At 37.1% G+C, this 144,179-nt stretch overlaps 3 protein-coding genes and 8 gene segments (V, D, J or C); 9 read left to right on the top strand and 2 right to left on the bottom strand.

The window, feature by feature from the left end:
* Window positions 1-8,974, top strand: part of LOC134099294 (T-cell receptor alpha chain V region RL-5-like) — a 9,224-nt gene extending 250 nt beyond the window's left edge. Inside the window, 2 exon segments of the V gene segment in view lie at window positions 2-306; window positions 8,747-8,974. Coding sequence covers window positions 2-306; window positions 8,747-8,974 — 533 coding nt within the window.
* Window positions 8,975-9,339: 365 nt separating this feature from the next.
* On the top strand, window positions 9,340-10,650 carry LOC134102275 (T cell receptor alpha variable 38-1-like). The segment is given in 4 exon segments: window positions 9,340-9,459; window positions 9,566-9,873; window positions 10,322-10,365; window positions 10,500-10,650. Coding segments are annotated over 4 exon segments (405 nt in total).
* Window positions 10,651-20,460: 9,810 nt separating this feature from the next.
* On the top strand, window positions 20,461-21,048 carry LOC134099286 (T cell receptor alpha variable 6-like). The segment is given in 2 exon segments: window positions 20,461-20,542; window positions 20,705-21,048. Coding segments are annotated over 2 exon segments (384 nt in total).
* A 12,219-nt stretch (window positions 21,049-33,267) lies between these two features.
* Window positions 33,268-35,305, top strand: LOC134099279 (uncharacterized). The gene is made up of 5 exons (XM_062552071.1): window positions 33,268-33,394; window positions 33,482-33,833; window positions 34,393-34,496; window positions 34,608-34,999; window positions 35,279-35,305. Exons 1-5 carry the CDS (start codon window positions 33,346-33,348, stop codon window positions 35,303-35,305), a joined length of 924 nt encoding a protein of 307 aa, XP_062408055.1. The 5' UTR covers window positions 33,268-33,345.
* Window positions 35,306-40,275: 4,970 nt separating this feature from the next.
* Window positions 40,276-41,083, top strand: LOC134071221 (T cell receptor alpha variable 20-like). The segment is given in 2 exon segments: window positions 40,276-40,330; window positions 40,569-41,083. Coding segments are annotated over 2 exon segments (462 nt in total).
* A 1,151-nt stretch (window positions 41,084-42,234) lies between these two features.
* Window positions 42,235-43,063, top strand: LOC134071234 (T cell receptor alpha variable 12-2-like). The segment is given in 2 exon segments: window positions 42,235-42,493; window positions 42,693-43,063. Coding segments are annotated over 2 exon segments (390 nt in total).
* An 838-nt stretch (window positions 43,064-43,901) lies between these two features.
* On the top strand, window positions 43,902-44,914 carry LOC134071228 (T cell receptor alpha variable 18-like). The segment is given in 2 exon segments: window positions 43,902-44,293; window positions 44,402-44,914. Coding segments are annotated over 2 exon segments (411 nt in total).
* A 2,742-nt stretch (window positions 44,915-47,656) lies between these two features.
* Window positions 47,657-48,244, top strand: LOC134099268 (T cell receptor alpha variable 3-like). The segment is given in 2 exon segments: window positions 47,657-47,744; window positions 47,901-48,244. Coding segments are annotated over 2 exon segments (432 nt in total).
* A 3,645-nt stretch (window positions 48,245-51,889) lies between these two features.
* LOC134099257 (uncharacterized) lies at window positions 51,890-54,888 on the top strand. Its single transcript, XM_062552049.1, has 4 exons — window positions 51,890-51,932; window positions 52,116-52,480; window positions 53,630-53,825; window positions 54,539-54,888. The coding sequence occupies exons 1-4, from the start codon at window positions 51,890-51,892 to the stop codon at window positions 54,886-54,888; spliced, it is 954 nt and encodes a 317-aa protein (XP_062408033.1).
* An 18,296-nt stretch (window positions 54,889-73,184) lies between these two features.
* LOC134071217 (T cell receptor alpha chain constant-like) lies at window positions 73,185-129,950 on the bottom strand. The segment is given in 6 exon segments: window positions 73,185-73,816; window positions 74,347-74,449; window positions 74,787-74,831; window positions 74,958-75,164; window positions 129,565-129,633; window positions 129,929-129,950. Coding segments are annotated over 6 exon segments (435 nt in total).
* Window positions 129,951-135,732: 5,782 nt separating this feature from the next.
* On the bottom strand, window positions 135,733-141,408 carry LOC134099247 (uncharacterized). The gene is made up of 5 exons (XM_062552040.1): window positions 141,403-141,408; window positions 138,527-138,584; window positions 137,106-137,372; window positions 136,806-136,868; window positions 135,733-136,541 (listed from the first exon to the last, which is right to left on the bottom strand). Exons 1-5 carry the CDS (start codon window positions 141,406-141,408, stop codon window positions 136,417-136,419), a joined length of 519 nt encoding a protein of 172 aa, XP_062408024.1. The 3' UTR covers window positions 135,733-136,416.
* Between the last annotated feature and the right edge of the window lie 2,771 nt (window positions 141,409-144,179).

Genomic DNA, 144,179 nt, shown 5'->3' with positions numbered 1-144,179 from the left:
GTGTGTGCAGCAAGTAAAGACAGTGTTAATCAAACTGAGCCCCGTGTGATAAGTACTGAGGGAGAAACAGTGACTCTCACCTGTGAATATAAGACAACAAGTAACCAGCCTTACCTCTTCTGGTACAAACAGCAACTGGGTACACCAGACTACCTACTGGGACGTGGAAGTTTTGGAACTGGCCATAACGGCACTGAGTTCAGTGAGAGATTCCACTGCACATTCTCCCCCAGCTCTGTTCCTCTGATCATCAGGAACCTGCAAATGTCTGACTCTGCTGTCTACTACTGTGCCCTGCAGCCCACAGTGAGAACAACACCGTACACACCAACACAAAAACCTCTCTGATTCACTGCTCTGGCTGTAGCATGCATTCTCTCTGTAATATCACTGTGACACAACACCTCATCAACTGTTTAGTATAAAACATGACTTAAACTCTAAACTAGTGCTCTGACTTATTGATGGACATAGAGAAAAATGACACATGACAACAAAAAGGCATTGTACAGTAAACGCTCATCACACCTGATATCAATAACATTTAGTTGAGGAATCTCCTGAAAACCCTGAAAGCCTCTGGCTCTTCATAGGCTGATATTACTAAGAATGCATATAGGTATATCACAGTAAAACCCAGTGTGAAACCTTTCACACCAAGGAGGAGTTTGTTTGAATCTCTTCCCTATAATTTAACCCTCCATTCAGCTTACTATATCAAGAGGGTGTGACAACAGAAGGAATGGCTCACTGTATTTGACAGCTTGTAGATTTGACCTTTCGTTATGAGAGAAGCCAAAGTATTGAGTTTAATTCATGAATTGACATACATGTACCTGCATTATGTGAGTCTTTTCAATTCTTAATATCATAATGGTCCTGAATATGTACCTATGGCTTTTAACATGTCTGTGGTGACCAAGAATGACTGACTATGACAGAGTTTTGAGGCTATACCGGAAAGATCTAACACAATGCTCTCCTTCAACAATTCTCATCAAACAGGGCTGAGACCACTATGAAAGATCTAAAGTAATCCTCGCCTGCAACTAGTTTTCTGCAGTAACTCTTCAGTGGTATCGTCAGTATGGAGGATCAACTCCCAAATTTCTAATGAGTTTGTTTAGTGCTGAGGAAGACCAGAGATATGAGGAAGATAGTGGGATTGCTGGTAGACTAAATACCCAAGTGCTCAGATCTCCTCCAATCAAGTGTCAAACTCTGCTCTCTACTACTTTGCCATGCAGCCCACAGAGATACAACAAGCTGCCTCAGATCCAAAACACGTGAAGTAGGACATGCTGAAGTATGTGTTTGGTTTGGTTGTTCTGATATGACCCTCACCATTATTTCAAAAATGTCATTTGGTTTATGGTATATTTCATAAATTATGTATTTCACAAATGTAATATTTTATGTGAGCAAGGTGTCTTTTGATATTAAAATAAATGGCCTAATGCCTCACTTTAATAGTTGTCTGCATGCTGATCAGCCAATCAGTGTTCAAAGTCCTGAATGAAGGTCATGTGACTTATTTTAGTCCCAGTTACTCAAGGAGAGGCACCTCAGAGAAGCGTGTTATTTACAGAACTAAGAACAGCGGCCTCATCTAACACATTCCACATGGAGACATCACTGCTACTGCTCCTCATACTGACAACAGGTGAATTCAAATGGAAAGCATCAGTTGATAAAGTCTTACACGCCTGATCATAGTCCATTTCTTAACCCTTCTTCACAGATGTTGTGGCCGATCAAATTGCTCCTGTTAACACCGACATAAGAAGTCTGGAAGGAGATCGTGGAAGGTTGCAGTGTTCATACGAAACTAACAATGACTATGTTAGGCTTTACTGGTATAAGCAGTATCCAAACGGAGCACCTCAGTATATACTATGCAAAGGAGCCCGATCTTACGATTATGTTGTTGATATTCCTGACACTCGGTTTGATTCAACAACATCCAGGACATCTACTGAGCTCATCATTAAAGTTCTATCTGTGGCAGACACAGCTCTCTACTACTGTGCTCTGAGGAGCCCAGTGATACAAACTCACTGAAAAGCTGAACAAAAACCTAAACACAAAAAAATATTCTTAGGATAAAACACATCAAAGTAATCTTCCCATAGTGTTCATGATATCAAACCCACATTATGAATTTATTACAAATGAACCTAAGAGTTGTGGTCACACCTGGTGTACACTGCAGCATGGGTTGAATAGCAGGCCCCGCTGTGAAAGCCTTTTTTGTTGAAGATGTTTAATTCATGCACTACAAACATGCACTTCAGACATAAAGGGGTGTCGCACTGTTAAGATATATGTTTAAATGTAAGATATTGATGAATGTGCGCAAATAACAAGATTAATCTACAATGATTTAGCTATCCCAAGACAGTGCCATTAGTGGTATTGGCAGACCTACTGTAATTCTATATGCTAAGGTGAGCTTTAGAGAGGAAAATAACTCTCTTGACCAGTAAAGACAGACTAATTATCTCACCTCTGCAGTGAATAGAAGCGTTCAACCCACCAATCAAATTGTTCAGAGTGAGACCTTACTAAAGGAATGTCATGTGACTTAATTTAGTATCAATGCAGGAACCCATGGAGAGGAACCTCAGAGAACTGTGAGCAAGAATAAATATAATCTCATCTAGCACTGCATACTCCACATGGAGAAATCACTGCTCTTCATCCTCATCATGGCAACAGGTGAAAAACAGATGTCAACAAATGGAAAGCACTGGACAACATGTTACACATCATGTACTGGTATTTTACCTTCTCTCAAGAAATTAACAGTTTTTTGTCTTGCCTTTTGCCGAATTCTTTACAGATATTGTAGCTGATCGTATTACTCCTGACACCTCCAACATAGAAAGTCGGGAAGGTAACCGTGAAAGTTTGCAGTGTTCTTATGCAACAGACAGTGAATATCCTAGGCTTTACTGGTTCAAGCAGTATCCAAATGAAGCACCTCAGTATATACTATACAAAGGAGCAAAATCTTACCGTTCCTATGATGATATTCCTGACACTCGGTTTGATTCCACAACATCTGATAAATCTTCTGAGCTCATCATTAAAGTTCTGTCTGTGGCAGACACAGCTCTCTACTACTGTGCCCTGAGTACCCCAGTGATACAAACACACTGAAAAGCTAAACAAAAACCTAGACATAGATTATAGATATTCAGACAAACACATCAAAGAAATCCTCCCACCCACAGAGTTTATGATATCACACCAACATAACAAAATTCTCTCAAATTAACCCTCAGAGTTGTGGTCACACCTGGAGTACACTGCAGCATGGGTTGAATAACAGGATCAACTGTGAGAGTATTTTTTTGTACTACAGACATGCGAGTTTGTAGCAATGTTACGATTTTTATATGAATGTAGATCTTGATGAATGAATGTGTGCAAAGAACAAGTTTAATTTAGAAAGTAAATATTATTAATAGGCTACGGTGAGCTTTAGAGAGCTTCTTTGTCTCTCCTGCAGTGGTGGAGAGGATCCAAATAGTACCATCCTTGCATGTAGCCTACCATGGCGTTGGTGCATTTTTACATTGTAAACATTCTTGAGGAACAGCTGAATGCAGTTTGCCGTAAAGCTACTAAATTACTAAAAGTCTAAATTTGTGGTGCCCCCTATGTCCTTTCAGTGCATGATGCGTGTGGTGGAAGCGGCAGAACTGACATGACATCAAAACTATTTCAGTGTTTCAACTTCAACATATTTTCAACATGGCAATGCTACTATGGATACATACACACAGAGTAAGAATGCTGATCAGCCACTGTAGCTCTACCAATCAGTGTTCAGAGTGAGGCCTTCCTGGATGACGGTCATGTGACTTATTTTAGTCCCAGTTACCCAAGTAGAGGCACCTCAGAGAAGCGTGTTATTTACAGAATCAAGAACAGCGGCCTCATCTCAGCACATTCCACATGGAGACATCACTGCTACTGCTCCTCATTATGACAACAGGTGAATTCAAATGAAAAGCATCCATTGATTTACTCCATTGCGTACAGTGTTGTACGCAAGATCATATTCCATGTCGTAACCCTTTTTTGAATTCTTCACAGACATTGTGGCCGATCAAATTGCTCCTATCAACACCAACATAAAAAGTCTGGAAGGAGATCCCGGAAGGTTGCAGTGTTCATACAAAACTAGCAGTGATCGTATTTTACTTTACTGGTATAAGCAGTATCCAAACGAAGCACCTCAGTTTATACTATACAAAGGAGCAGGATCTTGGAGTGGTAGTGATAATATTCCTGACCCTCAATATCATGATTCTACAGTATCCGGTACATCTACTGAGCTCATTATTAAAGTTCTGTCTGTGGCAGACACAGCTCTCTACTACTGTGCCCTGAGGGTTGTACCCAGTGATACAAATGCACTGAAAAGCTGAACAAAAACCTAAAGAAAAATTATCACTTGTAAAACAAACACATCAACGTTATCTTCCCACAGGGTTAAGATATCAAACCAACATAATAACATGCTTTCAAATTAAACCTCATGTGGTCACACCTGGAGCACACTGCAGTGTGGGTTGAATAACAGGACCAGCTGTGAGAGTATTTTCTGCTAAACATGTTTAATTCTGAAATGTACACTACAGGCATGTGTGTTATGAACATAGTAACATTGTGTCATGACGGAGGTGGATTTTAGCTAGTTGAATGGCGTGGCAAGTTGGCAAAGTTAAATAGCAATGTGTCAAAGCAGTTCATCATAATCCTGGGATATGCCCGCTTGACAACAGGATAGATAGCTAACGACTGGCCTTTGGCCATAGCAACCATCTATTTAGAATGTATTAATCATGAATGAATTCATGTATGAATTCATGATGATTCATGTACAGTACCTTGGTGTAGCACACTGCAGCATGGGTTGAATAACCGGATCAGCTGTGAAAATCGTTTTAGATAAAGATGTTTCATTCTGAAATAGACTACAGACATGTAACACAAGTTCACTGCTACGATTTTTATATGAATGTATAGATCTTGATGAATGTGTGTGTGCAAAGAACAAGTTTAATTTAGACAGTAAATATTATTAATAGGCTACGGTGAGCTTTAGAGAGCTCCTTTGTCTCTCTCCTGCATACACAAGATGCATTGTGAATTAAGTGGAGTAAGTGAAGTTAAATCTGCTACGTGGTGGAGAGGATCCAATCAGCATCCTTGCATGTACCATGGTGTTTGTGCATTTTGACATTGTAAACATTCTCAAGGAACAGTTATATGCAGTTTGCAGTAAAGCTACTAAATAAAAGTCTAAATTGTTGTTGCCCCCATAGTATATCCTTTGCTGCTCTACACACAGTGTGTGATGCGTGTGGTGGAAGCGGTGGCACTGATATGACTTCCAAACTATTTCAGTGTTTCAACTTCAACATCTTTTCAACATGACGATGCTACTATGGATACATACTGTACACACAGAGTAAGAATGCTGATCAGCACTGTAGCTCTACCAATCAGTGTTCAGAGTGAGGCCTTCCTGAATGAAGGTCATGTGACTTATTATAGCCCCAGTTACCCAAGGAGAGGCACCTCAGAGAAGCGTATTATTACAGATCTAAGAACAGCGGCATCATCTAGCAGTACATTCCACATGGAGACATCACTGCTACTGCTCCTCATCATGACAACAGGTGAATTCAAATGAAAAGCATCCGTTGATTTACAGTGTTGATGCACAATTTCCATTTTCCAAGTCGTAACCCTTTTTTTAATTCTTCACAGACATTGTGGCCGATCAAATTGCTCCTATCAGCACCAACATAAAAGGTCTGGAAGGAGATCGCGGAAGGTTGCAGTGTTCATATAAAACTAGCAGTGCTGGTTTTGATCTTCACTGGTTTAAGCAGTATCCAAACGAAGCACCTCAGTTTATACTATACAAAGGAGCAGGATCTTGGAGTGGTGATGATAATATTCCTGACTCTCAGTATTATGATTCTACAATATCCGATACATCTACTGAGCTCATCATTAAAGTTCTATCTGTGGCAGACACAGCTCTCTACTACTGTGCTTTGAGGAGCCCAGTGATACAAACTCACTGAAAAGCTGAACAAAAACCTAAATACAACTTATCACTTGTAAGACAAACACATCAACGTTATCTTCCCACAGGGTTAAGATATCAAACCAACATAATACTTTCAAATTAAACTTCAGAGTTGTGGTCACACCTGGAGCACACGGCAGCATGGGTTGAATAACAGGACCAGCTGTGAGAGTATTTCTGATAAATATGTTTCATTCTGAAATGTACACTACAGGCATGTGCGTTATGATTCATTTTTATATGAAAGTAGGTATTGATGAATGTGTGCAAACAAGGTTAATTTTGTAAGAAAATATGATGAACGAATAGGCTAAGGTGAGCTTCAGAGAGGAAAATTCCCCTTTTGACCAATAAAGAAAAACATGACCATGAAAGACATGATACCTCTACATTGTGGATGCAGTCAGAGCCAATCCACCAATCAAATTATTCATAACAAGGCCTTCCTCAGTGAAGGTCATGTGAATTCCAGTACCAGTGTGGTAACCAAGGAGAAGCTCAAGTGTGAGCAAGAACACCTACAGTAGAACCTCATCCTACATTCCTCCTGCTTTTCATCCTCATTATGACAGGTGAATTCAAATGAAAATCATCTACAGTAATGATAATGGTATATTGTATAATATGTAGCATAATGTATGCATCATTTCAAGTCTTTCTTGAACTCTTTTACAGATATTGTAGCTGATCAGCTCAGTCCTGCTAAAGCCATCATTGAAAGTCTGGAAGGACATTTTGAAAAGTTACAGTGTTCATATGAAACAAGTAGTGAAAACATTGGGCTTCACTGGAATAGGCAGTATCCAAATGAGGCACCTGAGTTTTTATTATACAAGGGAGCTCAATCCTACACTACGGAACACATCTCTGAATCTCGGTATGGAACTACAACATCCTAGCCTGGCATAGCCCTCTGTAAGCTTCCGCTAAATTTTCATTTCCCTTCACCCTCTGTTCGATTAGTACGAGGGTTTGGTATGACCAGGCAGCAGACACCGGCAGAGCTCTAACTGTACTCTGCAGGTAGACCAGTGATACAAAGTCACTAAGATGCTGCACATAAACCTAAACGTGAAAGATAGCTTTTGGAGAAAAAATACATCAAAGCAATTTTCTCAGAGTTCTTACACAGTAATATCTGCATTTTTCTCATCTTGCTCCTTTCCCTACAGGTCCTTGTCCTTGGTAGATGGTCAAACGCCTGGTGCCGGATGCCTCCCTGTAAATCCACTCTGTCTCCAGCTGATGGGTGTGCCTCAGCACCATTGGCCATACAATGCTGAAGTCTCAAGCTTGTTGCATACAGCTTCAGAATATGCCCTTCCTTACATTTACACATTTGAGAAGTGTTACAAACTCAAACATCAGACAAATATATAGAGTTGATTGGGTAAATTCTTCAGTGTGTTGCAGGTGTGACCACATATCTTTCAAATTTCTGTATGTGGTGAAGATATCAGAAAACTATGAGGAAGGGATGGAGGAAGAGCAAAACAGTGACAAAACTAGAGAAGCACTCAGAGAGCGCAGACCTCCGTCTGTATTGTTCTTCCTAGGTTGTCATACATTTGAACCTACACTATTCAGATCGCCACCACGTGGCCATACCATGCCATTACACCGCTAAGCGAAAAACATAAACGGCTCCGGAATCCCGACGGTGATACGGATCACTCCAAAAATTTAGTTGATTCTTCCTTGGGTCATTTCTGACATTCCCTGATGATTTCATCAAAATCCATCAAAATGAGTTGAACAAAAAGAGTGCAGAACAAAAGGACAGAAGCAAAGCTACAGGGAAGGAGAGTGGTGGACATGGAGACACAAATGTTAACAACGAGGCTAACAGAAAAAGAGTACACCACCCCTGAGTTTACTGTACATAAATCACTCTTACTGATCCTTATTCATTACAGAAGTTCATATTATAAATTATTCTAATGTATTGTGAAATGTTGACAAAATGTTTCCAGCTGTTTTCCAGCTTATAATGAATTGAATTATTGGTGACATGACTGAAAAATCTTACTCATTTCAGGACTTTCAGGACTTGCTGTCTCACGAACATGCATGAATAAAACAACAAACAACAAACAACAATGAAATTTGTCTCCACACTTTCCTCTCAGTTAGCTGAAATATAGGTAGTTACAAGTAAACCATTCACTCATTATGCACATTCAGAAAACAAGGTGGTCTGATTGAGAAGGAGGAGGCTTGCATGACATGCTCCGAAATGGTCTTATCACACCAGAAGAGTTCAGACTACACCAGCTGCACTCTGTTGTGTTGTTTCTGTAACATTATTGAGTTTTCAGAACCAAATATGCTGCTTTATTCCGCTCTAGTCCTCACCATCTTCACAGGTAATATTTCCTCAATATTATTCTATTACATACTGCCACAAATAACACTATTTTTGGTTAAAAGATGATGTCATACAGTATGTCAATTATATGAATCTTATGAAATGAAAATTGTATTGCACATAAGTAAATGAGGTGTCTGTCTCTGGCAGGACAAATGCATGGGAATGAAATTAATCCGGAAAGGATCACAGTCTCTGATATGAAAGGGTCTGATTTAGCCATTTCATGCAACTACTCCTCTTCAAATCTTCGGTCTCTACAGTGGTATCGCCAGTATCCACAATCAGTCCCTGAGCATCTTATGTCCGTTTACACTCTTGATAAAAATGAGACATCACAAATCGACCCTCACCTGTCTGGAACAAGGACTAAAGAGAAACTCTATCTGTACCTCTCGTCTGCTGAACTCTCAGACTCTGCTCTCTACTACTGTGCCCTGCAGCCCACAGTGGCTGACAAACACACATCCCCATACAAAAACCTGCCATGAGATAGCAAAGGCCAGTGAAGAAAAATATATACATAGTCAGTTCAGAGCGCTGTAATACCAATCATGAGTAAATCACTTTGTTCAAAGGCTGGCAGGATTACATATTCTTAGAGCTTGTCATTTCCCAGTAAAGATAACTGTTTCTTTTTCGGTAGGCGTCAGCCTGGATGCTGAAACAATGAGAATCATGGTATGTACCCATTTTGTCCATAGGGAGGCAGCATTTACTCATGAATCTATGGGGACACAAGTCACAACAAACAACAAGCTCCATATTGTACACTGTAAGTAGTACACATACAAGCACAACCAACCCCCTCGTCAGTGTGTGTCTGAGACACAGAGAAGCAGCTCGGTAAGGACAACCGGGGTCGACAGCATCGGTCGGGATTACAGACACTAGGCACTGCTGCCAGAATCACCTTTCTGCCTCACCATGACCTGCTGGATGAACACCTTGGGCATTCTAACTGCAATCTGTGCTGGTATGGTACACAACATTGTTTATTAAAATGTCCATAGCTTTTTTTTCTTTTGTTTACATCTGAACATATTTATGTGGACTGAATGTGACTGTGTTTATCTTTGCAGTGTGTGCAGCAAGTAAAGACAGTGTTAATCAAACTGAGCCCCATGTGATAAGTACTGAAGGAGAAACAGTGAATCTCACCTGTGAATATGAGACAACAAGTAACAAACCTTACCTCTTCTGGTACAAACAGAAACTGGGTAAAATACCTGGCTATTTACTGGGACGTGGAAGTTATCAAGCTGGCCATAACGGCACTGAGTTCAGTGAGAGATTCCACTGCACCTTCTCCTCCAGCTCTGTTCCTCTGATCATCAGGAATCTGCAAGTGTCTGACTCTGCTGTCTACTACTGTGCCCTGCAGCCCACAGTGAGAACAACACTCCACACACCAACACAAAAACCTCTCTGACCCACGGCTCTAGCTGTAGCATGCATTCTCTCTGTAATCACTGTGGCACAACACCTCATCAACTGTTTTGTATATGAATCTTGGAAGATATTATATAAATTCATCATGTTCTTCAAATAATGAATTAATTGACGAAGCTTTTGTAGGTGCGATGACAATGTTTTGGCGTGACGCCCCTGCTGGTATTGGCAGTTGTTATCATACAAAGGGGCTTGAACCCTTGAGAACAGCTTGAGCTTATTTTGAGGGGCCTGATTCAGAGCAACATGGAAACCACACCCCTGGAGGCAGAGGGAGGAGCTTATGATAGCTCATGATTATGTTTTTATTTCAGCAGCGTAGCAGAGACTGGGTTAACATTAAATATCACCCTGCTCTTTGTGTGACTTGTTTTTATTTGTTCTAGAAATATGTTCTTGTTTACTGCTATCCTTGCTGCTGCAATAATAGGTAAATACCACTAATTTTAAACTTCAGATTAATACTAATTATACAGACGCTAAATATGTGTGAATTCTAAAATTATGACCACGTGTAATTTTACACAAGGTGTACCTTACTATCAACTTGCAACTTTTTTATAGGTGATGGTAGTTCTGAGACAATAATTGCACCTAACAGCATGGAGGTGTGGATCCACAGTTACACTGTCTTGTAACATCACCACAACATTCAGGACTCTCCAGTGGTATCAGCAGCATTCCAAATCAGCTCCGAAGCATCTTTTGAATGTGTACAGTTCAGACCAGACGTTCGACACAGATCTTCGATTAACTGGGAAGATCAACACAGAGAAAACTCAAGTGTTTCTGCAGATCTCCTCTGTTCAAGTCTCTGACTCTGCACTGTACTACTGTGCTCTGGAGCCCACAGTGACACTAAACCACAGACTACTGTGCAAAAACTTTAACAGGAACTCACCTCTGCTTCCTTTTGTATCTTTTCATTTCACTTTTCAGTATTATGCCTTTTTTTTAACCAGGCTTGTGTACAGCTCTTACCACTGGAGGACTAGGCTGGGTGAACCCTGCCTGACCTGCCACCAAATTTGGATTTTGCCTGGCAGTTCAGGCTGGAAACCTGCACATACAGTACCTCCCCTGCTTCCTGTCCACAACCTTTGGGTCCAGTCTCAAACTAGCTTACCCAAGACGCACCGGATCGTCGGATTGATCACGCCTCTTGTGCAGTACAAGTGAAGAGCAGACTCCAGCTGTTCCATAAACAAACATTTGCAGTAATATAAAAGTAGGACATGCTGAAGTATGTGTTTCTGCCTCTGATTGGTTGTTCTGATATGACATTCATCTTTATTTCAAAGAGGTCATTATGGTTACAGTAGTTCAGAACGAATGATGATGAATTAGGAGAGGTTATGCATAGCCAAAAAGCTATCATGAACATGAGGCATGGTTATGCCCTCCTTCATATAAAAATCTTGAATGGGCACTAAAACATGGCCGAATTAGGACAAAGCCGTGATGTCAAATAACACAAAGCCATTGTAGTTCAACTGTGGATGCCAAAGAGGGCGCCATTTAGTCAAAAGGACCATTTCAATACAATAATACAAATTACAATTTATTTTATTTTGAGTTTATTTATTTTTTATTAATCAAAGTTGAATATATACTATTCAAACATTAGAGAACACACTACAGTACTCAATTCATCCATTATATGTCCCTTTTAAGTTAGCATGATGTCTTTTTCAGATATTAAAATAAGTGTCCTAATTCCTTAGCTTACTCTACACTACAGTAATAGTTGTTTGCATGTTGCATGAGTCAATAAATCATGAAACATCATTAGAGACAATTAGCATCAGTCTGTTGGTGTGTTTTTTCACAACATATTCACTATTTCAACTTCAACATCTTTTCAACATGTTTCAATGTTATGGAAACATAGCCTAGAAATCTAGACGCCCCTAGCGGCAGCAAATGTAATTTGGCTGGCGGGGCAGTCTAGGCTCCATTGAGCCAGGGAGCTGAGAACCCCCAGCACCAGCGTTCCAATCACAGCGTGTATAGAGTCGGTGGGTGGGCTTAACATAATGGTGACTGACATGCGACCAGAAGTTGCGACGGTAACGCATCCTGTTATTTGAAAACAAGAAGATGATTCGTTTAGCGTTATCCTATTGCGTGGAGAGGGAAGGTTACGCATCCTGTTACTTGAAAACAAGAAGATGATTCGTTTAGCGCTATCCTATTGCGGGGAGGGAATTTGAAAGACAACTGTTTATCCCACCCCTCCGATTGCGCCCTGTCTACGGTGAGTGTCCAGACCCTACATTTTGATGTGGGTCTGGCTCGTCAGGCTAATGGAAACATACACACAGAGTAAGAATGCTGATCAGCCGCTGTAGCTCTACCAATCAGTGTTCAGAGTGAGGCCTTCCTGGATGAAGATCATGTGACTTATTTTAGTCCCAGTTACCCAAGGAGAGGCACCTCAGAGAGGCGTATATTACAGAAGTAAGAACAGTGGCCTCATCTAGCACATCATATTCCACATGGAGACATCACTGCTACTGCTCCTCATTATGACAACAGGTGATTCAAATGAAAAGCATCTCTTGATAAACAGTATTGTATGTATGGTCAATTTCCATGCTGTAACCCTTTCTTTAATTGTTCACAGACATTGTGGCTGATCAAATTGCTCCTATCAACGCCAACATAAAAAATGTAGAGGGAGATCGCGGAAAGTTGCAGTGTTCATACAAAACTAGCAGTGATCGTGTTTACCTTTACTGGTATAAGCAGTATCCAAACGTAGCACCTCAGTATATACTATACAAAGGAGCAAAATCTTGGAGTAGCTATAGTAATATTCCTGACACTCGGTTTGATTCCACAACATCCGATACAACCACTGAGCTCATCATTAAAGATCTGTCTGTGGCAGACACAGCTCTCTACTACTGTGCTCTGAGGATCCCCAGTGATACAAACTAACTGAAAGGCTGAACAAAAACCTAAACACAAGAACATTCTTAACATTAAACACATCAAAGTAATCTTCCCACAAGGTTCATGATATCAAACCAACATTATGAAATTCTCTCAAATTAACCTCAGAGTTGTGGTCACACCTGGCGTACACTGCACAGTGGATTGAATAACAGGGCCAGCTGTGAATGTTTTTTTTTCTGTTGAAGAAGTAACATTCTGAAGCATACACTTCAGACATAATCTTGAATTTCCCCTTGGGGATCAATAAAGTATCTATCTATCTATCTATCTAATCGTGTAGACACATTTTTAAATGAAAGTAGATCCTGATGAACATACAGTATGGGGACAGGTTAATCTGGAAAGTAAATATGATGAACCAGTTATACCAAGACAATGCCTAGGTATTAGCAAACCTAATCTAATTGAATATGCTAAATTGAGCTTCACAGAGGAGAATGGCTCTTTTGACCAATAAAGATAGATTAATTACATGTTACTTCACCAGTGCATACGTAGATGCAGTCACTGCCAACCCACCAATCAAATTGTTCAGAGCGAGACCATCTTAAAGGAATATGTAACTAAGGTAGAGAGCAGTGACCCCACCCGATTGCAAACTGTCGTTCTCTTAATTTACCAATGCAGCAACCCTGCAACATCCACAACATCCAACTCAATACTAAAGACCTGACTCCGGCAGACACAGCTCTCTGTGCTCTGCACGTAGCCCAGTGATGCAGAGTCACTTTTGCTGCACAAAAAAATAAATAAAATAATGATAGCTTTTGGGAAAACAAATCAAAACAAATTTCTCATAGCCTAGTGCTCTGATATCTTCACCATAATCTGCATGAAATGTGGTCACATCTGCAGCACAGTGAAGAACGCTTTGCCCAGTCAACTATCAACTATCTCTCTGATGCCTGCTTTTGTGGCACTGCTCAAATGTAGAAATGTAACTAACAGCATATTCTGAGACTAATTGCAAGAAGCTTGTGACGTAATGAGATGAAGGTATATATTTAGCCTGTTGTGTCAATGTGTAATCGTGATCACACATAAGTGCACATTCTCTCTCTCTCACACACACACACACACACACACACACACACACACACACACACACACACACACACACACACACACACACACACACACACACACACACACACACACACACACACACACACACACACACACACACACACACACACACACACACGGCCACTTCCTAAGACATACTGTAGAGCTGCTCAACATCAGTAGCCGACAATACAGCAGGACAGAACCGTTTTAAAAATAATGCATTCCAGTAGGCAGGAAAGAATCAGAATTGAATCAAGTACAGAGCCTAGAGTTAGGGGTTTTGCTATATGTTTTTTATGGACATGTACTGTACTTTCCCCAGACGATAACAGCTGTCTCTCTTACAGTTTTTCACAATTGCTAGAACACCTTTTTCAGAACTCTTTACCTTTTTCTCAAAACTGTGAACACAAAACTCACAACTCAAACTACATTCTCGAAACCCTTGAATCTTGTTGCAAAACTGAACAATCACCTCAAAACACTTTTAACTTGGCTCAAAACTAACTAATGGTCTCAAATCATTGAACACATCAGGCAAAAGTACACTCCTGCAGAGCAGTGATAAGACAATACACCAAACAATGGAAGACACAGTTTTCAGGGCAGGGTTTATGGCTCCTGGAGGAATTGTATTCATTCTAATTTGAAAAATAAAATATCACTGTGAAAATAAAGAATAAGGACTTATATCGCTCTCTACTCATATCCTCTAGCCTATATGAAGATATAAATCAATAGTTTTGTAAGTGAACAGAAAGACAGGCCAATACTGTACTGAATATGATTTGTACTGTGATGCCACAGACTCTGATAGTACTGTAAGTATGCAATACTGTAATATTGTATTGTGCCTAGATTTAGACTTACTTGGACATACTGATAACTCAGCTCTTTCACTCTCTCAGAGTTGAGCTCAAAGGGTAGTAAGTGTGTAACAGTGGATGTTCAGTGATTACTGTACTGTACTGTATGATAATGGACATTTACGCTATTTCTCTTCTGTAGTCTGAATCTTTGGATTATTGACGCCACAGAGAAACCACTGATGTTGGGTTGGACCATGAAGTTCTGCTTCTCTCATTGGCATTCCATGAACCAGAACATGGTCAATGATTGTTGCCCAAATATCATCATTTACAGTATTGCAACTCTTGGGACTCTCTGTCTTTCTCTTCATCCTCTTCCTCCTACCTGCACCCTCCTCTTCCTTGTACCCCACTTCTACTGTAACACACACTTGTTGTCCCCTGCGTCTCTGTCAACTCTGAACTGACTTATATTGGTTGTCACATCATTAGACAGAAGTGTTATCAATTTTGAGTGGTAGTGTTCAAATGGAGACAACTGTGCACTAATTGTGTTCAACTTCTGCGTTGTTTGGTTATCAGTATAATTAAGAAGAGCATCAGAATGCACAATGTGTTCACAGTTTTGCAAAAAGGGTGAAATGTTTGGTAAAATGGGTGAAAATGGGTGAAAGTAGTCTATGGTTTTGCCAAAAAAGGGAATAATTCAATAAATGTGTTCAGGCATTTGAGAATTTGATTCAGAGAATGGGGTTTAGTGTTTAAGCAACTGTGAAAAACTGTATTGACGCCACAGAGAAACCACTGATGTTGGGTTGGACCATGAAGTCCTGCTTCTCTCATTGGCATTCCATGAACCAGAACATGGTCAATGATTGTTGCGCAAATATCATCATTTACAGTATTGCAACTCTTGGGACTCTCTCTTTCTCTTCATCCTCTTCCTCCTACCTGCACCCTCCTCTTCCTTGTACCCCACTTCTACTGTAACACACACTTGTTGTCCCCTGCATCTCTGTCAACTCTGAACTGACTTATATTGGTTGTCACATCATTAGACAGAAGTGTTATCAATTTTGAGTGGTAGTGTTCAAATGGAGACAACTGTGCACTAATTGTGTTCAACTTCTGCGTTGTTTGGTTATCAATATAATTAAGAAGTGCATCAGAATGCACAATGTGTTCACAGTTTTGCAAAAAGGGTTAATGAGTTTGGTAAAATGGGTGAAAGTGGGTGAAAGTAGTCTATGGTTTTGCCAAAAAAGGGAGTAATTTAACAAATGTGTTCAGGCATTTGAGAATTTGATTCAGAGAATGGGGTTTAGTGTTCGAGCAACTGTGAAAAACTGTAATACTGAGCTTATTTTGAGGTGCCTGTTTCAGAGCTACATATGAAACCGCACCCTTGAGGGAACAGGGAGGAGCTTAAGATAACTCATGATTATGTTTTCAATTCAGCAGCGTACTGTAGCAGAGACTGGGTTAACGTTAAAGATCACCCTGCTCTGTGTGTGGCTTGTTTGTATTTGTTCTAAAATGCTGTTCTTGTTTACTGCTGTCCTTGCTGCTGCTGCAATAGGTAAATACCACTCATTTTAAATGTCAGATTAGTGCTAACTATACAGGCAGTTCAATGTGTTAATTCTAAAATTATGACAGCATCTAATTTCATGAGGTGTACCTAGGCTTATACGTCAACCTTCTTACAGGTAATGGTAATTCTGAGACTGTAATTGCACCTAACAACATGGAGGTGTATGCTGAGGACGGATCCACAATTACATTGTCTTGTAACATCACCACAAAAATCAGGACTGTGCAGTGGTACCAACAACATCCTAGATCTGTTCCAAAGCATCTTGTGAGTGTGTTCAATTCAGACAAGTCATCCGACACAGATCCTCGATTCACTGGGAAGATCAACACGGAGAAAACTCAAGTGTTTCTGCAGATCTCCTCTGTTCAAGTCTCTGACTCCGCTGTGTACTACTGTGCTCTGGAGCCCACAGTGACACTAAACCACAGACTGCTGTACAAAAACCTGAACAGGATAACTGTGAGGAAAGCTATTTCAGTGATGTGTGCTATATGTCTTTCACCAAGTTATATTTTTTATAGATCAAGTTAATATCATATGCCCATGGGTTACTCCTGAGAAGGAATTAAATAAAACATATAAATCACTATAATTCCTTAAATCACCCTATTTATTGTCTTCACCAACTGTATTTCTGATCCCTAGCATTTATCAAGTGACAAATAAAACCAGAAATGTCAAAGAAACCATATGCAATGTGTGCCATAACTTGCTTTATCAGCAATAAGCATATTTTGATTACTTACTTTATATTATTAACTCAAGCAGAAACCGGGTGTGACTGTCATATCTGTTGCAGTGGTGGGGAAAGTGAAAGTAAATTTGTTGGGGAACATGTTTTTTTTTATTTTTTTTTTTAAGGAAATGTAAACCGGTACACAGACAGACAAATGGGCAGACAGATGAATGGGCAAACCATACTTACACACTGCTGAAAGCAGGGCTTCGGTGTGGCAGATTTTCAAGACTGTGACACTCATCTCATGTACCAATTTTGACCAGAGGGTGGCGACATTTGCTTACAATTCCATGGGGACACAAGTCATGTCTTGTTCCATGCAAAAATACTTACCCCTCACCAGTGTCTGTCATAGAGAGGCAGCTCCCTAACAACAACGAAACGTGTGTCAAGCTTGAGTAGCTTAGTGACCACACGGCCGCCAGAATAACTTTTTCATGCCTCACCTGCTTCATCATGACATGCTTAATGAACATCCTGGTTATTGTAGCTTCATTTTTTGTGGGTATGGTACAGTTTATCATGATCATTTCTTATATGTTCACATTTGAATATAGTACTATGGATTAGTTCATGAGAGTAAATGTGACTGTGTTTGCCTTTGCAGTGTGTAGAGCAAGGAAGGACACTGTTAATCAAACTGAGCCGCATGTTATAAGTACTGAAGGAGAAAAAGTGACACTCACCTGTGAATATGAGACCACAGGCAGCAATCCTTACCTCTACTGGTACAAACAGCAACTGGGTAAAATGCCTGGCTACCTACTGGGACGTGGAAGTTATCAAGCTGGACACAGTGACACTGAGTTCAGTGAGAGATTCCACTGCACCTTCTCCCCCAGCTCTGTTCCTCTGATCATCAGGAATCTGCAAGTGTCTGACTCTGCTGTCTACTACTGTGCCCTGCAGCCCACAGTGAGAACTACACTGTACACACCAACACAAAAATCTCCCTGATCCACTGCTCATGTATTCTCTATGTAATCACTGTGGCACAACACCTCATCCAATATAAATGAAACTATGTGCCCTAGATATAATTTCAGGAATCACTTGTGAATCCCAAAGCCTCTGGCTCTAGACTATTGTACATTAGGTAAAAAAGCATGCAATCGCCAATAAGTAGTCTTCTTCTTACGTATAACTTTTGAAAATTGAATTTTGAAATTCAAAGTTATCTTGAAGAGGTAAAACATAAATGAAAAAAGCTCCTGTTGCATTTGTGCGTTAGGGTGTTTTTTTTTTGCACTCAAATGTAGTCTCCCACATTGAGAACAGCTTTCTTGAATCAGAGCTTGTGTGATATGTTGAGCAGTTCATTTCATCCAAGCCTCTCCCTTTGAAGGCAGAAGGAGGAGTCTATGTTGATTCACAACACTGTTATAATTCAACAGTCTAAAGCAGACTGGGTTATTATAGAACTCAAGCTGCTCTCTGTTGTAATTTTTTAAATTCCTGTAAAATGATACTCTTGGTTACTGTAGTTTTTGCTGCTTCTCTAGGTAAATATCACAACTTTATTTTTTTCATTTCAAATGAATAAGATTATCAACCTGCACGACTGTCAAATGTTAATTAATTAAGAAATTATGACACATGTAATTTTAAAATCTCAAGACACATGTCAAACATGCAACATTTTTTACAGGTGTTAATTCTGAGAAAGTAATTTCACCTAATAGAACAGAGGTGTATGCAGAGGAAGGATCCAGAGTTACACTGTCTTGTACCATCCACACAAGAGCCACCAATCTACAATGGTATCAGCAACATTCCAGATCATTTCCAAAGCATATTGTAAGTGTGTACGATTCAGACCAGGAATCCAAAACAGACCATCGATTCATTGGGAAGATCAACAAGGACAAAACTGAAGTGTTTCTGGAGATCTCCTCCGTTCAAGTGTCTGACTCTGCGCTGTACTACTGTGCCCTGACGCCCACAGTGACACTAAACCACAGGCTGCTGTACAAAAACCTTGTCAGAAAAAAAGGGGTGGGGAAAGAGCTTCTTCAAAGTGGCATTTTATTTCTCTCTTTAAACTAGCCCTCTTATGCATTTTATGCTGTTAATCAGAGTGTTCATTATTATTGAACTGTTTATGCCTGAAACATAAGAATCTGTGTGAGTTTCATAGAGGACATCCTTTGTTCCGATAGTCAAAGCATAATGTTAATGTCCTCATTGTGTTCCAGTAATTTGTTGTTTTGCACTTTGTCTTTCAATCGTTATATGTTGTTTTGTATGTCTTTTAATTATTCAATTATTTATTTTTTATGCTTTTATATACTATTACTATTACCGTGTTTCTGTCTATGTAAAGCATCCATGTGTATGAAATGTATTTAAATACACTTCGAAGTGGCAGTCAAAGTTTTGCTAGAACTATCTTACTAACACTCCATCATCTTGGTTTTCAGAGAGCCATAATGAATTTACAACTGCATCCATTGTCATGTTCCATTGTACCCTTGTAACTAAGCAAGAGTGGTGCCATCTTGTTTTATTGTCAGTGAAATGTGCAAAATAAAAGACAAAGGATGATTTTCGAAAAGGAAACAATCAAACTCTGCTCTTCGTCATTGTGTGTCGTAAATTGCTGCTGGGAGTTGAAAGGGAGATGCAATGCAAAACCTTCAACCAAAAGCCTCTCACACTCAGTTGATAACCAAGGATGTGAGACTGAGACAGTATTGGGCCAACACTGTTGTATTGTTGACACTAGTGCGCCCTCATGTGGCAACCTTCAATACTGCATTATTGTTTGGTGCTCCACAACCAGAGGCGGACATCCCGTGTTCAGAAAGTAAAAGACCCGTCAAGTATTTGATCCTACCATTCAATTAACCATCTCATCCTAATTAGCAGCTAGGTACTGTAGATCAGATAATTAGTGATATCACCTGCGTTAAGTGCACCGGTGGAAAGAATATGCAGCAGGACTTTTATTTCCTGTTCCGGGAAATAAAAGAGATTTCCTCAGCAAAGATTTCGGACTCTGGTGTGTACTGCACAGGAAGCCTAATAATCCAGTTTTAAATCATCAAATGGCAGTATCAGAGCTTCATTGCATTTTGAAGATACTGTGGGACTGTCTTCCATGTGTCAGACAGTCTGTTAAAGTGCCACAGAGAAGGGAGAATACATGTACAGTATATGCATAGCAGTTGCACATAATCTAGTGACTTTAGTAGTTACAGGGATTATGCTTCGCTCAGCATTGTGAGACTGCTGTTGCATACTGTATGTACAGTCATTGGGCTGTCTGTGGAGGTGCAGAGCCTATCGCGGTTGGGAGGGAGGGTTCCAGAACTGTTCTCGTTTACATTCAGAGAAGAAGTTGGCTGAAGACATTCAGTTCAGTCTTTCTCTGAGTTTGAATTAACACCAACAATGATTCTCTATTTACCCATCTTGATTATAGCTCTCACAGGTAAGATCTTTGTTTATTTTAATTCTTACCTCTCTTACTTGTCATGTAGAGTATTGCACATAAATTAAAAAAAATAGTCTAAATCTTAGAGTAAAACATGAGAACCTCAATGAATGATTAGAGGTATATCATGTATTCAGAATGAAACCTCTCTCTTCACAGGTTGCGTCTGTGGGAAAGAGATCTCTCCCAGCAGCACTGAGATATTGGCAAACGAGGGATCCACAGTTACACTCTCCTGTACCTACAAATCTGCCTCGAGTCTACAGTGGTACCGCCAGGATCCCAGATCAGCTCCACAGTTCCTACTGCTCAAGTTCAACTCCCCTGGGAAAGAGAGCTCTGAAACAGATCCTCGGTTGTCTGTGAGGGTCAGTGAAGAGAAAACTGAAGTCTCTCTGCAGATCTCCTCTGTTCAAGTCTCTGACTCTGCACTGTACTACTGTGCTCTGACGCCCACAATGACACAAAAGCACAACTCTCCCTACAAAAACCTAACAGAGTGAAAATGAGTCTAACCATCTACTTTCAGCCAAAGTCTATCTTTTTTGTCTTTTTCATAATAATACCATTCATCTTTTAGCTTAAATGTCACTGATAATGTATATGAGCCAGAAGGATTTAAATATGTATTATACCATATTTGGATTACTGTAATTCAATACAATTTTGATATTCCAATACAATAATATAAATTACTGAAAACAATATTGTTTATTTAGAGCAATATCAACCATGAAAACCATCCTTCATCTGGGAAAATGTATTTGTGATTTTGTGTAAATATTGCCTGATATTTAGACGTTTTCTGTTAGAACTCTTTCATAACTATTATAGCATAATATCTTAGCACATGTTACAGTGTGAGCCGTTACAGCTTGACAGTTTTGTTTCTATCCTTCAAACGGGTAGGAGTTTGTGCAACTGTCATCACTCTAAAACAAATATGAATCCAGAAAGAGGACCAAAACTTGCTCTTAATCTGCAGTTATTCTCCAGGATCCAGGACGACAAGTCACCCAGAGTTAAAAGAGAGTTAAAGAGGGTAAATATGTCCCTCCCTTTTGAAATAAAGGAGGTTTACTGTATCTGTAACTCAGTTGCATTGTGTTGTAAAGTGTAACTGCACACAATGGCCTCAGGGGGGCTCTGTTCCCCTTACTCCCATCCTTACCTCAGAGTGGCACTTGATGAGAGTCTTGTTCTTAGACATCAGTCTTGTTGTCAGTTCCCGCTGAGGAGCGCACAACTCAAAGAATAACCATGAGAGTCTGGCTGAATACTGTGATGATTCTGATTATTTGGTGCATGGGTAGGACCATTTCAGAACATGCATGCTTTGCCATTTGTTTTGTTTTGCTTTGTAAGTTTATTGCTGCTATATGTCCTAGTTTTGTCTAACTAAAAACCTATATTTTGTACAGCCAGCAAAGCCCAGAAGGATTCAGTGACACAACCTCCTGCTACAACGGCTTCACAAGGAGACAATGCTGTTCTCAGCTGTGTATATGACACCTCCGATCCACCTCCGTATCTTTTCGGGTACATCCAGAGGGCAGGTGAAGGCCCAAGGCATATACTCACAAGACAGACTTTTGTGACGGGCGAGAACAGAACAGACAGATTTCAAGCCACCCTCTCAAAAGGCTTAGTTCCTCTGAGCATCCAGAGTGTGCAGCTGTCTGACTCGGCTGTCTACTACTGTGCTCTGAGGCCCACAGTGACTGGAACACACAGAAACCTCATACAAAAACATATTTCATTGCCACCAACACCATGGCTCATACTGTAGATCAACAGTGAAACTGGTCAGCAATTAATTTAAATAACCTGGGATCATGACCAACTCTTATTTACAGGCTAATTGTTTATTATGATAATCTGAACATTTAGTTACCTTGCCGTTCAATTTACCACCTTTCCAGAATGGCAGTTGGGCAAATGTCAATATAAATGATTGAAAATCTTTTAACAATGCATTTTATATTACTAAACAACTGAAAGGGATACTGTACATAATGGATTATAATGATCCACTGAATAACTAAAAAAAACATTATTTTGCAAAAGATTATATTAGTTACACTATGTTAGTAAACTCTAGACAACTAGAGATTTGACATGACAATACTCTGTATCCACAAACAGATAAACAAGCAGGTTTTGCCTGTGTTCCAAGTTTGCCTGATCATAAACGCCAAAGGGATGAAGAAGGTATATATTATAAAGCAATATGAAGAGCCTAAATAAGAAAAAGACCTTGGTCTTTGTCAAACATAGAATATCACTTACCCATACAAAAAACACCCTCCAAAATAAAAAGTTGAGTTTTACATAACAGCACTGTTGTCTGTCATTAAAGACACCTGTAACAGCCAAATATTGATTGTGATCTTTTGACTGAGCCCACAATTTTGTAACACACAGTATCGCCGACAGAATGGAAATGTGGAAGTACTTACTTATTACTATATACTACTTACTACTTACTACATAAGTATATTTTTCGCCTCTGAACACAAGGCAGCAATTGTCTATCTCCACCAAGTCATGTTCAATGCAGAACTAGACTATATTATACTCTATTTAAAATGCCATGAAAAAAAGTTGGTGCTTGGTGGATCAAGTTATTTGTTTTACATAGGGGCTTTGTTTTGCACACTGGAAGACAGACATGTTCATTTAGAACATTTCCTTAATGGTTAACTAGTGTCATCATTACAAAGAAGTAAATTCATGGGCAAAGCAAGGGGTGGCCTTTATGCAGAGACAGTGTCCTGGGCTGGGCCCTCCTCTGAGTTTCAGCTGCAACACGAAGTATAACAGCCTCAGAGAGTCTCAGGGCAAGACTAATAATTAAAGAGGCTATTTAAACCTTCACATGGAAAAGACACTTTTGCTTATTTTCATTATGACTGCAGGTACAGTACTGTGCAACACCTCACTTACAGTACACTACCAGACAAATCATGAATATTTCTATGACAACAGCATAAATAACTATTTGTATTTTTTCTTAATTTCATCTAGATATCACTGCTGGTAATACAATCGGACCTCCACAGGGTGAAACATCTATCACCAAAAGAGAAGAAGACACCGCCAATCTGAAATGTTCCTATAAAAGCAGTAGCAGCTACATTCAACTGCACTGGTTCAGGAAGCATGCAGACCAGGCTCCTCAATTCTTACTGTTTAAAGGTGTCGGGTCAGATAGGCAAGAGCACTCCACTGATCCTCGCTTTTCCTCGACCACAAACAACGACTTCACTGAGCTCATCGTGAAAGATCTGACTCTGGCAGACACAGCTCTCTACTATTGTGCACTGAGGGCTGCCCAGTGATGCAAAGTCATGGAGAAGTTGTACAAAAACTCAGATGGTAAAATAGGGCCTCTTAACCACAATTTGTTATCAGTGAACAGCAACTGAGGCCCCCATATTTCCACAAGCACACACCTGGTGAATGATAGACACATGCTATATATAGTGCTACCAGGAAGTTAATGTACAAGTGACTCATAAACTGTTATGGCACCGCATACCCATCACACAAATCTTTCGCACATGTCACAGTGACATACTGTGCATGACACAAAAAAGTCCACAAGCAACATTTCATATACAGTATCTCTCATCCATGGAAAATAAACAACAACAATCACAAAACAAATTTCCATTTCACAGTTAGACATTTCAATCATACCTTCTGTGCGATGGCTTCTCTACACAGAACATTTAAAGGCATCAATAGAGTGTGTCATTAAATCATTAAAGTGCCACTTTAGCCTAAAGATTACGCTGAAGATAAGTATGATCATTTCACCCTGGTCTAAATCTGAAATAAAAATCAATGCTCAAGAGGCATCAGTGAACAAGTGAATAATGACTATGATCAAACAGGAGTCCTGTGCAGATCTTATAGTGTCATAATTCTCATTTTATTTCTGTGGCCCCCTCTTGCTATTGCAGGTGTCAGTAGGAGGAGTTCCACGCTACTCAAAATCCTTGTCCTGTGAATATGAGTCAGTGTTGCTGCTGAATCTTATTGAACCTACACAAACCTATTCCCTTTGGATGCACCTTAGTTTCTACAATGTTTATTTTTTCACTTTTACTGGTACTCTTTGCGATACATAAAGGTGAAAGGTCAATTAATCTGTATTGATGAAGTGACAGAGAGAGTGTATGTGTGTGTGTGTGTGTGTGTGTGTGTGTGTGTGTGTGTGCATGTGTTGAGCGAAGAAAATACTTCAAATGTCCATTTTCTAATTTACAATCTTTTTTTCTCAGGTGTTAGTGCTGAAGACAATATCTTCTCAGATAAACTGGTGGGACATGTTACGGAGGATAACTCCATTCATCTGTCCTGATATTACAATGGATCCAGTTACAGTCTTCAATGGTACAGACAGCACACTAACTCAGCACCCGAGTTTTTGATCTCGGAAACCTACGACATCATAAAGCTAGCTGAGCCTCCTGTCAGTGGACTGTCCATGAAACATGACAAAGCTGACAAGCGTGTGTTTCTGGAGCTCTCCCCGGCCACAGTGTCTGACGCTGCTGTGTACTTCTGTGCTCTGAGGCCCACAGTGACAGGAACTCCAGAGGCCCTGCACAAAAACCAGCTCGTCACGCAATTCAAGAAACAATAGATCCAAGATGGGTGTGCTCCACTGCTAATACATATAGACAAAGTTTAATTTGGCACCATTATTCTTCCGCTGATACTTCTAATATTATAGTATCATAAGAAATAATAAATATATTATTATACACATAATGGCCGGGTTTCCCAGATTAGTTAAGAAGCTCCTAAGTGCTAAGAACTTCTAAGGGGCGCTCTAAGAATGTTCTAAGAACGCTCCTAAGAAGTTATACTGAGAGTAAAAGCTCGGAGCAGCACAGATGAACTTAAACTAGGTTTTAATTAAGGTGCACAAGGGACTAACGTTTCGATACTTAATGCATCTTCCTCAGAGTGGAAAGACGCTCCTAAGAAGTTCTTAGCACTTAAGAGCTTCTTAAACGAATCTGGGAAACGCGGCCAGTATCTGAAAGTCATACTGATAGCACTATACACTAATCCAGCGCGAACTTTATGGGCGCTGCCATCTTGAATATCGCCATTACTGCGTGCCTGCGAGTGTGACGAGTGACACTTGCCTGTGCTTTTCAATGAAAGCATCCTGTCATGAATGAAAATGTCAGGTGATAGGGAACATTGGATCAATGATGTCAGATTTACCAATGAAGGTAATTTATTAACACCATAAGGTATTAAGACGTGTATTAATGACAACTAACCTCTTCAACAGCCGCTTATGGAACCAACGGGCTAATTTCTTAGCAGCCAGGCACGCAGTAATGGCGGCGTTGTGTTACTTCCGTGTTTCGCTGGATTAGTGTATAGAGAACAAGACCCCTGTCACTGGCAACTATTTCCAACTGACAGAATGAGAATTAAATATGTGTAGCGCCCCCTAGACCTATCTCCTGGTACTAAAGGGCGTTTTTCCTGAGTTAAAACTATTCCCAATTGTATATAATACATAAGATCCTTGCTAACCTTCTGTTTACCTGTATGTGTGTCTATAAACTCAGTAAATAGTCAATGGTTCAATAACAGTAAAGTTTACTGAATAGAAAATAGTAAAATAAATATACAATTCACCACAATAATGAATGAATTATCAATAAACACAAAATGTACTATACAAATGTATAGTTCAAGAATGAAGTATTCAAGGAATACTACCTCAAATTTAGAACTAAATTAAATAAACCCAACCTCAAGTTTGGATAAACCTTCAAATGTTAGAAGCTAAACAATTGAATAAACCTCAATAGCATCCTCACAATATAGCAAGAGCATAGAGATTAGCAGGCTATGTTAGCCATACACCCTAGCACACACGTAAACCTTACACATTAACATGTAACAGACACGCATGGGCCCACGCGCACACACACACACTCACACGTGAATCACCCACCCCAGTCCTAGCCGGCAGAATAGCTAATAGCTAGCAACCTAGCAGCTAACCCGTTGCAGGCCTGAAGCGTCGCTTGTGTTCGGCGTGGCCACAAATAAATGACCCCTTCACTCCTGTAGGCTAGGAGCAAGAGAAAATAAACTCACGATACCTTAATCCAATGTGTCTGCGTCGAATGGCAGCAGCTCACGCAGGCATCCTCTCGGTGGAACTGGCGAGATGTTAAGTTCTGACAAACTCGACGAAAACAGCAAACTCTTTGTCTTCCAGACTCAAAAGTCACTTCACTTCAGTGTAAAGCACTAAACCGAAGTCCAGCTTGCAAATGTAACGTTTGTCACGCAACACTTTCGATATTAGCAACAAAAAACACGGAGCAAGTCTTCAGCGTGGCTTCCACTCCAGTGTACAGTCTCAGTCTCAGTCTCTTTCGCGCGGTTTGCGACCTCTAACCTCACGTCATGCAAGGCATACAAAAGTATTGAAATAAAATACATTTCAAAACGGAAACATCTTAATATTTACATTTTACACTATGCATTTCACTTTACCAGTGCAATATTTTTAAACAAAACTCTTACAATGAATTTAAACACTTAGATGAATTAAACACAGTTGTACCATCAACTACAACTCCCATAATCCTTTTCCTTTTACCCCAAAAATGAATAGAAAGGATATGAATTGCACTAAGTTTAGTTTTTTAAACTCCAATGTCTTTTTACTTTATGAAATGTTTTAGCTCTAATGTGTAATTATGAACTGTATTAATCTTAAGCTATTTATCACTTATTTAAATGAAATGATTTTTTATCACTGCGCTACATATGTTTGGCATGTACATGGCAATCAAACAATGTATAAATGAATCTAATCTGGCATTACATACAGTACATCATACATTCATCATGTATTAGAAATGTGCACATGATCAAATGTTCACCACAAGGAGGCAGAGTTCATGAGTCAAAACTGTAAAAGCCACATCCTTAAGTGAAACTCCACACTGTAGAGTTAGGAGAAGTCAACGTACAGTAGCATCTGAATAGCCTTGAGAGAACCTAACTCCCCAGCTCAAGAGTATGATTTTGGTGTCAAGTCATGCCACACTAGATTCGTTTGCTGTTTGTCTTTGCAGCAAAGTGTGCTGGTGAGATGTTATACACCATTTGGTTTTGATTTGGTTGGTTTCACACTAGGATGTACTGATTCGTTTTCTTTATTTTTTTTTTAGTGATTGTCGGGGAAGACAGTGTTGACCATACTCATGTGATTTTAACCGCCTTAGAGGGTCATAATATGACCATTGCATGTCAATATCAGACGGCCTTCTCAACACCTTCTCTCCTCTGGTACAACAGTTGCCAAATGGTTTCCCTGGGTTTATGCTAATAACCTACAGTATATCCATATCAAGGGACAGACAGAAGAAAAGTTCAAGAAGAGGTTCCACTCCCAAGCAGATTCTGCTTCAGAACCTCTAACCATCCAGAATCTGCAGATGTCTGACTCTGCTGTGTACTACTGTGTCCTGCAGAGTAGTACACAGAGGCCCACAGTGGCAACTGCATACTCAACACTCATACAGAAACTACAGCTTTCAGCACTTTGACTTTCAAAAGCCTCTTCAGCTGCATGACATATTCGGATATAACTAATATTTACTACAATTCATCCAGTGATCCAGTTATCCAGTAATAATCCCATACATTCTCCTACCTAAAAACTCAAAACTAATCGGAGTCAACTGTATACCTTTGAAAAAGAATTTGTATGTGTTGTAGGACATGCTCCACAAGGGGGCAGTGTACATGCCTATGGGACTGAGAGTCTCAATACAGAACATACAGTACTGCAAGTGAGCAAGTAAAATATAGTCACTTTAAAGTCAAGGTGAAAGAACATCGATCATTACACCTCGTTATGGCACTGTGGTGGGCTAGGATGTTTATTTTTCTGATAACAAATGTTGCAAGTAAGTTTATTTTTCTGAAACCATCCAAAATTAAATATGAGTTTTGACATTGTATACCGGCATAGATTTGTTTTTTGTTATAATTTATTCATGTGCATTCTCATCTCTCTTAAGGGCTGCAGGACAGGTTTCTGTGAACCAAAAATAAAAATGAGTTTTAATGTTGTATAGACCGGCATAGATTCATTTTCTTTGTTATTTATTAATTTGCATTATCATCTCTCTTTAGTGGCTGCTGGACAGGATTCTGTCAACCAAACAGATGGAGTTTTGAGAGACTTTCAGGGAGCTGAAGTGACCATTCCGTGTCATTACAAAACTTCAAGTACAGCACCTTCCCTTCTCTGGTACAAACAACAGGCAAACAGCTTCCCTGAGTTAATCCTGATTTATGTCTTCAAAGAACCACAAATAGAAGAAAAGTTCAAGGGCAGGTTTTACTCCAAAGTAGACACAACTTCAAGAACTGCTCCACTGACAATCCAGAATCTGCAAGTGTCTGATGCTGCCGTGTACTACTGTGCTCTGCAGCCCACAGTGACAGCAGCACTTACTACACTCATACAAAAACTACACTGATAGCTCTGAGTCCTTATGAAGGGCCTTTCTATAAGGGCCTGCTCACCTGAACACATTGTGATCTAAAGTACCGGTATGGTAAGTATCCAGTAATCTCAATCATCCAATTACCACCATACACTAATGCTTACAAATAAAAGTATTGAGAATTAGTCCACCTGTGTTCAGTTCTTCGTACGCTTTTGCAAAAGTATGGGTGTGTTGTAGGATATGCTCCACAAGATGGCAGTGTGAATGTCTCTGATGGGACTGAGAGTCAGAACACACACTGTAAGTGAGCGCTGAGCATGACAGACACTATCACTTCTGGCCGGAGACAAAGTGAGAGAACATCAATCAGATCATTTGCCATGGCACTGTGGCCTAGAGTGTTAGTTTTCCTTGCAGCAAAGATTGCTCGTAAGTTAAGCTTGGTTTTCTTAAACCACCAACATTTTTAGATTACATTTGATATGAAATTCACATAACGACTGCAATCTTTTTTTCTTTATCCAATGTGGGTAACGGATAATTTGTATTCTCTTCTGTCTTTAGTGGCTGCTGGACAGGGTTCTGTCAACCAAACAGGTGGAGATTTAAGGGCCTTTGAGGGAGATGAAGAAACTGTTGCGTGTCAATACAAAACTTCAGCTCAATCAGCGTCTCTTTTCTGGTATAAACAATCGGCAAACGGCTTTCCTGAGTTAATCCTAATGACCAATACCTACAGTCAAGGAAAAGCAGAAAAAAAGGACAGGTTCCTCTCAACAGTAGACACAACTTTAAAAACTGTTCCTCTGACCATCCAGGATCTGCAAGTGTCTGATGCTGCCGTATACTACTGTGCTCTGCAGCCCACAGTGACAGCTGCACTTACTACACCCATACAAAAACTACACTGATAGCTCTGAGTCCTTATAAGGGCCTGCACACCTGAACACATTAGGATCTAAAGTATGGTAAATCTAGTAATCCCAAACATACAATTACCTGCATTCACTAATAATCACAAATTAAAAGTAATGAGAATTAGTCCACCTGTTTTCAGTTCTTCGTATACGCTTTTTGCAAAAATTATGGGTGTGTTGTAAGATATGCTCCACAAGATGGCAGTGTGAATGTCTCTGATGGGCTGAGAGTCAGAACACACACTGAAAGTGAGCACTGAACATGATACACACTATCACTTCTGGCCGGAGACAAAGTGAGAGAGCATCAATCATTACAGATCATTTGCCATGGCACTGTGGCCTAGAGTATTAGTTTTCCTGGCAGCAAAGATTGCTCGTAAGTTAAGCTTGGTTTTCTTAAACCATCAACATTTTTAGATTACATTTGATATGAAATACACATATCCGACTACAATCTTTTTTTCTTTATCCAATGTAGGTAACGGTTAATTTGTATTCTCTTCTGTCTTTAGTGGCTGCTGGACAGGATTCTGTCAACCAAACAGGTGGAGATTTAAGGGCCTTTGAGGGAGATGAAGAAACTGTTGCGTGTCAATACAAAACTTCAAATCCATCAGCGTCTCTTTTCTGGTATAAACAATCGGCAAACGGCTTTCCTGAGTTAATCCTAATGACCAATATCTACAGTCAAGGAAAAGCAGAAAAAAAGGACAGGTTCCTCTCAACAGTAGACACAACTTCAAAAACTGTTCCTCTGACCATCCAGGATCTGCAAGTGTCTGATGCTGCCGTATACTACTGTGCCCTGCAGCCCACAGTGACAGCTGCACACTCAACACTCATACAAAAACTACGCTGATAGCTCTGAGTACTACTAAGGGCCTTTTTAATAAGGGCCTGCACATCTGAACACATTGTGATCTAAAGTATTATAAATCCAGTAATCCCAAACATACAATTACCTGCATTCACTAATAATCACAAATTAAAAGTAATGAGAATTAGTCCATCTGTTTTCAGCTCTTCATATAGGCCCTATGCTTTTGTAAAAGTATGGGTGTGTTGTAGGATATGCTCCACAAGATGGCAGTGTGAATGTCTCTGCATGGGCTGAGAGGCAGAACACACACTGAAAGTGAGCACTGAACATGATACACACTATCACTTCTGGTGGGAGACAAAGTGAGAGAACATCAATCAGATCATTTGCCATGGCACTGTGGCCTAGAGTGTTAGTTTTCCTTGCAGCAAAGATTGCACGTAAGTTAAGCTTGGTTTTCTTAAACCATCAACATTTTTAGATTGCATTTTATATAAAATACACATAACCGACTACAATCTTTTTTTCTTTATCCAATGTACTGTAGGTAACGGTTAATTTGCATTCTCTTCTCTCTTTAGTGGCTTCTGGACAGGATTCTGTCAACCAAACAAGTGGAGATTTAAAAGCCTTTGAGGGAGATGAAGAGACTATTGCGTGTCAATACAAAACTTCAGCTCCAACAGCGTCCCTTCTCTGGTACAAACAATCGGCAAACGGCTTTCCTGAGTTAATCCTAATGACCAATACCTACAGTCAAGGAAAAGCAGAAAAAAAGGACAGGTTCCTCTCAACAGTAGACACAACTTTAAAAATTGCTCCTCTGACCATCCAGGATCTGCAAGTGTCTGATGCTGCCGTATACTACTGTGCTCTGCAGCCCACAGTGACAGCTGCACTTACTACACTCATACAAAAACTACACTGATAGCTCTGAGTCCTTATAAGGGCTTTTTAATAAGGGCCTGCACACCTGAACACATTGTGATCTAAAGTATGGTAAATCCAGTAATCCCAAACATCCAATTACCTGCATTCACGAATAATCACAAATTAAAAGTAATGACAATTAGTCCACCTTTTTCAGTTGTCCGTATGCTTTTGCAAAAGTGTTTGTGTGTTGTACAGTGTAAGTTCCACAAGATGGCATATGAATGTCTCTGATGGGACTGAGAGTCAGAACACACACTGTAAGTGAGCACTGAGCATGATACACACTATCACTTCTGGTGGGAGAGAAAGCCAGAGAACATCAATCTGATCATTGCCATGGCACTGTGGCCTAGAGTGATAGTTTTCCTTGCAGCAAAGATGACCAGTGAGTTAAGCTTGTTTTTCTTAAAACATCATCATGTTATGACAGACAACTTGCTACAGTGTGTGTGTGTGTGTGTGTGTGTGTGTATATATATATATACACACACACACACTCTATACATATATATATATATATATATATATATATATATAGAGAGAGAGAGAAGAGAATACAAATTAATCTTTGCCTACGCTTGAGATATACACACACACACACACACACACACACACACACATATATATATATATATATATTTATATATATATATATATATATATATAAATATATATATATATATATATGTGTGTGTGTGTGTGTGTGTGTGTGTGTGTATATCTCAAGCGTAGGCAAAGATTAATTTGTATTCTCTTCTCTCTTCAGTGGCTGTTGGACAGGATTCTGTTAACCAAACAGCTGGAGATTTACGATCCTTTGAGGGAGATGAAGTGACTATTGCGTGTCATTACAAAACTTCAACATCATCACCTTCCATTCTCTGGTACAAACAACAGGCAAATGGCTTCCCTGAGTATATCCTAATCACTACTATCTACAGTGAAGGAAAAGGAGAAGGGCAGTTCAAGGACAGGTTCCTTTCCAAAGTAGATTCTGCTTCAAAAACTGCTCCTCTGATCATCCAGGATCTGCAAGTATCTGACTCTGCTGTGTACTACTGTGCTCTGAGGCCCACAGTGACAGCGGCACTTACAAGACTCATGCAAAAACCTGTATCCTGTTCACATTGCACTTTTCTGCTTTTTTGAACTTCTGATAAACATAGTTCGTTGTCTCTGCAATTGTACTCTGCACAGTGACAATAAAGGTTAATCTAATCTAATCTAATCTAATCTGATACACATATAGTATCTGAGGGTCATATTGATAATGCTATGGAGAACAAGACCTCTGTCACTGACAACTATTTACAACTGACAGTATGAGAGCTGAAGAATATGTTCAGCGTGGAAATATCAATCAATAAATGTATGAATTAATCTAACCTATGATTACAAACATCATGCATTCCTTATGCATTATAAATGCGCTCATGATCAAATGTTCACCACTAGGAGGCAGAGTTCATGATTCCTGAGTCAAAACTGTAAAAGTCACCTCCCTAAGTGACACTCTACATTGTAGAGTTAGGAGAGGTTAAAGTAGCATCTGACTAGTCTTGAGAGAATCTGACTCCATAGTTTATAAGTGTGTTTCTGGTGTCAGTCATGCCATACTGGATTCATTTACTTTTTGTCCTAGCAGCAAAATGTGCTGGTGAGATTGCCAATTTTGCAAATCATTTTGTTTTGATTAAGGTTTCACTGCAGAGATGTACTGATTGGTATTCTTTATTTTCTTTAGTGGTCGCAGGGGAAGACAGTGTTGTCCAACCACATGGAATTGTTACCACCTCAGAGGGAGATAGTGTGACCATTGCATGTCATTATAAGACGACAGACTCATCACCTTATCTTTTCTGGTACCAACAGTTGCCAAATGGTTCCCCTGAGTATATGTTGATAACTTATACTAATATTGAAGGATACACAGAAGAAAAGTTCAAGAAGAGGTTCCACTCCAAAGCAGATTCTGCTTCAAAAACAGTTCCTCTGACCATCCAGGATCTGCAAGTGTCTGACTCTGCTGTGTACTACTGTGCTCTGAGGACCACGGTGACAGCTGCACACTCTACACTCATACAAAAACATCTATAGTTTTCAGTACTTTAACTTTCAAAAGAATAGAATAATAGAATAGAATATAAACTTTGTTGATCCTGTGAGGGAAATTTGTTTCTCTGCATTTAACCCAATTTAACCGAATTAGTGAACACACACAGTGAGGTGAATCACACATTAACCCGGAGCAGTGAGCTGCCTGCCCAAAAAGCGGCACTTGGGGAGCAGTGAGAGGTTAGGTGCCTTGCTCAAGGGCACTTCAGCCATGGACTGGTCGGGGATTGAACTGGCAACCATCTGGTTCCAAGTTTGAAGCCCTAACCAGTAGGCCACGGCTGCCCCCAAGAGAAACTTATTCTGCTCATAATAACTAAAGTTGACCCAGTAATCAAGTGATAAACCCAAACAGACACACACCCACCTGAAAACTCAAAATAAATCAGAATCAACTGTATAAATTATTTTGCAAAAGTACTGTATGTGTATGTGTTGTGTATGTTCCACAAGGGGGCAGTGTGAATATCTCTGATGTAGCGCCCCATATTGGGCGCTACTCTGATGCTGGGACCAGAGAGTCTGAGCACATACAATAAGTCAGCCACTTCAGAGACAAGGTGTGAGAGCATACAGTAAATCATTGAAGCTCACCATGGCACTGTGGACGAGGATGTTAGTTTTCCTGGTAGCAAATGTTGCAAGTAAGTTTTTTTTTTTTTTAATCATCCAAAATATGAGCTTTGATATTGTATAGACCGGCATAGATTTATTTTCTTTATTATATATTCATTTGCATTATCATCTCTCTTTAGTGGCTGCTGGACAGGATTCTGTTAACCAAACAGATGGAGTTTTGAGAGACTTTCAGGGAGCTGAAGTGACCATTGTGTGTCATTACAAAACTTCAGATCCATCACCTTCCCTTCTCTGGTATAAACAACAGGCAAATGGCTTTCCTGAGTATATCCTAATCACTACTACCTACACTGAAGGAAAAGGAGAAGGGCAGTTCAAGGACAGGTTCCATTCCAAAGCAGATTCTGCTTCAAAAACTGCTCCTCTGATCATCCAGGATCTGCAAGTGTCCGATGCTGCTGTATACTACTGTGCTCTGAGGCCCACAGTGACAGCAGCACTTACAACACTCATACAAAAACCTGTATATTCTGTTCACATTGCACTTTTCTGCTTTTTTGAACTTCTGGTAAGACGCTAACTGCATTTCGTTGTCTCTGCAATTGTACTCTGCACAGTGACAATAAAGGTTAATCTAATCTAATCTAATCTAATACACATGTCACTGTCATAGTTTTCAGTACTTTAACTTTCAAGAGAAACACATATTCTGCTCATAGTAACTAAAGTTGACCCAGTAATCAAGTGATAAACCCAAACAACCACCCACCCACCTGAAAACTCAGAATTAATCAGAATCAACTGTATAAATTATTTTGCAAAAGTACTGTATGTGTATGTGTTGTAGGACATGTTCCACAAGGGGGCAGTGTGAATATCTCTGATGTAGCGCCCCATATTGGGAGCTACTCTGATGCTGGGACCAGAGAGTCTGAACACACACAATAAGTGAGCACGTCAGCCACTTCAGAGACAAGGTGTGAGAGCATAAATCATTTAAGCTCACCATGGCAACGGGGACGAGGGTGTTGGTTTTCCTGGTAGCAAATGTTGCAAGTAAGTTTATTTTTCTTTAATCATCCAAAATATGAGCTTTGGTATTGTATAGACCGCCATAGATTTATTTTCTTTATTATTTATTCATTTGCATTATCATCTCTCTTTAGTGGCTGTTGGACAGGATTCTGTCAACCAAACAGATGGAGTTTTGAGAGACTTTCAGGGAGCTGAAGTGACCATTGCGTGTCATTACAAAACTTCAGATTCATCACCTTCCCTTCTCTGGTACAAACAACAGGCAAATGGCTTCCCTGAGTTAATCCTGATCTATATCTTCAAATAACCACAAATAGAACAAAAATTCAAGGACAGATTCCACTCCAAAGTAGACAAAACTTCAAAGACTGCTCCTCTGACTATCCAAAATCTGCAAGTGTCTGACTCTGCCATGTACTACTGTGCCCTGAGGCCCACAGTGACTGCAGCGCTTACAACACTCATACAAAAACTACACTGATAGCTCATAGAGGGCCTATTTTTTCATAAGGGCCTGCTCACTTGAATAAAAAATATTTTTTTTAGCTCTAAAATTATTTAACAGTAAATCCAATAATCTCAAACATCCAATTACAGTACCTGCATGCACCAATACTCACAAATAAAAAGCAATGAGAATCGGTCCACCTGTGTTCAGTTCTTCGTACACTTTTGCAAAAGTATGTGTGTGTTGCAGAATATGCTCCACAAGATGGCAGTGTGAATGTCTTTGATGGGACTGAGAGTCAGAACACACACTGTAAGTGAGCACTGAGCATGATACACACGATCACTTCTGGTGGGAGACAAATCCAGAGAACATCAATCAGATCATTTGCCATGGCACAGTGGCCTAGAGTGTTAGTTTTCCTTGCAGCAAAGATTGCTCGTAAGTTAAGCATTAAGATTAACTTTGATATGACTTATACAGACCGGCTACAATTTATTTATTTTTTATCCAATGTAGGCAAACATTAATTTGCATTCTCTTCTCTTTTTAGTGGCGGTTGGACAGGATTCTGTTAACCAAACAACTGGATATTTAAGAGCTTTTGAGGCAGATGAAGAGACTATTGCGTGTCATTACAAAACTTCAGCTACATCAGCGTCCCTTCTCTGGTACAAACAATTAACAAATGGCATCCCTGAGTTAATCCTTATGATCAATACCTACAGTGAAAGAAAAGAAGAAAGAAAGGACAGGTTCTACTCCAAATTAGACACAGACCGAAAAACTGTTCCTCTGACAATCCAGGATCTGCAAGTGTCTGACTCTGCTGTGTACTACTGTGCTCTGCAGCCCACAGTGACAGCTGCACACTCAATACTCATACAAAAACGCTATGGATATGGAATGGATACCTCTTTATAACTCGCCTGCAACTTGAGTGATTTTGCTTACCTAGTCTATATTTAGGTAAATAAATAAATACATAAATATATATATATATATATATATATATAGATATAGATATATATATATATAGATATTTGTATGCAATTATTATACATGGTAATGATCACAGATATGAAACCATGCTGTCCTGTGTAGCCTGTAGGTTTGACATATTAATTCTACTGCACTGAATCTGAACTAAAAACAACTGAAGTAAAACTAATCATGGAAATTCCTCATTATTCATTGCGCTCCAAGTATAATGAAAATTAGCTCATCATAACTGTCATCAGTTTAGAGAAGGCTGTAACAAATTGGACAGCCGTCCAGAATCTATTCTCAGACTAGAACATAACAAAAGTAGAACATGAAATTAATTGACGAGGTTCAGTTTTAATTGTGTGAATGACATCACGTAACGTGTTGTATGTCAAATAACACATAACACATCTAAGCAATATGGCATGAATGAAGTGGGCTTGATAAAGGATATACCCATGACTGTCATCCAAACCAACAATGAATTTCTGGATTTCTTCTTGTCATAGATAACTGCTTCTGGTTTGAGGAATTTTTAAGTAGGCTGTTTGTCTTGTCTTGTTTGTCTTGTTATTCATTAGTAAGTTATAGTATGGTATAAGTGTGCATGATATGACATATACTGTACCACAGGGAGGCAGTGTAAACATAAACATGTCAGTTGTACTTGTATCTTACTGATGGAGAAAAACACATATAAGGGACAGACAGGGCTGTTTGGGAGTGCACTTGTACAAACTGGCCATGGCATACTGGATTAGAGTGCTATTTGTCTTCGCTGTAAATCATGTTGGTAAGTTTTTTTCCCCCACACATGTTTTATTTAAAAATATTTTTTTTAATATAGAATTGTATATGATTTGCATAAAAATCCATTTTGTCCTCTAGTTGTTGAAGGAGAACATCATGTTGACCAACCACATGTATATCTAACTGCCTTGGAGGGAGACAGTGTGACCATCGCGTGTCATTACAACACCACCGACCCATCACCTTCTCTCCTCTGGTACAAACAATATCCAAATGACTTCCCAAAGCTTATACCCATTCCCTATATTTACAGGGAAGATCATAACCAGGAAAACGTCAGGCAAAGATTTCACTCCAAAGTGAACTTAACGTTGAAATCAGTTCCGTTGAAAATTAAGGAGTTGCTGTCTTCTGATTCTGCTGTCTACTTCTGTGCTGTAGCACCCAGTCACTCCACCCACAGTGGCACTATCAGTGCTGAGCCCAGTGCAGAAACAATAGTGAGGCTGCAAAATGTACAGCCTTTTTTGCAAAGTGACAAAATGTACACATACAGTACATTAATTTATTTTATATATTATCTAAAAACAACTGTATTCAAATAAGCCATGCAAATTCCTCATTCTGCAGACAGTACAGTACATTTCAGTCCCCCACTAGAAAGTTGTATTAGGCCTATGAAACATTTAAGCAATTTGACAGGAATAAGAGTGGTTTTGGTAAAGGACATAGCCTCAACTGTGATTCGAATCAAAAATGGCATATCAATAACTTGCCATCACAGATGAGGTTTTATGTATTGTTGGAACATCTGGTTAATGGGCTATTTAAGTAAGCATCCTGCCTTATTATTCATTGTATGCCTCTCTATGCTGTATATAAGTATACTGTATGTCAGTATTTCATGATACCACTGGTAGGCAGTGTAAACATTGCCTTCAGTTACAGTATACAGTATCTTGCTGATGGAGAGAGTGTGTACTGAGAAACAATCACTCCATGTGCAGGGCTGTTCGGGAGTGCACTTGTACAACTAACTGCCATACTGGATTAGAGTGTGATTTCCCCTTGCTGTAAATTATGTTGTCAAGTTTGTTAGTTTTTTTCTCCTCACACGCTATATCTCAAATATACATTTGCGTGTCATTATAACACCACCGACCCGTCGGCTTGTGTTCTGTATGTGGTCGCTGTGCCAGAGCAATGGTCTCCTTGATTGTAGTATTGCTTGTGATTATAAGGCTCATGTTGTACTGTGGCACATTCAAGCATAGTTGTAATGATTTCTTTTGGCAACAGCTGCGTGTTGGGCTCTGTGCCACCCGACTCACTGAGAAGGGCAGAACGCCGAAATGCGTCTGTGGAATAAATGGTATCTATGCATAGTGCGGCCTTTTTTCCTGTCCTTCAGTTATAGCTTATACTTTGGTCAGCACTCTAAAAAATGTTGTAGCTCTTGAGTGAAGCCTGCTCCTACCCTGATGGGCTCTGTGCTGACCCACATTGTGAATTCCAGCTACGCTAGACGTTGATTGACTTCCAGTGTAATGAAGTGTCTCAGTGGGGGGAGCAAAACTCACAAGAGAAGGGAGGAGCAGATACCATGTCAGTCACACTTACAGTTGCAGTTGAACGCCATGGAATTCACAATGGCATTTCTTTACAGCACCATGGTACTCTTTGGTTGTTTAGGTGAGCAGCTTAAACATGTCCATACTTGACACAAAGATGAGATTTCATTCAATATAGCACATTTAATTTCATTTCGTATCATATGCATGCAACATTGCTTCCAAATGGCTCAAGACATTATTGATACATTCTATTTCTCTGAACAAAACATGTCTTTCTGTTCTTTCTAAAGGAAATATATGGTCAGTTTCAATTTCTTCAGACAAAACGGAACTTCATCTCTCAGAAGGCAGCATTGCGAAACTCTCCTGCACATGCGATGGCTCTCCATATAGTTTCTTATGGTATCGGCAAAAGCCAGGAGCAGGGCCCGAATTCCTGAACCTTATAGTGGCATCAACAGGTTATGAAGAATCAAACCCACTGTATAGGCCTCCGCATATGTCCGTAGAGTTGGATGGAAACGGCAAACGGCTAGAACTGGAGATCTCCTCTATCCAAGGTTCAGACTCTGCTCTATACTACTGCGCACTGCAGCCCACAGTGATGGAAGCTCCCTTAACCCCCTGCAATAACCTGACATAGTGCAGTCATGAAATGAATTACTCCCTCTCGAGTATGTACTAAAATCATATAATTTCAAGAAGCTTCAGTCATGGTAGAAAGTTTAATAAACCCTTTAATTCTGTCAACACTTAGATATCACTTTATTATTTACAGTATCCCATGGGTCTTTTTTCTCTGTCAATCAGATGACTTTTACAGTTAATTTTCCAAATATTGACTGGAACACAATTGAAATGACTAGCATTTTAATTTCATCAGTTAGTAAAAACACAAAAGACTGCCACAATAAAATGTATTTGTGCCAGTACCTGGTACCTGGTACCTTCTCCTTTACAAGATACTGTACATGGGGTGGAGTCTAGAAGTGCATGTGTGTGTAAAGAAGGTATCTGGATTTATGCTTGCAGTCTTGTATGTCATGTCAAAGCAGGTTAGCCATGGTAGCACTCTCTTTGTTCCTGGTCTTGTCTCTCTTAATAGGTAAGAGCCTTGAAATCATTTTTATTTATCATTATGTAAGTTATACTGTACGTGATAAGGCTGATACAGTTTATAGTAGTTCAGTATGTAATACAATAAAAATCTGTATTCTAGATTGGACCACAAAAGCATATTTCAGAGATGTTCATTTATGTTTGTTTGTCTGAATGTCACCTCCATTTAAAAAAGACTATTGTCATTTTCACACACTCTTCATCACTTTTTTCACCATTCACAGGAGAATCTGTTGGGAATGCCATCACATCATCACATTCTTCACTGGTCGTCACTGAGGGAGAAAGTGTCACTCTCTCCTGTAACTACAGTGGTAGCACTGGCAATACTTTACAGTGGTATCGGCAGTATCCCAACTCCATCCCAGAGTTCCTCTACCTCATGTTTGAGAGTGGCTCCCCTACAGGTTCAGTTCCCCGTCTGACTCCCTCCATAGATAAAGAGGCAAAGCGTGTGTTTCTGGAGCTCTCCTCTGCAGAGGCGTCTGACTCTGCTGTGTACTACTGCGCCCTGGTGCCCACAGTGACAGGAACTCAGACTCTGCTGTGCAAAAACCTCTCAGATGCAGAGGAGTTTCACAAAGATCTATCTGCTGGAAATGTCCATTTCAGTAATGGCAAAACAATCATCCTCATTCTATAATAACAGACGACACAAAGACAGCTTCTTCTCCCAAGCTGTCACTCTGTTGAACACTCAGAAATAACCCTTACACCGAACAAAGTGAATCAACCTGTTCTGCTCATCTACCTCATATCATGTGCTCTTCAATCTTACAGTTACAATATTGCTATGAATACATCATCATTGCACTGTACTGCCTTGCAAATTCCTTGTTTGTTCACGCAAACCTGGCCAATAAAGCTGATTCTGACTCTGATTCTGATAATGAGACCAACATTATATCATATTAGATACCAGCCACAGAAGCAGTGGCATGCATCTAACTCATGAAGGATATGCATCTCAAAAAATATCGTCATTATTTCCTTACATCCTTACAAGGCATTTGCTCAGTCACTACTTACCAATCAGTTTGTCAATAAAAGTTGTTTCCAAACGATGATAAAGGAACACTGATGATGGACTACATGTAAATTACTCTTTTGCTCCTGAAGGAGGCACTGATGATTAATTTCTTGAAACTGAAGAGGCTGTAACAGATCTGTCATTTTTGCCTTTACAAGATGCATGGGGTGGAGTCTAGAAGTGCATGTGTGTAAAGAAAGAAGGTGTCTGGATTTATGCTTACAGTCTTGTATGTCGTGTCAATACAGGACAGTCATGGTAGCACTCTCTGTGTTCCTGGTCTTGTCTCTCTTAATAGGTAAGAACCTTGAGATCATTTATCATTATAGTATGCTATATGTAATAAGGCTGATACTGTATATAGTAGTTCAGTATCTAATGTGAATGTTTGAATGTCACCTCCATTTAAAAAGACTATTGTCATTTTCACACACTCTTCATCACTTTCTTCATCATTCACAGGAGAATCTGTTGGGAATACCATAACACCTTTACATTCCTCAGTGGTAATCAGTGAGGGAGAAAGGGCCACTTTCTCCTGTAACTACAGCAGTAGTAATGTCAATAGTTTACAGTGGTATCGGCAACACCCCAACTCCATCCCAGAGTTTCTCTACTACATATATGAACATGGTGCCACTTCAGACCGAGTTCCCCGTCTGGCTCCATCCATAAAAATTGATGAAAAGCGTGTGTTTCTGGAGCTCTCCTCTGCAGAGGCGTCTGACTCTGCTGTGTACTACTGCGCCCTGGTGCCCACAGTGACAGGAACTCAGACTCTGCTGTGCAAAAACCTCTCAGATGGAGGGAAGATCTATTAACCCAATCCAGTTGAGACATTGTGTAAAATGTGGATTAAATACAATGTAATAATCTGAAAACTCATATCTAGCTGCACAAAGGACACAGACAATACAATGAATGACCTAAATTACTCTTTACTCCTGAAGGAGGCACTGATGCTATCTTACAGTAAAACTGAAGGGGCTTTAGCAGAACTGTCACTCTTGCCTGAGTGTGTTTAGAGTCAAGGAGGGACAACAAACAGATGCTTGCCTTGCAAAAACAAGTTAACAATGAAATATCTCTGTGTTACAATGATTTTGTTCATGTTTATAGGTGAGTATACACTAAATGAAGATAAATAACAAAATCATTTACATTTACATTTATGCATTTAGCAGACTCTTATCCAAAGTGACTTACAATAAGAGGAATAACATTCAAGAAAATGTTTCTTCACCATTCGTTTAATTTTAATTTAAGCTATGTAAAAATGTGCAAAATACTCAATTAAAATAAATGACGTTTTCGACAGATGACACCCAAGAGGATATCATAGCATCTCTAGATTCTACTAAGAATGTTCTGGAGGATGCCAGTGCCACATTCTCCTGCAAGTACACAAGTGCAGATATTAACTCTGTACACTGGTACCGTCTGTGTCCTGGGGCTACACCTGAATTTATCCTATTCATAACGGAGTACAACACCACGGGAGGAACCCCACCAAGAATGTCGTCTCACATCAACCAGGACACCAAGCATGTGGTTCTGGAGATCTCCTCCACTCAAGTCTTAGACTCTGCTGTCTACTACTGTGCTGTGCAGCCCACAATGACAGGAAACATACAGACACTGTACAAAAACCACATCAGTACATGATGCTATGTATTATGATGTTTACCCATTATCATTATCTGTATCTGTAGCATATTGAATATATTTACTAGACATTTACAGAAAAAAAAAACTTTTTTTTCATGGTCAAATATCAGGGAAGAATATTCATGCAAATGTTATTTTGTATTCAAATATGGCCACTGTGCAATATCCTGAAAGAAATCAAACCTTTTCAAAAATATATCATATTACTTTGCTAGAAATTGTCAGTTAATACACTTTGCCTAATCAATTTTTATCCCAAAGCATGAAAATCTCCTTAAAACCAAAAGGCGCCATCATGTGGCAGTCTTGGCACATCACACACTGCCATTAATGCACCCCTAAACTAATTTATCTTCAGAAAGTGATGGTATATGTACAACCTTGACATGTAAGCAGACCAGTAATGTCTTTCCAACAACTGCTCTGCTCATGGCGTTCTGAGAAATAGATTATACATGATGAAGGTGCAAGCTGGTGGTGTCAATACACCATTTTGTTAGTTGCTTGCAGCAAGTTGTTGCTCACATACAGTATGTGGTTTCAGCTCAGTCTCCAATGTTTGTCCTGACTCATTGAATAAGAAACAAAGATGGTGGCTGAGACCGATCCATAAAAAAAACTACAGCGGAACATCTGGCAAATCTAAAAGATCTTTAATCATAATATTCACATTCACAAATGTTTTGGGGAAATATGGTGCAAACAATGAATCCTTTGGGGGATTTGGCATGCAACAGTTGACGTCTCTTGAAATGATCATGAAAACAGACATACACATGTACTATGTACATAGCCAACCTGCAGGTCCATTAACATATTATACCATGCAAATTGTATACCATGCAAACTGTAATTAGCACTATGACAATGCAGTTCACCAACTCAAAGAACTTACCAGAATCTTATTTCAGTGTTGTAAACAATGATGTCATATCAGAATGCTCAGCATTAATATTTAATAATTGTTTGGATCAAACCTGGTTGTTGGAAATTTTCTAATCCTTTATTTTCCTCATATTTACTTTTTAAATATGTTGATGTTGGAATAACATTGCAGATATTACCAAATATGAACACTGCAGGAAGATGAGAAAATAACCTTTTCTTTCCAGTAGGTGGAGCTTAAGAGCCTTCAGCAACCGAATGTGAAGTAGAAAAATGCTTTTCGCAGACGGCCCTCACAGTGACAAACCTTTTGGAGATCAGCAATGGTGTCTCTCTCTGCAGTCATCCTTTTCTTGCTCTATATTGGTATGAAAGCATATTAATTCATGTTGACTATTGTTATACTAGAAAATGTACTACTTGCAAACTTGTACATGATCAAACTGACCAGCGTTCTTCCCTCTATGTTGGTAGGTGAAACCTTGGAGGATGATAGTATCAAATCTCTGGACTCTGTGAAGCATGTTGCACTGGGAGGGAGCGCCACTCTCACCTGCAGTTACAGTGGGTCTGTCAGGACATTGCAGTGGTATCGCCAAGGTCTCCATTCTGAGCCACAGTTCCTTCAGTACATCACCACATCAGGGATGAAACACCCTGAGCATGTTGAAAATCTGTCAGTGAGGGTTTTGGACAACATCACACGCCTGGAACTGGAGATCTCTTCAGCTGAAATGACTGACTCGGCAATCTACTACTGTGCTCTGCAGCCCACAGTGACAGGAAATCAGACAGCCTTAAACAAAAACCTGATAGGTCCCAAAGAAATCCTACGAACATGAGTGAAAGTGTCACAGCGCATTCATCTATAGATATTTCAATACAATTATGTTTCACTAGTTTATCCTGTCTGTAGTATAGTTAAGGACACGCCTACTATGGAAGCCTCAGACTAAAGACGTGACAGATCATGATATAGACACATGTATGATGCTGCAGTTGGCATTAAATGAAATAAATGAAGATATCAGTTTCTTTATTGGACAACACAACAAATGCTATGCAACACATACAGTAGATCAAACATGGCACTACGTGCATATATCTTGCCACTAATACTATATTTCCAGGTTCGAAGTTGTTTGTTTTAGGCCTACCTGAAAACTGTGTTGAGGTATAGCTTAAGAGTGGTCACTACACTTTTAAAACTGAAGAACAGGTAAAAAAAAAACCCTTCAATTAGAGTTTAAAGTAGGCCTATAATAAATGAAAGACATATCATCAAAAGGTTTAGGGAAACTGGGCCAAGAACAGATGGTGGAATCCTTCACCATGCGCAATAAGGAAGACAGAGGGGGAGTTGCTTCTTTCAGATGAAGTCTCTGATGATAAAGGAAGTGTGTACTGTACCCTCGACGGTCCCTCACATCTTGTTCCTCACCGACACCTGTGACATCATGCTCCTGTTCTCTCAGCTGATTTTTACTACACTCATAGGTGAGTTAAATTGGATCACATTAACAGATTTGTACAGATATACTGAATAGTGTGCTTGATTTATACCCTATTTATAGCATGTCTGTGACTGATGAAACCATGACCTCCATATTTATGATGCATTCAAACTTGTATCCATATTATTTATACAGGTTACAGTGGCAGTCAAACAATAAGAGCCACGAAGTCTGAAGAGTATGTCTCAGAGGGAGGAAACATTACTATAAACTGCAAATATGAAGGATACGGTCCATATGAAATCAACAGCATACAATGGTACTACCAATACCCTGCATCAAAACCAGAGTTCTTGCTTCAAATTCTTCACGATACCGGTCAACTTGACCCAAAAAATCATCGTTTTAATACCAGACTGAACGACAAGAAGACCCAGGTGTTTCTAGATATCCCATCAGCTACAGTGTCAGATTCAGCAATCTACTACTGCGCCCTGCAGCCCACAGTGAGAGGAAACATGGAGACACAATACAAAAACTAGTGTACCTTTCAACTGTGTGCCACATCTACTTAGGACTTTCTTGAAATAAAGAAGCATACATGTACACAAATACATATATACACGGCATGTTTTTATAAAATCTCAATCGTTTTTAAAAATGTATAACATGATGGCTTGGAAGAATGGCGCCTCTAACATCTTTTATCATGGTTTAATTTACCATGGTGCACTATTTTCATTCCCATAGTTTTGAGCGTGCACAATTGACTATGATGGGAATGACAGCACATGTCATGTGATAAACATCATCAAGAAATATGCAAAATGCAAGTTCCCAAAATTGCCATTTCTAGGCAACATGTTACTGTGACTCACACTTTGTATTCAAAGGGTATTAAAAACTCAAGGCTAGTTAATTGCAGCTAGTGTAGCTAGTGTAGCTAGCGTAGCGGTCCTATCATGATTGTCAAAGTTTTTTTTTCTTCCATCATCTACTTCCTGAGTTTTAGGTCAACGATTCCCGGGACACCGTAGCACTGGGGCACATGAAACTTGGTAGGCATGTAGCCCCAGTAGACTTTTACGGAAAAATTTCATTTGGTCCCCGGGGGGCACTCCACCCCCGCACTGGCCTAAATAACTACCTGAACCATGGCAACGAGGATGACAAAATGTTTATGGTATGTTGGTCTCAAGAGCCTGCATCAACTTAGCTTATAACCAGTCATTTGTGATTTGCACCCATATGGCAAAAAAATAAAATGCAATATTATATTGTAATCGCCCCTATCTTCAGATGAAATGTTATGAACTGCACCAAATTTGACCGTGTGTGTCTGTGTGTGTCTGTGTGTGTATGTGTGCGACGCGTGCATTGCATACGTGTGTGTGTGTGTGTGTGTGTGTGTGTGTGTGTAATCTGTGGATGTGTGTGTGTGGGGTTGTGTGTGTGAGTGAGTGTGTGTCATTCTTAACCAGCAACCCTTCGCTCAAAAGCACCATCTGCAGGCTGATGGGTGTACAGTCACTACATTTACAGAAATGTATTTATTTTGTAGCCCCCCATAGATGAAATTCCATAAAACGTGGCATACTCCCAGAGGAGGTCAGGTTAATCATACACATGAAATTTGGTGCAGTTCATAGCATTTCATCTGAAGATGTAGGCGAGTAGAGCAATATAATATTGCATTTTCATTTTTGCAAATCACAAATAACTGGTTATGAGCTAAGTTGATGCAGGCTCTTCAGACCAACATACCATAAATATTTCATCATCCTCAGTGCCACGGTTCAATTAGTTATTTAGGAAAAACTGATTTTTTGGGGTTTCGGGGGGCCAGCACGGGGGTGGACTGGCCCCCGGGGACCAAATGATTTTTTTTCCGTAAAAGTCTACTGGGGCTACATGCCCACCAAGTTTTATGCCCGGTGTTGCGGTGTCACGTTAATCGTTGACCAAAAATTCAGGAAGTAGATGACGGGCGAGAGAGAGAGAGAGAGAAAAAAAACTTCAACAATCACAATATGACCGCTACGCTAGCGGCAGTCATAGTTATAAGGAACATTATGAACTAGGTTAAGCTTTAACAGAAGAGTCCATTCAAGAGTGTAAGATCTTACAGAAACACAAGTATCAAATCAAAGGTTAAATTCCATCTTGGTTATTTTCCCTCACAGGAAACTGGGTCCAGAAGAAGAGTCCCTCACCACCCTCAGTAAGGAACAGAGAGGGGGAGTGGCTTCTTTCAGATGAGTGCAGCCCTCTGCCGATGGTGTGCTCTCCTCACATCGTGTTCCTTACTGACACCTGTGCCATCATGCTCCTGCTCTCTCGGCTGATTTTTGCTACACTCATAGGTGAGTCAAATTGGATCACTTTAACAGACTTGTTCAGATATAGCTAAATATAATGCGCTTGATTTGTAGATGTAATTAAAGCATATCTGTGAGTGATGAAAGCTTGACACCCATACTTATGACACATTCAAACTTGTATTTATATTATTTGCACAGGTTGCAGTTGCAGTCAAACAATAAAGCCCATGAAGTCTGAAGAGTATGTGTCAGAGGGAGAAAACATTACTATTGGCTGCAAATATGAAGGATTTGGTCAATTTGATGTCAAGAACCTACAATGGTATTCCCAATACCCTGCATCGAAACCAGAGTTCCTGCTTCTAATTCTTCATGGTACTGGTCAAATTGACCCAAAACATCATCGTTTTAACACCAGACTCAACGAGAAGACCCAGGTTTTTCTAGACATCCCATCAGCTACAGTGTCAGACTCAGCAATCTACTACTGCGCCCTGCAGCCCACAGTGAGAGGAAACATGGAGACACAATACAAAAACTAATGTACCTTTCAACTGTGTTCCACAAGCATGTACTTTGGACTAGCTTTGAAAACAGTAAAAACATTGAAACACACCCACTGTCTTGCAATCAAACCCCCTACACACAATAAGGTGTAACATTGTAGTTTTGAAATACAGAATAGTGCTGCCTTGCACATTGTTCATTAGAAAACACTGTAACACTTTACATGACACTGTTCTGAACCCAGACCCTCCACTGTAAAAAATGAAAAGTTAGGGCTGTCCAAATTATCAAACCATAGGCCTACTACGTTACCATCACATGAAACAGTCTTCAGAATGAATAACTTGAGTAATCCACTTTTCTCTAATTGAATCAATAAGGTACTGTAAATGTAGCCTATACTAGGGGAAAAAGGAAAAGAGGTTTTGTCACATATACTAAACCTCAAAAAATTAAATTAAACAAACGTATATAGCTTTCTTTCAAACACAATGTTATGACAATGAACTGACACATTTTGCCACAGCAATGAATTCATCCAACAGAATCATGTTAGAGCAATGTGAAGCACCTACTGTTAGTATACTGAACCGGTCCGGCACATGAACACATGGTTGGTGGAGTCCTTATATGCTCAGTAAGGAACAACGAGGGGGAGTGGCTTCTTTCAGATGAAGGCAGCCCACTGTTGACGGTGTACAGTACTCTTCTCACATCTTGTTCCTTACAGACATCTGCCATCATGCTCCTGTTCTCTCGGCTGATTTTTACTACACTCATAGGTGAGTCAAATTGGATCACTTTAACAGATTTGTACAGATATAGCTACATATATAATGTGCATGTTTTATTATGCCTTATATATTTAATGCATATTTGTGAGTGATGAAACCATGACATCAATATTTATGGCGCGTTTCAAACTTGTATTCATGTTTTTTTATACAGGTTGCAGTTGCAGTCAAAAAATAACACCCATAAAGTCTGAAGAGTATGTGACAGTGTCAGAGGGAGGAAACGTTACTATTGGCTGCAGATATGAAGGCTATACCAACAACTTACAGTGGTACTACCAATACCCTGCATCGAAACCAGAGTTCTTGCTTCTAATTCTTCACAATTCTGGTAAAGTTAACCCAGAAAATCATCGTTTTAACACCAGACTGAACAACGAGAAGACCCAGGTTTTTCTAGATATCCCATCAGCTACAGTGTCAGACTCAGCAATCTACTACTGCGCCCTGCAGCCCACAGTGAGAGGAAACTTGGAGACACAATACAAAAACTACCTTGCAACTGCATGCCACAAGCATCTACTTTGGACTAGCTTTAAAGAAAGCTTTAAAATGTATAATATGATGGCTTGGAAAAATAGACTTTTATTTTACCTTTTGTCTTCATCCTTCTTTTAATGCTTACATTTTTTCATGCTGTCCTGTGCAGGGTGAGCTACACCATACACTGTGAAATACATCTACTGTATAAGAGACCTTTTTTATATTTGAACGTTCCTTCTGAATCCCTACAGAAGAGAATGAGTGTTAAATAACAGGCAAACCAAAGGTGCGGAATAATTCTCTGGGCAAGGAAATGTCTGCATATAGCCTACATTATGAACCCCATGCACCACAGTTTCTGAGCATTGCCACAAAATAGCCTGATGAACAGTAATAATTAAACTACACTACATACAATACCCTGTCCAGACCCTGAACATACAATGTACAATGATTTAACACATCATACCGATGTATACTTTAAATCTATTTTATCAAAAGCACTGCATATTAAAACATTGTTATTGTCATGTACATTTAAAACAGATAAACATGTTTTGTATGATTAATATTCCTTATAAATGTGTTTTCTTTGCTGAGTTAATTAGGGTGCAATGTGAACTATAGGCTATTTGTAGAGTGGAGTTTAAACAATGTGAGCACTAATGTATGAACCTACTCTATAAGGTGATTAAAGTTCCAAATATCCATTCATATAATTTGGCAATGTCTAAGACTTACCAGCAGAGGGCAGACAACCTCTTTGTTGGAAACCAATGTGAACATTGCACTTGTTCAGTAAGAATGTACCAATATTTAAGTAGAATCCAATCACAATAATAATAATTAAAAAAACAGCTTTCATGACAATTTACCAAAAGTCAACCAACTCAAAATAAAGGCTGACATAGTTTGACTCCAGTGAATTTAGTCTGAAATGGTTTCACTTTGAAAGAGCTTTCTGAAATGTTTGTCATCTGGGCCTGAAATCTTGGTCAATAAAGTGTATGTACCAGGTATGTTTTTTTTTTTTAAACTGGCCAACATGATGATGGGTTATGATGCAGTACATGTTCTCACTCCTACAGCCACCTCCCCTCCTCGAGTGAAAATGCAGTTGCTACTGTCTGTCTGAGATCAGAGAGGGAAGGGATTTCTGAGGGCTGAGGGTGTGCACTAGAAGGCAAACTTATACCTCACTAGGCTCTACAAGGTGGCAGCTTCAGTTAAGTAATCATCACTGAATGTCAAGATGATACCTCTCTGTATTATTTGCCATTTTGTTATTTTCACAGGTATAAAATATATTATCTCTACCCACATTACTTAATTTGTAAATATGTCAATAACAAAGGTTGTGATATCTTGTATACAATATGGTATAATACAAATAGCATTTCAATCTAAAAATTTTTGCATTTCATATTGCAGGGCAGACGGCAGGTCAGCATATAAAATCGCTCGCATCTGAAGAGATTTCTAAAGAGGGGGACCCCATCAAGTTCACATGTAACTACAGTGGCACTTATAGTTCAGACTCTCTGCTGTGGTATCGCCAGTACCCCAGATCGAGGCCAGAGTTTTTGTATCTTCTGACTGAAGGAAATCACTCACAAAAAGCAGATCCACCGGTCCATGGGTTGTCCGTTAAACTGAACAGTAAGAAGGACCAGGTGTTTCTGGAGATCTCATCTGCCGAAGTCTCAGCCTCGGCTGTCTACTACTGTGCCCTGCAGCCCACAGTGACAGGAAACACGGCATGGCCTGACAAATACTCCACAAGCGATGAATGGCATGTGCAAAACAAAAAATAAATCTACATGCCTTGTGTGTTTAAGGGTCCTGCCTCTGGTATTGTCTATTTCATCTATCTTTACGCTTGAATATACTGTAAGTTGTTATAATGTAGGGCATTCTGTTGTCACCCCTCTTACACATGCACTGGTCATGCTTTTGCTGAAATATATACACAGAAATCATCAACAACCTGCAAACGTAATGCAATGTTAACATTCATTTTAGCAGATCTTTACATGAAAAATGACTTTCAACTAAAAGCAAAGTTTCATTATTAAGAGTTTCATCGCTGTATTTCAGTCTTGCATAAGTTAAAAACAGCATTCCCTCTGATTTTACGTTTGTGTTCTTTATCCCACCAACAAAATGGCTTAATTTTCAAAACAATTGTCTAGAACATATACAGTTACAAGTAAGCATAAACATTACAGTACCTCCACCCCTTTCTACACAGCCTGATGAAGTCTAGTGCACCATCCACACAAGATATGAATGGGAGGAGGAGACCAACACCACTGAGGAGTCAGACTCTCAGAGGAGGGGGCAGAACTAACAGAGCACCTCCTTCAACATCGAGAAGCCACTTAACTGACACGTCATTTGAAGATGGATCTGTTCTTTGTGCTTTGGGTGCTTTCTACAATTGTAGGTATACAGAGATTGTGTGTTGTGTATTTTTATGCATTTGTGCCTTAGTCATTATAGTTAATTTCATTTGTTTGTACTCATTAGTTTCATAAATTGACATCATAAAATATGTTTGAAAAACTGCATAATTATTATTATTATTATTATCATTATTTTGTCATTATTGATACGTTCTGCTCTACAGGTGATTGCAATGGACTGGGTATACAGCCAAGCAAGACTGAGAGTGTACTCTCTGAGGGCAGCCGTGTGTCTCTGTCATGTAACTACACTGGGACTGTGAACAAGGACTCCTTGCTGTGGTATCGACAGTACCCATACTCAGCACCAGAATTTCTCTACCTCTTCAGTGAGAGCAGTTTCAAGCAGGAGGCTGAGCCTCCAGTCCCCGGGTTGTCTGTTGAACTGGACAGTGATCAGAGCCGTGTGTCTCTGCACCTCTCCTCTGCTCAGCCCTCTGACGCAGCACTCTACTACTGCGCGCTGCAGCCCACAGTGCTGGGGAAACCTGACACCCTGTACAAAAAGCTCAGCGTGGCCAGGCCTATGGTGTAGCTTTGTCATTATAAATTCCCTCAACTTCCTCTGTGAGTCCACCATCAATGACAACACACATCACAGGCAGAATAACATCAAATAGTGGAAATGGTGAAATTGATGGTACTTGACATGATTGATCTAATCACACCTTGGTGACATCAGTGAACACACAATTGTGCTTTAGAAAATATTAATGTAAATATGTACATTTTATGCATATATGTATGCAACCTGCAAACTTAATATATTGTTAACAGTCAATTTAGAGGATCATAATATGTTTGAAATTACATTCAACCAAAAACAAAGTTTCAGAACGTGTTTCATATTTCAGTCTTACAGAATTTAAAAACAGCATTCCCTCTGATTTTACATCTGTGTTCTTCATCATCGCACCAACAAAATGGCTTAATTTGAGCAATTATCCAGAACTTATTTTACAACTACAAGTATATTTCCATATAGTTGAAAGTAAGCATAAACATTACCTCCACCCTTTCTACACAGCCTGATGAAGTCTAGTGCACCATCCACACAAGATATGAATGAGAGGAGGAGACCAAAACCACTTAGGAGTCAGACTCTCAGAGGAGGGGGCAGAACTAACAGAGCAGCTCCTTCAACACCGAGAAGCCACTTAACTGACACTTCATTTGAAGATGGATCTGTTCTTTGTGCTTTGGGTGCTTTCTACAAGCTTAGGTATATAGAGATTGTGCGTTGTGTATTTTATACAATAGAGCCTGAGTCTCAATACTTCATTTAATTTGTTTGCACTCATTAATTTCATTAATTGATTTCATAGAATATGTAAAAGACAGTGCAAGTATTATTATCATTATCATTATCATTATTTTAACAATTATATTCTGTTATACAGGTGCTCTTAAGTGCTAAGAACTTCTTAGGAGCGTTCTTAGAACGTTCTTAGAACACTCCTAAGAAGTTCTTAGCACTTAAGAGCTTCTTAACGCATCTGGGAAACCCGGCCATTGTGTATTGTCTCATTAGTTCATTTATTTTGTATGCACTCATTTGTTCCATTAATCAATTTCATAGAATCTATTGAAAGACAGTACAATTATTATTATTATGATTATCATTATTTTAACAATTATATTCTGTTATACAGGTGATTGTAATGGACTGGGTATACAGCCAAGCATGACTGAGAGTGTACTCTCTGAGGGCAGCCTTGTGTCTCTGTCATGTACTGTGACAGCAGACACAGAGTCCTTGCTGTGGTATCGACAGTACCCATACTCAGGACCAGAATTTCTCTACATCTTCAATGAGGCCAATTTCAAGCAGGAGGCTGACCCTCTAGTCCACGGGTTGTCTGTTGAACTGGACAGTGATCAGAGCTGTGTGTCTCTGCACCTCTCCTGTCCTTTGCAATTCCCTCAACTTCCTCTGTGAGTCCACCATCAATGACAACACACATCACGGGCAGAACAGAATCAAATATTAAGTGGAAATGGTGAAATTGATGGTACTTGACTTCGTACCTTGTTGAAGTCTATGAACATCCAATGTGCTTTAGAAAAATATAAATATAAATATATACATGTAATGACATATATGCATGCAACCTGCAAAGTTCCTAACATTCCTAACATTAATTTTAGCAGATCTTTAGCAGAACCAGTTAAAAGTGATTTTCAACTAAGCAAAGTTTCGTCATGGGTTATTACTAAAGAGTTGAAAAACATAATTCACCCTGATATACAGGTACAGTATGTTATGACATCAATGCATGTATATACACTTGCAACCATTTTCACCTCAGGCAGAAGGAGGGGCCACACTGAAAGACTAAACAGAATCAGAGGGAGCACCAGCAGTCTGACAATCTCTGTGAACCCTACAGGATGTGTCTGCACATACTGGCCTTTCTGTCTGTCCTCACAGGTAGGAGAGTTGATTAGAGCCTTACATTCAAACAACACCTTTGATTTGAATCATACTTGATCGTAGTAACCTTTGAATGAGTAACATTAAGAATCAGATACTTGTCAGAGATTGACATAGGCCTAAGTGATGTTAACGGATATCTTTGTAATGCAGGTGGCAGTCTGGCAGATAAAATCACACCATTTGAAAATGTACTGTATGTGTCAGAAGAAACTAAAGTTACCCTTTCTTGTAACTACACCGGAGGAGCATCGAGTGAATTATTCTGGTATCGACAATATCCTGGATCAAAGCCAGAATTTATCATGTACATCATTGAGTCTGGACACAACAGGTCAACTGTGAGTGCTCGCCTGAGTGTCCATATCAGTAAGGACGTCAAAAGGATGGACATGAAAATCTCCTCTGCAGAGGTGTCTGACTCTGCAGTGTACTACTGTGCCCTGAAGCCCACAGTGACAGGAAATACTACAATCATGTACAAAAAGCATCTGAACTTTTAAGGGTGGAGTCATTGCATAGCCATTGACAATCTCTTACAAATCAGTCATTCATGCACAATATGACATCTAGTGTTCAACCCTATAACCCTAACCCTAACCCTAACCCTAGTCAAACCAGTTTATTTTCAATTGCACATTTGGCTATCAACACAGTCAAGCAACTGGATGGAGGAGAAGCCACTTAACTGACACTTCATTTGAAGATGGATCTGTTCTTTGTGCTTTGGGTACTTTCTACAATTTTAGGTATACAGCGATTGTGTGTTGTGTATTTTTATACAATTGAGCCTTAGTTCATTTATTTTGTATGCACTCATTCGTTCCATTAATCAATTTCATAGAATCTATTAAAAGACAAATTATCATTATTCTGATTATCAGTATTTTATTACAATTATATTCTGTTCCACAGATGATTGCAATGGACTGGGTATACAGCCAAGCAAGAGTGAGAGTGTACTCTCTTAGGGCAGCCTTGTGTCTCTGTCATGTATGACATCTAGTGTTCAAGGCAAAGAATTCTCACTGTAACTTCAATCTACTGTATGTAGTGTAATTAAATAACGTGAACAGACTCAATGTGTAAAACTAGCCAAGCCAATTTGTTTTCAATTGCACATTTGGCAATCAACACAGTCAAGCAACTGAATGGAGGGAAATAACATCTTAGCTCATTGCTTTTCCGGTGCTAACTTCCTAGCATCCAATGTCTCAGTAAGCCCCTGCAAAAGTTACAATTGTTCAACATACTCCACAGAAATTCCAGACCAGAAAAAAACAGTACCTAATCTATCTATCTATCTATCTATCTATCTATCTATCTATCTATCTATCCTCCATCATTTTGGATCAATTCTGTGGGCTATGAGTTATTTAAAATGGTGCCATCTAAAGTCCATAATTTATTTAAATTGTTCCGTTAGTAAGCCTTTAGAGGACTTTACAGGAGACTTTGGCCTAAACCAGCAGAGTAAATGTTATGGGTTGGCTATTTGTTTTATTTGTTCACTATTTATCAATATTATTATTATTTTAATGTGTGACATTGCATGAGAGCCAATTGTTTCAACTGTCTTCATATGAAAGTCTGTGGTTTGCTTGAATAAGTTATATTTGTAATGACTATATGGTATAGAGGGAGAGTGCACAGACTAACACTCATTACTTTTAAGAGAGGGTTAGACATAAATATCAGAAGGTCACAAAGCCCTTGCTATGCACAAGGGGGCATAGAAAGCAGCTAACTAAAACTCATTGAAGACCAATGACAGCAGGTTCTCATACAGGCTCAATTCATTTATTCACTTTTCATGAAGCTCAAGACTGACATCTAGCTGTGCAGTTTCTAGGAGGCGCTAGTAAGAATGCTATGGGCATAACAACAATACTAGCTACCTTCTGAAATTAACTAGAGACTAGAGGCACAGCAGTAGTATGTATTATAGGGAAGATCGGCACAGGATATTGAATATTACTACTAATAAAACTTGATTGTTTTTGTCCAGACACTGGGTGTCAATGAAGTCTATATCAATTGTGATGACAATACGCTCATTTCACACAGCAACCTTCTTTAAGCACATGCCCTTTCCCATAAATGAGACAGTATTTCTCAGTTTTATTTCAACTGACCAAATTATTTAACAGGCTTGTTTGGAAAATTATGAGATTAAAATGTTTATATTCTCCCCTGTTTAATAAGGTGATGTTTGCAAATACAGTATGCTACTTTATGTTGCACTGCAATAGGGGCAAATCACAACACTATTACAGTGCAAATTTGCTGTGCTTATGTGATGGTAGAGGCCTACACTGTACGCTTCATGCAATACAGTGTGTCACCTTGTAGTGGCGCCTGACTTACAGTAACGCAGTCCTCAGAAGTGCCTAGTATCAGGGGAGAATTAGGCCAACATAACAGCACAAACAAATTTTGGGATTGCGTTCCCAAAAAACATATAACTGCCTTCATGACGCGTAAGTGACAGACTTTACGATAGAACGTGTGTAGACTGATTTTTTTTTTAACTAATAAGCACATGGGAGAATATAGCCCTTGGAGAGAAAAACAAACTTGCACAGACAGACATTTCCGACTAAATATTATACTATATAAATCACCTGCAGCAAGAAAACTATCAAAATAAGTATGCAAATCAAAACCTGTATCCTCAACATTTAGGTATTACACGCATACAGTATGATTCCAGAACCACACATTGCCAATGATGAAGTAAACATTTTGTACATGTTCATACTCTTTAGCACAACATAACTGAAACCAATTGTACATACCTTCAGTTAATGATCCTGTCGAAATGTCCTCGAAACCAACAAAGAAACTACTGTACTGCTCTACTGTAAACACACCTGCCTGGATGGGAACTTCCTGTTGACATACATTCACTGTTTACATCCTGCGCATGCTTAGAGAGGAAAACAACATTGGTATATTGGAATAGATATGTGACAAGATGATTACAGTCATGGCTGAAAGTGTTGGTACCCATGCTAAAGTTGACTGAAATATAGGAATATAAAATCATCTTTTGGAAATTGATCTTATCCAACCTTTAAGGACACCAATTTTCTTTGTGAATGAATAATGTATCATAAATAAATATTTTTTTTTAAATACTGGGGTCATGAGTACTAAAATAGCCCCACATCATCACACACCCCTCACCATACAGTAGGGCCTACCTAGAGATTGGCATGGTGTTTTGTTCAGTCAGCCTATTAGCTGGTTTTATTTGCATTGAGCTCAATGCGCATGGCTAACAGGCTAATAGGCTAACTGAACAAAACACCATGCCAATCTCTATATGGTGAAGGGTGTGCGATGATGTGTGGCTATTTTATTTCCAAACGCTAAGGGAACTTTATCAGGATACATACATGTAGTATCCTGGATCCATGAAATAAGAGGCCTTGAATAATAAAAAATATGCCTGCCCTTATGTTAACCCTATGTTTTCAATTCCCATAGGGTTAACATACTATAGGGGTACCAATACTTATGACCACAGTTTTTTAGGGAAGAATATTTATTTATTTATGATACATTGATCCCTTGGGGATCAATAAAGTATCTATCTATCTATCTATCTATCTATCTATCTATCTATCCATTATCATTCACAAAGAAAATTGGTGTCCTTAAAAGTTGGATGTTTCCAACTATCTAATAAGTGCAAATTGGCAATGCCGTGAATTGATTTGCAAGTGCTGTTTAGTGCTGTGTGAAAGCTGTTCGGTTTTTTTTACAGTTGAATGATCTCACCAAATAAATCTTCTAACCTTATTAGCATTAGTGTGTCGACGCGAAATATTTTATTTCTCAAAAAGTATTTTTGAAAATACCGAAACGTTTGTATGATAACTTGCATATGGACACACTGTTAAAGAAACAAACAAACAAACAAAATTACCGGCCACAAAGCATACTACGTAAAAAGCTAAAGGTCTCAGTAAGAATTTGTAGGAACCATAAATGGATTACATGAGGATACAAGAACAATCAACATAATCTAAATCAGTTTGATTCAGCCTACATTGAGAGACTGAGCTAAAGGATTGTCAGGGTCTAGGAGTTTTTGTTGATTTTTTTGCACTTTGTATTCATTAATTGATATGAAAAATATGTTTGTCACTTTTGAAAGTATCCTCAGATTATGGCATTAGAGCATTTTTCTCCTACTGGGCCTAACGCTTTGCACCAAAAGGGTATATTGAATACACCATCAATCTTATCCAGCTTGTTTTGTTTTTGTTGTTGTTCTTGTATATTTTTGTAAAATTATGTGAAATGCCTTCTGAAGTACTCTTAAGAATTCTTGTAAGGTGGTCTATTTGTTGTCAAACATCGCCATCTAACGGTTAAAATAAAATGTTTCACAATGTGTGCAAAACAAAAATTTTCCCCTTACTTGCCAATAGATGTCAGTGCATACCAGCCTTTTCCCATGCCCTGTCCTATGTCAGGGTCCTCATAGCCATCTAATGGTGAATACAAAATGGTTCACAATGTGTGCGAAACAACATTTTCCCCTTACTTGTCAATAGATGTCAGTGCATACCAGCCTTTTCCCATGCCCTGTTCCATGTCAGGCTTCTCCATAGCGCCCCCCGTTGTTAGAAATGACACAACCATATGTCAGCAGAATTGAATGTATTCAGATGAACCTCATGTAGGCTACTGTACTGTGGCTGAATAAACAATATCATAAAAATTGCATGTTTTACCCTGCATTGCATGTACTATACAATTATAATATGTGCACAATGTGAGTGAGAAGTCAAATCAAGGAATATTTATTCAATAATGATCAGTATTAGGCAATAAGGGGTTTGTTTTGTCATGGAATGAATGTGTAGATAATCTCAATCATTGGTACACTGTGGAAGTCTTTTATGATATGTTTGCATATTTTCACAGATAACCTCTCAACAGCAGCATAATATCTGACACATGGAAATAAGAATAATGCAATGACAGTTAATAAAGCTTCAGAGTTTTGTCAGAAGGAGATGAGATTTTTGTTTCTGGTGTTCATAACCACATACAGCTAAATAATATTGTCTATGCTGACTTCTCAAAGTGCACATTTGTCATCTTGCCCTTTTAATATGTACATGTATTTGTTATAATGGATATGTACATCTTCTGATCAGACTGTTTATCAAGTCCTCTTTTTAAAAGATTCACTTGCACAATAAGCTGTTAATACAGTATATCAACAAAAGGCTGTGGTGTGGTAAGACATCCAGTGCACAGGACGTCACAGTCATAAAGCCCTTAGGTTGTCCTTTTCTCCTCAAGTAGCTTAACTGCAACCAGAGAAGGCAGTAATCAAGGACCTTTGCTGCAACTGTAATTGCATCAATAAAGATGCATTGCACTGCAAATGCAAATGTACATGTGCAAATGTGCATTGCTCTTCTATATATCGAAAGTTTTTGTTTGTTTGTTTGTCTGGTTGGTTGGTTGGTTGGTTGTTGTTTTTTTTTTGCATTTTGCAATTTTTGCAAGATCATTATTATCTCTAAGTATGATATAACATTGCACAAAGATATAAGACATTAAACTCTAGTGTTAGTTTGTTGGTTGCTTTGTCAATTATGTTGCTGTTCCAGAACACTGAAGTGTGACATTAATTGACTCACATTTGAATTGGGCCATGCACATGCACATGACTCTCTGCAAGGTGCAGTGCAAGATGCTCTCGCCTGTCTTCCTGTCCTCATTCTCTCACACTTCCTACCCACCCACACACACATGCACACTCACTCGCACTAGCACACACCCCTGTACGCGCATATCCTGTCTCAACTTCGGAGGAGAGAAAAGAAAAAAAACAACCACATACGCCTCTGACGTAGGCAGGAAGTGAGCCGCCATGTCTTATTTCTGTACAGCACCCGCTTCCTGTGGAACATAGTGCACTCACACACAAACCCATCTGTCCTTCCAGCATACTGAGCCACTATCTGCTGCAAGCCATCTACCCAGCCACCACACCTTGAGACACAACACTGTGGTTGCTTGCTAGGTGTTGTTTGTGAGATGTTTTGTCAGATGTTTCCGAGCATAATAAGGCCATGAGAACCAGGCAATGACACCATTTTGCAAGCAACATATTGCATCATTATTGCTGAACTATATAATGTAATCAGAATGACACAAAGGTCATTAAATTGCAGGTAATGTCTTTGATATTGCAGTGCCAGTTAAGTTTAAAAAAAATGCTGATTGCACACAAGTTATTTCTGTTACATTAATAGGGGGACAGAGAATTAATCCTCCAAGAAGATTAATGTAGCCTAACTAATACAAGGTATTCACCAATTCACCTAGGTTTCACTGTCTGCATTTCCTTCTAACAGACTGTGACAGCTTCCCCTTTGCAACATTTGAAGTCCATTCTGATTCACTGGGACAGTCCCAATCATGCCCCAGTGTCACATTAAGACCTCTGCAGGCCAGTACCTTCTTAAAACGGCTTTTATACAAACCCATAGCCTACCACTAGCCCCTGCCCCTGTGCCGCCCCCTCTCCCTTGCTCATGGTCTATGGACTGACTACCTCTGATAATTATGCACTTTATTAATGCACCTCAACAATGCGCTTTAAATTATCACACTGCATTCTGTCTCTATGGACTGATCTGATTACTAAGAACTCTATGCACTTTATTGCATGATGCGTCATACTGCATTCTGTGTTTTATGTATTTGTATGCACTGCTATAACGAAAAAGCACTTCTTAATGCTTGCACCACTGGTTAGATATTAAGTAAACTGCATTTTGTTGTTTTGGTTATCCTTACTTGTGCAACGACAATAAAGTTTAATCTAATCTAATCTAAACAGGCTATGGTCAAAATGTATGTAAAATAAATAGTCTGTATTTGTTAGTCCTCTTTCTCTCTTGTGGTTGTGCTTGTTCGATACCTACAGAATGTATGAGCTATTGGGACTCCTTTTGCAGACTGTAAGAGGTCTGGCTAAATGCTGTGTGTAGACACAGAATGAGAAGGATTTTTGCATCTTCTCTTATGTTTGGCCATGCATATTCAGTTTTTGTTAAAGCAGCCTTTATGTAATCAGTTTCAATAACACTATCATTTACAAAGTTAAAGGCATTAGGAGGATATTTTTGTTTATTCTTATCTCCTCTTACTCTTAATACAAAATATATATATATAAAAATATTATTTGATACAAAGTAAAGTGAGTACCATGATTTAGAAACACCATCACCATACAGGTTTGATAACCACAATACATTAACACTTTCTATGTTGGTCATCATTATAATTATTTATTTTAAGGTAAACCAGGGTCACAACAAGCAGATAATGTCTTACTTTACTTTGAGGAAACAATTATGTCTCATATAGTCAGTCCTACAACTACAATTAGTCTATACTGATTTATGCCTGCCTAAGATATTTTGCACTGGTATGGACATTTTTTACACTTTAGCAAGCACATAGGCACATTAAAAATGAATAGGCCTATAAGGTACACTATTCCATCTTGTGAAAGCTCTAAGCATGATGCAAATGCTTCAATTCAGAGACCAGGGGATGTAGGGGAATAGACAATGTCGGTGGACTGTGGTATAATGTATAATGCATCAAATGTCTAGCAAAATGAAACACAACATTGAAAATCACATCTTTAATGTAAACATTTGCCTCACAGTATAAGCACGTGTCATATTATGACATTTTGGATACATCATGTACACACTGTTGCTCAAAACCTAAAGCTCTTTTGTCTTTCAAGGGCTTTATATGTTTACAGAGTAAAGACATCTACAGAGTGAAGTTGAAATACAGTAAAAATGCAAGCAATATTGAAATCAAAAATAGTGTTTTTTTCCAAATCATTTCCTGTTGTGAATACAGTACTTTACAGTGAACAAGTTACAGTAAGAAAAACACAATGACCACCAGATGAACATGGAGTTTTGAAAAAGTTAATTTTGCCTAAGACAGAAAATACTGTATTTCCAATGAAAGTAATTACTGACAACTGTTAAATAACTTTGCTTTTTCGAAAGAAAAGTGTGTGTGTGTGTGTGTGTGTGTGTGTGTGTGTGTGTGTGTGTGTGTGTGTGTGTGTGTGTGTGTGTGTGTGTGTGTGTGTGTGTGTGTGTGTGTGTGTTTGTGTGCGTGTGCGTGTGCGTGTGCGTGTGCGTGTGTGTTTGCGGCGAGGGGGGGAGTTGTAAGTATTCATGAAGCGTTCCTAAGGTATTTAAAGGCACACACAAAAATACAGTAAAAAAGACATAGTTTTACATAAAGTCGACGCTTTAGAACATTACGCTAAAGTCCGATTCATTGTAACTTCAAAGTATCTGCATTGGTTTTGAACATTTCAACAACTGTTCAGAAATCAAAATACTTCCTGTTAGATTTGTGTGTGTTAGGTATAAAATTGTGTGTGGTGTTTCACAACTTGTGTTTAAGGAAATTGAAAACTGTACAACACTGAGAATTAGTGGTTTTGTAGAATTGGTGTGGGGTAATGTTGTTAGAGAGACATGTTTAGACAAGCAAAGATTTAGTGTGTAAACAGTTAAAAAAAACTGTAATGTAATGTAATCAAAAAGTAATTCAAGTCTTAAGTGCAAAGAAATAAGTTATAAAGATTATGTAACTAAAGTCATAAACAATATCATCAGGGTCTGTGTGCATCTCTGTGTGTGTGTATGTGTGTGTGTGTGTGTGTGTGTGTGTGTGTGTGTGTGTGTGTGTGTGTGTGTGTGTGTATGTGTGTGTGTGTGTGTGTGTGTTTGTGGTTACCTGTTTCACCTAATGAAATATATGTTATGCATGACATTGAACCATAGCCATGATGTTTACAAACATGTTGCCATATAAAATCTTTCTGTTGGCAGTATTTTTATGACTGTAAAACGGCTTATGGATCATGGAACAGTTTCAAAGGATTCATATACATATCAATCTTCAAATGGTAAACGGCCCGGCCCACGCCTGAATTCCAGCACAGTGTCTGAGAACATTAAGCACTGAATGTGCAATTGGACCTGCTGTTGCATGTGTCATAGTGTTTGTGTCTGATATCATCGTTTCAATTTCCACGCAAGTAGGCCTATGAGTAGGCCGTCATTTTAATTCTGAGACAAACAGCAATATGTGAGTGGGGAAAGCACATCATAGCAATATAAATGATATGTGAACAAAAACAGATCTGAATGTCAAGCTTAAGTCATTCGTCAGGCGTTTACACCCACAGACACACACACACAAGCACACCCCTTAATAGCCTACTGTACCTATTATGTTCCGATCATTATTACTATTTCAAGTTAAGTTGAGGGGATGCAAAATTGTTGGTCTCTCTGGAATCTAGATGGACATGACCTATGCTGTACTCTGTAAAATCATTGTCATTTTATTAATCTAAGTCATATCTTACTCCAATTGCAACATTGATTATGAAATAGGACATACTGAAGCATGCCAAGCAGGTTAATTTAGCCTAACTAATGCAAAGTATTCACCAATTCACTTCACCAATTCACCAAAACACCTTTGCAACATTTGAAGTCCTTTCTGATTCACTGGGACAGTCCCAATCATGCCTCATTCTGTCACATAAAGACCTCTGCAGGCGTTAGACAGACAGTATTACAAGAAACATACATTTACATCTCTCTGTTTCACACATAAATTCCGGATTATTTACTGTATTACTGTGATGGAATACATTTTTCATTTAGCCAATAATCTAGGCTGAGCACTTCAAAGCATGAATGCACTAGTTCTGTTATCTCTGAAAGTGGGCATGACACAGAAAGGCAGACAGGCACCACAGGAAATGAGAGTGATTTTATTTCAGTGGAAAACAGGTGGTGTGGATGTGGGTTGTGAAATGAATATTCTCTGGTTTACAAACTTTGCCAACTGCAGCTGCTCTTATATGGCGTCTTGTTTTTCCGCCAAAGATGACTTTGATGTTCTAGGGTGGAAAACATGACACCTTTGCCGGAAAACGAGGAAGACCACAAGGGAATGAGACGTGTGTTTTGTTTTCCTCCTTTCAAGTAACCTTGTTTTTGTTTGAATGCTGCATAATTGATGTTAAGTGCAAAACATTACCATGAAGTGTTGTGCTCCCATTACATTTCATGAACACTAATGAAGCTCTATTGTGTCTTGAATAAGTAATTCTAAGGAAACCGAACAAACACATACACACAAGAACGTCCATGGCTCACTGTGTGTTGTACTCGAAGGGCCATGAAAAATGGCATAGTTGTATTTCAGCTATAAAACACCTTAACACACACACACACACACACACACACACACACACACACACACACACACACACACATGCAGGACATCCATGACGACATATAATCATGTCAGAGCTGCATCTCAACCGTAAAACTTAGAATATAATTTGATGTCTGAATCAAACTAGTCAACACTCGCTCACTTACTGAATCATTCAGAAAGCAAAATTATATCATATTGTTAAAGTTGGTATTTAGAAGACACTTTTATGCGAAGACAACCGAAACAGCGAGTTCAGGAATCAAACTTGGTCAACCAATTTTCAGGTGGTGATATTGTCACTGCTCCACCACATCTGATATTAAATTAAATATTTGTCACAAACTGTTCAAATGAAGCCAGACAGGTCACAGTTTAAAGAGAGCATCATCCTTCCTGAAAGCCAAACAGGGTGTAGCCTACAACAGAAAAACTATTCAATGGTGACCAGAAATTACATTTTAGGTCATTAGATTTACCTTAAATATGACATGACTATTACTTCTTACCTTTTGCCAGTAAAAGATCACTGTCTTGTAAAGGTCTTGGAGAGGAAAGAAACTGAGTATTTTATCAACACCTACAGTACCGTGTACTTTCATTTCACAACTGTGCTGGAATTTCCATTCTATTATCATAAAAACTCACACATATAGTGGTGAGGCAAGGAACACAATAAAAGACCAAAATGCCTTTGCAAAAAATGCTATCGGTACTGGTTTTAGGATGTTTAGGTTTTGTGTGCTGGAAGAATGTTTATGTAGGTCGGCTACAGTACATGCAATGCATTCAGTATGTAAGGGATAATGGACAACATGGCGTTCCGGTATTAGAAAAAATAATGCACATATGCAAATAAAGAGCTGGCTATCACTCCCTGTCTGTTTGCCTGTCTGTTGTATCTTATATTGTATTACTGTATATCATACATTAGAACATTTGCTACATAATGTAAAAACATATGTCTTTCCTAAATACACATTTCCATGCAAGCTTATTGGCTTTGCATGCAAAATGATGAGGTAAAATCATTGCCTGTCAATATTTCATTATATTAGAAGAATTGAAAAAAGTACCCGCACACTGTTGCTGCTGCTCCCGAAGTTTAACACCTGATGAAGACCATACTGGTCGAAACGTTGTGTAATTAAATCACTTCATTTTACCTTGCACCTGTTCAAGTTGGATGTGTGTGCACTCTCTGCTACTTTGAATATTTCATTATACACCACATTATTTATTATTATTTTAAAAGCTAAAATGTTAGTTAGTCATTGTAAGAGCACATACACAATTTGATACCCATTCTCATTGCTATCACAATGTCAGACTTACGCCCACATAAACTTTAATGGTATTTGGGTCATGAAACCAGGTGTGCATACTCATGGAGTACACACAATTTATTCAATGTTCCAAACATTACTTAATCACTTAATGTCACTTAATACTACTTACCTTACTCATTGGATTTTCTTCATTGTAATGGGGACACAGGTTGTACATAAATTAGATGGGTCAAATCAATGATCTCGTTCAGTTTGCGAAATTGATTCATGATCTGAGGACACAACTGAATGAATTAATTCTGATGAAAGGCCTTTAGGGAAAGAGATTAAGTTCACATGAAATAAACATGTCACATCAACATGATTGTGCTACACAACTTGAGTCATGGAGTAAGAATGTAGGTGACATTGTTAATTGAAAATGCATTTCAAGGTCACTGCTTCCTGTACGGTACACACTGTACACTTGACACGTCACATTTTGATTAGGTTGTGCCGCAGTTTTCAGACGCATTCATTGAAGTTGAAACATTAGATGTGGAACCACAGATATGTTGTTGCATGCTTAGTAACTGACACACTCATGGCAGGGACAAAGCATTGCTCATCTCAAAACATATCATAAGATGCAACCAGACTCTGATTCAGCCAATGGGCGCAGAATTCACAAGCCTTTGACCTAATTTGCACATCCTGTGAAAGAGCCAGAAGGCCACAAGAGCCAGAAGGCCACAAGAACTGCAACAGAGACTTTGCGATGTGAGAAAAGGCAGACACAAACAAACATTTGGAGGGTTTTGTTGTGGAGGCCCCAATAAAAAGGCCACACTCTGACATGGATGACCTGAAAACACATTATTTCTATCCTACCAAACATATTGTTAATGGAAATGAAACAGTGCTTTTCAACAAAGACAAATAATGTACTCAGAGGTGTGCCAGCCCTTAGCCCCGAACACACATCTTTTCTAGACAAATAATGAATAGGCCTACTGCCCGTGGCCCGTCATTATGGAATCAGTGAGGAAGCTTGTCTGCTGAGCTCTACCAGCTCGCTGGCTAAGTACTGCAGAGAAAAGAACAGTGACTCCATCACCTGCACTTCAGAGTTCCTATCCCTTGTGAAACCATACAAAGATGTGGTAACACTTTATTTTAATGTGTAGCTACCTAATTAGGTACAGTGGTACAACCTGTGTAACAACATGTACTATCAGGTACTATCATTGTACTTGCATTATGTATTTGTGGGTACCTACAGTACTGTACATATTGTTGTTACATTGTAATACTGAGTGCTTTTACAAAACATTGCCAATTTGCCTACATTTTTCATCAGAGGCAAAGGGCTGACCTGTGACCTGCTGGATGGGGTAAATCTGGTCATGATAGATTTGATATACAAACCATTCCTAGCTAGTTCAGTGTACATGTAACAGCTGTGCTGCTACAACCTTGTTACTCTTTGATACAATGAACTAAACCTAAAAGCACTCAGTATTAGGCTACAATGTAACAACTATTTGCAGGTACCCACAAATACATAATGCAAGTATAATGATAGTACCTGATAGTACATGCTGTTACACAGGTTGTACCACTGTACCTAATTAGGTAGGTACACTGTAACAGCGACACATTCAAATAAAGTATTACCAAAGATGCATTAAAGACTTGTACAAGCTGATATCCATATCTCCTGTCCTGTGACATCAGTGAGCTGTGTGCGCAGTGTTTCTTGTCTGTGTCATTTAAAAAACTACCTGCAGAAAAGCAGTTGGGACTGACACAGGTTGTTTCAAATATGTCGACTGTCAACTGGCACAGGTCATTTAAATATGCTCCAGCCACCACTTCATTGTGTTCCCGTAGCAAGAGCACTGATTTAATCAGTGATCACTGATCAAGCAGCTATGAAAGTTGTCAAAAGTTCTGAGGAATTCTGGAGCTGGGTTGTATCTCATGTTGTGCTTTGAGATGGTTCATGCTTTGTTCCCACCACCCACGGGTGAGGTATTGAGCATGCACAAGGTATCAGTGGTTCCATGTCACATGTTTCTAACTTCAATGACCGCTCCTGAATACTGTGGCACAACTTATTCAGAATGTTTCATCTCAAGAAACAGTGACTTGTCTTATGTTCTTCTATTAGCATTGACACATTCACTACAACATCTGAATGCTTACTCTCAGTACATGCCTCCACCTGTATAACACAGTGATGCCAAAGTGACATGCATACTTCATGTAAACTTAATCTAAACAATTGCAAGTGTCTCAAACATTGTGATTGGTCAGTGTGCCAGGCCATTGCTAGCCTGGCCACACCCACCTAGATATCCTTTCAGGGAGATACAATACTAGTCTGACTCACCATAATTCACAAACGTTGCTATTGGTTGGAAGAGGGCCAATCAGCAACAAGAGGGGGTGATGCTATAGTTTTGAAATCGAAACTGGCTGTGGTAAATGGTAGTAGGGAGAGGTCCGGTAAAGAGAAACACAGGGCCGGTGAGTACTTGTCCCAGCATGACTGCAGCCCAGTACTCCTCAGCAGCCTTCTCTGAAAGTGTTACACCATTTGAAAAGATATGAGTGCACAGAAAAGCATATGTTATGGCTTGAAAGGAATTATGAACATGTTGCACACCTGCTCCTCTCCACAGAGAATGCATGGAAAGGGTTCCCTCCTTTGAATTCCTCGGGACACATATCTGAGGACTTTTCCTAGTCAGTCAGTAAACACATTAGCACTGGTAAGGAAGGCCTCGCAGCCTAATTCACTCTTAAGTCTGAAGAAGTCTTAAAACGGAACAAGCTAGAGGAGAGGCTGCTAGTGTCATTCCACCACATGATTCCACCATCGAAAGTGTGATGGCGCACTCCATCACTTTGTGGTATGCTGGCTGTACAGTGGCTGGTATGAAGAGGCTGCAGAGGGTCAGTTGAAAAAAACAATCAAGTCTCCCCTGCCCTCCTTAGATGACATAGCCAGCTCTCGACACATCTCTAGAACAAAAAAGATAACCAGTGGTCACCTCCATCCTGCTCACCACCTGCTCACCCAGCTGCCCTCTGGAAAGAAATACAGATGCATTAAAAACTAGAACAAACAAACTGAAAAAATAGCTTCCTCCCACGGGCCGCCAGGACACTCAATACTCAATACATGAGCCAGTGAACTGTCCTCTGATATAGCATGAACAATACTTTCTTTAAAAAAAATAATACATAACACAACAGATGCAGATACAGTGGGGAGAACATGTATTTGATACCATGCTTAAGTTGCCTAAAAAGAGAAATATAAAATCATCATTTGACAATTGATCTTAATGCCTTAATTAAAAAAAATGAGTAAATATCAAATCGCTAAGGTCACCAATTTTCTTTGTGATTGAAGAATAATCTGTTATAAGCTATTTCATGGATCCAGGATATTATGCATCCTGATAAACTTCCCTTGGCCTTTGGAATTGAAATAGCCCCACATCATCACATACCCTTCACCATAGCTAGAGATTGGCATGACAAGTGTTTTTTCCAGTTGGCCTGTTAGCCTGTTTGATTTGCAATGAGCTCAATAGCTTTGCCATGTGCAAAATAGTGTCTTATCCCTCTCTATATTTATTCATTTTTTCTGCCTTGCAACTTATGCTGGTGGCTGGTTGAAGTTGGGCTTAGCTGGTCTTTGCTGCTTTTTTGAGTTCTTGCTGGTCTTTGCTGGTGTAGCTGGTTGGGCAACCAGGTGGACATGCTGACGTGACCATCTGAGGAGAAGGGTCATGCTAGTGACCAGCCTGCCTGCCAAGCTTGACATTGTTGGGTAGAAACGGTCATGCAGGTTTGCTTGAATGACTAACATGCTGGCATGGTCAGTTAAACCAGCAGTGTAAGACCAGCAACACCAGCTATATAATGACCAGCTTGAGGTGGTATGGCAAGAAAAAACAGCTGAATTCTAGCAAACCAACATGACCATACACCAACAATATCAAGCTTGGCAGGCTGGTCACCAGCATGACTATCTTACACCACCTGTATCCCACATGATATGCTGGTCACACCAGTATGACCAGTTTCCTCAGATGGTCATGCCAGCATGTCCACCAAGTGGCCCAACCAGCAAGAGCTGAAAGAAAACCAGCTAAAACCAGCTAAAACCAGCTACTAGCATAAGCTGGTTTCTAGATGGGTTTTTTTTTAGCAGACAGCCAGAAATCTGTCTGCAGTGGACATCGGGACTATCCGAATGTCCTAACCCTATGGGAATTATGAATGTGTAGTAATAGTATTGCATTAAAGTTAATGGAGTGTTAGGGTATGTGAGATATTACAGGCAAATAGGTGGCCAAGAAAGGCTTTGCTCCCCCTCAAGTGTTTTTAACATAGCTTTCAGACATGGCTACTATAATGAAGTGTTGCCATAATGGCTGAATAAGCATTCAGACGGCCATACTGTAATAATGAGCCTGGCTCATCGGTGTTGCAGCCAGTCTGCATACATGGCTTACTGTAGAGCTAGGTTTTAGGGTAGGAGGGGTTACTACACTCTCCCTTTAAGAAACATGTGTTGAAGAAGTGCAATGGCTTGCTGTGAGGGCATCAGAGAGTATACACCATGATAGGGACTCCCATAATTTGACCTCTGACCCCTGTGCCACAGACCCAAGAGATGAATGAAACGTCAGTGTTCAGGTCACTGAAGGGATGCTTTGCTTGATGGATAAATTGTAAATGTGAAAGCACTTTTAGGCAAATAATCATTTACAGGTAAATGGAGTATTCAGTGACCAAAAATACACCTTTTTACAAATTGGGTAATGTACATTGAGGCAAATTCACCTACAATGTACTTATTTCTTCATAAACCTTAGAGCTCTAGCTTACACATTGCTTCTGGGGCTGTAATGTACCTTAAGGGATCCGCTTTTATCCTGTATCTCCTTTTATTTATAAGAAATAAGTAGAAAAGCCCTTGTTGTCTCACTCAACCCTCTGCCTTCTAAAACTTAGAAATTGATTAAAAAGCAGGGGGTACTAATGGTAAATGGTAAATGGACTGCATTTATATAGCGCTTTTATCGGCTTCTGCAAGCACCCAAAGCGCTTTACATATCATGCCTCACATTCACCCATTCACACACCGATGGCGGAGGCTGCCATGCAAGGCGCCAACCTGCTCATCGGGAGCACTGGGGTTAGGTGTCTTGCTCAAGGACACTTCGACAAGGTCAGGAGGAGTTGGGCTCGAACCAGCAACCTTCCAGTTACTGGACGACTCCTCTACCTCCTGAGCCACTGTCGCCCCAAAGTCCCGATGTCCACTACAGGGGACATTGAACATAAGTTGTGTTTTGAAGGTGTTAAAATTACTGGATCTTTCTGAAATCTCTCTGAATTCAAGTTGAGACTGTCATTTTTAGGACAAAAATTGACTGTGTGCAATAAAACACATAATAATGACCAAAATTGTCAATTACCTCTGTTGTTGCCATGAAATGAAAAAAAATCAATAGCCGCCATTTTGAAAATAAAATTTGTGAAATCTGTTAACCCAACCCACATAATTGTGGTATCACCCGAAAGCCCAGGATGTCCTCTTGAGAGTACAAAAGGATTGAAATATTTGGCATGAATGGTATTTCATTTACAAGACTTAGACTGATGTCCCCTACAGAGGACAAAAATGAATTGCCGGGTCTCAGGAGGATACAGCCAATCAAGTGTCAGCAGTCAATATGGAACTGCGATTCATTCTGCACCACCTCGACTCCTCAGGGACATATGCCAGGATCCTGTTTGTGGACTTCAGCTCGGCGTTCAACACCATCATGCCTGAACTCCTATATCAGAAGCTTACCTAGTTGTCAATGCCTGCCTCTACCTGTCAGTGGATCATCAGCTTTCTGACTGACAGGCAGCAGCATGGCAGACTGGGAAGGTTCTCATCCAAAACCCCGTCCATCAGCACAGGCGCCCCACAGGGGTGTGTCCTTTCCCCGCTGCTCTTCTCCCACTACACTAATGACTGCACCTCAAAGAGCCCATCCGTAAAACTCCTGAAGTTTGCGGATGACACCACCATAATTGGTTTGATCCAGGATGGTGATGAGTCTGCTTACAGGCAGGAGGTGGAGCAGCTGGTCCAGTGGTGCAGTCAGAACCACCTGGAGCTTAACCCCCCCCCCCCCCCCCCCCACATTGACGCTATCCAGAAAAAGGCCCAGCAGAGGTTACTTACTCTGCCTACTTCCTGAGACAGCTAAGGAAGTTTAACCTGCCTAAGGAGTCCGTGTACACTTCCTGCTCAGCCATCATTCAGTCTGTCATCTGCACCTCAATCACTCTCTGGTTTGGGTCAACTAAATGGGACAGGGCCAGACTGCAATGGACAATTAGAGCTACAGAGAGGATCATTGGACCTGATGCACGTGCATTGCACCATGCACGTGTTTCAATTGTATATTGCATCTTGCTTGCACCTGTTGAGGTGTCCACGACCATAGCAACCCTGACAGGGACAATAAGGAGGTGGACATTCCCAGCCATACTCCCCCCTCTGGACAATTGCATCACCCTACCCCACCTATAGTGTCTATTCATTTGCAAATGTGCTCATTTATTTGTATACATAGCCCTATTCTACTGTTCTTCATTCTATTCTTACTGTTAATTTTATTATTTTATGTTTTATTTGTTTGAGTGTTGTACTTAACCTTGAGATCAAAGATTAAGCGGAGTCAAATTACTTGTTTGTTTACGCAAACTTGGCCAACAAAGCTGATTCTGATTCTGATTCAAGATATCATTGGAAATGGCTGATCCTCAAGGAAACCTCACAGGCTAATTCATCATAACAAATAGATGTTATGTGCCAAGTATGACACAAATCACCCAAAGTGGGGCACTACGCTTGTCATGCCATTATCAAATGTTAAAAATGTGAATGTTAAGATTTATTTTGGACCCGTACACTTCCATCTCCTAAACTGCAGGTACCATTTTCAGTTGAAACTGTTGTACAGTATAGTTTGGGGCATATCATCCAAACTGCTTAATAATCGTCATTATGATCACGATCCTAGCACAGTACTGTATAACGATGGTAAGTTTTAAAAATAATAATTAAAATATATACTGTATTTCGCAGCAATCATATTTGAAGAAACTGAAAAAAAAAATCTATATTCATGATTTATTCATTTATTTTATTTTCAACAAAATATCTTACAGACATACATGATTATCCAGGAGTCAGTATATACAATATATTGAAGCGAAAAACCTGTTTTTCACTACTGAAATAAAATATCTGTGTAGTACAATTAAAAAAGTAACTCACTCATGCTTTACAATTAAGCAAGTAATTATAGCCATTCTGTGATTAAAACACTGGTAAGGAAAATTGCAGACATAAATCCACACACAATCAGGCTTAACACATAATTGAACAGTTAGGTGTATAGTATGCATTACAGAACTAATCGTTTGAAGTAGATTAACATGTACAGATACGGAAGTCATTCTGTATAATGACATGGCATAATTATGTCATGCACTCCAAAAATTTATAATAAAAACTGTTTCATCAAAATGTTTAGTTTCAGTCAACTGTATTTGTTAAATGAATGAATGAATGAATGAACGTTCTAGTCAGAATAATACAAAGCATTGTATACAGTCAAGATTTGTGTGTATATGTGTGTGTGTGTGTGTGTGTGTGTGTGTGTGTGTGTGTGTGTGTGTGTGTGATCCAATCGCACATGATTCAGGCAACTCGGGTAGACCAATTTTCCTCCCTAGTCACAGACATGACTATCTGTAGAAAGACATAGACAAACAAACAAACATGTTAGTAATATAGTAATATAACTAATACTGTATATAATAAAAATAAACAGACAATTCATGTTTGTCCTCGGAGATGTCACTGCAAGATATGTTTTGTGTATATCCAGAAAATGTGCACTTATTTTACCAAGGGGCTTTACCCACTCACTCAATTGTGCGCACATTTTACTAACTCATGCTCTCATTTCAATTCAAATAATTGTAAAATGTAAATGTAAAACGTTTTAGTAAACAATGTAGTAAAATATGCACGTACATTACAGTAAAATGTGCACACAAATTTACTCAATTCAGCGCACAATCTAGTAAAATGGCACACTACGTAGTCAAACGAGCACACAATATAGTAAATTGTGCGCACAATCTAGTAAAATGACACCACAATTTAGCAAAATGAGAAAACAATTGAATAAAATGAGGCCACATTCTCTCACTATTAAAAAATATCTTGCAATGACACCTCCTGGCCTCCGTATTGACTAAGCAGTAATCCTTTACCTCATCCAGACCCGGACAGTCATCAGAACGTTGAACACAATGGTTTTCAGGAAGAGGATTCTCAGACCCAGAACACTCAGCGACAAAAAGTTCAACTTTTCATCTAGAAAACAAAAATACATTATTAATACAAATATGATCAAAGTGACTTGATCTAATCTAGCTTTCTTCTTAAACCACTAATCAGACATTTCTCCTTTACATACTGTAATCTGAAATCTGAAAATCTGATTTTCCAACATCAACCAATGCTTTCATTCCATATCAATGTTTACACTTGATGTACTGAAACCATTGAATTAGTGTAAATTTAAGTAAAAAAGGGTGTTGGGCTTAAAAGATATCCCCATGGCTGTGACTGACTATAAACACAAGGCTAGGTAACGATAAACAGTTTAATACATTATTTAAGATTCAATAACATAATTATTTTAACATACCTGGTTCAATTTCTCCACCTGATTCACCTTCACAAGTATTGGATCCTAGAGGAACAATGCAAATATGATTACTTCAAAGTAATACAAGTGTGATTTATTATCTGATATTAATGTTTTAGGATTGTTAGCCTTTCAAGGTGATTGGTTGAGTAAATCCAAAATGCACTATACCTGTATAGGGGCATTTGTCATTCTCTAACATGATGACAGCCTTGCTATAGAACTTGTCCCCCTCAATACGATTGGCATTTATTGTCGTTTTCGTTTTACTGAAAGGGGTCTCCTCGTCAGTTGCATTATGAGAACTGAAGTCAGTGGCCAGGCAGGCTTTCTTTTTGTCTTTTTCCAGCTCATAGTATGTTGGATCCCTCTTTTCCCCTTTAAAAGAAAGAACACACACAAAACAATATATGTTAATCAAAAAGTCTTAGTCCTCCCGATGCAATTTGGTCATGGTAAGAAAAGCATCCAGAGCATGATATCACTAAAAGACACCACTTAGCATGCTAGCAAGCTTTTGGAAGTTTTTTGCATGCTTTTTGTGTAGACACCACACTAGCTTTAGACGAAATGTCCACAACACTTGCAGTACTTTTTCCAAAATGCATTTCTAGAAATCATTTACTAAAACATGTTTATAGTAAGGGTCATGTCAATTCAACATAGATCAAAGAGATCACTGATAGTTTCCGCCATTGATAGTTTCTGTGACAACTTTCTGTCTATGCATTCAACCAGTGTACCTGACAAAAAGACAACACAAAGTAATATGTTTTTGTAAGGGTTTTCACTTTCACAAATATTCCTATTGGAGAAAGCCTGTACGAAGTCTGGTGAATGTTTCCTCACAACAAAATGGTACAAATCAGTCATTAAATACCAATGGATTCCCACTCTTAAATTAATAATTTGGTGCCAAAATTACTTGTTTGAATGTGTAATGAAAAATGATTTGTCACATATTTATGGATTCTAAGCAAACCACTGAACTGGTAAAGGGAACAGATACTCACTATCATCAATTGTCAATGTTGCTAAATCCAGTTGAAGTCACACTATGCTTATGATGTGAATGATAACCTACTGACCCTATGTGCTGCTTAGCATACAAGTGTCGATTTATGCAAAACCTGAAATAAGGTATCCCTGAAGTCATGCATTTAATTATACTACGCTGTACTACAGTACACTACAAACATTATTTGTCTGGTCTTTTTTTTCACTTGTACATCTTTCACTTTTCACACACTGTCTCACTATATTGCTCTGCATTTCATAACGAGTGTGTACTGTAGCTATAGTTTCAGAACTGGATGGATTCTACATTTTCGCCGACAATGTAGCATTAAAAGCATAATAATTGGTCCTATACGCTTTGTCAGTCAGGCTAACAAACAATCATTACTCAATACTTCCTATTTATCTAATGACACCAATTTCACTTAGTCTTTCCGTCTCAATATTTCCATATTTATCTCTTGAACAACTTTTATACTGAATAATTACTGATTTACTGATTCCATAAAAACAGTTTTTACACACAGTGTTGACATCCACAATTTCAACACTGCATGTTTAGCAATTGTGCAGTTATCAAAATTGACAAAACACTTTGTACAGATTGACAACAGCTGTAGTAATACTCACTGGTTTCAATAACAAGTTGTGCTCCTAAACCAAAAATGATCTTGTAACCACTGCCAGTCACACAACATGCTAAATTATAGCAGTTACTCTGTAAGTATAGCCTACTGAACCCAGATTTTTTCTAACTACAATATGATGTAACACTACTGTATGTTCAGGTCTTAATATTTATGTTATGTTTATGTACTGTAGCGATAGATATCGATATAGATAGTGATATGGATCATTGTTATTAAAATATAATTAAAAAACGAAATCAATAGTTTATACTGTACATTACGATATTCCAATGTTACATGTTGTCTGTTTGTTTTAAAGAGAAGAAACATTTGTGTTTGATTTAATTTCATTAGAATTTTAAATGAAAACAAGTGATACTCACCACTAGCAACTGTTAGCCTTGTTCCCAATCCGAAAATTAGCGTATTGGTAATACTAGTAGTCACACTACACTTTGTCACTGATCAAAAAGTATTGAAATTTGAAACATCTTTTGTATTCACACTGAAGTCTATCTTTGTCTAGAAAATGTGGCCTTTTTTCAAGTGTTCATGATTAGAACTCAGTAGTATGATAAATTGATCAATGCAAGAACATCTCAATCAATACTTGGGGTGTTGATTATTTGGTTGGCTACAGAGATCCTTTCTTGCACAAATGTTGACTTACTAGGTTCTATAGTAAGTTTGGTTCCACTCCCAAAGAATATCTTAAATCCAGAAGTCACACAGCCATTGACCAAACATCTAAAACTTAACCTCCTACACAGATAGCTTAGGCTACTATCTTAACGTAAAGCAAATATATATGGCACACATGTTAAAACAGTGGGACATATTTCTTCCCATTCTCATTTTAGCTGTTCATGTTTATATCCATGGACAAAAAAAAACAAAAAAAACCCAAAACATTTTATGCACTGTATGATACAGTTTACTCATATAAAGGCCTAATGTAGAAGATGATATTAAATTATTATTCACAATAGATGTCACCATAAGTGTGTATTATTTTTTAACTTCACAAATATTGTGATTTTTTTTTATTTTATAGACATTGTACAGTGCATTACAAGTTACTTACGTAGCTGAACTATTAACTTAGTCCCCATTCCAAAAATAAGCTTCTGGCTAAGAGACACACAATGCTGCGACCTATAATGATAAAGCTTCTTGGCGGTCTCATAACAGTCTTTATCAGGCTATTGCTACGTTTCACATATTTTCAAGTGAATGTTTGTATGTCATGTATCTACAATATTGGATGCCATAATACTCAGGGATGTTTCATTTATGCTGAAAGATATTATTATTGTTCATATATTGACAATAGTAGTAAACATTAGGAATACAATGACGTTAGCACTATTTATATTTTCTCGTATACACCAAACTCTGTATTTGAACTGCATCGGTTCTAATATTTAAAACACTCCGAAGAAGAAATAAAACTTTCAACTTACTGGAATTAACAACAACTCTTGTCCCAAGTCCAAATATAAGTTTGTCATAGTTATTCACACAGTGTCATACTATACAGCAGAAACAAATGGATATCCAGGTAGCAGAAGGCTACCTCTCAAAGTGTGTGATTATACAACTATCAAATGCCATTAGTAATCAAAACCATTATGTGGCAAGAGCTTTTTCAAGAGGAAACACGAAGTTTAACATGATGTGATGTTTTGAAATTAGATTATGTGCTTTAATGAACATGTAGCAATATGCTCATGTTTGAAATGTGAAATCCATTTTATGCAACTAGAACATTTGGTATAAATTAGTCTTTTTGTATATGGATCCCCAGGTCAGACACCAGATATTTGAAAGGCAAGACAGATATTGTTTCCAGACATTAAGACAGCATATTCACAAGTTATCCTTGCATAACCAATGTAATCAACTGTTCTTTATCATTAATTATCATCAATCTATTATTCTTGGACTTTGTCCAATTTATCATCTATATCATATTTTCGCAATTTGCATGACTTACTTGATTGTATGGTAAGTTTAGTTCCCTTCCCAAAGATTATCTTATATCCAGTAGTCACACTGCCAGAGATCACCCAACAAAATCCCACCTTGCAACTGTACCACTAATAAAAGGTTACGTTCTTTAACATACAAATAATTTAACATTGTGCTTCAAATCATATATAGTATAGTTTGTGAACTTCAGCCTAAAATTTTGTCACTATTATTTTAATCAATTGAAACAAGCTACTTCATGCTTAGTTGTTTTTGATCAATTCCCAAACTGGTTCATATTTCTAAGAATGACATTAAACCTTCTACTCAGTACTCACTTAAATTGATCATAACTCTTGTCCCTTGTCCAAATATAAGCTTGTTGTAGTCATTCACACTGTGTCAAACCACTCGGCAAAAACAAACAGGTCAGCAAAGAGAAGTCTCTTAGACTGTACCTCATCAATTACTTTTTAAAAAGCTGGTCCAAAAATTATTTGATATTTGATCTTATCACAAAAACATACTTTAAAAGCAAGAACCACTACTCGCTTAACATTTTACGTCGTTCCAGATCCAAAAAATTATACTCTAATCCCAGTTGTAGTCATACATCTGCTGTGGTTAATAAACCTGGGTATAAACACTATCCGCGCTCAGGTCATATCAAGAATTCATACACTTCTGAAAAAGTAATTACATAATTACTTATATTACATGGTTATGATATCACTACCCTTTAATACTTTATGAAGGACTACTTGGGTCATCAAATACTGCTTGCTATCGCATTTATGGAAAAATATGGTCTATATGTGTTTCAAACGATACATCCTCAATTTAGAAATTCAGGAAATGGCTATTTTGTAGATATTATGCAGTGTACAAGTTACTTACGCAGCTGAACTATTAACTTAGTTCCCATTCCGAAAATAAGCTTCTGGCTAAGAGACACACAATGTGGCGACCTATAATGATTAAGCTTCCCAGCAATATTACAGTCTACATTAGGCTACTGTTATGTTATATTTCACATAAGTATAAGTGTATAAGTCATGCATCTACAACATTGGTTGCCATGCCAATTTCCTCAACATTAGAAATACAATGAATATAGCATTACAATTTATATTTTCTCTTATACACCAAATGATGTATTAGAACTGGAACGGTTCTAATATTTAAAACATGCCGAGGAAGAAATCAAACCCTTGAACTTACTGGAATTAACAACAACTCTTGTCCCAAGTCCAAATGTAAACTTGCCATAGTTATTCACACAGTGTCATACTATACAGCAGAAACAAATGGATATCCCGGTAGCAGAAGGCTACCTCTCAAAGTGTGTGATTGTACAACTATTTCATGCCATTAGTAATCAAAAACATTATGTGGCAAGAGCTTTGTTCAAGATGTAATAAGAATTTTAGCAAGATGTAATGTTCAGAAAAGAGACTAAAACATATTGTCACATTTTCATTTAGAAAATAATAACACTATTTCGACTTGATGACATTTGTCTACATGCTTACATTTGAAATGTCATATCCATTTTATGTTTCCCCCCTGTCTGCAACTAGGAGATTTGGAATAATAGGCAAGATATTGTTTTCCCATATTAAGATAGTATTCACAAGTTATCCTTGCATAGCTAATGTAATCAACTGCTCTTTATCATTCATTATCATAAAACTATGCTTCTTGGACTTTAAATTATCACCTATTTTACTCACTTGGCTGGACTGTTACTTTCGTCCCAGTTGCAAAAATTAGCTTCTGGTTAGCAGACACACAGTACCTGGACCTAGATCAATAACTAACTGTCACAAACAGTTATGGGCATAATATGATTTCAACTAGCCTACTTCATGCTTGGATGGTTTTTTTTTTCAGCAATTCAGATTCAAAACACACTGAAGAAGAAATCAAACTTTCAACTTACTGGAATTAACAACAAATCGTGTCCCAAGGCCAAATATAAGTTTGTCATAGCTATTCACACAGTGTCACACTATACAGCAGAAACAAATAGATATTCAGGTAGCAGAAGGCTACCTCTCAAAGTATGTATTGTGCAACTATTTCATGCCATTAGTAATTAAAAACATTATGTGGCAAGAGCTTTTTCAAGATGTGAGAAGAAGTTAAGGTTTTGTAATTAGACTTAAACATATTGCTACGTGTTGGTTAAGACACATATGCTTATGTTTGAAATGTGAAATCCTTGATATGCAACTACCGTAGAACATCTGGTATAATAAATTGGCCTTTTTGTATATTAGATGGATCCCCAGGTCAGACACCAGATATTTGAAAGGTAAGACCGATATTGTTTCCAGACACTAGTATAGACATGAGTATAGACATTCACAAACTATCCTTGAATAACCGATGTGATCAACTGTTCTTTATCATTCATTATCATAGAACTGTACTTCTTAGACTTCAAATTATCACCCATCATATTTTTACAATTTGCATGACTTACTTGATTGTATGGTAAGTTTGGTTCCCTTCCCAAAGATTATCTTATATCCAGGAGTCACACTACCAGTGATCACCCAACAAAATCCCACCTTGCAACTTCACCACATAACAAAAAAAAACTTGAAGATTTTGTTTCAAGGCATAAGGTATATAGTATTATTTGTGAATTTCAGCCTGTGATTTTTTGTCACATTCACATTTGACCATTTGGTCCAGAGTCGGACCCCAGTGTGTTTGGACCGTTTGTTTGGTGCATTGTCGATAATGTAAATGCAGTCTACCGAAATCAGGTGCGAACATTTAGCTAGTTTTCTACTGACTGTTTTGATAGTGATCAATTTATAAGCACTAAAAGGAAATGACAGTTTGTACACCTACTTATTTACTGTTTTAGGCTTATTTTACTACATCAACTGTTGACTGGTGACAGTACCAGCTAGCAGTAAGCATGCGAAAAGACTTAACTTAAAACTTCCATAACTTACGTGTTTGAACATGTAACTTTGTGCCTCTTCCAAAAACTATCTTGTTGCCAACAGTCACACATGCACAGACTATGTAGCAAAAACTCACAGGAAAGAAATGATCTTCACTGCCCACAAGGTACTAATGTTGCCATCACAAAGACATTAATTTATGAAACAACTAATGTTTAGATTAGCACGTCTGAGTTGATTTGGTTATGCTAATTTGGTTTGTTTTTTTTAACGCTCAAGTGGTGTCACAGGTGAGATTTCTTTGTCCCAAAAGAGAATGAACCTTAAACTTCAATAAATCAATATATCATTACTTATTTCTACGTGTTCTAACTTTTGACTGAGTGTAGTTTTTTTACTTTTTATGTGGAGAGTTTGTGTTGATTTAGATTCCCATACTGTGTGTTGTAAGATATGGTATTTTAACACCGACTAAAACAATCTCAGAGTCTGTACAAGTTGATATGAAATTCAAAAAGAAAAACGTTACACATACGTGATTCTATTAACAGCCTTGTTCCACCTCCAAATATGATCCTCTGATCATACACACATAAGGAAATCTCAAAGCAAATACACTATACTCCAACCTATAGCACAATACTCTCAGCTATCACATTTAAAAATCAAGCCATTATTATCTGTACAACACATTCAATATGTCTCTACTGTTATATCCAGTGCCATTAGCCATACCCCTTCAAACCCAGAACAATATGCTTCGTGCAGCCACTAAAATGCACATTTTTTTCATTTCAAAACACTTTCTTTGTTTTAGAAAAGATGCATCAACTACTACTTACGTGCTTTAACTCTAACAAGTGTCCCTCTTCCAAATATAAGCTTGATGTTATTCACACAGTCTTTGGCTTCCATACAAAAACTTTGAGTGATTCAATCAAATGCTACTATTTCCATTCAATGGAAATAGCATTTTCCTATTTTCAGTCAATGTGTATCACAAAAAACTACAGTACTATAGGGTTGATATAGCTTGATATAGTTTGATAGTTATTTGGCTATGTATATTTTCTATGTGGCCTAGCTTTTAGTGTTGTATAGCCCAAATCTTCCACTGAGTGAGTTTGCATTCATTTATATTTTTATATTGCATATTGAAGCAGTTGGTATTGTTTGAAATTGTTAGAAATGTTACACTTACGTGATTCTATTAACAACTTTGTTCCACTTCCAAAGATGATCTTCTGATTACCACCATACACACAATAGGAAATCTCAAAGCAAATACTGGGGCCTACTGAACATCTAAAAATCTGACACATATTGGTATTTGCAACAAATTCCCAGTGTCTATAAGGCCATGGTCATAAGCCATATAAAAAAATGATTATATGGCTGAATGCTAAAATGTCAGATACAAAGATTATCTTCATTTCAGTATTTCGTATTAATTGATAGACTATAATTTATACGTTTTTACTTTAAGAGGGGTCCCTCTTCCAAATATAAGCTTGGCGTTGTTATTTACACAGACTTTGGCCTCAATACAAAAAGTTTGAATGATTCCATCAAATGTATTTTGAGTGAATCCATCATTCAGCATTGTGAACGTAATCAAGAATAGGCAGCTATACAAACATCATAACTCAATATTGTGAATGTAATCAAGGATAGTCAGCTATACAAACATCACAACTCAGAGATTTCCTTAATGATATCCTATTGTTGTACAAAAGGACGTTAAGTAAAGGGACTCAAATGTTATTCCGTGAATTCAAGATAAGACTTCTGGTGTTGAAACCTCTCTTTAACTCCCTGAGTAGAGCTTTAGTAAACATCTATACTGTCTAAACTTGAAACTATATAAAAGACCATGATCTAATGAACATATAGTACATATAGCATAATGTGGTAAATACATCCACTTTTTTTTACTTAGAAAGCACCTATTATACAATTTGCATGACTTACTTGATTGTATGGTAAGTTTGGTTCCCTTCCCAAAGATTATCTTATATCCACTAGTCACACTGCCAGTGATCACCTAACAAAATCCCACCTTGCAACTGTACCACTAATATAAGGTTACAAGCTTAGCAAGAGTAAATGTCCAAATGCCATATCACCATATGAAAACATTATATATATATATATATATATATATATAAGTTGCCAACCTACATACAATTTCTTAAAAGGATTTTACATGTCTTGAATTTGACATCAGAAATAGCAACTAGCTTTCACTGTTGGCAATAATTAATATTGCTATAAAATACTGTTTCTTTATATTTGCCTTTTATTAACTACATCAAGTATCAACTATGACACAATCATCCTCTGAATTTGCTAAATCAACGACAAAAAATAATTGAAGATTTTGGTTCAAAGCATATACAGTATATGGCATAATTTGTGAACTTCAGCCTAAGATTTTGTCTATTATTGTATTGACTATTATTGTAGCCATACATTTAATGTACTAACAACATTAGATACTCACTTGAGCCTACTAAAAGCCTAGTTCCTGTGCCAAAGATTATGTTCCATCCTGACTTTGTCACACAATGCACAGGCCTTGAGCAATAACCTTTCATGTGTAGGACAGGTCTAAAATGAAGTGTAGAGGACAAATAAATCAATGTCTGGAGACATTGCATACTTTGAAATTATGTTTTCTAAAAAACATTTGAATTACTCTTCTATGTTGGCTTGGAACTTGCCATGTTTTTATGTACTCATCCATACACATATATGAGGCCATTTACAGTATGCAACAGGTTTACATAGGATGAATATTTTTTTATAGTTTAATAAGCTCATCTGCATACATTTAATGCAATGCCATTTGCTTCTATCATCTTAAGGTAGACTTTCACTATTGCTTTTCTGTTTTACTCGTAGCATCAAATGATAAGCAAGTCTAGTTTTACACATACTGTAAGAGTTAGACATGCAATGATTATACCTGCACTCTGGTAACTAATTTATTACGTTTTCCAGGAACAACGAATATTATGGACAAGTGCTAATTATGATATATATGTGTGCAATTGCAATATAATCACAGATAAATCTATGAATTATATCTAAATAAAGAAAAAGGACTCACTTGCATCAACTGTCAACTTTGTGCCTGTCCCAAATGTTATCTTGTTGTATCCAGTATTCACACAGCATTGAGTAACATTACATTAACTGCACTCAGGGTGTCCTGGGATCATTGACTGCAACATATATGGCATTCTAATGGTAGACTATATGGAAACTGATTATTTAGATGGTGGTATGCGTTACATTTGTTGAATAGCTATAAACTATTAAAAATAATTGGTAAGAGTCTCACTGAATTACCTACAATATGAATTACTGTACCTCACCATGCCTAGGATGTCTTAAGATTAGTGCTGTCACACGTTTCTTTTGCAGATTTATAGCTTCGTAGTAGGGCTAAGTTTGTAGGATATTTCGGCACATGCAACATCTCAGTGTTATAATTAATGGGAAATATCAATAGAGATGATAAAGAAACAACACTTAGAAGTAAAGTTTCCTCTTGTACAGTTTCTTTAAACAATGTAACTTACATCCTTCCCAATAAATCTTTCAATGAAATGTATTAATTTTGCTACAAAATATGAAATATAATATGAAATAATACTTGCTGAATAAAAAAGAAGAGAGTAAGCAAAAGCAACTTACGTGATTGTACATTAAGTTTCGTCCCACTTCCAAAAATTATCTTGTTAACATTCACACATATGTTAGCCTTGTGACAAAAACCTACACCGATTTCCTACGATACTGATACGGTCATAAATGTAATAAAACTACATTCAGCTAATTTTGTACTGATTGTCTTAGTATTGATAGTGTGGAGCAGCTTGGATAAGCATTAAAAAGGATATAACATTTTATAACCACTTCACAAAGGGTGAAAAATGTTACATTGTTTGAAATGCCAAAGGATATTATCTCTTACACTGTCAGTATGACTTATTGATCTCGCTCACATGGTTACTCACTGTTTTAGGCTAATTTTACTACATCAATTGTTGACTCGTGAAAGCTAACAATATGTATGCAAAAAGACGCCAACATATGAAAACTTTAATAACTTACGTGTCTGAACATTTAATTGTGTGCCTCTTCCAAAAACTATCTTGTTGCCAGCTGTCACACATGCACTGACTATGTAGCAAAAACCCACAGCGAAAAATGATATAGTGTACTGGATGTTGCACAAGCCATCATTAAGAAATTTTGTCCCAACAGAGAATGAACCTTAAACTTTAAAATAAATCAACATATCATTAATTACTTCTATTATGTTCTAACTTTTGAGTAGTCGTCTACTGTAGGGTTTGTGTTTATTTAGAAGTGTTGTAAGATATGCTACTTTAACACAGACTAAAACAATCTCTGAGTCTGCACAAGTTGTTTTAAAATATATATAACAAATTTGAATGTTAGACATACGTGATTCTATGAACAGCTTTGTTCCAGCCCCGAAGATGATCCTCTGACCATACACACATAAGGAAATCTCAAAGCAAATACTCTCTACACTACACTACAATACTCTCACCTCTCAGAACATATAAAAATCAATGTATCAATGTATCTGTACAATACATTCAATGTGTCTCCACTGCTATAGCCAATGCCATTAGCCATACTCCTTCAAAACAACTATCAACTACTACTTGTACTTACGTGTTTTAACACTAAGAAGTGTCCCACTTCCGAATATTAGCTTGTTGTATTTCACACAGCCTTTGGCCTCCATACAAAAACGTTGAGTGATTCAATCAAATGGTACTATTTTCATTAAATCGAAATAGCATTTCCTATTTTCAGTCAATTTGTATCACAAAGGACTACTATAGGGTCTTAATTGTTGATGGTTATTTTGTTTATATACCAGTGTTTACCATGTGGTCTACTGTAGCTTTTGGTGTAGTATGGCTTTTCATGTATTCTATTGAGTGGGTATGCATTGACTTGTATTTCCATACGGTGTATTAAAACATACTACTTGGAAAATACCCTAAACACTTCATGTTTTGAAGCAGTTGGTATTATTCAAACTTGTTACACTTACGTGATTCTATTAACAACTTTGTTCCACTTCCAAAGATGATCTTCCAATTACCATCATACACACAATATACCCAGGGGGCAAAACCCCCTATTTTAGGGAAATCAGACATGGGCTGCTGTAAAAGGTTGTCATGCAAAAATAAAATCTAGGGTGCCCCAGGATCACAACCTGGGTGGACAACCCGGTCAATAAGCTGCTGTTTGTGTTTTATCACCCTCTTTATGCCCCATTATAAGTCTATGGACGAATATATTATGGGGTGAATAGGGTAAAAATTTTAACAAATAGATATTCCCACAAAAATTCCTCAGATGATTACTCACTGTAAGATAATACTTTTTTGTATTGCAAGTTTTCTGAAATACTTTATACATTCATGTAGATGAACCATTATCTAATGAAATATGCACGAATTTGCATACATTTATAGCCTTGGACTTGGGGGGCCTTAAAGTGCACCTCTATCAACCCAACAAACTTTTTGTGAAAGATCTGGCTATGCTGAATATAAAAATTAATGTCAACATGGGACAATTTTGGGTTACACTAACCTAAAGCTACATGGGTGTTCATTGAGAATCAATGCATTACAATACAATGCAAATACTATAGAGAGATGCATTGTCCAATGTTGTGGAAGAAGGTGAGACTCGTCATAGCACATATTAAATCATATCTACAGGGTGTAAGATCCTAGAAAATATATAGGTTAGGCTCAGCCTAGGCTGTTTCTTACTGTATTTATCCATAAGGTACAGGCCAAACATTGATAATTTGGCTATTGCGTACATTTAAGTGTATGATGCCTCATTTACATACTTGTACATGATATTTTTAAAAAAACTTGCAATACAAAAAAGTATTGCCTTAATGTGAATAATCATCTGAGGAATTTTTGTAGGGATATCTATTTGTTACAATTTTTACCCTATTCACCCCATAATTTATTCATCCATAGACTTATAATGGGGCATAAAAAGGGCGATAACACACAAACAGCAGCTTATTGACCGGGTTGGCCACCCAGGTTGTGATCCTGGGACATCCTTGATTTTATTTTTGCATGACAACCTTTTACAGCAGCCCATGTCTGTAAAACCCCCTTTGCCCCCTGGGTAATAGGATATCTCAAAGCAAATACACTAATACGGGGGGCTACTGAACATTTCAAAATCTAATAGATATTGGTATTTGTAACAAATTTGCAGTATCTACAGTATAAAGCCATAGTCATATATTCTAAGCGAGACGAACAAAAATGCAAGATGAGGCTTGAGACTTAGTTCTCTAAACTCCCTGAGTAGAGCTTAAGCAAATGTGTCTTTAGGCTACTATCCGAACTCAAAACTACATTAAAGACCATCTAGTAATAATATATGGATATGATGAGCATAATGTGGTAAATACATCCTACTTTGACTTTTAACTTGGACAGCAACTTACCTGATTCAACTCTGAGCTGAGTCCCTTTGCCAAATACTATCTTGATATTGTCATTCACACAGGCAATTGGTCTTATTATAAAAACTATCCTTACTATACTGTTAACATGATATAGGCCTATTATAAGTTAACTCCTCTCAGCTTTGCTTTAGGCTTTACAGTATTTTATCATATTCATTAACCAATAATTAAAACTGTTTTGAGCTTTTTGTGAGATATTTTTGAGCAATAAACATTTTACAAGCATGAGCATGATCTGCAAGTCATTTGAAAATATACTAACTAGAATTGATTGATCATCATCAAATTCACATTACAGTTATACTCACTGGATTCTATTGTCAATCGTGTTCCTGCTCCAAATGTTATTTTCCAATCATTTGAAGACACACAACATAACAGGCCACAACGATAACAATCTATACCTTGATTGAAAGACTTCAGTTGCTACTGTAATATTTAGCTTCTGAATGTAGAAGTAATATATTGTTACCTGAGTAAATGAACCTACAGTACTGTTTCGGATACAAAATACACATTACTAGGAATTAACTTCTTACTCACTTTTTTCAATGATTAATTTGGTTCCTTCTCCGAAGAATAGCTTCCAACTACCAGTCCCAGTCGCACAGTCCAAATATTCTGTGCCATAACCTTAGTCTATAAAGCGATGTTTAGCCTTACTCATCTTTTATCCATTAACTAATAATTAATGGCGATTTTTAAAGGTGAACTTCTAACTTAACACATGTATTCACCATCTGATCACTTCACAAAATATCTTAGTTGTTTTATACACAATCCTTATCCTTGATCCCCATATCCGTATTGTTTCAAATTAATCAAAACGGAAGACCTACTTGATTTTATGAACACCTTTGTTCCACTTCCAAAGACAATCTTCTGGTTATTATACACACAATGCTAAATGCTACAGCAAATACTACTTCTACATGTCACTATGCAATAACGGGCACTGAACAGATATATCTATCATATATCTCTTGAAACACCAAATATTCCATCAGATATTTACTTTGACTTGAGCTATAAAAATGACCATATCTGTGCTAGTCCTTGAAAGTCTGGTCAAATGTCAGATTAATAGCTCCCGCCATCAACACACATAGTTTGCTTGTGATATTTGAAAAAAATAAATGAAAAATGATATGTATCTTCTACTCACGGGCTTCAACTCTAAGTAGAGTACCTCTTCCAAATATGATCTTGTAATTGTTATTCACACAGACTCTGGACTCATACCAAAAACCCTCACTGCCTCAACACCTTAACCATTGCTTGGAATGTGTCCAAGTATGATACTGTACATGCAACATTGGTAAATATCTGTTCATTTCCCAATGCTAAGCTACAGTATGCTAACCTGGAACAGAATGCAACTTTTCTAAACACTTTTTCTAGTCTTTGATAGTCTATTGTAAAATTTCACAACTGCAGCAAGAGTAAACATCTACTGTAATTGAAAGAGCATGTAACCGATCACTGCCATCAAAAATACAAACTTGGAATAAATTAAAGGCTGCAACTTGCACAACTAGGCTCTTGGCTTTGTCCCTTTTTGAAACATATTCTTGAATATATGCCATTCATTATTCTTGAATAAAGTCCATTCACTAAATTTTACCTTAACAATGTTCACAAAAAGAGGCTTTCAATCAATCAATTCATAGTTGAAACAACTATAGTTGAAACATCTAATGTTTACTGGGATAGAGGACTGTAGTTCTCAACTCTCACATATGAATTAACATCAGTACTTACTGAATTCTACTGTCAATTTCATCCCCACACCAAATATGACTTTCCTGTTATTTGATGTCACACAGTAACAGGCCTCAGACTAATATCCCTGATAGCAATACCATCTCATGTACAGTACTTTCACAGTACATTACTGTCAAACTAAACAACTATTTCAAATCTCTGTCTAAGCATGTGCATCTGTTAGTAAACCAATACAATCGCTTAATACTACTGCACTACTGAACTCATATGGGGGGAACAAGCTGATAAAAGCTAAGCCTCAATAGTTAGACTATTTCAGGTTATAGTTAATGCCGAGACTGTTGCACCATATTGATACATATAGCTCCATAACCAACATGCCTGTAATTATAATTTGTACATATGACAATAGCATAGGCAATAAACAAAAACATAATTCTGTGACAAACTAATTAAGTATTATTTGTATGACTGCTTGATGGCCAGTTTTCAAATGTCTTACTTGATTCAACAAATAGTGATGTCCCTTCTCCAAAGATCACTTTCCATGTCCCATCATTCACACTGCAATACTGGTGCAGCAAAAAACTGTTCTGATGGCATCATCTGATTAAGCTGTTAAATGTCTACGAATGAGCTTGCCGTTATATTATCAATTCAGACTTTGATGATGAATATTTCTCTATTTTTACTTCTTACATTAGCCCATGGGCACATGCTAATGAAGCTGTTTTTGCTTGACTGTCTATATCAGTTGACAAAATGAAAGGCATTATTCATTTGAATATGACTATAGAAAGCAAATAAAAACAGTTGAAGAATATAACAACTGTTAACTCAATTATTAACTTAACTACCCTGAATATCATAATCTTAAATATCTTACTTGTATGCACAACTAAAGTTGTGCCTTTTCCAAAGATGACCTTTCTTGTTCCGGCATCCACACATTATGGATGTTCTTAACAATAACTTATACAGTGGTATGTTCTGAAATTCCTGTATTTTGCCTGTTTCTTTTCATACTGTAACGGTTAGGATTAATGGCTAACCTCTGACATTACTGAAGAGAATTACAGATTGATTACAGAATTATTAATATCAACTGTAACACATGGATCACTATAACGGTATAACAGAGTAAATTCAAAGAGAAAGGGACATAAGACAATGTATTTTAAATCAGACATAATCTCAATCCTAACACTATGTCTATAACGAAATACATTTGTATTTGATAGTCATCTACTGTATTAAGTTAATTCTCATTCCAGGAATCCCAAAGTCTGTTTTGATAATGCTGTGGCCATATGTAATACATAAAGGCTTTGTATATAAGACACACAAATACAGCATAATGTGCAATGATTACAGGAACATCTTACTTGATTCTACGATAAGGCTTGTTCCATTTCCAAAGATAATTTTTCGAGTTCCATCATTCACACATTGGCATAGGGCCCAACAAAAACACTGGCTCAGAGATCAAGACAAAACACTGGATACTATGCATGCTTTACACATGATCCATAAACTTCTACATTTTGATATTGTTTTCTATGCTATTTTCCATAGTGTAATTTAATTTCTCCTTCAATTGACATTCATTGGACTAGAGATGAATGGCCATCTCCTGCTATCAGCATCAGTTTATATGCTAAATTACCTTTTTTTAGACCTACAGTACAGTATTTGGTACATAAAAATCACTAGATCATTACAATTAGTTGGCTATGGTTTGTTTCTACTGCTTTTGACAGAACATCAACATTACTGGGTGAGCATAATTTAAAATATGCGTGTTCTTTATGTAATAAGAATACATACCAACATGATTAGTTGTTCACTATATTTGCTATTCATGTGCACAGTAATGTAAAACTTCATTCAATATTCTTGGTGTTAAATATCAAATAAATCTAATGATATCACAGTTTCAATGTATGACTTACTTGTGTTTATGATCAATTTGGTTCCACTTCCAAATATGATTTTCTGGAGCCCAGTCTGTGACACACTATGCTTGGAGCTTGTTCAATAAACAGCTCTTCATCTAGACTAGTTGACACACGAGCCAAACCTTTAAAGGTTGGCCATTTTTAAATAAATGTAAAAATGAGAACCCTAATAGACACTTATTACCCAGTAAGCATCAGGAATAATTTGTAATTTTAGTAAAAACTTACTTGTATGAATTTTTAATCTTGTCCCAGTTCCAAACATAATTTTGTTTGCTCCGTATGACACACTATGTCAACTTTCTAACCAAATACTAATGAGAATCTACTGCAACAGTTTGAACTGATATTCATTCCACCCCAATAAATGCAACAAATCTGATGGGCATTAATGCTAATAGAATAGTTTGTGGTCAACATACAGTACGTTGGTCAGATAATAAACAGATTAGATATGAAAATAGGCTACACATTTTTGAGAATAGCTGTACAAGTCTGAACACAACTGAATCAAGATCCAAAATTATATTGAGAGAATGTTTCAAAATTGACATGGGTTTAACAATGTGTTTGTTTAACTGAAAGATTTCACCAAATACTATTATACAGACTGTATATTGTATAGTTTGAACTGTAAAATATAATATAGTGAAATATTCCTTACTTGAAGTTATAACGAGTTTAGTACCAGCTCCAAAGATAATTTTGTAGTTTCCTGTATTCACACAACAAGCTACTGTATAGCAAAAACTGCCCTGTATATGCTATTATAGAGGTAAATGTCAACATGAATCAGTTGGGATCAATTTGAAACCTACTCATTTTACATTCAGAAAAACGATATTGTGTCAATGGGACGTACTGTAATTCTGGCCTCATCCTATTTGGTTCATGTTAAACATGCTACAAATCTTCACTTTATGATAAGCTTAATCCTGTATTTGCATACATAATTTGTATACCTGGCAGAAGAAACCTTTTCGCCTCATCAATTAATTCCTTATATTGGGCCATTATCCCTTACAAATATTTACTTCAACAATGATGTCGACAATTATACATATTATAGCCTATTAATTAAATGCAGCACAACATTTCAAGAATGTACTCCTACAATAAGTCACCATGTGTTAGATTAAGTTATACTGGTAAACAGTTGATCAGTTGATTAATCAATGTTCCTTACTTGATTTGACAAATAGCTTTGTTCCTTTTCCAAAGATGATCTTAAAACCATCATTCACACAGTGACTAGTGGCTCAGCAAAAAGTACTCGCAGTATTATTTCTTTTAAGGCATCACTGCACGTTGACGAGTGATGCCACATAATACAAAAATGAGCTCTAGTAATGATTAGCTCTAGTGTATTAGCTCCTCATAACAGGACCAATTCAGCAGGATATTCAATTTAGCTAAAATGTGCTTTACATTTTTGAATGATATAGATGGAGCAAAGACATACAGTACAGTACTAACTCAACTTCATAGAGAAACAATATTATCAAGTATAAAACATGTTTTGCATTGTTGTAAAGTAAGATGCATCACATGTTTATATAATAATGTACTGAAACACATTAGGCTACTTACTGCTGTTTATGGTCAATTTGGTGCCACCTCCAAATAGAAGTTTCTGAGTACCACTCTGTGTCACACTATGCAAGAGGCTTGTTCAATAAACTGTTAACTATATGCCAACAGCCTCGGCAGACTATAAACGGCAAATTTATACAACAACGAGTTTCTAACAACTAGCCAACTACACTGCAGGGTACTGGACAATAATTGATTAGTGATTATGCCAATACAACTTTTCCCATGTGGTCAGTAAGACATTTTGTCCTACTTATGACAAGCAAATTCTGGTATGACCACCAGCCTAAAATATCAATTATAGATTTTAGTTCAATTGTCATTATCAGTTTGAATTGATGTAATACGACTCATAACGGCAGTAAAATGTGTGCCTATAGATCAGAGCATTCAGGGAAAATCTTACTTGAGTCAATGACCAATTTCGTTCCGGTCCCAAAACTGATTTTGTTAGCATCGTATGTCACACTATGTCAACTTCCTAAACCAATACCAGCATGATCTAATGATTCAAATATAACAGGTTTAGACTATAAACTCATGAGAATAGTCATACAGTTTAAGCAGACACATTAACACTATAAAAAGCTATTTTACTCTATTTGAAGGACCAATGTAAGATGATAATTAACTTCTATACACAAAAAGTTAATAAAAGTAATTATAGCTACATGTACAGTATATGCTACCTGACTTGAACATACACAGATTTAATATTTGGAAATTTTGCCTTACTTGAGCCAATAAGGAGTTTTGTGCCAGCTCCAAAGATAATTTTGTAGTTCGCCGTATTCACACAACAAGGATGCAGATAACAAAAACCTGCCTGCCTGGGTTATGTTTTTTGTCCCTTGTCACCAGGCTGAATATACAATAACACGTACACTGATGTATCTAATGATGACTGCACACTATTTCACTTTTTCTCCGGCATTCTTCATCAAAAATTATACTTTAACAATGACTCTTAATCTGTAAATAAGCTATTGCTGATATACAGTACATTTGAAGAACGATGCTTACTTGATCCGACAAATAATTTTGTTCCGCTTCCAAATATGAGCTTTAGACCTCCGTCATTCACACACTAGCTTATGTCTCTACAAAAACTTTATCAGATATGGCAATAACAACTCTACAATCTCTACTCTATTACTTCTATAATACCTACAGTAGGATCCTAAAAAGTGTTTTAAATGCAGGTTTGTGTCCATAACCCTTTAAAATTGCATTGGTATTGTAAGAATTACATTTATGGGAGTTGCATTTTGCTGCATGTTGTACTTTCCAACTGCTAACAGAGTTTCTAAAATGTTTTGGCTATTGAATTAAACAACTTAAAATGTACTCACTGGAATAAACTGAGAGTTTTGTGCCCTGACCAAACAGCAGCTTGTTTCCAAACATCACACTGCCATCTTCCCAGTAGCAATAACTCCATTAGCAAAGCTCATTACTACAATATTAACAGTACTTTTAAAATATTTCTCATTTAATATGCAAGCTTTTAAGATTGTATGACTGACCATAATTAAGGATACCTTTTAACTATATTTTGCAAATTACATTGTATATTACAATTCTGCCTAACCATAAATAATGGAGGCATGGATTTATACAGACAGAATGCAGTTTTTGGATTAAATTGACGTTTCGCAACATATTTCCCTCTAAACAAAATTACATTTTACCGAGGTCAAACCAATCAGTAATCTATTTCTTAACTATTTACTTTTACTTAACTATACTTAATCATGGGTTTTAGTGAGTAGGAATATAGTAAAAGAACAATAAAGCAGTAAAGAACAATAATACATATTAGAAAATGTACTCACGTGTCTTAATTATTAACTTTGTGCCTGCACCAAACACGATTTTCCCACCGCCAGTGTTAGTCACACTGTGTGTGAGGTCTATATAATAACTCACTCTCTAATGTCCAGCTGGACAATTTAGATTTTGAATCAATCAATATTAATATCAATTTAACATAATAGTTTCAAGTGCACAGCCAAATAGGTTACTTATTTCAAGATGACAGTATTCTGTATTCCAAACATCAAATTCCAGTTAAACGATGACCATAACATTAAGCACACTTCATACAACAGTGAAACTGACTTTAAGCATTAAAACATTAAAAACTCTTACTTGTCTCAACAAACAAGGCAGTCCCACTTCCAAATGTTATTTTTGTTCCCCCAAGATTCACACAATGATAGCAGCTGTTCTAAAAATACCAAACAGGCTCTACAGCCAGTGAGGGTGAAAGTGGGCATATAGTTAACAATATTACACCACAGGGAGCACCCTGTATAAAGTACAGTACATTAACTTAACTAAACCTGGAATATCAATAAAGCATACACTTACGGTTGTAAACAATCATCTTTGTACCAGCTCCAAAGATGATCTTATTGGTGTTCTGTGTCACACAGTATTTTAGCTCCACACATATAGCTCAAGACTTCTGTCTGACTACACTACGTATGCCATTTACCCCAGAAATGTACATTAGCAGATAATTTTTTTTCCCTGTACCAACTATATGATTTACAACAACTTAACTTTGAAGTACTGTATGATGCTTGCTGTGTCTTATTTTCAAAGTGCTTAAGACACACTGCAAACACTTAACATTTCTCCAGGAGAGTATAACTAATACCATGGAATGACAAACTCATCATCATAGTTCTGCCAAACATAATTTGGTCTATAAAACACTGGAGGGAACAACCAAATCATAACGGATAACAGGACAACATATCCAAAACCATTATCTGCTCTGCAAATTTTACTCACAACATTTTTTGGCAAAATGACTTACTGGCATAAACAGCTAGTTTTGCTCCAGTTGCAAAGGTGATTTTACTCAGTCCAGTAGTCACACAGTATGGGGTATCCAAGCAAAAACCAAGCTTATAGATACATTTACACTTTCACACAAATCAACCTTTTACATACAATTACACTTTCGCACAAACGCCTACTCAAAATATATTTTATGTTAATTTTGCTTAGCTTGAAAACAAATATATTCTAATTCAAAGATTATTTAACATAAAAAGAAATACCAATCTCCGCTTTGCATTAGGGTCCTGTTTGCCCTGTCTGGACTTATTTTCCAATAATGACCGGTGGACAATATATTATACTGTTCAATAAGGAAAAAAAGGTTGCAAACAACTTACTGTTCTTAATTATCAGCTTGGTGCCACTTCCAAATATAATCTTATTAAGTCCACTTCCAGATGTCACACTACTAAACACTCCACACCAAATACCACTGACTGTATAAATCCATGCAATCTCATCAAAAATGGACCAGCATATTCAAAAACATCTGCCTTTCTTAACATCTGAATTCCCTATTCATTACGAATCAGTGATTGTACAGGTTGTTTACTTGACATATAAACTATTCCCCTTCCATTGAGCATAATAATTCTAAGAACCTTGTTGGATGTATAGCAAAGAACCAGGGGAACAACACTGACACATTACATAATTGTTTACATAATTGTTGTAATGTACTCACTTGATTCAATTAGCAATTTGGTGCCATTTCCAAAGATAACCTTGCCAATTCCACCAGAATTCACACATCGTGCGGCATCATGACATAAACACCATGAGCCTCAGAGAGACCCATGTTTCAATCTATCTCAAATGGCTACACTGACACATAAAATGTGTACACATTTTACTGATACAAATTTGCTAAAAAAGTAAACTACACAATGTAAATGTAAATTGATGGTTAGTATATCGTTAATTTCAACATCAATACACAAAATCCTGAAAATGAATATGTGGCACTACACATTCACATAAATGTATGTATGAGAGATACTCAAGATAATAACGTGTGTGAAAAATGTAATAACTCGGTACACTTACTGGTCTGAACAATTAACTGTGTTCCTTTTCCAAATGTTATTTTAGTTGCACCACTAGCAGTCACACTTTGCTCTACCATATAGCATTTACCTAACAGACTTAACAGTCTGGGAATAGCTGTAATACCATTTTCTGACGTATTGCCCTTAACAAACTACTTCCGAGAATTATATATATTTATATATATATATATATATATATATATATATATATATATATATTTGCAATGTTATAAAAGTAAATGGTGCAACCAGGAACGTGTAAAATCACCAATAACTTGACAGCAACGTGATCTACATTAAAACTGTTTCACAATGAATTGCCTTAACCTGGATTCTTTGCAAAAGTTACATTTTAAACATAATTAGTAAAGGTCAAGAGCCTAAGAACATACTGTTGTAATTCGTACTTACTTGTTTGGACAATGACATTGGTTCCATCATGTCCAAAGTGAACTTTTACCCCATTACCAGTAGTCACACAACAGCATACCTATCTACACAAACTTGAATATTCAATATTATGACTTATGATTTCTATATTGGTTGCGCAATTGTATAGTGCGCATTCAACACCTACACATAAACCAATATAATATAATATTTGGTGTGAAAAGGTAAATTGGACTTACTAGTTTGTACAATCACTGTGGTTCCACTTCCAAAGATAAGCTTTGCACCAGCATTCACACATTAGGAAATCGCTTATCAAAAATGACATCAACTGATTTTCCTATTCAAAGTGGATAACTCACTCCTAATATCAGTTTAAAACTTACAGTATATCATTATCTTTTCATTGATGTTTTCACTGCATGATGATGCAGTATTATTTTGGATCTGTCATTTAACAGAAATATTGGGTCATCACTGGATGACTAAAATAACTGAGAACCAGTAACATTGACAAGTTGCATAATGCTGTTATGTACTCACTTGATTCAATTAGCAATTTGGTGCCAGTACCAAATATAATCTTGCCAACTCCACTTCCAGTAGTCACACAACTAAAGCCTTCACAACAAATACCACTGACTATCAATCCAGGTAGTTACACTAGAATTGGATCAATGATTTCAAAAATTAAATCTGATTTTCCCATCTAAATGTAACACTAACATTATCACTTATGACAAACAAAACAATTTAAGATTATTCACATTATCTTTGCATTGCTTTTTTTCAGTGCATTACAATGCTGCATTATTGATTCTTTCATTTAACAGACATTTTTGGTTGTCACTGGATGAACAAGTAACATTGACACACTGCATACTATATGCATTCATAGTGCACTTACTTGATTCAATTAATAATTTGGTGCCACTTCCAAAGATAAGCTTATATCCACCACCAGAATTCACACATCATGTGGCATCATGGCGCAAACACCTCACAATGTGCCTTAAGTAGTACTTCTGTTTCAATCTATCTCAGAGTTCACCTGTCCACCATTTAACTACACATGAACCAATATAACAAAATATCATATAATTATCATATTAGGTGTGGTGTTGTATTATTATCTTACAACAACAATTAAGAACCAGTAACATTGAAAAGTTGCTTAATGCTGTGATGTACTCACTTGATTCAATTAATAATTTGGTGCCACTTCCAAATATAAGTTTAACTCCACTTCCAGTAGTCACACAACTAAAATCTTCACAACAAATACCACTGACTTCAATCCATGTGGTTTCACCACGATTGGATCAATGACTTGAAAATTACATCTGAATTTCTTATCTAAAGTGCATAACACTCCTGACATTATCGTTGTATAACTTACAAGCTAGCTATTACCGACAAAACAATTTAAGATATTTCACATTCTCTTTTCAGTGATTTTTTTTCAGTGCATTACAATGCTGCATTATTATGAGTCTTTCAATTAACCGAAATCTTTGTTTTTTACTGGATAACAATAATAACAAAGAACTTGGAGAACCAGCAACAATGACACACTGTATATATATATGCATATCATAGTGCACTTACTTGATTCAATTATCAATTTGGTGCCACTTCCAAAAATAAGCTTGCCATATGCACTACCAGAATTCACACATCATGTGGCATCATGGCGCAAACACTTCACAATGTACCTTAAGTAGTACTTCTGTTTCAATCTATCTCAAGTACCAATTGATTTCACTTTTACATCCATTGTACAAATTAATTAATACCGAGTTCAACTGTCCACCATTTACCTACACATGAACCTACAGTATAAAAGACAATATAATTATCATATTTGGTGTGGATAAAGTGAATTATGCTAACTTGTTCGTCATAGCACTGAAGTTCCCCTTCCAGGGATAAGCTTTGCATCAGCATTCATACATTAGGATTTGTTTTATCAAAACTACATCAACTGATTTTCCTATTCAAAGTGCATACCACACTCTTTACAATATCAGCTTATGAGTTACATCACAAATAATCTTCTCTTTTCATTGATGTTTTTCAGTGCATGATGCAGTATTATTATGGGTCTGTCCTTAACAGATGTCTTGGGGTTATCACTGGATAACTATAACAATTTAGAATCAGTAACATCGACTAAATGCATAATGATGTGATTTACTCACTTGATTCAATTAATAACTTGGTGCCACTTCCAAATATAAGTTTGTCAAGACCTCCAGTCACACAACTAAAACCTTCAGGACAAATACCACTGACTATCAATCCATGTAGTTTCACTGGTAGTGGATCAATGACATGGAAAATTACATCTGATTTTCTCATCTAAAGTACTCTTTTTTTTTTTACTCTTTTTGTTAAGTGCATAATGATAAAGCGTTATTATGGGACTTTAATTCATAAATCTTGGGTTGTCACTAGAGGACAATAATTAAAAAGAACTTGGAAACCAGTAACATTGACATATTGCATAACGTCGCCATATACTCACTTGATTCAATAAGTAATTTGGTGCCACTTCCAAAGATAAGCTTATATCCACCACTACCAGAATTCACACATCATGAAGTGTCATGACATAAACACCTCACAATGACTATCACAAATGGTTATACTGACATCTACAATGGGCACAAATGTATACTGTCAACCCCATTTGATACGAGTCTGCTAAAAGGTAAAAACTAATATCATATATTGTAAATAGAAATTGATGGTTAGTATTGTTAAACATCAATACAATAAATACTGAAAATGAATTTGTGGCAGTACAAACATTCACATTAATGTATGTGAATGAGATAATAACGTGTAAAAAATGTAATAACTCAGTAACTAAACACTCCACAACAAATACCGCTGACTGTAAAAATCCATGTAGCCTCCTCAAATATGGACCAATATCTTCAACAACAATATTTGACTTTCTTGACATCTGAATTCTCTATCTATTAAGTAGTGCTTGTACAGGTTGTTTCCTTGACATTTAAACTATATTACCCTTCGATTAAGCATATTATCCTTAAAACCTCGCTGGATGCAAAGCAAAGAACCAGGGGAACCAGCAATATTGGCACATTGCATAATATTGTAATGTAGGCTACTCACTTGATTCAATTAGTAATTTGGTGCCATTTCCAAATATAACCTTGCCAGCTCCACCAGAATACACACATCATGCAGCATCGTGACATAAACACTACACCATGAGCCTTAAATCTATCTCAAATGGCTATACTGGCATATAAAATGTGTACACATTTTACTGATACAAATCTGCTAAAAGGTAAACTACATACAGTATAATGTTAATGTAAATTGATGGTTAGTGTTGTTCATTTAAACATCAATACACAACATTCTGAAAATTAATCTGTGGCATAAGACATAGTCACATTAATGTATGTGACAGAGATACTAAATATACTAACGCGCGTGAAAATGACATAAAGCAGCCCACTTACTGGTCTGAACAATTAACTGTGTTCCTTTTCCAAATGTTACTTTAGTTGCAGAGCTAGCAGTCACACTCTGCTCTACCAAATAGCACTTACCTAACAGACCTAACCGAATAGTTAGAGTTTTCTGGCGTATTATTGCCTTTACCAATTACTATTACTTCCAAGAATTACTCCATATTTTTAGGATACACTGCTGATACCTTCTGAATTTGGCATGGTGGTTTTTCATTATTATCATTATTAAAGCATCTTTTATGAATTTGCAATGTTGAAAAGAAAATGGTGCAACCAGGACTGTGTAAAATCACCGATAACTTGACAGCAATGTGATCTACATTACTGTTAGTTTTAGAAAGGTTAGTGCAATGTATAACATTTGGACCATCATACACTTCAGTATAATGGATTATCGTTTAACCTGGATTCTTTGAAGAATTTACATTTTAAACATTATAGGCAAGAGTAAAGGTCAAGTCCCTGAGAATATACCATTGCAATTCAGTGCATTATGGTGCAGTATTACTGTATTATCCTTCTGTCATTTAACAGAAATCTTGTGCTACCACTGGATGACTATAACAATTTAGAATCAGTAACACTGAAAAATTTCATAATATTGATGTACTCACTTGATTCAATTAGCAATTTGGTGCCACTACCAAATATAGGCTTGCTAATTTCACTTCCAGTAGTCACACAACTAAAGCCTTCACAACAAATACCACTGACACTCAATCCATGTAGTTACACTGGAATTGGATCAATGATAAAAAATTACATTTGTTTTTCTAATCTAAAGGCATTATCATTTTATGACTTACGAGCTAGCTATTACCGACAAAACAATTTAAGATGATTTGCATTCTCTTTTCGTTGATTTTGTTTCCAGTGCATTACAATGCTTATTGAGTCTTTCAATTAAAAGAAAAATTTGGTTGTCACTGGATGACAATAATAATAAGGAACATTGTAAACCAGGAACATTGACACATTGCATAATGTTACAGTGTACTCACTTGATTCAATTTGCAATTTGGTGCCACTTCCAAAAATAAGCTTGCCATATCCACCACTACCAGAATTCACACATCATGTAGCACCATGCCATAAACATCTCACAATGAGACAACAACGAGCTAGCTATTACCGACAAAACAATTTAAGATGATTTGCATTCTCTTTTCGCTGATTTTGTTTCCAGTGCATTACAATGCTTCATTATTGAGTCTTTCAATTAAAAGAAAAATTTGGTTGTCACTGGATGACAATAATAATAAGGAACATTGTAAACCAGGAACATTGACACATTGCATAATGTTACAGTGTACTCACTTGATTCAATTTGCAATTTGGTGCCACTTCCAAAAATAAGCTTGCCATATCCACCACTACCAGAATTCACACATCATGTAGCACCATGCCATAAACATCTCACAATGAGCCTTAAAGGGTCCTTATGCTTCAATCTATCTCAAACGGTTATACTGTACCGACATGTAAAATGTGCACAAATGCATACTGTCTACCCCATTTGATACAAGCCAGCTAAAATGTTACACAATGTAAATTGGTGGTTAGTATAGTTAAATAGCAATCAATAAATCCTGAAAATGAATGTGTGGCACTACACACATTCACATTAAATGTATGTGAGAGAGATACTCAAGATAATAACGTGTGTGAAAAATGTAATAACTCGGTACACTTACTGGTCTGAACAATTAACTGTGTTCCTTTTCCAAATGTTATTTTAGTTCCAGAGTTAGCATTCACACACTGCTCTACCTAATAGCACATACCTAACAACAGACAGTAAGTCTGACAGACAGGCTGGGAATAGTTGTAGTTAATTTTTAACTATTACTAGTATTCACACAACAACAGAGCTACCTAAAGTTTACCTATCTTTATAAACTTGAGTACTGAATATAATTACTTGAGTATTATTATTACTTCTAATGTGTGAGCTCAACTGTCCACCATTCACTTACACAAACAAATGAACAAATAAAATATAAATTATAATATTTAGAGTGCTTACTCGTTTGTATATGTACTGTGGCTCCCTTTCCAAAGATGATCTTAGCACCAGTATTCACACATTAGGAAATGGCTTATCAAAAATTACTGATCTTCTTATTCAAAGTGATACTCCTTACAATGCCAGTTTATGATTTATAGTTCTCATCTTAAATACTGCAGATGATTTGTGTTCCCTTTTCATTGTTTTTCCCCCCAGTGCATCATGATGGAGTATTATTATCGGTCAGACATCTTGAGTTATCACTGGATGACATTAATAATGAGCTAATTACTAGGAGAACAGGTAACAGTCAATGTTGCATAATGCTGTGATGTACTCACTTGATTCAATTAGCAATTTGGTGCCACTTCCAAATATAAGCTTGCCAGATCCACCTCCAGTAGTCACACAACTACATACTTCACGACAAATACCACCAATACTGTCAATCCATGTAGTTTCGCTGGAATTGGACCAATGGCTTCAAAAATGACATCTGATTTTCTAATCTAAAGCACATAACATACAGTATAACACAAGCTAGCTATTTTTAAAAAAATACAACTTACGATGATTAGCATGCCTTTCATTGATTTTTTCCCCAGTGCATTAAATGCAACATTATTATGGGCCTTTCATTCATAAATCTTGGATTGTCACTGGATGGCAATAATAATGAAGAACCCGGTGAACCTGGAGAACCAGGAACATTGACTAATTGTATATTGTTTCAGTGTACTCACTTGATTCAATTCGCAACTTGGTGCCACTTCCAAAGATAAGCTTGCCAACTCCAACACCAGAATTCACACATCATACGGCACCATGACATAAACACCTCAAAATAAGCCTCAAGTAGTACCTATGCTGTATGCTTCAATCTATCTTAAGTACATAAGATGTACACATATTCAAAGTCTCAAAGCCATTTGAAATGTGTCTGTTAAAAGTAAAATGGCCAAATACATTGAAATTTACTATTTATCTACGCTTAAAGGCCTACTCCAGAGTATATAGTGAAAAAAGTAAATTAGGCTTACTTATTTGAATGTGTACTGTGGTTCCCTTCCCAAAGATAAGCTTCACCCCGGTATTCACACATTAGGAAATAGCTCATCAAAAATTACAGCTGATGATTTTCCAATCCAAAGTATATAACTCTACAATACCAGCTAATGATTTATAATGATTTGATTATATTTTTTGTTGCATGCTCTATTTGTTCAATACACATGTTCAGTGCATTATGAAGAAATGTTACTGGTAATTTATCAATGGATGTATTATAGTATTATAGCAAAGAACAAGGACAACAAAACAGAACACCTTGCATAATATTGCCATGTACTCACTTGATTCAATTAGCAATTTGGTGCCACTTCCAAAGATAAGCTTGCCAACCCCATTAGAATCCACACATCATGCCGCATCATGACATTAACACTAGTGAGCCATAAAGAATATGTATGTTTCAATCTATCTCAAGTGCCTACTGACCTACTTTATTAACATAAAATCCATTTGACAAGTGTGTGCTAAAAACAAAATGCAGAATTAACTGATATTGGCCAGGTTTCCCAGATTCGTTAAGAAGCACTTAAGTGCTAAGAACTTCTTAGGAGCGCTCTAAAAACGCTCCGAAGAAGTTCTTAGCACTTAAGAGCTTCTTAACGAATCTGGGAAACCCGGCCATTGACTGTTAACAATGATACATATTAGCACACCAAAAAAACCCACACAGTTCCACGATGATATAGTATAAAAAAAAGAATGGTTCACTTACTGGCCTGAACAATCAACTGTGTTCCTTGCCCAAACGTTATTTTTCCTCCAATGTTAGCAGACACACATTACTCCGTCTCACAACATTTACCTTATACCAGTATGACAGAACATTCACAGAATAACTGTAAATGACTTCATCAGATGTATACATTTTTGATAATAAGTGATACTTTAAATAATAGTGTCATACTTTACATTCTGTATCTAGTATCCCTGATTATCTTTATATCAGAAATCAAGTTAATTGTATTAAAGTTTATTGTACAACTAGGGCTGACTGAGAGCACATTGAAATCACTAAAAGACCTAATATCAAGGTGATGTTGCACAAAAAAGTTATCTGCCCTTTCAATATCCATTTAATATACACAATTTTTGGAGCACCATGCACACAGATGGTGGCTCTGGTTCTGACTATCTAAAAACACAATCACAAGCCTCAATAAGGATAAATGAACTAGTACTATCGGTTCCTCAGTATTTACATAACGTCAAGGGTTACAATACACTATGCAAAATTCTACACAATTCTATGATTTGCCGTTCAATCTCTCTCAAGAAATCTTACATACAACATTGGAATCAAATCCTCATGCCATCTGTTTTCAATGCTGTATTGCTATTGCTAACACAGTCCTAAAACTGTTCAATCAAATATCCCTTAACCTCTAAAACAGGACAATTACAGAATGTCCACTTACTGGATTAAACACTTTTGCTTTTTTTAACCTTTAAAGACAGATTTAATGATATTTCACTTGCCTGACTCCACAGTCACTTTAGTTCCTTGGCCAAAAAAGATCTTCCTTCCTCCCTGATCAGTCACACCAAGACAGACGCCATGCCAAGAACCCAGAACTTTCGACCCAACATACAAGCTGTATCATGCTATGTTTTAATTTAATATATTTTTAAATATATGTACAACATATTAAGAAATGCTATTATGATCACTAGATAGTTGCAATTATATAGTCTCATGTCGTTTACATTCACATTTTTCATTGTTTCAATTTTTCATACACAGTACTTACATTGATATTTCATATTTAATGTGCTCTATTTAATATACAGTATGTTTGCACTATTTGAAACACACCTGGGTTGATATTCTTAGTTGGTACACTTGCTATGTTTGTCTTTATTGTAAGAATAAAACAAAGGAAAATACGGTTTGGTATAACAGTACGGTGTGACTTACTTGTTTGGACAATGAGTTTAGTTCCATGTCCAAAGAGGACTCTTGCCTGATTACCAGTATTCACACTGCAATACATCTGACTACATAAACATGGGTAGCTGCTCCTGCTACCACCCAATTACCATTCCTACAGTAGGTCACTAATTTCCAATTTGTTTTTTACTTAAGATGCTGGTCATATGAGGTTATTATTAAGATTTAGTTGTATAAATATAGAATAAACTGGATCATTTTTTATCCTCACTTACTGGTTTGGGTAAAAAGATTACCCAAAGCTTGTATATCCGAATTAAAGGATTTATTGGGATAGCACTTGCCTGATTCCACGATCAGTTTAGTCCCTTGACCAAAAATGATCTTCAATCCTCCCTGAGTAGTCACACTAACTGAGACATCATGCCAAAAACTCAGAACTAATGACAACACTTACACACATCAGGCAATATTTCAGATAATATGCTCACCAGCTTTTTTGTAATAGTTCCGGATTAGATACGTTTGTAATTTAATAAAACATGCAATATACAGTAAGATTTAAAATAATCTTGAAACCAAAATTGTTTGCTTGCCATTAGGCAAGCTAACAGTGGGTGTTTTCCCAACAATTTACCATTACCGTTTTGTGCTTTCAGACCGTTTTCTAATTAAGCATCTTAATAAGAACTGCCTTCAGTGAATTTGCGTATTTTACTTGCCTGTTTCCACTGTCAGTTTAGTTCCTTGGGCAAAAATGAACTTAAAACCCTGGTTAGTCACACTATGCAAGACACCGTGCCAAAAAGCTCTCTCAAATAACTTCTCAATTCTTTCTTTTACAGTATAAATGATAACGGGATTTTCATACTGTAATCCAAGTTCTCTCTCTTTGAATTGATTTCTCATTTGTACCTCTTTGTATTTTGTATGCAAAGAGCATGTAAACGGAATAGGATGGCATCCTTATGGTTCTGAATTACAAGCTTCGCTCCTTTGCTAAAAGTCAGTTCGCTTCCAAATCACACAATATCTTACACAACTAATATCTCATCCCTGTAAACAAATTGCCTTAGACACAAATTGAGAGATTTATTTGAATTTCACTTGCCTGATTCCACAGTAAGTTTAGTTCCTCCACCAAAAATAATCTTATATCCACCCTGACTAGTCACACTAAGACAGACACTATGCCCAAAACCCAGAACTATTGACAAAACATACATGTACCTTACCATGTAAATAATGGTAAACTATTTGATTAGAATTTGTTAAACATTTAAATTCCCACACAGTAATTGCATGAAACTAAAATATTTTGTCTAGTTTTCATTCAATTGCAATAGTAACAATTCTCAACGTTGTCGCTTTAAAAGTGTACTCAAAAAAGGTAACATCTGAGTAGAAGCACGTGGCTGTATTCATGCATTTTACTTGCCTGATTCCACAGTCAGTTTAGTTCCTTGACCAAATATGATCTTATATCCCTGGCCATTCACACTAAGAAAGACATCATGCCAAAAACCCAACAGAAAACTACTACAATCTTCCTCCTTGAATGCACATTAATGATGCTATGTTTAACTTGGTAACTACACTTTCTCATCACAAACCTCTCAATAAAATGAAATGAAGGAGCCAACAATTCAATCAATCCGTCATTCATTCACCTTTAGACTTAAAATGTGCTTTCTACTGCAATGTATTAAAAGTAGCCCCCTATATCCTGTGATCATACATTATGTGCATCTAATTACACGTTTTCAAAAAAAAAAAAACATTACTTACTTTCTTGCACTAGGAGGCTAGTCCCATTGCCAAAGATAAGCTTAGTGCCAGCATTATTCACACAGACTAATCTAACAGTCTCAAAACCTGTGTTGGCTTTCTTAGATGTTTTGTTCCAATACGACAATTAAATGTTGTAAAACAAATGGAATTCAACTACAGGGGGGGGGGAACATGGTTAGTGCATACTGGTCACTTACTTGTATGAACAAAAAGTTTGGTCCCTTTCCCAAAGATAAGTTTTGAGCCACCACCAGCATTCACACATAACTAAACCTCACTACAAAAACAACTTTGTTCTCAGCCTGTAAAGTTGCCCTGATTTATAAATAGACCATCAATATCATAAAATAAAGTCAGAGGGATTTAAGTAGACTCTTTTAGTCAAACCAATAGAAAGTCGCACATTTGGCCTCATACCTGGGCACACTGCAGACCAAGTGGGGACTAGTGCTGCCACAACACCCCTAACATATATTACGAATTAGATATCAAGATTCTATCATTTTTGCCTGACATTTCATTTTGTATATTCTTTTTCCATATTTGATGGTCTCTTGTGATATCAGAACAAGTTTTGAGGGAACAAAGTAAATAAAATATAGCCGTGGTCTACCCTAAAATAACTGGCTGGGAACTAGAACATACAGTATGACAAGAAAGGCATGTTGTATAAAGGCAACTTACCAGAATAAACAAGTAATTTAGTTCCATGACCAAAGGTCATTTTACCACCAGTATACACACACCATTTCCCCTCAAAACATTAACTTAGACAACAGGCATGATATACTATACCAATTATTAACTTAACCACACATGCTGACGTAGAATTAAATGTTAAATCATGTCACATCAATTCAATATTTTCATATGGAATATATTGGACCTACTTTTTTTTTTTTTTTGGAAAGTATCCTTTATACAATATATTTCAACAGTAGTAAATTTCTAATTTACTCAAATAGCATTGATATGGTTTATTTGGAAATATCAAAAACTGATGTTTGAGCCATCAAACTTACGTGATTCCACACTCAGTTTAGTACCACTTCCAAATATGATCTTGTTAACCCCACCAGTAGTCACACTGAAGTACAGATCATATCAAATACTGACTCCATGCATATCCATGAGAAGCTTTAAAATACCCATAATGGATTTATTTTCTATACCTAAAGACTTCAGCAATAGTCAGAATTAGAATCTATCTGTACATCTACCTAAAAAGGTAAACACCACCAATGTTTTAATAATTTATGCTAGTGGCTAGCACATCTACACTGAATTACCAAACAAGTGCATGCTAACAGACAGGTTTGTCTCGGGTATACTCAATAAAAGATTAAAACTGTCAGGAAGCTTGAAGCTTGATGGTTTTAGTTATGAGTTGAATGATGCCATACTTTGAACCACGATAAGTTGGAAAACAATTTCAACAATGAGTTATAAACTTTAGAAATATTGTGTACTCGCTTGAGAGTTTAGTACGGGACTGTGACCAATGTCCACAATTCTAGAATAAGCTAACCCAATATTGCAAAGCAGCAAGGATGAAACTGTTCATGTTTCGATAAGTACAGCACAGGGCTTACATATGCTCATCATAATGACCCTAATGTAAAAAAAGTATAACATTTTCAGTTCAATTGACAATGCTATGCTAAATACTGAAGCTATAACATCACTATCAATCAACGTATTTAGGCAGAAATGCATTCAACACCATGCAATGAATGAAACAACCAAATGTTGGTAATAAAACATAATGGAATTTGGCTACAAGACAATGCCACTGTGGATACTGGTTACTTACTTGTATGAATTAAAAGCTTGGTCCCTTTGCCAAAGATAAGCTTCCTACCACCAGCATCCACACCGCATTAAATCTGACTACATAAACAACTATATGTTCTCAATCTGCAATACAGTGCAGCAAAGAATATTACAAACTGATCAACCTGATTTATGAAAAAGTATCTATTAATTACAATATCTGTCAGATTTGAATATGTTTTTTCATTCATTTATTATGACCCTAGTGTAAAAATGTTATTATAAGATTTTGAAATTAACTGCCTGTATATAATTGACAAAAAAGATTAAACTCACATGATTCCACTATCACATTAGTGCCACTGCCAAAGATGATCTTGTTAGCTTGATTCACACTAAGATTGACACCATGTCAAATACCCGTGGATGACATCCATTTATCCAAAAATAGATGACTAATTAGCTAATTAAGGATGAAAAAACATTAACTTGTGGCAAATAGATATTTTAGTAACAATTAACAAATATCAAGGGTTAGTTAATGACTAGTTTGCTATTTATTAATTACCCTTATTATGGAGTGTTACCCATGGAACTTTTAAGTGACTTTACAAAGATGACAATCAGTCTTCTTCAAAAAATGTACTTACGTGTTTCAATATGAAGTCTGGTACCTTGACCAAAGATAACTTTCCCAGCAGTACCAGTATTCACACCACATACTATTGCATTACAATAAGGTAGTCACCACTTCTGTGAAGCATGTGGCTGACTATATAATTAAATTGTTGATATCAAATCATGAAATTATCCAAATACTTCACAATTAATATCAATATTGATCATGTACGCTCACCTGTTAATACAAATAGCTGAGTTCCATGCCCAAAGACAATTTTGTCTGATGTAGTGATCACACTATGTGCAGTTTCATACATAAAACCCTATCACTTTGGTAACAGTTTAGTTCAAGAAACATATTAGCCATTAATACATAATTATGTACCGGTGATCAATAAGGTCTGTATTCAGAATCATTACACATTGTTTAGGTCTTTATTCAACAGTTTGCAACTAGTTGGTGTTGATCTATAAGGTTATTGACATACTGTATAGTATGGATCAAAATTGAAACATTGTAGCCTTTTGATATATAGTCTTCATATATCACATATTCAGAAAGTCTATTAGGAGTTTATAAACTCTTTATTTTGATTCATACTATATAGCAGTATTCTTAGATAAAGTCATAAGTTGTGTATTCAGGATTTGCCATATTCTTTTATAAAAGAAACATTTATTGAATTACAAATTGTTCAATAAATGCCAATAAATGTGCAATGATGCTTAACACAGACCAAGTTGGACACTATACGCCTATGTATCAAACATTATGTTCCCTTAGAAATCCTTTCAAACTAGTGAATACTGACATAATGTGGTATCTTTGGCTTGGAATGCACAAACAGTGATCACAACCCCTGGAGTAACATTTCACAAATGCAATCATAGTGACACCAATAGTCCATACAATTGTTTCTATAGTAAGAGTACATTTTTCCAATCTGAAATCTATTTTCAACTCACTTGTTTCAACAACGAGCCGAGTACCTCTTCCATAGATTAGCTTGTAGTTTCCAGAACTAGTAGTCACACTAAGCTTAATGGCATGGCAAATACTTGGCACTGCATCACTAGCTCATGAGAATGGGTACAAGTGTATCCATTAGCAAGATCTCTTATCTCTTTCTCTTGAGAAAATCTAATTAGCTCTCACAGCAAATATTATTGACAGCATGTTAGTTATGCTGTTAAACATAAAGTTAAACAATGATTTAACTTTCAATGATGTGGGACTTACTTGAGTTGACAATCACTGCAGTGCCATTCCCAAATATGAGTTTGTTGGTGCTAGTCACACTGTCACACTCATCATATCATAAACTACTTTATGAAGAACAGCATAGACAAATTCAAGGAAGTGCAGCAAGTAGTAGTGTGACATTCTTAACTAATACAATTTCATACTTTAAAGTAAATATTATCACTGCACACTGGCGTAATATTACAAAATGTTTATTTAGAGTGAATGACGCGTTTTATGGAAAGAACCTGAAGCTGAGGACAAAGCACGTTGCTCACTAACATTTTGTAATATTATACCAGTATGCAGTGATAATCTTTACTTTAAAACTCTGATAATCCGGCGTATTAAAGGCACCTGGAATCCAAAACCAGCTAGTGCACAGGGATTTTGTCTTATAAATATGCTTGGCTTATAAAAGTTATTGCATTAATAATATGCAAATAACCAGATAGACACCCTCATAGACCTATATAGGCTACTATCTACATGCAGGTTCACGTAATTTCAATAGCAATGGAAAATCTATCACAAACATGTGGAACTTACTTGTTTCAACAGTTAGCTTTGTGCCGTTCCCAAATATGATTCTGTATGATCCAAATAGGATCCACTTGACACACTACACTATACTCCATAACACATACTGCCAAATTGAACGCTGCCATGAGATCAAGACTTACATAATACCTTTTAGTTCGTTTTTGCATTGTACACGTTGCCTTAAAAAGATGATAAAATGTCTAAGCAACGTCTAAGAAATGTCACTTTATAGTAAAACTTAAGGCTATGATCTAAATAAAAATCTGGAGGCTCCTCAGCTGCAATTCAGTCTACCATCAATGTAAACATCCAAATATAGAGTGAACAATTCTAATTCAACACCAAACCAAATCATCAATCACATCTGTAATATGCTCACCTGTTTCTACGTAAAGTTGAGTTCCATGGCCAAAAATTATCTTCTGGCCAACATCATTCACACTGTGTCTATTGCCATACATAGAAGCCGAATGTCTATCCTGTTTCTACACCATCTGATCCTAACAGGTAAACATTGATTACAATGTAAACGAAATTGGATCGAAATATATATTTTCAATTTACTCTATTTGTGAGCCACTTTGGGACACACTTAGAATATTGCTGGTTTCACAACTTCAATCATGGGTTTGACAATTTAGTGACAAGGGAAGACATTTTGACCACTGTCACTGCTAAAAGGCATTTTACTTTCACAATTTACACACTTCCCAGTTCAAAAATATAGTGCCATTCCTGAATAGAATTGAATTTAACTACAGGACAAGTTTCTAGTACATACTGGTTACTTACTTGTATGAATTAAAAGCTTGGTCCCTTTGCCAAAGATAACTTTCCCACCACCACTTGAATCCACACATCATTACACTTGACTACATAAACATCTCTGTCCATCTCACAGCCTTATGGACAACAAAGCAATCTGATGTTGAAAATCTATCCTCGATATCATAAAACATGTTACTCATGTTACTATAAAGCATTTCAACATCCTGTTACTATCCATGACAACATCCTGTTACTATCCACGACATTTAAAACAAAACAAAAAAGCAAAGGTAACTCACCAGAATTAACCAGTAGTTTAGTTCCATTGCCAAAAATAAGTTTGTTACCAGAATACACACACCATTCTCCGTCACTACATTAACTTATGCTTACCAATTACCATGCTGCACTAGATGGAACATAATAATCTGTGATTTTAAACATCACTATGAAGATTGAGCACCTCATTTAGAAAATAATGCATTCAACACCTTGCATAAATACATTTGTTCATTAAATGTTGGTAATAAATAAAAATTTAATTCAACTAGAGGACAATAGAAGTTACCTGGTGCAGGTTACTTACTTGTATGAATTAAAAGTTTGGTCCCTTTGCCAAAGATAATTTTCCTAGCACCACTACCCTCCACACAGCATTATACCAGACTACATAAACATCTCTGTCCATCTCACAGCCTTATGGATAATATTACAAACAAAGCGACCTGATTGTGGAAAATCTATCCTCGATATGATCTACATGTATCCTCTGTAAAACATGCTACTCATGTTATTTGAAGCATTTCAACATTCTGTTCCTATCCATGACAATATTGAGATTAGAATATTCCTTTTACTTCAATGTCAACAAATATGATAGTGCCCTAAAGTAAAAAGCACATTTCACAAAGGTAACTCACCAGAATTAACCAGTAGCTTAGTTCCATTGCCAAAAGTAAGTTTGCTACCAGAATACACACACCATTCTCCCTCATCACATTAACTTGTGTGTATGCAAATTATGCTTACCAACTACCATGCTGCACTAGACGTAAACATGCCTAATCAAAGCATTTTGATTTTTATTGCATGAGTCCTCATTTAAATGTTTATAGTATAAGCTAGAGGTATCATAGAGCTTCTTTTACTTCTTATTAACAGCATATCAAATGCATTAGGAGGTCAGCTTTATATATTACTTACTATTACATACACGTGTTATCGTTAGCATTATCAATACTATTAGAAATATTCAAACATATCTATATAATTATTTTTTGAATATTGGGTTTAAATTATATGGATTTTTTCTAAAAATCTGTCAACTTCAACTGCAGTGAATTTTTAACATCAAATATCATTGATGTTGCTTTGACCATAAAAATGTTTATCTGGAAACATTAAAAAAAAATAAAAATACTGAAGTGGGACCAAATATAAATCAAACTTACGCGATTCCACTGTCAGTTTAGTACCCGTCCCAAATATGATCTTTTCATAACCCCCAGTAGTCACACTGAAGTACAGGCCACAACAAATACTGACTTTGTACCGTGCAACCAAAGAGACTAAAAGCTTAAAGACCCCTGAAATGTATACTGTTTCTTATTGTCTCATTAATAGTCAGAGCCGTTAGTCTTCTGTAAGACTACCTTAAAGAGTTTTAAATCAAGTAGTATTGGTAGTAGGTATTCACTAAAGGCATTGAACTGCTTAATTTTTGGCTACACTGATATCAACCATTTCATATTGTAACATTTTCGCTTACAGGTTTGTTTCAGCTAGGGTATACAAAATACAACACATGGCAAATGCTGGTGAACAAATAAGATTACCATATGAATAACATCTTCACTAACAAACAAGCTAAGCATAACCTCTGGGAAAGTTATGTACTCACTTGCACTAACTGAAAGTTTGGTTCCACGACCAAAGAAAATTCTTCCAGTAGAATCAGCTGTCCCACAATGTCGCACTGCAGCACATTAACTTCAGTGTGCAGATTGTGATTAGTTCTACAAACTGTTCTTCCTATGCATTTACATTATATTATCTTATGAACAATACATTCTTAAAATACCTCTGTGTCCAGAGAACACAGTTTGTGTTGTTTCCAACACATTGCTTTTGTTATTTGTTACACAACGTGTTGAAAATAACAAAACTTGTGTTGTTTTTTAACACATCTCTGTGTCCAGATAGGGAGGGACAACACAGTTTGTGCTTCCAACACATTCATTTTAAGAGTGTACTGTGCAAATCGTTTTTTTAACTGTTAAACAAGATTAAAGCATCATGTACTGTTCATGATACTATGAATACTAGATAACTAGAGTCAATAAGATTCCTCATTTAAATAATCAACATATCCTTTATAAAACCAAAAACACTGAAACTCACGTGATTCCACTATCACATTAGTGCCACTGCCAAAGGTAATCTTGTCAGTTCCTTGATTCACACTAAGACTGACACCATGTCAAATACTTCAGTGCACCTCTATTGCAATTTAAGTACCAATAATAATCTATTACAAACTTTTTTGCCACTTGAGGTATCCAAAATAAAACAACCATAGCCTATCTGAAAAAGTTTAAACATTGTTATGAAATAACACCATTTGTCAAGTTAAAATGACTCATTTACAGTACGCAACATGTTTATAAATAATATTCATTGGGCTAACATTTTAAACTGACAAATATTGTACTAAGACAGCATGTTAGCTTTGCTCTTGAATACGCAAACATTGTTTGCAAGCACTGTAATTACACCTAACAAATGCAATCAAAGTTGCATCAACAGTTAATTCATAGAATTATTACAATAGTAAGGATGGAAATGTGTCTATGTATTTTGAAAACAAAAGCATTTTAAACTCACTTGACTTAACGATGAGCTTAGTACCACTTCCATAGATGAGCTTGTTACCTCCAGAACTAGTCACACTATGCATAATGCCATGACAAATATGCGGCACTGAAACTAATTCAAAGAGACACTAATGTACTTTTTAGCAAAACATTAGGTTTAAAGGAGTGTCTTGTTATGTCTTAGCCTAAATATTATTACAATGGAATATTGTTTACGCTGTTCATTTGAAGTAAAGGGATCAATTTGAAGCTACAGTGAATGCCATTCAAAATGTCACGTTAATCCTGCATCTACTACCTTGTTATCAAAAATGCTTAATCTTTTGGTAAAGTGGGACTAGTTGAATTGGCCAGCACTGCAGTGCCACAAAATATGAGTCACATTATATTACCATATGGACAATACTGTGCAAATCCTGTTCTGCGGTTATACAAAATGTAAGCATCATGTACTGTACTGTTCATTAAGAATACTTAAACTAGACTCAATAAGACTCTAAATTTAGTCAATATAAAAACTCTGAAACTCACGTGATTCCACTATCAAATTAGTGCCACTGCCAAAGACAATCTTGTTAGCTGCTTGATTCACACTAAGACTGACACCATGTCAAATACATCAGTGTACTTCTATTGTAATTTAATAATAATCTATTACAAACTGCTTTTTAACACTTGAGGTCTACTGAAAAACAATCATAGCCTATCTAAACATTTTGAAGCATTTCTATGAATTACATTTTGTTCAAATGACAGCATTTGTCATGTTAAAATGGCTCATTTACAATAGTCAACATGTTTCTAAATATACTGTTATTGTTTATAATGTTATTAATTCCCTGCATGTTGCATCAGAATCTCCAGCCATGAAATATAAATACTTACTTCTTTCAATATTAAGTTTCGTACCCTGGCCAAAGATCATTTTCCCAAAACTGCCATCCTTCACACTACATAACATCACATTACAATAATGTACTCGTCACTTGAAACAACTTATGTGGCATATAGGATGATTGGAACACACACATTACTGATAAATAAGTACTTCAATTATCCAAATAATTACAATATTGATACTTTTGCTCACCTATTTCCACATAAAGCTCAGTTCCATGACCGAATTTTATGTGATGTTACCATCACACTACTGTACCATACACAAAACCAATTTTCAACTCAAAAGCAATTGTCTACTCACTTGACTTAACAATGAGCTTAGTACCACTTCCAAATATAAGCTTGTAGTTTCCAGTACCAGCAGTCACACTAAGTGTAATGCCATGACAAATATGCTGCACTGAATCATAAAGACTAATTGAGACACTAATGCAATCTTAGCCAGACATTAGGTTTAAAAGAAAGTCTTGCTATGTCTTAGCCTAAATATTATTTTAACTGAATGTTACTTATGCTGTGAATCTCAAGCAAAGGGATCAAATTAAACTTGCAGTGAATGTTGTATTGTGCAAAATGGCATGTGAATCCTGCATATCTCTTACCTTGTTATTAAAAATAATGCTTAATCTTTTGGTAAAGTGGAACTTACTTGAATTGACCAGCACTGCAGTGCAACCAAATATGAGTCACATTATATTACCATGTGGACAATACTGTGCAAATCCTGTTTAACAGTTATACAAAATGTAAGCATCATGTACTGTACTGTTCATTATGAATACCTAAAACTAGACTCAATAAGACTCTTAATCTAAATAGTCAATACAGTATATCCTTTATAAAACCAAAAACTCAGAAACTCACGTGATTCCACCCTCACATTAGTGCCATTGCCAAAGATAATCTTGTTAGTTCCTTGATTCACACTAAGGCTGACACCATGTCAAATACATCAGTGCACTTCTATTGCACTTTAAGAAGTATTAATAATAAGCCACTACTTGCTGTTTCTGACACTTGAGGTCTACTGAAAAACAACTATATCCTATTTAACATTTTGAAGCATTTCTATAAATTAAGTTTTGTTAAAATAACACTATTTCTCATGTTAAAATGGCTAATTTACAATAGGCAACATGTTTATATGTGTATTAATGTTATCAATTCCATGTTAGAAACTCCTGCCATGAAATGTAAAGACTTACTTCTTTCAACATTAAGTTTGGTACCCTGGCCAAAGATAATTTTTCCGAGACTGCCATCCTTCACACTACATAACATCACATTACAATAATGTACTCCTCACTTGAGACAACTTATGTGGCTTATAGGATGATTTGAACACACACATTACAGATAAATAACCATTTCAATTATCCAAATAAATACAATTAAAATCAATATTGATACTTTTGCTCACCTATTTCTACATAAAGCTGAGTTGAAATGGCCAAAGACAATTGCATGTGATGCGACCATCACACTATACTGTACCATACACCAAACCTTATCTGATCAGTGACCTATGGTAAGAAATCAGCTAATATATACTGTATACCAATTCAAACTAGTTAATATGGAGACAACATGGCAGCTGAGCTCTGAAATGCATAAACATTGTTTACAAGCACTCTAATCACACCTAACAAATATAATCAAAGTTATATCAATAGATAATGCATAGAGCCATTTCAAAAGGAAAGATGGAAATATGTCAATTTTGAAGAGAGAAGCAATTTTCTACTCACTTGACTTAACAATGAGCTTAGTACCAGTTCCAAAGATGAGCTTGAGGTTTCCACTAGTAGTCACACTATGCCTAATGCCATGACAAATATGCTGCACTGAATCATTAAGACTAATTGAGACAGAAATATAATCTAAGCAAGACATTAGGCTTAAAAGAAAGTCTTGTTACATCTTAGCCTAACTATTATTTTAACTGAATGTTGTTTATGCTGTGAGTCTCATGCAAAGGGATCAAATTGAACTTACAGTGAATGAATGCAACATGTTACGTGAATCCTATCTCTTATCTTGTTATCAAAATAATGCTTAATATTTTGGTAAAGTGGGACTTACTTGAATTGGCCAGAACTGCAGTGCCACCAATTATGAGTCACATTATATCACCATATGGACAATACTGTGCAAATCCTGTTTTGCGGTTTTACAAAATGTAAGGATCATGTACTGTACTGTTCATTAAGAATACCTAAAACTAGACTCTAAAAGACCTTTAATTTAGTAAAAAATTTAAACTCACGTGATTCCACTACCACATTAGTGCCACTTCCAAAGACAATCTTGCCAGCTCCTTGATTCACACTAAGACTGACCCCATGTCAAATACTTCAGCGCAATTCCATTGCAATTTAATCATAATAAGCTGTACTGTTTCTGACACTTGTGGTATACTAAAAACCAACCATACCTGAACATTTAGAATAACTGTTATGAATGAAATGTTGTTGAAATAACAATATTTGTCATGCTATAATCACATATTTACAGTAGGCAATATATTTATCAATATATGAATGTTATTTGTGGCCCTGTACATTGCATCAGAACATCATGCAATAAAAATAATAAATACTCACTTCTTTCAATATTAAGTTTGGTACCCTGGCCAAAGATAATTTTCCCCAAAGCACCCTCCTTCACACTACATAGCATCACATTACAATAATGTACTCATCACCTCTTTCAACTTATGTAGTTGATGTGATAATTTGAACACTCAACATTGACAAATAAGTACTTCAATTATCCAAAGAATTACAATTACAATCAATAGTGATACTTTTGCTCACCTATTTCTACATAAAGCTGAGATCCATGTCCAAAGACAATTTTATCTGACATTATCGTCACACTATACTGTACCATAGTACTAAACCTTATTTGATCAGTGATCTATTATTAAAAAAATCAGCTGAACACCACTTTGAATATCTAAAGAAGGAGAGATATATGTCCATTTTGAAGACGAAAAACATTGTTAAACTCACTTGATTTTACAAAGAGCTCAGTACCACTTCCAAATATGAGCTTGCTGCCTCCATAATCAGTAGTCACACTACACATAATGCCATGACAAAAATGCTGCACTGAATCATTAACACTAACTGAAAGACACTTTTACTTTTTTAACAATGCATAAAAAACAACAATTATTTCTACATAAAGCTGAGTTCCATGGCCAAAGACAATTGTATGTGATGCTACCGTCACACTTTACTGTACCATACACAAAACCTTATCTGATCAGTGACTTGTGGTAAGAAATCAGCTAATGTGTATATCATTTTAAACTGGTTAATACTGAGACAACATGCCAGCTTTGCTTTTGAATACATAAGCATTGTTTACAAGCCCTCTAATCACACCTGACGAATGTAATCAAAGTTACATCAATAGATAATGTGTCATTTCAAAAGGAAAGATGGAAATATGTCTTTTTTGAAGAGAAAAGCCATTTTCTACTCACTTGACTTAACAATGAGCTTAGTACCAGTTCCAAAGATGAGCTTGAGGTTTCCACTAGTAGTCACACTATGCCTAATGCCATGACAAATATGCTGCACTGAATCATTAAAACTAATTGAGACAGAAATATAATCTTAGCAAGACATTAGGCTTAAAAGAAAGTCTTGTTACATCTTAGCCTAACTATCATTTTAACTGAATGTTGCATATGTTGTGAGTCTCAAGCAAATGGATCAAATTGAACTTACAGTGAATGAATGCAACATGTTACGTGAATCCTACAGTATCTCTTACAGTACCTTGTTATCAAAATAATGCCTAATATTTTGGTAAAGTGGGACTTGAATTGGCCATTACTGCAGTGCCACCAAATATGATAAAAAAGTTTAAAAGAAAGTGGTGTTATGTCTTGTGTTGTGAATTTGAAGCAAATGGATCAATTTGAACTTACAGTGAATGCCATGCAACATGCCACATGAATCCTGCATATTTATTACCTCGTTATCTGAATAAACTAATATCATAGTTCATATTGTAGTAAATTGGGACTTACTTGAATTGACCAGCACTGCAGTGCCACTACCAAATATGATTTTGTTGTTTCCAGACACACTGTCACACTCTCCATATCATTAACTAGCAAACTGCTGCTGTAGCTGTCTGCCTATGTTACGAATACATAAATGACCCATACATTTATGTATAAAATAATTTTGCATATTCAGCATTGCTTCAATGATTAACTTTGTGCTACCACCAAATACGATAAATACAATTAAGTTGAAACATATGCTAAAATGATCAAATTCTCTCACATTGTAACCTCCTATGCAACAGAGCTAGTAAAACCTGTCATCAATGCTATAGGGGCAATTCCATATCAGTTGGAACAGGTCCGACACCATGGTCCTCAGTTTTTCCTGATTTTTGGTCCAAATGTTCCTCCATGTCTCATTAGAAGAAAACCAAAATTTTAGCTGGGTATCTTGTTTAGTTTCTGAGATATGGCTCTTCAAATGTGGTTAGACGCGTCCTAAAAAAAGGCTGAAAATTCCTGTATTTAATGAGCACCACTTTTTTTTAAACCCCTCTCCTCTCTTAAGGCTACCATATTATTTTCTAAAAATTTGAACACTGGGGCAGTACCCTGTGTTGTTGTCCAAAATCATAAAGGAATTACAGTCCTTCCCACCATTGGAGACTTATTCATCGAAACAAACCCATATTTGTTTTGAAAGCAATGAAAAAAAAAACTGTTTTTGTTCTGTTATGGTCATGAATGGCTAGCACTCACAGTTTTAAAACTCTACATATATATAGTCCATGAGTAAGAGAACATGTTGACAAAAAATTGAGAATGTTAGTTTTCGTATTTCGAGGCTATGAGCCTTCAAAGTTGGCCAAAATGGCGTTTTTTCCTAAAAATGCCACTTTTATTGCCTTTTTCCAAGGACAAGATGAAATGCAAATCCAACATTTCTTTTTTTCTGCAATAGTGTGGCACTTTGTAGATCATGTGAATGTGGTAGATCCAACCTGTCCATTTTAATATCCCCACAGCAAATGTCTGAAGTTAGAAAAAATGAAAAATAGTCTTGGCTGAAGGAGGTGTTGGTTTGATTTGTATGAACCTCTTAGAAGGACAATATGGGGTGTAAACCCATTTTTTTCTGTTTGAGGGATCAGAATGCCATCCGGTAAATAGGATAAAAATGTTGTATCCCACTTTTACTCTTTAGTGATCCCTTAAAATATGTCCAAAAATTGTAAAAAATGAAAAAGGCAACTAAATTGAGGGGCTTAAATGGCCAAGTGGATCAAGTCACACAAGGCTACAAATGTAATATAAGACAGATGAGATACTGAGGGAGAACACTGTGAAATGTTTAACCCTATTACGATGGCCTTTGAACCCACTGTGTCCCTAATATCCTGTGATAACCGGAAGTTGGTTTAAAACAGGAAATAAACTTTAAAAATGCTATATCTAGAGAACGGAAGGTCACAGAAATAAACATTCACTTCTTGCTTGATCCTCATGGTCGAATTATGTCTGATGGAGCAAATCAGATTGAGTCTACGACCTTCCGTTCAAGAGTTGTTCCCAAAAAACTATTTCCCATTGAAACGAATGGGAAAAAACAAAAAACAGAAATTTGCTTAAGTGTTGAGGCCAAAATCATGGTTTGAGATATTGTGTAGGAGTATGTTTCAGACCATTTGGAGTTGATTGGTACCCACTTTGTGTGACATAAAAAAATCCCCCCTTAGGGTTTAACTTGACTTGCAACTTAATGGATGGATATGGATGACCAAAAAGTGTAGGATTTTCACTGGTCCTAGGGTTATGTTTATCTAAGTGGATCTCGGGTTAATTGTCCAGGGATACCATTTGAACAAATCACAATGCATGCTGCATACAACGGTAACTCCAACAGCAACCAGGAGACAATATGCTTCATGCAGAAGAAATTTGTTTAATAAGAATGAACCTCAGTTAAGGACACAGTGGGTTCAAAGGCCATCATAGCAGGGGTTATACATTTCACAGTGTTCTCCCTCAGTATCTCTTCTGTCTTATATTTCATTTTTAGCCTTGTGTGACTTGATCCACTTGGCCATTTAAGCCCCTCAATTTAGTCGCCTTTTTTCATTTATGACAACTTTTGGACATATTCTAAGGGATCAATAAAGAGTAAAAATGGGATATAAGATTTTTATCCTGTTTACAGGATGGCATGCTGATCCCTCAAAAAGACAAAATGGGTTTACACCCCTAATTGTCCTTCTAAGAGGTTCATACAAATCAAACCAACACCTCCTTCAGCCAAGACATTTTTTCATTTTTTCTAACTTCAGACATGTGCTGTGGGGATATTAAAATGGACAGGTTGGATCTACCACATTCACGTGATCTACAAAGTGCCACACTATTGCAGAAAAAAAAGAAATGTTGGATTTGCATTTCATCTTGTCCTTGGAAAAAGGCAATAAAAGTGGCATTTTTAGGAATAAACGCCATTTTGGCCAACTTTGAAGGCTCATAGCCTCGAAATACGAAAACTAACATTCTCAATTTTTTGTCAACATGTTCTCTTACTCATGGACTATATATATGTAGAGTTTTAAAACTGTGAGAGCTAGCCATTCATGACCATAAGAGAACAAAAACAGGTTTTTTTTTTCATTGCTTTCAAAAAAAATATGGGTTTGTTTCGATGAATAAGTCTCCAATGGTGGGAAGGACTGTAATTCCTTTGTGATTTTGGACAACAACACAGGGTACTGCCCCAGTGTTCAAATTTTTAGAAAATAATATGGTAGCCTTAAGAGAGGAGAGGGGTTTAAAAAAAAGTGGTGCTCATTAAATACAGGAATTTTCAGCCTTTTTTTAGGATGCGTCTATCCACATTTGAAGAGCCATATCTCAGAAACCAAACAAGATAACAAGCTAAAATTTTGGTTTTCTTCTAATGAGACATGGAGGAACATGTGCACCAAAAATCAGGAAAAACTGAGGACCATGGTGTCGGACCTGTTCCAACTGATATGGAATTGCCCATAGTTCAAATAAAATGTTGTGTGTCAATTTAGCTGTAAATTACTTTACGATAGATGTAGGAGTTTAATACATTTTTGCTAATGATCTGACCGAATCCAGACCATGAGTCTTGTGACCATTCTTAAATTGAGCAAATACTTTACAATAACTGCTCACCTGTTTCAACATAGAGTTGAGTTCCGCGCCCAAAGATAATTTTGTTCCCTGAACCATACACACTGTGTCGGTCATCATACAAAAAAGCTCAATCTCTAGCTAGCTGATCCCACTTATAAGAATAATTATCTGATAGAATGCTTGGTATGACTTTCAGACCATCCAATTTTGTTATACTATTAAAATGACATTATTATTTAGTAGCGGGGTTCATATTCAAGTAAAAATGAATTCTGACCCTTTTGAGCCATTCTGCAGATGCACTTCACTGCTATGTTATACTGAATAAACTAATATCATGTAACTTTTCAATTCTACTTGGTTGGGACAGAAAGCATGATTACTAACACGCTACACTCTCGGAAAGTCTGTGTTGAAAACAACACATCTCTGTGTCCAGATAGGGACAACACAGTTTGTGTTGTTTCCAACACATTGCTTTTTTTTATTTGCTACACAATATGTGTTGAGTATATCACAACATTGAGTTGTTTCCAACAAATTCATTTTGAGAGTGTATGGACAGGACAACCAGCAGTTTACTGGGAAAATAAAAGTTTAAACTTATTTTCTTTTATCTCATACATTTCTGTCACCCCACAAATTTCACCAATCAGATGTCTGAATAAATATATGATCTATATAGTCTTTATGTTGTTGTGTAACAGTTATACATTTATATCACTATAACCATTATTAACTCTTATGCATATAAAAAAAACATTTGATTTTCAAGTTCTCAAATGCAAAATAAATCTTACACTTACTTGACTGCACAATCAATTTAGTGCCATGGCCAAATATGATCTTGTTACCACCAGTGCCAGAAGTCACACTAAGATATAAGCTGTGCATAATACTCATAGATGATGCCAACAGAATGCACCGAAATATAGCGCCTGAATATAGTATCATATACCAAACATATTCCTTTTCCTTTTCCACATTTTTTACTTTTAAATCATCCTTACTGTTGGGACTAGTGCTGCATTATCAAAATGCAATTTTGTCCAGCATCACTGTCGTCTGTTTGCACATAACTTTGAAATTTTAAATAACTAAGAGTTACAGTATGTCACTCTCATCTTGATTATATTGTCAGTGACCATAATTATTATGAATGTATCAATATATCTTAAAAACTTACTTGAATGTATGACAAGTTTAGTTCCACTGCCAAAGATTACTTTCCCACCACTACCAGTATTCACACACTACAAAACTACATAACATAAACAGGTTGCTGCATAGTTTGAATTCATTGGCATCTTGGATATTTACTGTATCAGAGCACTAAAGCAATTTGATATCACAATGTTTTACAATATAATCTAATAGATCATGATGATCATATAAATCTTAGTCCACGATAATTTTGGTAGCACTATATCAAGAGTAAAAGCTCACATCTCATAGTGTTTGTTCTATCCGCAAATAGGTATGAATAACCATTTTTTTCATAACACTGTTTCCAACTTATCTGGAAAAGTTCAATATTAGACACGTGTGGCTCAACAATTACTCTAATGCCATGTCTAAAATTGACCATTGCTAAAGTTTCATCTTGGATTTTACATTACATTAAAAAAAAATCTAGAAGAAATTCTTAACTCACTTGCTTCAACAGTTACTTTAGTGCCTCTCCCAAATAAGATTCGGTAGTCTCCTTGACCTGACACACTATACTCCAACACATGTCAAATACTACTCTGTCTAATACCGCCATAAGACCAAACATCAATGCAAAGATCAAGCAAATGTTCAATCTACATACTTATGTTCAGGTACAAAATACAGCAATAATTATTTTCAGTATTCATTCTTCATTCTTAAACTGCTCACTTGAAATGCATAGAATACTGCATCGATTTGAAACCAGATTTCAGTGAAAATGGAAGGCAGATTGACTTTTGTCATTATCTGAATATATTTTACCACCATGGAACAAATTGCACTTATTTGCTTTGACATGTTAACTTGCGACCACTGTCAAATAGGACATTAATTAATTATGCTGCTACTCTGTATCACATACTGTCCTATCCACACAAAATGGGCAAACATTTTGCCAACGTACTTCTTTAGATAGCATAGCAATAATAAAATGACTACAATGACATATCATATTGAAATGTTTTCTCTCTTTTTGAAATTGAATATAGCATGACTCCACAGGCCAATCAAAACAATTTGATGAATATAGAAACCATTTAACTTACGTGATTGTACAGTTAATTTAGCACCAGTTCCAAATATGATCTTATCACTGGCACCTCTAGTCACACCGAGACAAACTCCCTGTCAAATACTCTTCCATGTTTGTGTATTATGTTCATCTTCATCTCAAGATTGGTTGTATTGAAAATGGAAATTATTGATATTTACCACGCAAACCCATAACAACCTAGAGAACTCAATAATCATTCTATCAACTATGAACGGTTTGTTTGCTCTGTCTTCTGAATGTTTGTACATCATTCATTCACAATACAGCACATGCACATATATGTAGGTCTGTAGGCTATGTATCAAACATGTGCATGCTTGTGGATGAATAAAGATGCACTGACTTCACTACACTAGTCTGTCTTCACGCAACATGGTCAGGTTACTTAGAGTTATTTACGTTCAAATAATTTGTCATTTATATTGAAAAATCAAAACTTACTCGATCCAACACTCAATTGTGTGCCTCTTCCAAATAAAAGCTTGTTTCCTCCTGCATCAGTAGTCACACAAGGCTACACACCATATCAAATACCAGCTTTACCAATGAATCCCTATTTCATTATTCTGAACCTACTACACTGAACTGATATCATGAGGTCACTATTCCATTGTTACGTCCGACGTCACCGGCCCAACGGCTTTTTGTCAAAAAAACGTTTACTAGCCCAGCCATTTAGTGAGGGTAAAACAAAATAGTTTTACTTTAACAAAGTAATTACAGTACTGTAGCTGTGCAGCCAGATGATATAATAAAGGGTAACATCCAGGCTTCCGCGAAAAATAGGATTTTATTAGGTTGAGGCAACTAGTGAATAGTAGAATGACAATTTTCTTAAAGGCCACTCTGAATAGCGGCAAAAAAAAAAAAATACTGTCTATATAGAGACAAACAAGTGGCTCTGAAAGCTATTGGACCCGGAAAGAGAATTATCAGTCTATTATAAACTACAACTTAACTTTGATATAATTTTCTCAGATAATCCAAATGGCATTCACTGCTGTGCACTGTTTACTCAATATTTACTCTCATATAGTATTTCCACATTGTTGCATTGTTTGTGAGACTTACTTGAATTTATCATCAGCTTTGTACCATGGCCAAAGATGATCCTGTCTCCACCAGTATTCACACTGAGATGCACTACATATCAAAAACTCTCTGCCCACCTCATTGATCTAGTCTCCATGACACAATATACTTTGAGTCTGAATAGCAGTACCTTTTTATAAATCATGTTAACACTGTACCTGTATCTTACAATTATTTTAAGAAATGTGATGCTGTGACATACAGTAGGCCTAACATACTAACAATAGCCTACCTACAACAGCATTTCAATACCTGGAACATATCATTAGATGTTTGGTGCCTTTACCAACAAAAAATCTTTCCTATCCTATAGGAAAGTTACCCAAAGCATTACTTTGACATGATGGCTTGTGCTGGCATACAATGTGTAAGTTTTCCACAGCAAATTGTGGGCAGCCCTCTCAATATCTCTCAAACTTGAAATAGTAGACCTATGTTGCTCTTATTTTCATAAAATTGTTAATGATCTTAATTAATATGAACTGGTATAATAACTCTTTAAAACTTACTTGAATGTATGACAAGTTTAGCTCCATCACCAAAGATTAGTTTACCACCTGTACCCCCAGTCACACACTCTAAAAATGTGTAACATAAACAGGCAACTTGATTGTTTGCATTAATTAACTTTTTTTTTATTCATCCGAAAAAGGAACCAATTTGACACCACAGGATTGAATGCTACAGTATATAATAATGACCATACATTTTAAAATAAACTATAATATTGGCTTTTGAATTTGAAGGTGATAAAAAGGTGGTATAATCAGCTACTTCACTATTTTTAATTACATGAGCACCATTCACAGGTTATTGAGCAAACATTATATCAGACTTACGTGTTTCTACAATCACTTTAGTTCCATCTCCAAACACGAGTTTGTCCCCTTTAGTCACACCGAAGAACACACCATGTCAAAAACTACCAAGGGCAACTACAACTGCTTTGCTTTTTCTGATAATTGAGGCTGCATTGCATACCATTGTGATTTACCCAATAACATACTCTAGTTATTTCATAAGTAATGGATAGTGGACAATGGATAAAGGGGCATTTGTATGTTAGAAATAAATTAAATTGGAAATATTCTATTATTGAGATGAAATGGAATGATATTCACACATTTAAATCAAACTTACCTGATTCAACAACAACTTTAGTGCCACTTCCAAATAATATCTTATAGCCTCCTCCACTCGAAGTCACACTGCACTTAGGACTATATCAAATACCACCTCCTCCGATGCTACTTTTGTTCTCAAGGTCATTTAGTAAACACTGTGGAATATTTAATTGTTTTTTTTATGTGGTCAAAGACTTGAAGTCGTTCATTTTGATTTTCAAAACAGTAGCCTGTCTGTCTTGGTCAATTCCAACTAACAGAGTCAATGACCAAGAGCTGTGGTGTATAATATCTGCTATGCAAATATGCCAAAAGCGTAATTAACACATAGGATGAGTAAACACCCCATGGACGAATTTAATGAAATAGTTAAAACTTTTTTGACTCACTCAACATACAGCTTTGTCTAACCAGCCATAAAAATTTTGGTCTCTGGAGAAACTCTTATACTGTAAGAGCACTAATAGATTTAAATTCAAAATAAACATAGACAGTATTACATAAACATAAGGACATTATATATGTGAGCAGGGATTATAGGGACTTACCTGATTCAACAAACAGTTCCGTACCATGTCCAAACAAAATCTTATTGCCTGCACCAGTATTCACACTGAGCTATATGGCATGTCAAAAACTACATGCACTTCCCTGGCACAAATCATGTACTGTGTATTGTGTAAAATCATGCATTTCAAACACTACTATGGCCATTTTTGATGCCTTCAGGATGTTCAAATTCAAACTTGGGTTACTTAACTGATTTTTTATGATCTATCTTTGAAAGAGGAATACTAATATTCATAACACAACTATTCACTAACCGTCTCCTTCATCCTTATACTTGCATTAGAGATATTTAAAAACATATCGGTCTCAACATACACGTTTCGCCATTCTCCAAAATGATTCTATCATCTCCAGTAGGCTAACTGCCAATACTATGAAGAATGTACCCAATAAAAGAGTAGAATTGACATAGTTGACATGATTTGCAAGCAAATACTGCTTTCATTTCTGTAGAATTTCTGATTTGAATGGAATTTATAAATTGATTAAAATATGTATATCCACTATTTACTTAACTGGTACACAAGGTTGATCAAATTAATTATACTCACATGATTCTACAACTAACTTTGTTCCAGATCCAAATATCACTCTGTTACTGGATGAAGATAACCACAGTGCAACATTCCCTAACATAAAACCCGACACACAGAGGCCTATTCTCCCCATTGCTCTTATACTTTAGAGTGTGTTGTACAAAATTACATTTACAACTCAAGACTAATGACAATATCTGAATCAGTCAAGTTAGGCAACTGAAACACAGCACTATTGACTTACACACTGTTCAACCATACAGTATGTTATGAGTACGGTTTTTGAACCTGAGACTTTCGTAACTTCAACAAGCGATAGAATATAATAAGATTATATTAAACATTTCTAACCTGTGAAGTGGTCTTGAAGACGGCCACAGAGACTCAGGATCCACTGGCAGTCACGGGAGAGGGCATCTTCTGAAAAGCCAACTTTAGTCAGGTCTAGTGTAAGGCCAGTGCAGCAGACCGCACATGTATAATGCTGTGTACACGCAGCACAAAATAATCTATATCCTTAGGTCATAGAATAGCTCCAAAAAAATGCCTCCTTGAACCCAACCGCTAACCAACATGGTCTTAGAATTAGTTCAAATAATTCAGAGAGAACACAAAGGTTGGGACTTCCATCTGAGAACCATGTATAAACTGTGTCCCTTAAGTGATCACCTTCCATCTGAGAACCATGTATAAACTGTGTCCCTTAAGTGATCACCTTCCATCTGAGAACCATGTATAAACTGTGTCCCTTAAGTGATCACCTTCATTCTCATCATGTTTATCAGCGCCTGTGTTCAAGAAGCTGATTCAGATGTACCATGCTGTCTAATGCACACACAGTTGACCCATTAGCCTACTTAAAACTGATGGCAGTATGGGCTTGTCAGAGCTAACAATCACCTGCGGCCTATATTTGTTCAATGCAGCTTAGCATTCTTCTAATAAACATTAAAGCAACACTAAAGCACTTTTCCTCTGTTGCACGCACGTTATTTGTTTATCCAGCAAAATACGATGTCCACAGAGAAGGTAGAGTATGTTGCATTATTTTATGAAAGTATGATGTATTGCAACATCAAGGAAAGTCAAATTTGTAGTTTTTAATGTCTCATTCCATCGAACTACAGATCCGCTACCCGATCTGATAAACATAAAAACAACAACAAACATAGTGCGGTTATAGCCGATAGAGGGCCGCAAAGGGAATGCAGAAGTGCCGTTCACTCGGTTACGACTTGATGAACCACTGAAATTATTTTGGAAACATTATTTTAAGGTAGGGCCTACAAAAAAAAAAACAACGCTATAGTGTTGCTTTAAGTGCAAACTAACTTCTGGGGGAAAATATTGTTAGGTTTAGGGAATTAATAATTTCATTAGTATTTGTTCATTAAGGAGGAACTGTGCAGGTTTTTTAGCATAATTTTCCTTAACTGAACAGCTTCGGAGTCATTGGAATGGTTATATGTCTTGTTTGGGGTTGAATGGTGGCCGTTTCGCTTCCACCTAGCATCTGTGAGCGGTAAAAAAAACCCTTGCAACTTCGGGCCGGCGGGCCGGGCACTGACAAACAGAAAGTCTCACAGCCTCGCAATCATGCTCATGAAAAGGCAGACTTACCAATTGAGGAGTGTTATAAAATATACAAGCTGAAGCTGTAGAGGAAGCTCTGCAGAGAAACCTGCAAGCGTAAAATTAGAAAATAGCAAAGAAATCACCAAACCTGCAAAGTTTCTCTTTAAAACATGCTGTTGCTAGGTTTGACAAGAACAGACCCTACCTGCCCAGTGAGGTTTTATTTTGTGATGACCCCATTTGAGCACTAGGGGTCACCAGTTCCCTCTGTGGACCTATAAGCTGGTAAACTCATAGTCTCCTTATGGTCCATACAACTTCCTCACTGGATGCTGTAGCACAGAAATGAAATACAGTTATCCGGTTTGAATAATTATTCCTAAATTCAGTCATTCCGAAAACTGTCTGCTGTGAATTATTCGTGAATAATAGAGCAAACAGATTATTATTTGGTTATGCTTACATCCACTTTTGACCACAAGGGGGCCACGATGAGACTGAGGCAGACTGTTGACCCGCAAATAGTAGGCTACAATGCAATGTGTAAGAGTACAGTTTAAAAATGTTACTTCCTCGAAAAAGCTTACTTCAGTGTGTGTGTGTGTGTGTGTGTGTGTGTGTGTGTGTGTGTGTGTGTGTGGTCTAAAAGAGCCTTCCACGATGCACTGTTGCCTTCAGTAGCCTACAATCATGCCCTCCTCCATCTCTCTCTCTCTCTCTCTCTCTCTCTCTCTCTCTCTCTCTCTCTCTGTGCATGAGTGTTCATCTGGTTCATGGGCATCATTTAGGTTTGAAAACAAGTGCTTGGAACATTAACATGACTAGCGTTAGGCCTTGCCATGTGGACTACTACTGGATCTCAAGTAGAATGCTGAATGCATCTCTGAACACTGAACACGACTACCACTCCGCCCCTGAACACGACTCATTCCCAGAATTAGCTGCTACTGCTAGCCGATCACCAGTCCAACAGTGAGAAAAACGCCATTAGCCAACCTCCCGTCTGGTTACAGCACTAGCTGCCTGCAGGTTTGCAAATGCAGTGTGGGAGTATTATACGATCTCGTAGCCTGGTAAGTGGTATACAAGACATCGTAACACGAAGGAATTCTATTATTGTTATGGCACTTACAAGTAGACCTGCTACGCTACTGCGCACTTCAAATTGTAAATTAATTTTAAAAGCACGTGGGCTAGCCTACCTGTGCCATTAGCCTGATGCCCTAACCAAATTAATTAGCTTTTTGGCACATGTATTTAACAAACATACCTAGGATGACTAGCAGCATAAGTCTACAATGCTCATCAAGGACACAAGCAAACGCACCTAAACTCAATGATAATGAACTCTTACTTTTATGGTCCGTTGAAAGTTAAACGCTTAAGCGTAGCCCATCCCGGTGTTTCAGTAGGCTAATGAGATGATGGAACAACAGCAGTTGTACAGCCTTGCCAAAATTTCAATCTTGACCTGACCACATACGACTTTATTTGACCTAATTCATGAGCAGAAACATATGGTTAAATTTGGACTTGGCAAATCCAAAGAGTAGCCTAGCCTGCCCTACAGCTGTAGGCCTACGTTTCTGACAGTCCAAAGGAACGCATTTTTGGGCCAATGGCATCAGGGAACACATAGAGGTGTGCACAAATAGGCCTACATCAACAATTATTTTGTTACAAGCTAAAGATTCTGGCTTATGAAATGTAACAAAAATGTATTTAATTCAAATACAAGTAGGCCTATTTAGTCATTGCACTGTATTTTCATACACCTTAGTTTCATTTTTTATGAATGGAATCATAAAATAAAAAAAGTTGGATCTAACCATTTTAAGTTGGTCACAGAGCTGAAAACAGGTAATTGCCCAAAGGACATCACCTGGCACTCTCCTATTCTTAGCCCCTATGGCAACAAGAAACAACAACGGCTCAATGGTGTGTTTTGCCCCCAACGGCACCTTCCAGGCAGCACAGCCTAAAAGGCACTACCTACCTATTCCTAACCTTAACCCCCTCAACCCTCATCCTACCCCTAAACTGAGGGGAGTAGTGCCTTGAAGGCAGCATTGCCTGGAAGGCACCATTGAGGGCATATAATAGCCTACCAAAGACCTAAAAAACGACAAAGGCTATAATTAACTGAGTGATGACATTTTGTCTTATTTGTGGAAATAAAAAAGACATTTGGTCACAAATGGCAATTTAATCATTTAAAAAAGTAGGCTATTACAGTTTTTTTCTGATTGCTTAACCCTTTCATGCGCAACGTCCACATGCGTGGACAGTAACTTTAACTCTGTTTTCTACTTATTTATCATGTTGATATACACCAATCCACTTCAGGGCAGTTTTAGTAGGTCCTTGGCAATTTATTAACAATATGTATCATCTTATATTTGGAATATTGACTGCTTGATGACATCATCAATTCAACATGAGTGACAGTAATGGCCATATGCTGAATGCTCCAGGCATATCTGTAAAAAGCTAGTACTCAAGAAGGCAAAATCATGTAAAAAAAAATATTATGCTGTACAGGAGAGTGTGTTGAACAACTCTATGTTTTCAGAAATTAAATCGGATGTAAAATAGAGTTTGTAGTCCCTAAAAAGCAACTGTCCACGTATGTGGACGTTGCGCAACAGAGGAGTTAAATGGCCAAAAATTAGATTTTGTAACTAGGACTTTTTTTTTGTCTTTTTTTTTCAAATATGATTTTAATTGCTTTAAATTACAAAGAAACAAACATTTGGTAAACATATTTATAAATAATGACCTAATTACATGTGGTAATGCCAAGGTGGTATGGTAATATGGGGGTAGTAGAGGGGTGGGTGGGTAGTAGAGGGGTGGGTATGAGAGTACTAGAGGGGTGGGTGGGTTAGTAGTAGAGGGGTGGGTAGTAGGGATGTAGTAGAGGGGTGGTTGGGTAGTGGTGGTAGTAGAGGTGGGTAATATGGGGGTAGTAGAGGGGTGGGTGAGGGTCGGTGAGCAATAATGGGGGTAGTAGAGGGGTTGGGTGGGTAGTATGGAGGTAGTAGAGAGGTGGGTGGGTAGTATGAGGGTAGTAGAGGGCTGGGTGGGTAGTATGGAGGAAGTAGAGGGCCATAGTTTCCACATTTTCTGTCATTACATTTTATTCTTTTTTACCCCTTTGTTGCGCACTGTCCACATACGTGGACAATAACATAACTTCTATATAAAAGCATATTTTTAAAAAATTCCAACTGATTTTCAATATTGGGCTCATATAGAGTAATAAAATCAATACTAAAAAAATCTAGACACTTTTTTTCATAATGCGTGCATGAAAGGGGCACATTTTTTGTAACTGTTGGCTATTTTTGCAAAACTACACACAAATAACAAAACCTTTCACCAAATTATCAAAACATGTAGTTCTCTTGCAAAAGCGAACACAGCTTGATTAACTTAAAAATGGTGTTTCTGTATCAAACAGTAAACACTAAGCACACAATGTTTCAACTACACATGGGATGAATACAAGACACATCTGGCTTTTGCTTTCTCTGTGCACAAGGTAGGCTACAGTATGTCAGTTTGAGGTCATACTTTTGTAGTTCTGTAAACATACAGGGACCCAAACTTCAACTATTGGTGTTCACACTCATCAAAATAAATACAAAATCAAAACACAAAATAGTAATTTCACTGAGACAAAAAAAAAAAAAAATGCGATGTCCTCCTGTCCAAGGAACCGGGCTCCTTGTCCTTGTTGTCCTCTCCCTCTCGCTCCTTCACCTTGTCCTCTTCCTCCTCCTCTTTCTCCTACTTCACCTCCACGTCCTCTTCCTAGGCCTCCTCTAATTCTCACTCTTTCTGCTCCCTCCATTGTACTCCACACGGATATGTTACCTCTGCCTTATTTACACTGCTTAGGCTGATTGCAAAGTGAACTTATTATCTAAAACAGTTTTTATGATGTGACCATGTGCCATACAATTGGTAAAACAGTGTAAATAATATAAATGTGTGTATAATTTAGCTAGGAGTGTGTTGGAAATTTGGAAATTGAGTGTAAGCAGTGAGTTGTGTTTAAAGTTCCGCAAAAAGAGAGCTGTGCAGTGAATTGTGCCTACAGTTTTGCAAAGTGTGTGTTACAAAATTGCAAACGGAGTGCAAAAAAGTGTTTGTGCTTTTAGTTTGGCTAACTCAGTGAGTGGTTTTCCTATACGTATTAATAGTTTTAGAAATTGTGCTACAAGAATCACGATTAGCGCATAAGCATTCAGAAAAAAACTGTTAAGTATTTGAAAAAAGTATTTTGTTACAAACTATTTGTTTTTTTCCCAATCCTGCAAAATACAAAATTACAAAATATTTAAATTAACTTAAATTCATGTTTCAAATATATTTAATTAAAATATGCCTGACTCTGCTTACACACTAGGCCTACGCACAACTTTATTTAATAGTTTCATTGACAAGGCTACACGATTAAGCCTACATTGAAGAGACTTTCTATTCGCAATAGTGATATTTAATATCAGTTCTCAAACTGAATTCTGTAATTCTGTCTTTCTATCTCTTTATGTATTTATTTATTTACTTACTAATTTATTTAAACCCAGCAACTTTATATATGCGAGCACTGAGCAGCAATCCCCATTTTGTTGCAACCATCAGTATGCATATTACTTTGGAGTTATGAGCATCCGTTATATTTTGCAGGCCCATGCACCCATCGGCACAACTTGCCGTTTCTTGGAAACCAAGCTTTGCAGCAGCTTCTTATCTGGCAGTGTGGTTAGAGGCTTTGCCTGCTGCTGCTGTGCAGTTAAACAAGTGTTTTAGGGTGTTTTAGGGTGACTCATTCTTGTCAGTGCATTTTTTATATCTTAATTTGTCACATTATAAGCTATAAAATGCAGCTAAATATATTTTAGGCTTCTTGAAATAAACACAAAAAAGCAAAGACAGTGAATAAAAAACATATTGGTCTTTATTATTATTGCTAGTATAAATCCATATGAAAGATCAACAATGAATAGGCCTATATTCACTTAAAGTCATGAACTAAATATGTTATATAAATCAAAAGCTTTGTCAAGCACTAAATACAGTCAAATGTAAAAATAATGGCATTTACCTCAAACACTCATGATTTAAAAAGTTATACTATGATAGATGAATACTGTGAAATCTAGGAAATAAACATCCATCCAACAGATCATCCAACATGATTTACAGCAAATGAAAGGTTGCAAATCAGCCCGGAGGGAGAATCATATTGATGGTATCAATCGTATTGACAGTCATGGCACTGCTAAAGACTAAAGAACACAAGAACATCCACAAAAGGATTATGTCAGTGGTTCGGACACATACATCTATCATACATGTTTTCAATGAATTTGTTCATTGAAATACCATTCACAGGCCTTTTTTATACAAAACACAGATGATTTTTTAAGAATGTTATTGCTTACCATACCAAAAAACAAACAAAAAATATTAATTCAATCAACAATGAATAATGTCCATTAATAAATTCCAAATGATAATGTGATATTTCTGCAATTTCATTTTTGGCCAAGAGCATATGATAAAACACTAATTCATGGCAGATAAGTGGTTTCATGATGCAAGTGTTTTACCTTCCCATCACATCACCAGCACTTTGACGGTCATTATCACGTTAATTGCCACCGCTTTGGCAAACACAATCCTCAGACCAGTAACCAACACTGACATAAAATTTATCTTCGGATCTGGAGCTGGAGCCACCGCTGAAAAGAGCAAAACAATTTGGTGATTGACAGAAAATGTACAAAAGATGTTTGGGGAGATTGCTATACCAATTTGTTATTTTTTATCTTAATTGAAAGATGTGAAATCTGTGCCTCAATTAACATTCACAAGGAAGAAGCAGCAAGTATTGGCCAAATCTAACAATTTAACACAAAAAAACTTTAGAAGCCAACAACAGAACAGCAGCCACTGTAAACAGGCTTGCTAGGATGCTAAAATTTAAACTTGAAATGTCAACTAACCCATCTGGTTGCTACTGGTGATATTGTCAGGACAGTTGAGAGGAGACTCAGTTTGTTTGGCAGCTGTATAGAAAACCATAATAGTCATGAACATGCAGAAGCAGGCATCTGTTAAGAGTAACCTAACACATGCACAAGAATGCATGCAGAATGTATTTACTAAAGACTTAAAAGCACTAAATCCCACAGCTCAAAGGTTTTATGTATGCAAACATAGTTTCTTTATGTAAGCATGTAAAATGACATTCATCTACATATATATACTGTATACAAACAAGCCTGCGAGGTGCAGTGGCATACCTGGGGCAGTTGGTTTGGGATCATTTTTTGTATTTTTTGTTACATCTTTCTCTCCGAAACGGCATTTCGTTATGCCAGTCTCAAAGGCAGCAAAGTAGTAGGTTTTGGTCTTTATGGACAGGACCGCTTTTGACAAATCCTTTTTCTGTTCGTTTACTGCCATGTCCCCCCCCTCTTTTGGCGAAAATGCCTCGGCCAGACAAACATCTGGTCCGCTTGGATTTGGTTCCAGAATAGAAATAGTAGGGAGAGATTGTGGAGGATTCTCTGCAAACAAAAAGAGAAACTTTCTCCAACTCATTTTTTCCATTAAGAACCCTCTTTGAACACTTTTTAAATGAAGCCGTTGTTGGCCCCAAAGAGTCTGAGAATTATATCCTCATGAGATAAAAGACAAAAACTACGCATTTGACTTACTTTAAATGTGCTTCCTCTAACTCACATGAGGTCATGTCTACAAGCCAAGTCTTAGCAGTGTTTATCGCATTATCATTAGTTATATTTTACATTTAAAAAACTACACAAATTCTACAGTTACTGCTTTACACAACAAAGAAAAATCAATCAATCAAGCAACCGATCGATCAATCTTTATTCTTTATCAATCTTTATCAAATCTCAAATGTACTGCGCATATCTAATATGTCTACTTTTACATTTAAGCAGCTGCATACAGACTATTTTGGCTATAGTTTTGTTGCACTTATAACAAGTCGTAGAAGCACCCACACAAGAACTCTTAACTAATAAGAGTACACATTTTGGCTTCTTTTAAATGTGCTTTCTTTTACTCAGGAGGTCATGTCTATACACAGTTTTAGTTTATATCACATGATCAGCAGCAACATGTTACATTTACAAAGCGATATAAATCCTATGATTACTGCTATAGACAAAGACAAATCATGTTTTGTGTAAGTGCAAAACAAATTATAACGATCTATATAGTCTTTATGCATGCACCTTTCAGCTGCATGAAAGGCGATTCAATCAAATCTCACATCTGTGCATAGGCTATATTTAATGTCTTTTACATTTAAGCATCTGCATAAAGACTATATAGATCGTTATAATTTGTTTTGCACTTATACACCAAAACATGCACAAAGCAACACACATGTTCACAAAACCTCCACAGAGCAAGGCAACATTTCCACAAAACATTTATCACACAATATAAACAAGGGCAGCTTTTCCTCTTATCACTAATACTGACATAATAGAAGTCTTTCTAAATGTATCAATGGACAGTTATTAAGGCACATCTCTCATCACTGTAACTGCCATTACACCATAGATAACAAGGAAACTATCTCTACAACAAATTTACTTTTCTTTTACGGCCCTTCATTTAACTGATAGGCTAAGTAATGCCATATGAAGTCCAGGCAGAATATTTGCTTTTGCAAGAATATACTCACTTGGTGTTACTTGAAGAGAAATTTCCTTTCCAAAAGTCAAGGGATCCGTATACGAGCACTACCTATATCCTATCTACAAAAACTCTACATGACTTGATGTATAGAGAATAACACATCCCCTCCAACTAAGCCTATATTGCTAAGTCTGACACCTAACAAGACAGGCATAAGAAGATACATTTAAATAAATATCATACTTACTTGGTGTGACAGTGAGACTGATTTGGGTTCCGAAGGTTAGCTTATCAGTCCACAGAGAAAGATCTTCTTACAAAAACCCTCAGTATACTATCAGCAATTGGAGATAACTGAAACACTGCTTTACAGCAGTAAACTTGCAAGAGTTGAATCTGTGTTGTTTACATCCAAGCAGCTGTCAGACTTTTTCTTGTCTTTTTTAGCATTTTTTCCCCATTTGGAACAGAATGATCTCTGCTGCGTTGCTTACCCCCAAGCCTAGCAGAGTGGATTTAACACTCAGAGGTCCGGGGGCATTTCAGACAATGGGAGGAAGTCTGCGACACCTTGAAATTTTTACGTTTTTCATCTAACTAAAAACATCTGTGCAAAAGTGACACATATGGTTATATTCTAGAGGACCTCAACAGTAATGATATGTGAGTAAGGTGGATGTAATGAAATTAGTTTTTATTATAATTCAGTGTAAACACAACTTTTTAAAAACAAAACGACTAGAGGTCTGCAAGCCATGTAAAAAAGCACACTATAAATATATCTACCCAAGATTTTTGATGTTTGAACCATGAAAACAAAGGTTTTGGCTACATAAAAGTATGAAGAACATTTAAAAATATTATGTAGTTTTACTACAAATTGGGAAAAAGTCAGACTAAATGAAGTGACTCACAAGTGGCTCTTTCAAATGAAAATGAACTTGAATGGGCTTTTTGAATGGGCCTTCTGCAGGCCAGAGGACTGAACATCTTTTATTTGATTTGATTTGATTTTATTGTTTTTACAAACCGCCATCAATGCATTTTCTTTTAAAATATATATATTTGGAAACTTGAAGACAAGACTCAGGGTTTCTAATGGTATCACTTCTATGTTTCTTGGGCAAAATCACGCAGAGATTCAGATGTGTGTTGGAACAGTTTTTCAAATCCCCAGGTGGGGATTTAGACTCCAGGGTGTTAATGCATCAAATAGATCCATATATGTGGAACTTCACATTCCATCTTTCAAACTGCAGTGTATCCTATGGATAGCACCATCAATAACAGCATTTGGAAGAACATTCAATCAACAAAGATGGAACATTCTAGCAGGAGTTCTTGAATGGAGCTCAGTGTAAAGTAAACCACGGTGGTAGAGTAAGTATACACTGTGAGTGAACCGTATGCATAAACTCTCAAGCAGTAAGATGAGACTGAAGTGTGTGCTTGCCACTCCTCTTGTTTAGAGGTCAAAGAAGCCTGGACTATGAGTATGGTTCCAATGTTTTAAGAATGCTTAAATGATTATACCTGGAAAATATAAAACCTGACACTGAAGAAGGGAGAAGCCCGAAACATCTGTTCACAGGCAAGAATAAAGAGAAAAAAAGTTATACATGACTAGGCGTGCTGTACTCTCGCTTTCTTTGATCTTCTTAAATATAAAACCTTGCAATTAGTCTTGACACACTATAGGCAACAGTTTATGATTAAACTAAAAATAGCCTGTGGAAAAATGCATTTAAAATAGTAATCAACTTAGGATCATCTATATAAGTACAATACAGGTCAAATATGTATTGCAGCTCTGATGTTTTATAATCGGTATCATTAACCTAGTATTATTGAGTGTGGCATGTGCATGAAATTCTAGGCAGACTATGTAAAGCCCATTACATCTGTGAAATGCAATGAAATGAGTTTTTGTACAGCTCTGTACGGCGTTTTTATCACTGTGGTACCCCCGTACCCACAGTGATATCATTCAGAGCAGAAAGTAACAGTCATCAAAGTGGATGGGGAATGTGTGCAGGTGCATCGTAATGAATTGTTCCACATAGCCTAATGTGTGCTATATTAGTAGATTAACTTTAACCCAGTTTATAACTCCTTTCATGTGCGGTCAAAGCTGTGGTGCTACAGGAAGGCTAATTATTTCTTCATTAAAGAACATAACATTAGAAATCCTCTGAGTTAGACGGACGGAGTTTAAGGTTTAAATATAAAAAATGTTTACCTCATTGGATTTCCACATTACAAATTAACTCAACGACATCTTTATTGTTAGCTAACATCATATGGGCGGTCTTGATTGATAACCAAATAAAATGGCTAGCTAGCTATTTACAACAGCAGAGTAAAATCTAAATAGAGATTGAGAACGTGACGTAAAACGCAAGGCATTTTGGGAATCGGTGGCCCGTTGTTTTACTGACGTGCGGGAACAACGAAGTTGTGTTATATAGAGTACAATAGAGTAACATGAAGCTTATCTTTTATCGTTTTCCAGCGTGGAAAAATAATAGTACACGCCATGTTTCAGAGGTGACAAAAAGGCGAGGAATGGCATGGATAGCAGCAGTAAGGAAGCGCAACATTATGTTCTGTTTTTCACACTATTTTTTCACGCTTAGTTTTCATTATTATCATGCCAGATCATAGACCGAGAACACTAGTTTACATTGGGCTGGCATCAGGCGAGCCAAACTTACCCATAATTCTTTGTGTTTTGATGACATTGGTCACATGTCTTAGCGATCTCTATATATTGCGCCTCTAGAAGGAGCTAAATTACCAAAAACATACCTAAACCTGCATAGTGAACCTTTAAGTCTGACGTCACGTCGCTTCTGGGTCCAGCATCCAAAAAAGTTAATTAGCCAGCCTGTTTTCACAACCTGTAAACCTTGTCACCATCACCTCCATTTTAGTGCGGGCAAAAAAGATAATTGAACAGAGCAATTAGTGCTGTGTAGCCAGATGATATAATCCAGGCCTCCACGAAAAATAGGACTTTTTTAAATTGAGGCTGCGGGTGAGTAGAATGACATGTTGCACATCTGTTATCACACTGAATGTGCCCCATGGCATCACATAGGCCTACAACACTTTTGACTTTCGAGCTATGCAGGAGGTGCCAACTTGTCAACAATTAAATTCAAAGAAGTGGAATTAATGACGAATATTCAGTTGAGATTACATTTGGAAAAGGTTTTTGCGTCTACTAATGTAAATTGCTTTCTAGGCTACTTCACTTTCCTATCAAAGCTTTGAATAGGGCCTTTGTATTGCAATCTTTGTTATATAGTAGTTGTGGTTTTTTAAACAGAGCTCACTGGATATTGCATCACTGTGCGTATCCCATAGTCACAGTGTCTAAATGCATATCAAAAACCCACACCTCTCTTTGCCCTTAGACATGTAGTTTGTCACATTATTATCAAAACTTAACTAAATGAGTCAGAACATCCCAGTCCTGCCTAAGACAAAAAAAAATAGTCAAATAATTAGTAAGTAATATTTGCCTACTATAAAATGTTACTGAATTGAGAGAATTCATGAGAAATAATACTAGGTTATAATGAAATGCAGAACTGTTATACAGTAGTTCTGCATTTCATTATATAACCTAGTATTATTTCTCATGAATTCTCTCAATTCAGTAACATTTTATAGTCGCCAAATATTACTCTGACTTAATACCCAATATGTCATAAGAAACCAAGTGCCCTGTTAAGTGGCTTGCAGGCCATGCATTGAAATAATTTGATTTATTTAGCCTATTTATGCATGTTTTTGATGCAAAGTTTCAAAATGACCACAATGATTTCTGGTACGTACTCTCATTACAGTCTACCCTAAGTACTCAATATTTTACACTGGTGATAGGGTATGATGTCAAGGTGAAAATATATACTTTAATTTCAGCCAAGGGGACATTTCTGTGAGTTTGCTTTGGGAAATAAACAATGTCAGCAAGCAACATCATACTAGTAGGCAGGAAAAGTGTAATGGAATTCTGACTTTGAGGGCCCTAATAAGTGTTAATGGGGACCTCCTTGTTCGAGGTCACTATGTACTGTCGGTAAGATTTTTCATGTCCTTCATAGCTTGAGTTACCCTGCTAGTGGCTAGCACAGTCAGGTGAATACAAAGTTTTGCGAGGGGCAGCTTTTAGACTGTGTTTGCACCTTTACACTCAAAATGCCATTACAAGCACTGAGCAACATGAACAGGATCCTTATGAGACACCACTATACGTGTTTAATTCAGTAATTGTGAATAAACATAAATCCAGTGTTTGGTCTTTATGGGGAGCAACTGAGAGAAACAGACTGATTAATTTAAAGAAGTTTAATATAAATGAAGAGCTTCAGTTAAACAGAGTTAGATTTTCAAGGGGTGCCAATAATTGTGGTAATTTGAGTTTTTGTTAAATTATTTATTTCTTTAAGAGATTTTTTTCCGATAATATTTGCATCCAATCAAGGTTAGATGATTCCTCTTTGTTTTCAAGAAAATCAAGACACTAAATCATCGCTAAAAGATGATTTGTATGCTGCTCGTTTATCTAACTTTAGGGGTGCAATAAATGTGGAGGGCATATATTTCTCTTAAATATGCAGCAAAGGTGATAATGACACTGTCACGTAAGACTTGCCTAAGCCTAACTCCAAGAATATCTAAAGTTGTCTTTTGGTATTGGGCAATAACGAATGTTAGTAGCAGTCCTGCAAGTTGCAAGGTGAGGCCTCTATGGATCACACTTGTTTTTCCAGCACGTGCCACAGACAGTCAATTACACTCAGATCTGGAGAAGTCAATACCTTAAAGTCTTGGGGATGTTCCTCAAACCATTCCATAGACTGTCCTACTGAAAAAGGCCACTGCCACCACAAAGCACTTCTGCCACAAAGGGGTACAGTATGTGCAAATATTAGCGTACACGTGAACGGCAGCCCTGCTGCCATCTTTTCTCCAGATAAGCCATTCACATGCACCCGGCTGTCGACATGATGTGAAAGAAATGACAAGGCCATTTTGTTCCCAGACATGGCATAGACACAAATTCATCAACAAGCATGGCATTTTACAAACAAATTACATCAAACATTTATTTGTTGCCACAAAATCAGACCAAGCACTTTTATATAAAAATATATATATTTGCATGGTAGAGTTTACACTAGCATTTGTGAATGGTGTATTAAACTGTGCTTGTAGACAATGGTTATTGGAAGTTTTCCTGACCCCATACAATGATTTTCTATAAAAACGGTTTTGATTTACATGTAATGCAGTGGCTGAGGTCCAAAGGACCACTTCCACATCTTTTTGTAGCTAAAGGTCAAATGAATAACTTCAAAATCACTAAAATTACATATTTGTTACTGTGAATGCAGTTCATTGCGTGAATATTTATGAAGGAAAATGTGAGCTGTGTAGGAGCTGTGCCAATTTATTTATCAGCTGTGTTTCATTGTGCATGAGGACCAACTGCACTTTTTGTACTGACATTAGCTTGTTTGTATCACCGTGGTAGCCCACACTGACAAACGGCTGAGCAAAAACTAAACAATGGAGTTTGAATTGAGAAGAGTCACATGGTACGTGGAGCACGACTGAGGTGACAAACCCGCAACCACTCTGGTTTCCTGACAGGATGTGGGTATGGGGCAGAAACTGAAAACAATCCA

Source organism: Sardina pilchardus, chromosome 2 (assembly GCF_963854185.1).
Source record: "Sardina pilchardus chromosome 2, fSarPil1.1, whole genome shotgun sequence".
NCBI lineage: Eukaryota > Metazoa > Chordata > Actinopteri > Clupeiformes > Clupeidae > Sardina > Sardina pilchardus.
This window is presented reverse-complemented; position numbering and strand designations above follow the sequence as displayed.

Bases quoted from the DNA above. Each gene is read 5' to 3' on its own strand.
- LOC134099247 (XM_062552040.1), bottom strand. The intron at 137,373-138,526 runs GTGAGTATATTC...TTTTGTTTGCAG, and splicing joins TTCTCTTCAAGTAACACCAA to AGAATCCTCCACAATCTCTC. The intron at 136,869-137,105 runs GTATGCCACTGC...TTTTCTATACAG, and splicing joins TCCCAAACCAACTGCCCCAG to CTGCCAAACAAACTGAGTCT.
- LOC134099257 (XM_062552049.1), top strand. From the start codon at position 51,890: ATGGATCTGTTCTTTGTGCTTTGGGTGCTTTCTACAATTGTAG. The intron at 52,481-53,629 runs GTGTAGCTTTGT...CTGGGTATACAG, and splicing joins TCAGCGTGGCCAGGCCTATG to CCAAGCATGACTGAGAGTGT. The intron at 53,826-54,538 runs GTGATCAGAGCT...TTTGTAATGCAG, and splicing joins GTTGTCTGTTGAACTGGACA to GTGGCAGTCTGGCAGATAAA.
- LOC134099279 (XM_062552071.1), top strand. From the start codon at position 33,346: ATGCCATACTGGATTCATTTACTTTTTGTCCTAGCAGCAAAATGTGCT. The intron at 33,395-33,481 runs GTGAGATTGCCA...TATTTTCTTTAG, and splicing joins CCTAGCAGCAAAATGTGCTG to TGGTCGCAGGGGAAGACAGT. The intron at 35,000-35,278 runs GTAAGACGCTAA...TATGTGTTGTAG, and splicing joins TCTGCTTTTTTGAACTTCTG to GACATGTTCCACAAGGGGGC.